Source organism: Schistocerca nitens, chromosome 4 (assembly GCF_023898315.1).
Source record: "Schistocerca nitens isolate TAMUIC-IGC-003100 chromosome 4, iqSchNite1.1, whole genome shotgun sequence".
NCBI classification, from domain to species: Eukaryota; Metazoa; Arthropoda; class Insecta; order Orthoptera; family Acrididae; genus Schistocerca; species Schistocerca nitens.
This window is the reverse complement of record NC_064617.1, coordinates 690,912,342-691,016,312: the sequence shown is the minus strand read 5'-3', so window position 1 is coordinate 691,016,312 and position 103,971 is coordinate 690,912,342. Positions and strand designations below refer to the sequence as shown.

Genomic DNA, 103,971 nt, shown 5'->3' with positions numbered 1-103,971 from the left:
TCAAGCTGGTGGAGGCCCTGTAATGGTATGAGGTGTGTGAAGTTGAGGTGATATGGTACCAATGATACGTCCATACAACTCTGTCATGTGAGACGTATGTAAGCATCCTGTCTGATCACCTACATCCATTCGTGTCTATTGTGCATTCCGACAGACTTGGCAATTCCAGCAGGACAACGCAACACCCCAGACATCCAGAATTACTACAGAGTGGCTCCAAGAACATTCTTCTGAGTTTAGACGCTTATGTTGGCCACCAGACTCACCAAACATGAAGATTATTGAGTAAGTCTGGGATGCCTTGCAACATGCTGTTCAGAAGAGATCTCCACCCCCCTTGTAATCTTACTGATTTACGGACAGCCCTGCAGGATTCATGGCGTCAATTCTTTCCAGCACTACTTCTGACATTAGCCAAGTCATTGCCACGTTGTGTTGGGACACTTCTGCGTGCTCATGGGGTCCTACATGATAGTAGGCAGATGCACCAGTTTCTTTGGCTCTTCAGAGTAATTGACGAAGGATAAGGAGCATCAACTAGCATTTTGTTAGTGGTCTCGCATTAGAATGTATGTCCTTTTAGACCAACAACCTGTATCTTTTAAATATCGAAGTTGTATGTTTCCTTGTCCAGCGACCGTAAGTTACAAAATAACATTTTAATTGTTTTAATTACGAGAGCCATTATTCTCTTGAGGCTTTGCAAAAATCACTACAAAGAATCACCATAAAAGTCAAGCAAAGTTACATTAATACTAAAACTAAAAGTCTATTTGAGAGATGGCAACTCAAACCTGTAATACGAATATTTATCTCATTCCACAAATAAGCCAACCTTTATTTCTCAGTATTCATAGCTGGTGCAGTCTCCTAAACTTCCTTTCCACAGAACTCGATACATCAGAAATTCTTTTCATATATGCCACTATCATTATTGTTATTATTGTCATTATAATTATTACTAATATCACTATTAGTGGCAGCAGCAGTAGCACTGGAAGCACTGCTACCATTGACTTTATTATTTCATAGTCCATATTATTTTCTCACACTGTCAATATAGACACTCAGATCTTTGGAACACTACTTGTCATATTAAAACTGTTATTTCTGAGATAACTGTGATATAAAAAATGTACTATATGTGTGAAACACTGGTTCGATGTAAGAGAGTACGATATTGCAGTGCCTGTGGTGTATGCATGTCCAAAGGAACAGGCAGTTGCGAAACATACAACCATCAGCTGTATAAGGGAATGAAAATGAAAATATATGATGGACCGGACTCGAACACAGATTTCACGCTTTTACGCGAGTGGTCGCCTTAACAGCTTTGGCCATCCATGCAGGACTCACCACCAGACCCAAACCGAGCGACATGGCGCAATCATTAGCACATTGGGCTCGCATTCGGAAGGACGACGGCTTAATCCCGCGTCCGGCCACCCTGATATAGGTTTTTTCCGTGGTTTCCCTAAATCGCTCCAGGCACATGCTGGGGTGGTTCCTTTGAAAGGGCACGGCCGACTTCCTTCCCTATCCTTCCCTAACTCAAAATGAGACCGATGACCTCGTGGTTTGTTCTCCTCCCGAAATCGACCCCCAACCCAACCAGATCCAATTTTTCGGGCCTATTTTCCTGCTTTTTTTTTGGTCAAATATACATATACAAAACTTTTCGGTTCTTTCGTTGCTTTGTTGATGAACATGGAAGAATACGAACTGAACGCAGTCGATTGTGTCATATTCAAACATGAGATTTTGTGTCATAGTATTTGTTCCCTTAATGATCAGTAACAAAGTATTCAGATTCCTGCAATGATCTCTGGATTCCTCTTTTTGCACTTTCATTTGTTCAATGTGTAGCCAACGCTAGAAATGTCAAGAAACGGGATAGTTATTGAAAAGTGAGCACGATTTCTACGACGATTGTGGCATTTGATCACATGTTCCTGCGTCCATTTAAATTTTACTAACAACTTTACAAATTTTTTTTTAATTTTTGACTTTGGACTGTAATTTTCTTCAAAGGAATATACCAAACAAAGGTCGCAGCCGGATGACACATTACACCATGAAACGTTGGCTGCCTGCGAAAAGTCATTTGTTTATAAGCAAGGGAAAGATCTTTGCAGTGTATAATTTGTGTACAGCGTTATGATTGTTTAATGATTGGAGTGTCAGTACGGCATAATTTTCGTTATCCTGTTCCGTATAAGAAGTTGTGAGTTGTAGGTTTTGCTTCACGAAAATGTGAATCACATATAAGGTAGGAATCATCTAAGTTTATGCCCCTGATTGACAGACAAGGTTTTGATTGTAGCGACAGTTAAAATTGCAAAATAGATGCGTCGCCTCTTTACTGTGCTGTGTAGTAAATAATTCGAGTGCAAGCAGTACAAGCGAAATTTAGGGCTCGATGAAAATTGTTCTTTTGAGTAGCTAAGAATCCATTAATTTACGTAGGCGTGTATAATTTATTATGCGCCTTCACATATTCTCCTGGGTATCGTAGTTTTAATGTGGTGTTTAGAATGTATGTATATGTAGGATATTATTTTTTGTGATCGATAATTTGAAAGCCGAAGTTTGCTGTGGCACTTACTTTTTTTTACAGTAAACAGCATAACACTGTGAATACAAGTTTCATGTATTCGCTTCCCCTACCACTCCCTGTTAAAGAACTGGATTTTCGTGTGACCTGTGTATTTTCGTCATTTTTATCGATCCTCAGCTTTTTTGTATGTTGGTGCGGTACGTAACGTTAAGAATGAAAGGATGGCACGTGTAGGGATGTAATGTGAAGTACATTGCAGTTGAACGCGTAAGAATACGGTTACTTCATAGAACATCTATACAATCTCCGATATTACAGCAACATAGAAGCAGCAGCAGTAAGCCAAGTGGCATCAGAGTTTGCTCAAAACTTTGATTACAGTTACACCTGTCTGCTTCTGTTTGCGTTTTTTATAGTTAATGTAAGATACTGTACACAAAATGCGACCGGTCTGTTACCATCACTCCCTGTTAGTGTGCCACATTCAAACACAATTTAAGCAGGCTTTGATGCTACTTACCTTTTTGCTATTTCTGAATTACTGTGCTATCAGACAATGCCGAGATAGTTTATGAAGTAACTACTTTTCCAGTAGTTACCGTTTTTCACATATATTCAGCAGCCTGTGTGATATTACTCATGACACACAATATTTATATAGATCAAAACTCATCTGAGTGACTCATCGTATTAATTGAATTGGGTCAACACTATCCATTGTAGTATAATAATGATTAAAAAGACCATATCAGCAGAAAACTTGAGTTAACTATTTACCAAATTCATAGCAGTTGATGTTACTGTATTCATTAGCTGCTCTGTATGATGAGATTAGTGCTATAAATCATTTCCATATAGGGCTACTGAAAAGTATGTGCATGGTAAAAACAAAAAGTTTTAAAAATGACTTATGTGACATTACTATAAGGTAAGGGGTATCCGAGCACGTGTTGATGCAATACCTGTCTTTCGGACAGTGCAAGTGGATTATGTAGTAAAGATATATAATGAAGGCATTTTTTAATTTAATTGTCTGTTAATATCATGAAATTGAAATCTGTGTTTGTTAATTTATCAGATAATATTTGTATTTTGTTCTCAGCTAGTTTCATCACTTTACAGTATAGTACTAGCTTCCCCCCCCTCCTTTTTCCCCTCCCAGACAGTTTGTTTCATCAAGCACATGTGCTGCTTGATACTCCTGCAATACTGTAATCATATCTGCTTGTTATTGCTTGAGTCTTTAGATATATAGCCAGCCTTTATAAATTAGGTTATACTGAGATTTTGATTTGATATGTTGCAGAAATGCAAGACTGTCCCTGTTCGAGAACATGCATGTGCTGTTTGTTGAAGCCTGGGAAGCAAAACAAGAATTGTGAGCAAAGAAAGTTTGAAAACAAGGGCAAGCCCATCATATACATGGCATCTGTTTTACATCCTGTGTAACACTTATGAGGATAAGTGACTTATTTGGAATTGAGTCCTAATGCAAAATAAAAGTTCGACCAGAACAGTTCATATTAACCTGTCGAGTGCAGTGGAGTACCCACACACTCAGCTCGACACACAACCGAAGGAATCGTATATATTTTTTAGAACGTCAAAGTGTCCTCCAACTCATGACGAAGTCTGCTATCTTCTTCAAACAGAAGCGGTTAAGAGAAACCAACACACACCCTTTAGGAAGAATAAGAATCTACTTGTGATACTTGGTATTGTGATGATATCAGGTTATAGCAGTCTCTCTCTTTGCTAGTGGAATGTTGCAGACTAGTTAGAAAGGATCTCTTCATGAATGTATGGTTCTGCCATTAGCAGAAATTTTGTAGCTGTAGCGTATGTTGCCATCACCTGGTGCAAGTGCAGGGCGGCTGCTGGCACGGCTTTGGGTGGGTGATCCTCGGCCGCCAGGCTGCTCTCCACCACCTGCGCCACAAACTGTCAGTCGTGGCACTGAGACAACACCTCCAAGGCATACCCATCGTCCATTTGTGTGTGGCCACTGCGGTAAGGCTTATGCACAGTCATCACACCTAGCACACCACGGACGTACACACACCGGAGAGCGGCCATTTGCATGTCAGTTCTGTGGAAAGACATACATGCAGTCATCACATCTGACCCACCATCGCCGCACTCATACTGGCCAACGTCAGTTTGTATGCAAGGTGAGAATGTTATATATGTTGGCACTGGTATTCTATTAATGAGTTTTCTTATTCAGTCCTCCTCCCTACGCATCCTCTATATTTACCCTGTCACTCTCCTGATACACTCTTACAGCATATTTTCCCATAACCCTATAATCTGTGGGTGTGTTTATGAGTTGCTTATCCATATTTTATTCTAAAATTGTTTCAAATTTGAATCGAGAACAACTGTCAACACACTGAGCAAGGTGGCGCAGTGGTTAGCACACTGGACTCGCATTTGGCAGGACGGCAGTTCAGTCCCGCATCCGGCCATCTTGATTTAGGTTTCCCGTGATTTCCCTAAATCGCTCTAGGCAAATGCTGGGTGGTTCCTCTGAAATGGCACAGCAGACTTCCTTCCCCGTCCTTCCCTAATCCGATGAGATCGGTGACCTTGCTGTCTGGTCTTTTCCCTCAAAAACAACCCAACTTCCAACCTAGTAACTTAGAAGCAGATATCCTCAGGGTAACGAAGCTGGTTAAAGTACTTCATAATGGCAAGTGTTCTGGGCTAGATAGCATACTGATTGGGTTGCTATCAGAGTATGCCAATACACTAGCCCCATACTTAGAAATTGTTTAAACTGCTCACTCACCAAAGATCCATTCCAAAAGGCAGAAAAGTTGCTTAGGTCACATCAATACTCAAGAAAGAAAATAGGAGTAATCCACTGAATTACAGACTTATTTCACTGGCATCAGTTGGCAGAAGGATTTTGGACCACAGAGAAGTTTTACAGGCCCTCTGCTGTTCCTAATGTATATAAATGAATGATTTAGAAGACAATTGGAGCAGCACTATTAGACTTTTTGCGTGTGATACTGTCATTTACCATCTGGTAAAGTTATCAGAATATCACAACCAATTGCAAAATGATTTAGACAAAATATCTGCATAGTGCGAAAAGTTGCAGTTGTCTCTAAGGATAAGATCTTCTACAAGAGCACAAAAGAAATCTGTTTTAAGTTTGGTTACACGATAAATGACATGAATTTAAGGGCTATCATGTCAACTAAATACAGGAATTACTACGAACAACTTAAATTTGAATGATCACTTAGGTAGTATTGTAGAGAAGGCAAATAAAAGATTGCTTTTCATTGACAGGCCACCTGGAATATGCAACAGTTCTGCTAGAGAGACTGCCCACACTACATTTGTTTGTCCTTGCTAGCATATTGCTTTGCAGTATGGGAACCTTACCAGATGGGGTTGACAGAGGACTTTGGAAAAAGTCCAGAGGAGGGCAGCTCATTTTGTATTATGGTGAAATAGAGTAGAAAGTGACAGGTAAATGATAAGCGAGTTTAGTTGGCAGTAATTAAAACAAAGGTCTTTTGAAGTGTGACGAGATCTTTTCATGAAATTTTGATCACCAACCTTATCCTCTAAATGTGAACTTTTCAGTTTGTTTTCAAATTTTGCTTTGCTGTCTGTCAGTCATTTTATATCACTGGATAAGTGATAAAAATGTTAGTTGCAGCATTGTGCACCTATTTTTTTGTGCTGAAGACAACCTTAATGTGAAGTTATGAGTGTAAGTTTTTCTGGTGTTGTCATTATGTAAATCATTGTTCCTTTTGAACTGCAGTAGATTATTTACAACAAACTTCATGAGGAATAAATACACTGTGAAGCAGTAGTCAGAGTGCCCAACTCCTCAAACACATGTCTACAAGATGTCCACGGGTCAGCACCACTTATTATTCTTACAGCATGTTTTTGAACTATGAAGACTTTCTTAAAAGATTAGTTACCCCAAAACATGATTCCATATGACATATTTGAATGAAGATATGTCAACTTATAGATTTGCCACTCCCTAAGATTTGCAGTGATCCAAACTGCAAATGTGGCTGAACTGAGTTTTTTTTTTAGGAGTTCCAAAATGTGCTTATTCCAGTTCGAAATTTCCACCCTATTCATTATTTCCTCGCCCTCTTACACATGTAATTGGTGTAGTATCCCTAGATGAGCAAAACTTGATATATTGTGTCTTTTTAAAATTCAGAGTGAGATCATTCGCAGAAAACCAGTCAAATGTCATTGTTCACCATTTCTTCTTTTTCTGTATCTGTACTTGGATTGATTACAATATTAATGTCTTCTTCAAAAAGAACTAATTCTGTGTGTTGCATATTAGACAGAAGATCATTTACAAATATGAGGAGCAATAGCTGGATCTAACATCCAGCCTTGGGGAACCCCATATGTGATTTCTACACAAGTCAGAATACCAACCACAGTCTGTACTGGTTGAATTATGAAGTACAAATTTCTACTTTCTTTTTGTTGAATAAGACATTATCCGCTGGTTGGCTATATCGTCAATTTTACAAAACTTCAATTTATACAGATGAATACTGTGATTTACATTATCAAATGTTATAGGTAGGTCACAGAAAATACTAACCAGGGGTCGACAGAAGTGTCCGATCCCACGCGTCGGCTTTGACCCGTGACGTAAGGGTGTTGTCGTGTGTGACGTCATGACGGCGCGGAGTTTGGTTTGAGTGTGGCTGTCTCCAGTTCTGTTTTTTCTTATTTTATTTACTTTTCTGATCTGTTCGTTCTATATCGTAAGATTTTTTTTTTATTTATTTAAAAACACTTATTACTTATTTTAATTATGTTTCCTCCAATTTCTGTTTTAGTTTATTATATTTATCTTTCTGATCTGTTCGTTCTATCCCGTGAGATATTTTTTTAAAAAGACAAAAAACACTAATCAGCTACTGAAGCATCTTTATCTTCTATGGGTTGCAGGGGTTACGACCCCTGTGGAGGTGGGTGAGTATTCATGCATGGCTGTCTTCACTTACACGTTGTAGCTACGCAAGGTGTCTAAATTTGTTTATATTTAGTTTGCCCCCCCCCCCCCACCCAAAACACCCCATTTCCCGCGCTTGTCCCCTTAGTGTCATTAGGCTTCTTGTGGAAAGTGTGTGTGTTTGTTTTTGTTTCCGCCATATTTGTGACGTCATGGGTCAAAGCAGACGGGCGGGATCGGACGCTTCCGTATTTCCCTAACCAATGCTATTTTATTATGTAATGCTTGTCAAATTTTGTGACTGAACTTGTAAGTGGCAGTCTCAGTAGAGCAACTTTCCTGAAATCCTGAATGTGATTCAATGATTATATTGTTTCTCAGGTGAGATAATATTCTAGAACACATTACCTTTTCAAAAAATTTGAAAAAATGATGCCAACTGTGAAACAGGTCAGTAGTGTATGACATCTCTCCTATCGTCTTTCTTGAATAGGGGTTTGTCAATGCAATATTTCAATTTCTCTGGAAAAATGCCTTGAGATAGTGATGCATTACACATTTCAGATAAGACTGAGCTTATTATGTGGGAACAAATCTTTAGTACTATATTGGAAAGACCACCAAAATCGGATGAGATTTTATGTTTTAGAGAATGTAATTTTTTTTTTTCCAGACGGAGAAGTTGGTGCATTCATATGATTGAATTTTATGAGAGTTCCTTTCTCAACATACTGCTGTGATTTTTCTCTTGAATTTTTTCTCCCTGATGTTTGTAATGTATTTAAGAAATGATTATTACATGTATTTGCTACCCATGACCCTCCATTCATTTCAGTAGTCATGTTATCCTGTTCTGTGCCTGGTTGTCTTGTCTCTTGTTTCACTGTTTCATATAGCATTAAGTCTGTTGCTGGAATTAGTGATATGACATTATGTGCATGTTTCTTGTTTTTAATAACTTTTCTTACTAGTTTTGAGTTGTTTTTTAGTGTACAACTAGTGCATAATGTCTACTTGTTCTTGCCAGAAGGTACATTTCTCTTTTCCTTTCACAAGATACTTTAATCTCCATAGTGATTCATGATGCTTTACATGGATGTTTAATGTCTCTTCTGACTAGCTTATGCAGAAAGCTATTTTCAAATAATGATGTGAATGTGCCTCAGGATAGATTAACTTTTATGTTGGCATTTGGTTCATTATAAATTTCGTCCTACGACATCTCTCGTAAACTATTCATGAAATCATTTGTCCTTGGGTCATTAAGTATTATGATTTCCACTGACAATTGGCCATACTATAAGGCATTGATATTTATCCTAGCTGTGCATCATGATTAGACAGAGCATTTGTTATTGAGGAAATAGTTATTTTCTTGTTTTGAGCATTATCAAAGAAAAGATCATCAACTAGGATCCTACTGTCTTTCTCCACTCGTTTTGTAACTTTAATTACTGAGATCAAATTGCAGGATCCAAAAAATATTTCCATGTCACTTTTCCTATCAGAATTCCTTAGAAAATTGAGAGGTGTTAACTGCTTGCTCTTGTGTGACAGCATACTAAGAAATCAAGATTCCTCATAAACAGTTTAGTTTCCCAGTGGGAGTCTATATACAATTTCAATTAAAAGTTAGATATTTTTTAGCATTAATTCACAAGCACACACTTCTATGTTTTGATCACTAGAAAATATACTTGTTTCAATGTTTTTGAACTTGCATTCTGACTTAGTATAAGTAACAACTCCTTTTCATATATCAGTCTTACCTGAGTAAGATGCTAGAATGTAATGTTTTGTATGTGACTGATCTAACCCTGTGGTTGTGTGGTGCTCAGATAGGCACCGGATGTCTATCTTTTCAGAGTACTCTAAATTTTTGAAACACACAGAAAGCTCTTGTACCTTGTTATGCAGTCATCTAATATTTAGATGAAATAAGCTAACTTACTTTTCTGTGCATTCTTAAGCATTTTTAGGGCTGTTTTGTTATTTTGACTTCTTTCAAATCACAGTGCCTGAATTCTGACTCTAACCTAGAAAAAGATACCTCTCTGACACCGGTAACCACACAGGTCTTGCTTAGGTGATGGTGCACGACCGCCCCGCTCCCACCCTCCCCGGTATGTTTTCTGCAAGAAGCTCAGCCAATGTATCGTTCCCTCTCATATTCAGGTTTAGGCCGTGTCAAGTGTATCCTCGTCTCCCAATTATAGCAACAGGTACTGCAATCTTATTTGATTTAATTTCAGTTAGCAACATCTTCAACTCAGTGTTAACACAGCTGATGGCGGTGTTCACTCGGGCTGTTCAAGGCACTGTGGGACCACCATCACCTCATATTTATGCGTATAGTTGCCATTCTTATTTCATTCTGGTCATCCCATTGCTGTAATTCCTGTCCTTAGTCAGACTTTCCCCACTCCACCTACTGCAATAACCTGATCCTATGTGCCAAAATATTTGCGCAAATTCCCTGTATCTTCTGTCTCCTGGCTAAGCGCAGCATATGGCTTCACAATACTTGTGATCCTGTTCCTGTCCTGTACCACCTGGCATACATCCTTCCCGTGGCTACTATGTAGCAGCAAGGCTCTTCTTTCTACTCTCAGTTGGTACCAAGTTACACTGAGTTTCTTTGCTAGAGGTCTGCTGCACTCAACAGTGGCCTACTTCTGGTAACACATTAAACTTATTCGATACTGCAAGCTCAGCTGTTTGTGAAAAAGTTGATGAACTCTTCCCCTTGTGCGAATTGCTTGTTATCTTTACCCGGTTCCCATAATCTTTTCCCCCTTCAATCTATAGATTCCAAATTTCGCATGTTCTTATTCAGCCTGAAGGGTACAGATATTGTCTTCTAGAGTGTGGGACAGTAGAGAAATAGTCTGAAAGTGTTTCGAAGAACCCCTTACCAGGCATTTAAGTGTGAATTGCAGGGTATTGATGTAGATGTTAAGGAAAAAAGAGAAAAGTATTGGTAATTGTGGTATTGCTTGTGCATAAATTTGCAACCAGCTCATCTTTTTCACTTTTTATGTGAAAAATCAATCCATTATTGTCTGCAGTGTTAAAAGTAGATTTTTACTATTTTGATGAGATTTATCTGGTTTCTTTCAGACTCCCAGGTCATGTCCAGTAAAGTAAACTATTATGCAAATCAGTTTATCATGTGGTAACTTATAACACAATACAGTTTATTTACTGTATACTTTGTTAAAAAGAAATAAGATGGACTATAGTAGCTTGCTCACTAATTGTTCCATTGACATTGGCTGATGTTTCCCACAGTTATTTTATTTTGTGTTTGTGATTCTTGATGCATTTTAGGCATTAATGCAAATAGGGTGTAAATTCAGGCAAATGTGATGTCTGTGTTCTGTAAGCGTTCAGGTAATGTCACATTTGAACAGGAAATATGATTTCTGTAATATCAGTTTTCTCCATATTTTTTGTTGTCAAGGAATAGTGTCCATACTTATTGTTTTATCTCTGCTGATACGTAGACTTTTTAAGTATTTAGAAAAGTACTGTATTAGACTACTTGGAACTGGTGTGCACAGCCCAGAAATAAGGTTTAACTGTGCTTAGTAGTTTGTTGCTGTCTTTTGTATCATCATCAGTGTTTTGTTTGTTGATTCTATTGAATTGGAACATATCTGTTAGTCTTTGGACTTCAAGTAATGGTGATAGAGATACAGTAATAAAATAACTTAATAAACAATTTACCAATACATAATTTACAGAAGAGGGAAAACTTTGTTTATATATTTATTTACATGTCAAGTTCTGTGGACCAAGTTGAGGAGCAAATCTCTCAGGTCATGGAATGTGTCAGTACGTGAAATTACAACATAAAAGTAATAAGATAAAAATAAAATGTTTATGAACCTGAAAAAGTAAATCCTTAAGCTTAAGTAAACGTAATTAACAATACAACAACAATCAGCTTAATTTTTTCAAGGAACTAAACAGAATAGGAGTGACCCACGAGGAAACTCTTCAGTTTTCATTTGAAAGCGCATGGATTACTGCTAAAATTTTTGAATTTGAGTGGTAGGTTATTGAAAATGGATGCAGCAGTATACTGCACACCTTTCTGCACAAGAGTTAAGGAAGTCCAATTCAAATGCAGGTTTGATTTCTGCCAAGTATTAACAGAGTGAAAGCTGCTTATTCTTGGGAATAAGCTAATATTGTTAAAAATAAAAGACAGTAAGGAATATATATATTGAGAGGCCAATGTCAAAATACACAGACTCGTGAACAGGGGTCAAGGGGTTCGTGGACTTACACCACTTATTGCCCAAACCGCCCATTTCTGAGCCAAAAACATCCTTTTAGAGTGGGAAGAGTTACCCCAGAATATAATACCATACGACATAAGCAAGGGGAAACTACAGCCGTAATTTTTCCCGAGGGCATCCAGCTTTACTGTATGGTTAAATGATGATGGCGTCCTCTTGGGTAAAATATTCCGGAGGTAAAATAGTCCCCCATTCGGATCTCCGGGCAGGGACTACTCTGGAGGACGTCGTTACCAGGAGAAAGAAAACTGGCAGTCTACGGATCGGAGCGTGGAATGTCAGATCCCTTAATCGGGCAGGTAGGTTAGAAAATTTAAAAAGGGAAATGGATAGGTTAAAGTTAGATATAGTGAGAATTAGTGAAGTTTGGTGGCAGGAGGAACAAGACTTCTGGTCAGGTGAATACAGGATTATAAATACAAAATCAAATAGGGGTAATGCAGGAGTAGGTTTAATAATGAATAAAAAAATAGGAGTGCGAGTAAGCTACTACAAACAGCATAGTGAACATATTATAGAGGCCAAGATAGACACGAAGCCCATGCCTACTTCAGTAGTACAAGTTTATATGCCAACTAGCTCCGCAGATGACGAAGAAATTGAAGAGATGTATGACTAGATAAAAGAAATTATTCAGGTAGTGAAGGGAGATGAAAATTTAATAGTCATTGGTGACTGGAATTCGAGAGTAGGAAAAGGAGAGAAGGAAACATAGTAGGTGAATATGGATTGGGGGTAAGGAAAGAAAGAGGAAGCCGTCTGGTAGAATTTTGCACAGAGCATAACTTAATCATAGCTAACACTTGGTTGAAGAATCATGAAAGAAGGTTGTATACATGGAAGAATCCTGGAGATACTAAAAGGTATCAGATAGATTATATAATGGTAAGACAGTGATTTAGGAACCAGGTTTTAAATTGTAGGACATTTCCAGGGGCAGATGTGGACTCTGACCACAATCTATTGGTTATGAACTGTAGATTAAAACTGAAGAAATTGCAAAAAGGTGGGAATTTAAGGAGATGGGACCTGGATAAACTGACTAAACCAGAGGTTGTACAGAGTTTTAGGGAGAGCATAAGGGAACAATTGACAGGAATGGAGGAAAGAAATACAGTAAAAGACGAATGGGTAGCTCTGAGGGATGAAGTAGTGAAGGCAGCAGAGGATCAAGTAGGTAAAAAGACGAGGGCTAGTAGAAATCCTTGGGTAACAGAAGAAATATTGAATTTAATTGATGAAAGGAGAAAACATAAAAATGCAGTAAATGAAGCAGGCAAAAAGGAATACAAACGTCTCAAAAATGAGATCGACAGGAAGTGCAAAATGGCTAAGCAGGCATGGCTAGAGAACAAATGTAAGGATGTAGAGGCTTATTTCACTAGGGGTAAGATAGATACTGCCTACAGGAAAATTAAGGAGACCTTTGGAGATAAGAGAGCCACTTGTATGAATATCAAGAGCTCAGATGGAAACCCAGTTCTAAGCAAAGAGGGGAAAGCAGAAAGGTGGAAGGAGTAGATGATGAAATGGGAGATACGATACTGCGTGAAGAGCTTGACAGAGCACTGAAAGACCTGAGTCGAAACAAGGCCCCGGGAGTAGACAACATTCCGTTAGAACTACTGACAGCCTTGGGAGAGCCAGTCCTGACAAAACTCTACCATCTGGTGAGCAAGATGTACGAGACAGGCGAAATGCCCTCAGACTTTAAGAAGAATATAATAATTCCAATCCCAAAGAAAGCAGGTGTTGACAGATGTGAAAATTACCGAACTATCAGTTTAATAAGTCACAGCTGCAAAATACTAACGCGAATTATTTACATACGAATGGAAAAACTGGTAGAAGCCGACCTTGGGGAAGATCAGTTTGGATTCCATAGAAATGTTGGAACACGTGAGGCAATACTGACCCTTTGACTTATCTTAGAAAATAGATTAAGGAAAGGCAAACATACATTTCTATCATTTGTAGACTTAGAGAAAGCTTTTGACAATGTTGATTGGAATACTCTTTCAAATTCTGAAGGCGGCAGGGGTAAAATACAGGGAGCAAAAGGCTATTCACAATTTGTACAGAAACCAGATGGCAGTTATAAAAGTAGAGGGACATGAAAGGGAAGCAGTGGTTGGGAAGGGAGTGAGACAGGGTTGTAGCCTCTCCTTGATGTTATTCAATCTGTATATTGAGCAAGCAGTGAAGGAAACAAAAGAAAAATTCGGAGTAGGTGTTAAAATCCAGGGAGAAGAAATAAAAACTTTGAGATTCGCCAATGACATTGTAATTCTGTCAGAGGCAGCAAAGGACTTGGAAGAGCAGTTGAACGGAATGGACAGTGTCTTGAAAGGGGGATATAAGACGAACATCAACAAAAGCAAAACGAGGATAATGGAATGTAGTCGAATAGGGTCGGGTGATGCTGAGGGAATTAGATTAGGAAATGAGGCACTTAAAGTAGTAAAGGAGTTTTGCTATTTGGGGAGCAAAATAACTGGCGATGGTCGAAGTAGAGAGGATATAAAATGTAGGCTGGCAATGGCAAGGAAAGTGTTTCTGAAGAAGAGAAATTTGTTAACATCGAGTATTGATTTAAGTGTCAGGAAGTCGTTTCTAAAAGTATTTGTATGGAGTGTAGCCATGTATGGAAGTGGAACGTGGACAATAAATAGTTTGGACAAGAAGAGAATAGAAGCTTTCGAAATGTGGTGCTACAGAAGAATGTTGAAGATTAGGTGGGTAGATCACGTAACTAATGAGGGGGTATTGAATAGGATTGGGGAGAAGAGAAGTTTGTGGCACTACTTGACTAGAAGAAGGGATCGGTTGGTAGGACATGTCCTGGGGCATCAAGGGATCACAAATTTAGCATTGGAGGGCAGTGTGGAGGGTAAAAATCGTAGAGGGGAGACCAAGAGATGAATACACTAAGCAGATTCAGAAGGATGTAGGTTGCAGTAGGTAGTGGGAGATGAAGAAGCTTGCACAGGATAGATTAGTATGGAGAGCTGCATCAAACCAGTCTCAGGACTGAAGACCACAACAACAACAACAACGACATAAGCGAATGAAAATAAGCATACAGTATTTCAGAATTACCGGTAATATTAGAGGGCATATAATTTATATAAATAAGGAACAGGAGTGGCCCCATCACTGATCCCTGGGGCACCGCGCATTTGACCGTACCCTACTCCGACCATTATCAACATTGTGAATAATGACCTTTTGCTGGTCTGTTGTTAAAGTAAGAGGTGAATCAATTGTGAGCTACTCCCCGTATTCCATAATGGTCCAACTTCTGGAGCAATATTTTGTGATCAACACGAATGCCTTAGTTAATTCAAAAAATATGCCTAGCGTTCGAAACCTTTTGTTTAATCAATCCAGTACCTCACAGAGAAAAGAGAATATAGCATTTTCAGTTGTTAAGACTTCTAAAGATGCAGCCTTTTCAATAACTTTAGCAAACTCTGATGGCATTGAAATAGGTCTAAAATTGTCTACATTATCCCTACTGAGTACTTTGTGTTCAGGAAATTGACCATTCCTAAAGGAAAAATTAAAAATATGGCTAAATACAGGGGTAACACGTGCAACACAGTACTTTAATATTCTGCTAGGGACTCCATCATAACCATGAGAGTCCTTAATCTTCAGTGATTAAATTGTTGACTCAATCTCCCCTTGTCTGTATCACACAGGAGTATTTCAGACATCAATCTCAGAAAGGCATTTTCCGAGAAAGTTATATGATTTATGTAGAAACTAAATTTTTATTTAATGCACCAACAATGCTCAGAAAAGGATTGTTAAATAAGTGTACATATACGTGATATATCACTAACAGAAATATTTTTACTACGAACTGACTTCATATCGTCGACCTTATGCTGCTGACCAGACACTTCCTTCACAATTGACCATATGGTTATAATTTTATCCTGTGAATCAGCTATTCTATTTGCATACCACATACTCTTTGCCTTCCTAATAACATTTTGAAGCACCTTACAATATTGTTTGTAATGGGCTGTTGTAGCTTGATTGTGGCTATTTCTAACATTTTGATATAATTCGCACCTTGTTCTACATGACATCCTTATCCCACTAATCATCTAACTGGGCTGCCTATTACTGCTAGTACCCTGTTTAGAACATTCTAATGTAAAGCAACTCTCAAAGAGCATGAGAAATGTGTTATGGAAAGCATTATATTTATCATCTTTGTTATCTGTGCTATAAACATCCTACCACTCTTGTTCCTTAACGAGGTTTAAAAAATTCACTGTTAAAGCCTTTTAGTGTTAAAATTTGTGCATCATGGTCTTTTACTAACAGAATGCCCGTGTAGTAATGAAGAATGAATAAAAATATTGTCTATGACTGTGCTACTGTTCCCATGCATCCTAGTTGAAAAAAACACAGTGTGCATCAGATCATATGAATTGAGGTCTACTAACATCTTTTTTCTTGCACCATCGTACACTAAATTTTTATATTGAAGTCACCACACACAACTTATTTCTCATACTTCCTACAAAGTGAATCAAGAACCCTCTCTAGCTTGAGCAGAAATGCTCTGAATTCAGAGTTAGGGGACATAGAAACAGCAACAATTAGAAGTTTAGTTTCACAACATTCAGATATCTGTTCAATGCAGTGTCGTAATACATCTATGGACCCAAATGTTTTTTACGTAGGTAGCCACTCCCCCACTCCGCAAAGAACTCCTTGGAAAAACAGCCAACTAATCTGTATCCTGGTAATGGAAGCCTCTGAACTGTCAAATTACTTAAGTGGTGCTCTGATATACCAATAATTTCAGAGTCAACATCTATAAGGGGTTCACTAACTTTATCTCTAATACATCTAATATTTTTACGAATTATGGTAATTCCTTTTCTACTTGGAAACATGACATCCTCTGAAGGTGAGCCCTTAGAGGGACTGCCTTTAAGCAGGTATACCTAATCAGCTGACTTCAGTCTAAAAAAAAGTGCACCTCTAACACCAACTACTACAGGAATTTTTCCACAAGTGATTCCACTACACTGTAACCTATAAACTTCGCCAGTCTCCCCTTCCCATACCTATTGAGGTGCAGGCCATGCCTAGTGAAAACTGATCTACTGATACACCCAACTGGCACCACGAAAATGTGACCCATGCCCTCCGTCATCAGCGCCTAAAAGCCGCATTAAGATGAGGTCGATCATGACACTGAAGCAGTTGCAGGAAATGCACATTAGCACCACCAGTTTGAATAGGTATCTTTACCAGGTCACCACCTACATCATATTCGCCGTCCGTATCGAGATTGTTTCCTGCTCCACCCACTGTCACTAACCGATCCTCCTTTGTAAAATTCCTACATAATTCCCCTCTGCTGTCAGTCATCTGAGCCAACTCTGCACTAGGCTTCACAATGCTGATGACCTGGTACTCAATCCCCAACACTTCCTGCAACTGCTGGCCCACACCTCTACCATGTGAATCTGGATACTGATAGTCACAAATTAACTTGGAGGCATATTTGCAGTAGAAAGGATTACCATGAATCTGGAGGCTGCATGGAACATTTTGCCAACAATGTCCACAAGTTTTTACTGTGGTATGATAACAATACTGTATTTTTAAACATGAATGTTTGATATGTTTGAGCTTAATATTTACAGTGTAGGAAAAGATAGATTGCTGCTTAGCGAAAGATGACACATTGACCTGCACACAGGCACAACTAGAAGACCTTTACGCATTAGCTTTCAGCCACAGCCTTTATCAAAAATAGAAAACACACACACACTCACACTCATTGATACAAACGAGCAAAGCACATTTCTCTCATCTATGACTACCATCTCCAGTAGCTCGGACTGGAATGAAACTGTCTTGTAGAGTGGAAGCAGCGATTTGGAGAGGAAGGGTGAGCAATAGAATTGTATGGGTGGAGTGAGAGAAGAATGTGCAGCATTGAGGAGCTGTGGGGTGAGGATGCAAAGGAGGGGGGGGGGGAAATAGAGTGAAAACAGAGAGAAGCTGGAAAAGATGGGCAGGGGCTTTGGCAGAGGATGGGAGACAAGAATAGTGAGGAGGTGATAGGAAGGAGAGGGTGGAAATTGTTGGATGGAGGGTGTGGGGACAGCATGTTACTGAAATTATTCCGGCTTCCACCTAAGGTAACATCAACGTACAGTAACATACTGCCCCCACGTGCTCCACCCAACAGTTTCCACCCCCTCTGTGCTGTCGTCACTTATTCTCATCTCCCACACTCTTTGTGTGCTGCCAATTCACCCCCGCATCTTTTCCTGCTCCTCTCCTTTCTCACTCCGTTTCCCCTCCCTCCATCTCTCCCCCACAGCCTCCCAACACTGCATCTTTTGGAAGTCTAGTACCTGCACAGTGCTCTTCTCTCCCACATGGCCCATACACTGCTATCCCCTCCCCACCACCACCACCACCACCACCTGATTACTGCTTCAGTTCTATGTGACAGTTGCGTTCCAGCCCGAGCTGCTGGAGATGGTGGTCACGTGTTGCGTAAGGTGTGCTTGCTTGCGTGCGTGCGTGCGTGCGTGCGTGCGTGTGTGTGTGTGTGCGTGTGTGTGTGTGTGTGTGTCCTTTTCTGATGAAGGCTGTGGCTGAAAGTTAATGTGTAAGTGTTTTTTATCTGTGTCTGTCTGCAACTCAATGTGTCACCTTTACGGCAAGTTGCAATTTATCTTTCCCATACACTGTTAATATTCCAGCCCGAGAGTTTCCATTGTTTGAGCTTAATATTTTTCATGTACTTTCCATTCTCATTTTTGAAGTGCTGAGTATGTTTCAGATGTTCAAATAAGTACATATGAAAACTGTAAGTGACAACATTGTGATAATATGCAGTATTTGTTGTTGTTGTTGGGCAGTCACTTTCGGATTCAGTTTTGGTTATTCTTAGTTGTACTTCATTTCCTTGGGCACGTCTGAGCTAATTCCATGCACACACAAATCTTCTGTGGGAGAAAATGACACATCAATGGAATAGGTGAATAGCGGTACACCCTCTCATAGTCATAGTTCAAAGGGACACTATAGTGAGGTTAAAAAAAACTTGGAATTTTGGCAGTTTTGTGGAGAATGATTGAGGGGGAACATTGCTGCCAGAATGCACCTACCACTTGCCTACTGCAATTGGTGCTTTGTTGTTACCCAGCTATCAGAGAAACAATGTTACATTACTTTTCACTTGGGCTGATTTGAAATAAGTCAGATTTGATAGTGCATGAAAGAAAGGAAGCCTAATTCTGCTATGCACTTCATTCATTTCGTCGAACTGGAAGTGTGGGATTTTTGGCTGGGACATCTTTACAAGTTCTCTTAACTCTGCTGTATTTGTGCTAGGTTCAGAGTCCTCTAATGCAACACTTTTCCATATCAAAAATAAAATATCTGCTTTCCTCCACTGCATTGTTGGAACTTGATACATAATGGAATGGTGTGACACATGTCCATTGCTGTTCTTGAATTCTGAGGAATATTTTGGAGCAGAAAAGTAGAGCCTCTTTCATGGAAATTTTGGCATTCATTACACCATGAGTCACTTTGGAAAAACACAGCAATAAGCAGTTTCGAACACAGCCAGAAGCCAAACCAACATGAAGCCCAAGTATTCTAGTACATTTGCCTGATGTTTTAGTTGTTCCTTTGGCCGTGTGATCTGTGCAGTCTTTTTTCAACATGCGTCATTCAGTAACCCACAACTCGGCAAGCCACATGATATTTTCAAATGAAATGCTCCTCACAGTAGATAACTGGCATTTCTGAGCTACTATGTCATTTCTGTTGATGATGAAACATTAAGGACAAAAGTTTTAACGCCAAAAACAAGCTTGCGAAGATAATTTCAAAGAGACATCTTGCTCCCAGTAAATTGTCTTTATTAAAAGTGGGTTATTACTTACCTTGATAATAACCACACACGTTGAGAGATTACATCTTGCTGGAATATGTTCTTCGTAGTTATCCATCCAGCAAAACTTCTTTCCTTGCCTGGTGTTTCAGGGGAAGTGTGACTTCATGTTGCTTCATCATTCACATCTTCTTTTGTTTCCTTTCCATTCTATTCTAATTCTCAGCACAATAGGTTTATGAATGTTAAGTGGAGTGGCATTTCTGTCCACCAAACATCTAAAACTAGCCTTCCAGTTCAAAATACACAGAGTGTACACAAATTCGCAGCTGTGTTCATGGATTGGAATTCACTTCCAACCCAGCTGCATTCAGATTGTGTGTTGGCGGAATGCGCTATAACTGCTGACAATGACCTGTCCAAAATTTGATTATAGTGTGTACAGTAAATTTTGACATTGCTGACGAGGTACTGGCATTTGTGCAAATTAGTGTCATTTTATTGCTAGTTGCTGACTTGGAGTGTTCACCATACAAGGTTTTTTATATCAGAGTTCCTCCCTAACATTTCTGATAGAGGTTTAGTATGCCAAATAAGAGCAAGTTTACTTCATTTTGTTGGATATAAATCACAACCTCTTATGACAAAAGCATTTTGTTTGTACATTTTTCTTACAGTATTACAAGGTTTCTTTGTACATTTCTGTGTATACAACTGCTATTAACACAATAGGATACATATTAAATTTATTTCTTTGCTTATTGAAGGATGCTAAATACAATTTGACTGGGTGTTGTATCTCCAAACTCTGTCCGCCCACTTGTCGCCATGCGACTTCATGTAGTAGTCGTAGAAAATAGGAAGAATTAACCGTCCTTGTGGTGAACAGTTATGATGCAGCAAAAAAAAAAAAAAAAAAACTACGTCTATACTCTGCAGGCAACTGTGAAATGTACAGAAAGGGATTTCCCAATGTACCAGTTCTTTCATCCATGTATGAAGCACAGGAAAAATGATCACTTAAAGGCATGACCTCATGCATTGTAACTAGTCTAACATTGTTTTCATGATCCGTAGAGAGCGATATATAGGGTCCTGTAGTAAATTTATAGACTCGTCATTTAAAACTGGTTCTTGAAACTTCATAAATAGGACTTTGTGAAATAGTTTGAAGTGCCTGCCATTTCAGTTTCTCAAGCATCTTCTTGGATCAATCAAACCTTTGACCATTTGCACTGCTCTTCCTTGTGTAAATTCAATATCCCTCATTTGACCTATTTGTTACATGTCTCTCACATTTCAACAATATTCTGTGATGGGTAGATAAGTGTTTTGTAAGCAGTCTCCATTGTAGGCCGATTATATTCTCCAAATATGTTACCAGTGAAGCAAAGTCTTCTACATACTTTATGTACTGCTGAGCCCCAAATTATCTTTTGATTTCATATCCCAACAAATTGTAACACCAAGTCTACATGTGAGCTGATGGATTCCAGTTGTGACTCATTCATATTGTAGTATTAGGATACTACCCATTTTTGTTTTCTTTTGTGATGTGCACAATTTCACATTTCTGGACACTTAGAGTATGTTGCCTGTCTGTGCACTACTCTGGAAGCCTGTCAAGATCAGACTGAATTGTTGTTCAGTTTTTTTTTTCATGCAGCACTTAATTATAAATAATTACATCGTCTGTGAAGAGTTTGAGGTTATTACAGTGTTGTCTTCAAGGACATTAATATACATTAACAGTGTGTGCCACAATACAATTGTGTAACGCGGTTTACTGCAGGGTAGGAGTGGGTGAATGGTTCTCAGCTGGAGGTTGGCGATGTAGCGGGTGAAGAAGGCAGCAGTCAGTTGATTGAACACTTTATTAATGAACACAAACAGATGCAGTTCAGGACATCTGAAACAGACTACAGATGATGGGTGGTGATCCTCGGTCCCCAGTACTTGGGTATGGGTGTGTCGACACAAGTGTTTCCTGTGGTGTAGCAGTGAGCCAATGTCTTTGTGCCTGGGTTGAACACTAAAGATAGTACTCGTTGATTCACATGCTGGTGGAGGCAGTGTCATGGATGAGGTGATGACTGACACAGGCTGAACAGCCCGGCTGTTAAGACTTGCTGAGGGGCTGGTCCTGGTGGTTTAAATTCCATTTCCATGTGCTGAAGATCATGTTTAACGAGGCCGTGTCAGAATATCTGTAATCAGTCGATGGACTGGTGTAGCGCACTCAGGGGGTTGATCAATCGTGCAAAGGTAGTCGGTGTGACATTCCTAACATGAAAGCTCTGACTACAGAAGCTGTGTCTGCTGATGCTGCTGAGCTGGCAGGGCATTGGCGAGCAACTGTGGCCTGACTTAGGTTGCTGGGCTGTGGTACTGGCTCTCAGTATTTGAGCTGTTACATTTCCTCCCTCCTTGGATTAATCTAGTCTTCTGGATTCTGGTTTTGTTGGTCTGACTAACCAGACACTTTCACATGTATTCATTGCTTGAATAAGACTTTGCCGTGTCCTCCTTTTCATTATATTTACAGTAGGTACGATATTTCCCCTCTTACAGTGCATAAGCAATGAGTTTCTACACCCTTTTTTCTTTCACAATTTGTTAATGTTCACTGTGGTTGATTCACTTCTTCACTGGTACTGGGATGACTGTTGTATTGTTGTGGATCCGCTGCCTGAAGGAAGGTAAGGACAGGATTTGGGCAATTCTACATCCGAGGTGGCAGTACACAATACTCACTATGTTCAGAATTACACAAACGGCAGTTGTGCTAATCCCTATGGTTTTGAATTGATCTCTTCATTTGTTCTTATGTTTCCTGATGTGGTTGAGTAGATGTTCCATTGTCACATGATCATATTGTGCTGCTATCATCTGGTGCAGTGTAGCTAGAAGAAGTGCGTCTAACATGTTGTTTAGGAAAGACGGGTTTTCCTTGGGCAGGATTTTGAAAGGTAGGTCCGGAAGATGAATTAATGAGTAGCTGGTGTTTAGAGTTTCGGTTCTGTTAATGGTGGCAGGTAACCAGAAAGTGAGATCTGAAATGTCGCATTGTGTACCATTCATTAGCAATCCCTGACCTTGTAGCTTCATGTGCTGGGCACTGCCAAAATGTCCTTGGTCACAGAAGGTGGCAATGACTACTATCATTTTCAGTACTTACAGTTCAGCCAGTGTGACCCTATCTTCTGAAAACATTCAGTTTTATTGGTAATGACCTCTTTGACCTTAGTTGTGGGCTTCTCAGAGCAAAACGTGGGGCAAACAGTGACTTACCTGGCTCAGCACTCCAGTGGCTCAACGGTGGAGAGTAGTACTTCCTCAAATCCCTCATCTTAAATGGCTGAAATAACCAAGAAAACATCAGTTGTAAAGAACCTTCAACCCTTAGGGCTACACACCAAAGCATGTCACACATATACTCACTCGCTACCAACCCACTTTCTGTCTGCTTAGCTGCTTCTATACCAGCTACATATAAAACAAAACAATTTATTTAAATTAGACAAACTAATGTTCTATTAACAGTTCTATAACCAATTTCCTATATGCAAATGTCCTCCACGAACCGTTCCTGTAGGAATAACGCAACATGAATATAGGCATAATTCAAACTGATCAATAATTACAAACATTCAACTCACCTCATGATCTTAAGATGTATGAACGTGGTGGAACAATCTCGGGTACACTCTGCGTCATTTTCTACCCTTTTCATATGCTTTCTTTACTAGAGTCCCTTCCCCCTTCAGAAGGAGTGCCAGCAATTGAAGCAGAGCTTCCAGCCCACCTTGAAATGGGCAGTTTCTACTCAATGGACAACTGTGGTTTGGGCAGGGAGTTGTATTTAACATTAACTGGGGATGTCGTTTAGACTACGTGATAGGGTCTTTAGTATTTCAGGATTAATTTCTCTGTGTTACCCATCAGAACATGAGGGTTATACAACATAATTCACTGTCCAGTGTGATACTTAGATAATTTTGCTTTTTTTTATTGTGAATGTTTTCCTGTCTTTCAAGATTCTTTGTGTCCTTTTTTCACTTGACACCTTATTCCTTTTAGCCTAGCCTTTCAGTAAAGTTCTGAATGTAGGATACAGCCTCCCCTGGAAATAGGTTGACATAATTCAAAATATGAGGACGTTTTTCTACCAAAAATGAGCTCATAGAGTGAAAGATATGTGTTTTTGAGGATTTTTGAATTATACGCACTAATGACATGCAATAACAGGGTGTCCCAATTATCGTGGCTACTATTCACATAATAACTTAGTATTTTGCTCAATGTCCCATGCCCTCTCTCATGTTTTATTGTTCACTTGAAGGGCAAGTTTGTAACTTCTTAATGTGCAGTAGTCGAGATAGCTGCTTAAAAAATTCAGACATAAAGTTTGTGCATTGGTCTGTTGTTATTGCTTCCGGTGTGCCGAATTTCAATAGCCAGTGGTTAATGAAAGTGTGAGCCACTGTGTCTGATTGTTGGTTTGTTATGGCAGTCATGGCCAAGTACATCCAAAAAATGATTATGTTTAGTAAAAGGTTTATCTTATTCATGCAGGCTTTGCAGTTGTATTTGCGAACACTCTATGAACAATCTTTGAATGCAATGGATGAAGCTCTTTATGAAGTCCTCAGTGTATTGTTTCCACTGTGACCATCAGTAATTTACCGCAATGCAGTAGTCCGTGGCTCCTCATCCTTTGTGCTCAGCTGTTTACAGGTCTGCTGTGCACTGCTGTGGATAGTCTTTAATGTGATGTTTATTCGGTAAGTCCAGACCCAGAATGATGACGTAGCCACGAAAAGCAGAACTTCTGCGCACATTCAGAAGTCTCTCCCTCCAGCTACCATTACCTGTGATCCTGTATCCAAAAACAACTTAAAAGACCTTTCCTTTATATAGCTAAATAGAGAAATGTCTGTTACTGATTTTGCACGAGCCGGCCGAAGTGGCCGTGCGGTTAAAGGCGCTGCAGTCTGGAACCGCAAGACCGCTACGGTCGCAGGTTCGAATCCTGCCTCGGGCATGGATGTTTGTGATGTCCTTAGGTTAGTTAGGTTTAACTAGTTCTAAGTTCTAGGGGACTAATGACCTCAGCAGTTGAGTCCCATAGTGCTCAGAGCCATTTGAACCATTTTGATTTTGCACGAGGATCTCCCATAGTCAAAACTTACTGGGAGCGTTGCACAGTGGTCACATTACCCCACAGACCGTTTAACGCAGAAGGCAAGTGTTGCACTGATTTGGCCATCTATGTGCGTTTCAACATTTTTGAAGAGAGTGCTGCTCCACCTTTGAAATTGTACTTTCATATGGAAACATTGAATGTGTCCTGGAGCACCATACCTGTAACAGTCTATCAATGCATTAAGGGATACCCATTTCTCCATGGGTCTTGGACAGAATTAAAGCTACTGCAGTTGTCATTGCTTCATCCAGGTCTCTTGGAAACTCCATGCTTACTTTCTGTAACATTTCAGATGGCAGGCCCTGCGGAAATGAATCGTGCACATTGTTCTGCTTCCAGCAAAGTGGCTTTATTGGCACAGTCATCACTCATTGATTCATAGGCATTGACAAAGATTTGCCTGATATGGTCCACAAAACTCTTACTGACTCTCCCTGCTGCTGCGATACATCATTAAATTATTCACAGTAATGCTGCAAGGTGTTCTTCTTACTACAAATGTCCACTAACCCTTCCTGAAAGTCTGCGAAACACTGAGCGTCCTGCAATTTCTCATTGCACATAATGTATGACTTGGCATTCCCTACTGATTTTAAATGAACTACACTTAACGACTGTTCATCACTCCAGTTCCCTAATTTCACATCCGTGTCCAAACTGTCTGTAAATACAAAACTACCTTCACCAGATCCCAGTATCACCAATGAGGCCATACCAGAATCAAGGATGGGTGAAGACACAACAGAAGATGGCCTTCCATTCTTTCTCCCTCTACACAAAACTTCATTGTCATCTCTAACCTTAACTACCTAGTCAGCTGTAGCCTTAGCTACATCATGTAGTAGATTTTGAATTGTTTCCTGGGTTGTTGCTTTCTCATGTACAGCCATTTCGCTCAGCACTGCCACCGCAAGTGTATAGTTTAATCAAAATAGACAGGAAAGGACAGAGACAATGAAACAGGCCCAAAATAAAACATTTTGTTCTGTCACTTACATGAAAACTTGCACAGAACACCACCACTGCTGCTGCTGCACATCTTTCACTTCAATGCCCCATTGGACAACCATTTACAGTTCCAGCTGGTATTCTGGCACAAAATATTGTAACAATTTTTATTGCAGCATAGGAGTGGGCGACTGTTTCTCTATTGGAGGTTGGTAGTGGAGAAGGCAAAGAGGGCAGCCAATATGTTTATACATCACTTTATCAATATACACTAACAAATATGGTTCGAACCATCTGATCTCCATCCCTCAGCTGTGCCAATGCAGCACTCCTCGTGGGGAGTAGCAGTGGCCCAGCTACCACAGCATGCTGGTGAATGGCGGCTGACGACCTTAGGATGGGGTGGTAGTATGGCAGCAAGACGACATCTCTTTGCCCAGGTTGGATAGTCGGGCATCAGTCATTGGTTTGTGGTCCTGTGAAGGCAGTGTCATAGATTCAGTGACGACTGACACAGGCTGTGTCATAGGGTGACTCAGCTGTGATGACTTGCTGGTGGTTTAAATCCCATTTCCATTTGCTGACTGTTGTTGAAGGACACATTAAGACATATTGAGCAGGATCAGTGGCCTGGAATGGTGTAATCAGTAGTTTAGTCGATCATGAGGCGGGAGTCCGCTTGTTGTCCCCCACGCAGAAGTGTCAGCCGTGGAACCCCCCTCTGCTGATCTAGCATTGGCTAGTAACTTCAGCGCGCGTGTGTGTGTGTGTGTGTGTGTGTGTGTGTGTGAGAGAGAGAGAGAGAGAGAGAGAGAGAGAGAGAGAGAGAGAGAGAGAGAGAGAGAATACAGAATTACAATGAATGTTGTTTTTCTGTGTTGACTCGCCATTCTAATTGTTTGTGTTTGCAGGTATGTGGGAAGTCGTACTGCTATTCATCTCACCTAGCAGTACACACAAGGACACACACAGGTGAAAGGCCCTTCACATGCCAACAGTGCGGGAAGACTTTCGCACAGTCATCGCACCTGTCACATCACCGCCGTACTCATACAGGAGAGAGGCCATTTGTGTGTAAGGAATGTGGGAAGTCATACATGTACTCATCACATCTTGTAGTACATCGACGGTCTCACACTGGTGAAAAACCATTTATTTGTCGAGACTGTGGTAAGGTCAGTACTCGAAAATAACTCTTGACCAATAATAAATATTTCAATTCCAAGTTATTATTTTCTTTTGTTTTGAATAATTTTAGTTTAGCAGTTATGTTGTAAGACATGGTCACTACTCAGAATTTTAGTTTCTGTGTCATCTGCTACCTATCAACACAGAGGAGATTTTTGATGTGTGACACTCATGAATGTAAGCAGATGCCTTATTGCTACAGGAAATGAGTGACAGTAGAGGCTCATTCTAGAATATTGCTAAAGTGTGTGGTACCCATACCAAATAGGACTAACAAGGGATATTGAATATATACAGAGAAGGCCAGCATGAATGGTCACAGGTTTGTTTGACCTGTGCGAGAGTGTTATATTGATGCTGAAGAAACTGAACTGGCAAGACTCTTGAAGATAGACATAAACTATTCCAAGAAACTCTATTAACAAAGTTTTAAGAATTGGCTTGAAATGATGACTCTAGGAATATATGTCAACGCACACACAGAGCCATTCAAACACTGATTCTTCTCGTACTCATACGTGAATGGACCAGGAACAAACACTAATAACTGACACAATGTGACGTACTGTCTGCTATGCAGTTCACCGTGGCTTGCGCAGTAGTTCTAGAAATTTCTTTCCTCATTCTTATCTTTTATGCCATGCGAAAATGACTTCTTATTTATACAGTTTGGAAGCTCCACGTATAAAGTGTTTGCCTCTAACAGTGAGATATTGCATCCTTCACAACTTCAGAAGTTGCCTTGTGCCTGCAAATGTTTAGATGCTTCAGTGGAATGTAGTACATCGTATTTATCAAGGTTCGTAACACCTCCTCCCTCCACCCAGGTTCTCTACAGAGTAATTTACATGAAAAGGAGACTTCAGCCAAAGGTACAATAGAGGATTGGAAAAGGCTAAGGAATGCTCAGCTGCACACACAAAAGCTTCTCATAAGCAAACATGTCTTTATTTTATGCAGTGTATTCCATCCTCCCAAAAATAAAGTAAATCAACACAATATTTATTTATGAATCTATTTGGTACATCCCTTCCCAAACAATGAATCTTGCTGAGGTGGGGGGCATGCACGCCTCAAAGATACAAGAAACTGTGGATGCAACCACCTTGGAGGGTTATCATTGAAGAAACTAGACCAATTACTGAAAAGAGGCAACAAACCTTTTCAGTACTTTTATGGACAACAGTCTGGGTAATAAACTGATCTGGCTATGTAACATTAACTAAAATGCCTTGCTAAGAGCAAGGGTAAACTACAGCTGTTCAATTTCCTGTGTACATGCAGCTCTGCTATGTGCCTTAATGATTTTTGTGCCCTCATAAGTAAAATATTCTAGAGGTAAAATAGTCCCTCATCTGGCTCTCTGGGCAGGCCTACTCAGGAGGATGTTACAAGGAAAAACAAAACTGGTGTTCTGCGTGCCAAACTGTGGAATGTTATAACCCTTATAGGTGGATAGATTAGAGAATTTATAAAGGAACATGGATAGGCTAAAGTTAGATATAATGGGAATAAATGAAGTGCGGGGACAGGAAGAAAAGTATTTTTTGTTCTGTGAGTACTAGGTTAACAACACAAAATCAGAAAAGGGTAATGAAAGAGCAGGTTTAGTAAAGAATAATAAAATAGGAATTGTGAAAAACTGGTATGAACAGCCTAGTGAACACATTACAGTAGCCAACTTCCGTACAAAACCAACACCCACTACAGTAGTACATGTTTATTCCTTCAGACCTTCCCTGTGGGTCCAGGGGTTAGAACAGGCCCGAGGTATTCCTGCCTGTCGTACAGGATGACAAAAAGAAGTCTCACATGTTTCGGCCTTTATGTGATGATCCCCTGTGGGGTTTGACCTCCATTTTTCAAAATTTTCCTGAAGAGCGAGCCAATTGGGAAAGGGCGCCTTACATGGTGCATCGTGTCCATCGTGCCTTGAGATTTTTAGCCCACTTTCTCGTCGTCGGACTGCGTTTTCCACCATGCACAATGCCGTTTCGCTTTTTGTGCCGATGATGACCGTGGACTTCTTTGCACCTGATATCCAGCATGGTAGCCAGTCCGTTGTGGTGAGGCCACCATGTACCCTGTTGGTTGTAGCCCCCTGACAACACAGGGATTGTTCTGCTGATGCCTGCGCCATTAACTCCCCACCCATGCCAGGGTGCCTGTCACCCTGGGGCATCGGGACTCCCAGCAATGGCCATCCTGCCAGGTGGCCTTTGGTGCAGCTCGGTGGTGCCCATGAGGAGGGCCCGTGGTCGGAGTGGGGGGGCATCAGGGCAGATGACGCGCGATGAAGCATACCACGTCATCACTTGCTGGTGATTAAACACCAGCAGTCTCTAAGTGTTCAGAGTCTCAGTACAATGCAAGAAAGTACTGATGGGGACTCATTTGTTTCGATGAAGCCACAGTTTTTTTGTAGAGCATTTAGAGGAAAAGTTTGGGGAAGTGGAGGGCTTGTCCGAAATGCTATCTGGGTCAGTATTGATAAAAACAGCATCCTCTGCCCAGTCACATACTTGTAACAAGTTGGGGAATGTTTCTGTTACCATCAGGCCACATAAGAGCTTAAATATGGTCCAGGGCATTATCTTCCACAGGGACCTTCTTGTGCAGTCTGATGATGAGCTGCACGCCAGTTTAGAGCGACGAGGTATTCATTTTGTGTGGCGCATCCATTGGGGTCCGAGGGATAATGAGGTTGCCACTGGTGCCTCTATCTTGGCCTTCAAGGGTGACACCTTACCTGAGAAGGTCAAGGTGATGGTCTACTGCTGTGATGTCAAGCCATATATCCCTCCCCCAATGCGGCACTTTAAGTGCTGGAAGTTTGGCCACATGTCTTCCCGCTGTACTTCCAGCGTCACATGTCACAGTTGTGGACGTCCATCACATCCCAATAATCCATGTGCCCCACCTCCTACCTGTGTCAACTGCGGAGAGCATCATTCACCTTGCTCGCCACACTGCAGGATTTTACAGAAAGATAGGAAAATCATGGAATACAAGAACCTGGACCGACTGACCTACACTGAGGCTAAGAGAAAATATGAGCGCCTACATCCTGTGGCTATGACCTCCTCATATGCAGCTGCTACGAGAACAGTTGTAGCCCCATCAGTTCCGTGAATTCCAATCAGCTCTGAGCCAGAAGGCTGCACCTGCCGCCTTGATGGTGGGGGGCACTTTCCCCCTGTTGCTGCCACACCACCAACCTCGGGAGCTGTGCCACCCCCCCCCCCCCCCACGCCACCATTGGGGACACCAGTCCCCATTTCTCAGCCGGAGAATCCTAAGTCTTCTTCAGCTCCTCTTGCAAAGAAGGGGTCCCTTGGGTCACTCCCTTCCAGGTTTCTGTTAATGGGAGAGATGACATCCACCAGTGGCTGAAGTGCCCAAAAGCAGCTGGTTGTAGGGCTTCACACTTATCAGTCCCGGAGACTGATTTAGTGAAGTCCTCCCAGCCAGAGAAACCCAAGGAGCAGTGAGAAAAGTCCAAAAAGAAGGTCCTGAAATTGCAGTGGCACCTGCACCACCGCTACCTATAAGCTCTGCGTCTGGGGATAAGGTGGAGATTCTGGCGTCTGCTGAGGACATAGATCTTGCCGGACCCTCAGACTCGATGGATATAGACTGCTCAGGCTATAAGGCAGTGGCAGCAGGTGACTCATGACGACGTCATCCTCCAGTGGAATTGTGGCAGTTTTTTCCACTGCCTGGCTGAGCTGCGGCAACTGTTCAGCTTTACACCTGCTTTCTGCATTGCTCTCCAGGAAACCTGGTTCCTGGGAATGCGGACCCCTGCCCTCTGTGGCTATAATGGATATTACAGGAACCGTAGCGACTATAATAAAGTGTCAGGTGGAGTTTGCGTTTATGTCGTGAACTCAGTCTGAAGTGACACTGTGCCCCTTCAAACCCCTCTTGAAGCTGTGGCTGTCAGAATGACAACGTAGGAAATAACTGTCTGCAATTTACATCTTCCTCCAGATGGTGCAGTATCCCTGAATGTATTAGCTGCACTGATTGATCAAATCCCTAAACCTTTCCTACTATTGAGAGATTTTAAGGCCCATAACCCCTTGTGGGGTGGCACCGTGCTTACTGGCCGAGGAAGAGATGTTGAAACTTTACTGTCTCAGTTCGACCTCTGCCTCTTAAATACTGGGGCCGCCACACATTTCTGTGTGGCTTGTGGTAGTTACTCGGCCATTGATTTATCCATTTGCAGCCCAGAACTTCTCCCATCTATCCACTGGAGAGCACATGAGGACATGTGTGGTAGTGACCACTTCCCCATCTTCCTGTCACTGCCCCGGTGTCAGGCCCATGGACGCCTGTCCAGATGGGCTTTAAACAAGGCAGACTGGGAAACATTATCCTCTGTGGTCACCATTGACAAGGTAACATCGATATGATGGTTGAGCACGGGACTACAACAATCGTTACTGCTGCAGAAAACGTGATCCCTCGCTCTTTAGGGTGCCCCCGGTGAAAGGCAGTCCCTTGGTGGTAGCTGGAAGTCGCTGAGGCTATTAAGGAGCTTCGGCGAGCCCTACAGCAGCATAAGCGGCACCCTTTCCTGGAGCACCTCATAACCTTGAAGTGGCTCTGTGCCAGTGTTCACCAGCTTATCAAAGGCCAGTAGCAGGAGTGTTGGTCGAGACACGTCTCGACCGTTGGATGCCATACATCAACAGCCCAAGTCTGGACGAAGATCAGACATGTTTTTGGGTACCAGACCCCAATTGGTATCCCTGCCATTAACATAAATGGCGTGTTATCTACTGACGCAAACACGATTACTGAGCACTATGCTCGAGCCTCTGCACCGGAGAACTACCCCCCCCCCCCCCAGCCTCTTGTTCACTACACGCCACAGTGAACCCTATAACACCCCATTTACATAGTGGGGGCTCCTCAGTGCCCTTGCACATTGCCCTGACACAGCTCCTGGGCCAGATCTGATCCACGGCCCCGGTGGTCTAGCGGTTCTAGGCGCTCAGTCCGGAACTGCGCGACTGCTACGGTCGCAGGTTCGAATCCTGCCTCGGGCATGGATGTTTGTGATGTTCTTAGGGTAGTTAGGTTTAAGTAGTTCTAAGTTCTAGGGGACTGATGACCACAGATGTTAAGTCCCATAGTGCTCAGAGCCATTTGAACCATTTTTGATCCACGGTCAGATGATTAAACATCTCTCATCTGACTACAAGTGACATACCCTCATCATCTTCAACCACATCTGGTGATGTCTTTTCGTCACAATGGTGGGAGAGCACCATCTTTCCGGTGCTCAAACCCAGTAAAAACCCGCTTAATGTGGATAACTAATGGCCCATCAGCCTCATCAATGTTCTTTGTAGGCTGCTGGAACGTATGGTGTGTCGGCAGTTGGGTTGGGTCCTGGAGTCACATGGTATGCTGGCTCCATGTCAGGGCAGCTTCCTCCAGGCTCGCTCTACCACTGATAATCTTGTGCCCTGACCGAGCGAGGTGGCGCTGTGGTTAGCACACTGGACTCGCGTTCGGGAGGACAATTGTTCAATCCCACGTCTGGCCATCCTGATTTAGGTTTTCTGTGATTTCCCTAAATCGCTTCAGGCAAATGCCAGGATGGTTCTTTTGACAGGGCACGGCTGACTTCCTTCTCCATCCTTCCCTAATCTGATGAGACAGATGACCTCGCTGTTTGGCTCTTCCCCCAAATCAGCTCAACTCAACTTTTGTGTCCCTTGAGTCTGCCACCCGAACATCCTTATCCAGATGCCAACACCTGGTTGCCGTCTTTTTTTTATTTAAGAAAAGCGTATGACACGACCTGGCGTCGTCATATCCTTGCCACATTATACAAATGGGGTCTCAAAGGACCGCTCCCGATTTTTATCCACATTTTCCTGTCACTTTGTACTTTCTGTGTGCAAGTTGGTGCCTCCCCTAGTTTCCCTCCATAGCCAGGAAAATGGGGTCCCACAGGGCTCCGTATTGAGTGTATCTCAATTTTTAGTGGCCATTAATGGTCTAGCAGCAGTTGCAGGGCCGTCCGTCACACCTTCTCTCTATGCAGACGACTTGTGCATTTCGCACTGCTCCACCAGTACTAGTGTTGTTGAGCATCGCCTACAGGGAGCCGTCCACAAGGTGCAGTTATGGGCTCTAGCCTACAATTTCCAGTTATCGACCGCAAAGTCGTGTGTTGTGCACATCTGCCAGCATCATACCGTTCATTTGGAACCAGAACTTTACCTTAATGACAATTCACTCACTGTAGTGGAGACATATTGACTCTTAGAACTGGTTTCCAACACCTGATTGACTTGGCTTCTTCACCTCAGTCAGCTTAAGGGGATACGGAATCGGATTTTGGGTTAAAAAATCGAATTTTTTTTATTGGCGTATTATATTCTGCCATGTTTCCTCTTTAAAATGACGTATCATACATAGCTCTACTACAATTATAACTATTTTATTTTTATATATTTGTGAGATCGGGTATTGCGCTTTAGTTATACACGTCTCTCGTGGCTGACCATGAACTTTTTGGCAGTACCTTTAAAGTGACATGAATTCAAATATCCCGGTTTCCAGCGACTATTTATACACTAGTTGCCCGAAAATGTTTCTCTCTGGTTTCCTCAAGTTACTCTTTGACTTTGTGGCGGGACTGTTTTGTAAACAGTGTGATATAAGAAAGTAGTTGTTGTTGAGTTATTTCGTATTTAGTGCTTCATTTTTCGCAGTGAAAATGCCTAGAGCTAAAGCAAAAGTATTTAAAAAGCGTGTGAACTGGCAAAAGAAAAGAAATAATGATTCATTAGCAAAGCAAAGCAGTTCATCATCATCACTGTTGGAAAATGTGAATCCACTTATTTCTGATTTGCCGAACGAACTTACACCAAATGAAAACAGTGCTTCTCATAAAAAACTAAGAGATTTGGAAGAGAAATATAATTTACTTGATAGAGGGAATGAAGTTTTTGAACTCATTGATACGAATATATTGTGTGAAGCTCTTGAAAACAGTTTGTGCTGCAAAAAATGTCATGGAAACGTTTCTCTGAAAGTAGAATCCCATGTTGGCCTGGCTGCCCAGTTTAATTTAATATGCAGTGTTTGTAAATACAGCTGTAAGTTTCCAAGTTCGGTTTCAGTAACTGTAAATAATGGATACAAGAAAACTGAACTTTGTAGTGTAAATATTAGGTTAGTTTATGGATTGCGAGCAATTGGTAAGGGCAAAGCAGCTGGTGATATGCTATGTGGTGTTCTAAATCTTCCAAGTGCACCTTCAAAGTTTGAAGCTTACAATTATGTACTAGGATCTGCAGTTGAAGATGTAGCACAGAAGTCAATGCAGGTTGCTGTGGAAGAAGCAGTGGAAGAAAATGACGGCAGTCGTGACCTCACAGTGGCGTTTGATGGCACGTGGCAGAAAAGGGGCCACACCTCCAACAATGGTGTTGTAACAGCAACTAGTGTTGATACTGGCAAGGTTATTGATGTTGCAATAATGTCTAAATACTGTAGGTGCACAGGCAGGCTGAAAAATGAACACAGTGATGACTGTATTGCTAATTATTATGGTAGTAGTGGGGGCATGGAGGTTGCTGGGGTGAAGAAAATTTTTCATCGCTCTTCACAGTGGTATAATGTTCGCTATGTCAAATATCTGGGAGATGGTGACTCTAAAGCATTCAAAGAAGTTTTGGAAAGCAAACCATATGGGAACAGTGTAAATATAAGCAAACTTGAATGTATAGGACATGTGCAGAAGAGAATGGGTGCCAGGCTGAGAAGGTTAAAATCAGTTATGAAAGGGAAAAAACTAGATGATGGGAAAACCTTGGATGGCAGAGGAAGATTGACTGATTCCATAATAGACCACATTCAGAACTGCTATGGCCTTGCAATCAGGCAAAATACAGGCAATCTTGAAGAAATGAGGAGAGCTATATGGGCTTTATATTTCCACACCGCATCCACGGATGAGCATCCACAACATGGTTTGTGCCCCAAAGGTGAAAACAGCTGGTGTAAATACAATAGGGGACTAACAACAGGAGAGAAATACATTCACCACCACAGTCTACCATCAGCCATCATGGCAGAAATAAAGCCCATTTTCAGAGATCTGGCTGACAGAAGTCTTCTGATGAAATGTCTTCACGGAAAAACGCAGAACCCCAACGAGTGCTTGAATAGTGTGATATGGCATCGTCTCCCAAAAACAGTGTTTGTCGGAATTAATACACTACATTTTGGTGTGTATGATGCTGTGGCAACCTTCAATCTTGGAAATATAACTAAATGCCAGGTCCTTCAAAAGTTGGGTATGTGTGTTGGTTCCCGTACGGTACGTGCTATGTTCTTTTTAGATCAGCACAGACTAAGGCATGCTGATAATATAATCAAGACATTAGTGAAAAAAGCAAGACAGGTGCAGAGGGGTGCCAAAAGAAGACTTGAAGATGATTATGAAGACTGTGAAGGGGGTATTAGCTACGGATCAGGAATGTTTTAATCTTCTTTCTCCGTTTCCCGTAAGTTTACTTTTTACTTCATCTAGGAACATTATCTCAGGTACTGGTCAACCTAGAAGTCTGAAATTTTTATGACGTAGTGACATAGGTCCCTATTACATACTGAAACAACGATTTTTTAATTACTTGATTTACAAAAGACTTAGGGGTGATAGTCTAGTAAAAAGCGATGGAAAAAATTTACTTAAAAATAAATGTACAATATCTCTGTAAGAAAATACTTTGACAATAAACTGTTGTTTCAGTATTGTTGTAACATATGAATGCACATACAGTAAAATTTTTACCTCTCTGTCTCCAGTAGTTTGTGAGAAAATGTTCCCTATAGTAGGCATATATTAACATTGCGGGGATAGGTGATTCCGTATCCCCTTAAGCAGAAGTGCTGACAGCACCTCAATACCCTCTGCTGCCTGAGCAACACCAACTGGGGTGCAGATCGCTCTATGCTGCTGCAGCTCTGCAGAGACCTTGTTCAGTCCCACCTTGACTATGGGAGTGTGGCTTATGATTTGGAGGCACCCTCAGTGTTGTTTACTTGACCCAATGCACTACTGTGACGTTCACCTAGCAACAGGAGCTTTTAGGACGAGTCCGGTGACCAGCGTCCTTGTGGAGGCCGGAGTCCTTCCATTGCAGGTTAAGCATGCGCAGTTGTTCTCCAGTTACGTTGCACATGTTTGTAGTTCTCCTGTGCATCCGAATTACCGTCTCCTTTTCCCACCCACGGTGGTTCATCTTCCTCATTGGTGGCCCAGGTCAGGGTTAACAATTGCAGTTTGTGTGCGATCCCTTCTCCCTGAACTAGAGTCCTTGCATTTACCACCTGTACTTGAGGTACCTCACAAACACTTCCATGGTGTACACCTAGACCGCAGCTTCGCCTGGACCTTTCACATTGCCCTAAGGACTCGGTTAACCCTGAGACTCTCCGCTGTCACTTCCTCTCGATTCTCGACATGTACTGGGGCCATGAAGTGGTTTACACAGATGGCTCGATGGCTGATGGTCATGTTGGCTTTGCCTATGTTCATGGAGGACATGTAGAACAGCACTCCTTACCAGATGGCTGCAGTATTTTCACTGCAGAGCTGGCGGCCATATCTCGTGCTCTTGAGCACATCTGCTCATGCCCAGGCGAGTCATTTTTCATGTCTGCTGACTCCTTGAGCAGTCTACAGGCTATCAACCAGTGCTACCCTCACCATCCTTTGGTAGCAACCATCCAGGAGTCCATCTATGCCCTCAAACAGTCCAGTCGTTCAATGGTGTTTGTCTGGACACCTGGCCACGTCGGAATCCCAGGCAACGACAGGCTGGCCAAACAGGCTACGCGGAAACTGCTTATGGAAATCGGCATCTCTGTAACTGACCTGCGTTCAGTATTACGCCGCAAGGTTTTGTGGCTTTGGGAGAAGAATGGCGTAACACCAGTACACACAACAAGATGGGTGCCATTAAGGAAACTACAAATGTGTGAAAGACCTCTGTGAGCGACTCTCGTAGTTATGTCGTCTCTGCATTGGCCATACGTGGCTGACGCATGGTTACCTCCTCTGTCATGTGGACCCACCTCAGTGTCGCTGTGGCTCACGAATGGCAGTCATCTATCTCTTGCTGGAGTGCCCACTTTTAGCTGCTCTGCAGTGGACTTTTAACCTTCCCAGCACCCTACCTTCGCTGTTGGGCGACAATGCCTCAACAGCAGCTTTAGTTTTAAGTTTTGTTCATGAGGGTGAGTTTTATCATTTGCTCTCAGTTTTAGCACATGTTCTGTGTCCGTGTGTGTGTCCTCCACCCTAGTGCTTTCAGGGTGGAGATTTTAATGTGTTGCAGAGTGGCTGGCTTCTCCTTTTTTATTCTCATTTCCAGCCAGCCATGGTAACCTGCTTTCTTGTTTTAACCTTTTCTACGTGTTTCGTGCATTGTCCCCTTTTGTCTGTTTAAGTATTTGTTGTGCATTAGTCATTGTGGTTTTTCCTTTCACTCTGTTTTGTGTTGTAAGTCTCATTGACTTATTCTCATCCTTGTGGCATTGTTTCCTTCGGAACAAGGGACCGATGACCTCGTAGTTTGGTCCCTTCCCCCCTCTTTTAAACCAACTTTCACAGATGACGAAGAGACTGAAAGAATATGTGACGAGATAAAGCAGTACAATTTTGCTCTAAGCATAATTTAATCATTGCTAACAGTATAGTTTAAGAATCCTTATAGGAGGTTGTACACATGAAATACACCTGGAGGAACCAGAGGATTTCAGATAAATTATATAGTGATAAGGCAAAGATTTCAAAAAGATTAAAGCTAAGGCAAATACAGAAGGGTAGAAAGTTAAAGGAGACAGGATCAGGACATTTTAAAAGAACCAGAAGTTGAGTTTCAAAGATACACGAAGCTGTGCAATGGATGCAACCAAAATTGGGGAAATGAGTACAATAAAAGATGGATGCATAGCTCTGAGTGATGGAATCCTATGGACAACAGTGAATCAAATAGACAAATAGAGAAGGTCTAGTAGAAGTCTGGACCAGTCGAGAGATATTGAATGTAACTGATGAAAGGAGAGAATATAAAAATGAAGTGAATGAAACAGCCAAGATGAAATATATAGGTTTCTAAGAAATGATGACATAAAGTGCAAAATTAGGAGACCGTTGGAGAAAAGAGAAGCCCTAATGAATATTAAGTGCTCAGCTGACAATATAGTACTGAGGAAAGAAGGAAATGTTGGAAGGAATGTGTGGAAGGGCTATACAAAGGAAACAGACTTGAAAAATGGTGTAGAAAGGAAGAAAAAGTAGATGATCAGATAGGTAATATGATACAGCAAGAAGGATTTGACACAGCAGTGAAAAAACCTGAGGGAGTAGATGTCAGGCCCTCAGAATTATTGAGATTTTTGGAACAACATAAAATATGAATAAATTGTCCCACCTTTTATGCAAAATATGAGACTGTTGAGTTACCTCAGACTTCTAAAACAATTAATTCAAATTCCAAAGAAGGCAGGTGCTGACAGGTGTGACTGTTATCAAGCTGTTAATTATGTCATACTTATGAGAGATACTGACAAAAGTTACTTACAGAAGAATGGCAAAACTATTGGAAGCCAAGCTCAGGAGAGACCAGTTTGAGTTCCGGGGAAATGTAAGAATATTCAACACAGTACAGACCTTATGTCTGGTCTTAGAAGTATATCGACAAAATTTAGAGAGAGCTTTTGACAATATTGACTGAAACATATTCTTCGAGATTCGGGAGGTAACAGATATCAAATACAGGGGATGAAAAGAGATTGATTGAGAAGGGAATAACATGTATCCTCGATGTTATTTGATCTGCCATATAGCAAGCACTAAGGGGCACCAAGGAGAAATTTGAAACTGGAATTATTTGGGAGAAAAGAAATAAAAACTTTTGGGTTTGCTGATGGTGTTGTATTTTTGTAAGATAAAGTCTGTATTATTAAACCACTCTACTGCCTGCTGCACTGTGACTTGTGAAATCTGTGGCTGTTGGGGGCCCAGACAGGAATTGCTCACATTATAATCAGTTTTCATTCCAAAAATGAGACAGTTCTCGTGGTGTGGAACATGTCAAAAAGTATAACATAAAAAACTTAGAACATTTGAATATAATACTCACTTCCCTGGTCAATGGTCAGAATATTGTCGAGATATGTGAATACATTACAGTAAAGTGGAACTGCTAATATTTAACAGGATTAATGTACTGTCAGAATGCAACATGATTATGCACTTTTAATAAATTTATCATATACAAAATACCTAATCTTGCCTGTTGTCACAAAGTGCCGCGAAACTGAAATCTAACACATTTTTACTGGTCTGACAGCTCCTATTAAGATATTTGTCTATAGATTAGAAAGAGTTTCCCTACCAAAATGTCTTTCAAACTCGGTTTCAGCTAAATCATAGTTTAAACAAAGTTTCTGATTGTTGCTTGCAATTTATTGAAAATTTGTGTTCCTGAGTATTGGACTCTTTTTTTTTTTTTTCTGGTTTTAGGCCTTTATGTAAATTGTCCTTATTCATAGTATTGACACTAGGTATTGAGCTGTTGTTTGGAAATATAGACATATTATTTGCAACTAATTTAATTAATTAATAAATATACTGAGAAGCAGTGATTAGAATACCCTGTTCTTGAACAGGTTTCTACATTATGTTCTTGAATTTACACCACAAATGAGTGTTATTACACACTTTTGCACTCTAAAAATGTTTGCTCAGTTTCTCCAGAGTATGACCCCATATGATGTAATAGACTGAAAGTAAGCAAAGTATGCAAGTTTTTTATATTTATATCTCCTACATACGACATTATTCACAGTACAAATACAGATTTGTTTAGGCACTTCAGCAATTCTGCGATATGCCCTTCCCAACTGAATTTATCATCAAATTGTAACCCCAGAAATTTAAAATCTGTACTTGACTTCCTATTTATTGCAATGTTTGTATCATCTGCAAACCAAACAAACTTAGCATCTGTCAGTGTAACATATGAGAGGTCATTAATGTATACAAGAAAAAGCAACAAATCCAGGATGGAACTTTGAGGAACCCCACATGTAATTAATTCCCAATCAGAAGAAGACTGATTGCTTAGTCCACAGGTATTTTGCAACAACCCCCTTTGTTTCCTGTTAGTTAGGTAAGACTGGAACCATTTTGCGACGGTGATTCACATCTCCAAACTCTGTGTCCTCCTATTTTACTTAATCTGTATAAAATTGGGAACAGCTAAGCAGCTCTTGATTCGTCTGTGGACAGGAAATTCCTTCAAGTAATAATAAGTGATAAATGTTCACTCATAGATAAACAAACTGACTGTTCATTTATTAGAGAAATAAGATTACCTTTGCATTCTTCAAAGCCCCAAAGTGATCATGATGGCTACGACTGATAATATTCAGACTTCGCATAAGTAAAAGATTCTTATACTGTCTAAAAAATTATTGCAGTCTGACTTATCCAAATACACTCCTGGAAATGGAAAAAAGAACACATTGACACCGGTGTGTCAGACCCACCATACTTGCTCCGGACACTGCGAGAGGGCTGTACAAGCAATGATCACACGCACGGCACAGCGGACACACCAGGAACCGCGGTGTTGGCCGTCGAATGGCGCTAGCTGCGCAGCATTTGTGCACCGCCGCCGTCAGTGTCAGCCAGTTTGCCGTCGCATACGGAGCTCCATCGCAGTCTTTAACACTGGTAGCATGCCGTGACAGCGTGGACGTGAACCGTATGTGCAGTTGACGGACTTTGAGCGAGGGTGTATAGTGGGCATGCGGGAGGCCGGGTGGACGTACCGCCGAATTGCTCAACACGTGGGGCGTGAGGTCTCCACAGTACATCGATGTTGTCGCCAGTGGTCGGCGGAAGGTGCACGTGCCCGTCGACCTGGGACCGGACCGCAGCAACGCACGGATGCACGCCAAGACCGTAGGATCCTACGCAGTGCCGTAGGGGACCGCACCGCCACTTCCCAGCAAATTAGGGACACTGTTGCTCCTGGGGTATCGGCGAGGACCATTCGCAACCGTCTCCATGGAGCTGGGCTACGGTCCCGCACACCGTTAGGCCGTCTTCCGCTCACGCCCCAACATTGTGCAGCCCGCCTCCAGTGGTGTCGCGACAGGCGTGAATGGAGGGACGAATGGAGACGTGTCGTCTTCAGCGATGAGAGTCGCTTCTGCCTTGGTGCCAATGATGGTCGTATGCGTGTTTGTCGCCGTGCAGGTGAGCGCCACAATCAGGACTGCATACGACCGAGGCACACAGGGCCAACACCCGGCATCATGGTGTGGGGAGCGATCTCCTACACTGGCCGTACACCACTGGTGATCGTCGAGGGGACACTGAATAGTGCACGGTACATCCAAACCGTCATCGAACCCATCGTTCTACCATTCCTAGACCGGCAAGGGAACTTGCTGTTCCAACAGGACAATGCACGTCCGCATGTATCCCGTGCCACCCAACGTGCTCTAGAAGGTGTAAGTCAACTACCCTGGCCAGCAAGATCTCCGGATCTGTCCCCCATTGAGCATGTTTGGGACTGGATGAAGCGTCGTCTCACGCGGTCTGCACGTCCAGCACGAACGCTGGTCCAACTGAGGCGCCAGGTGGAAATGGCATGGCAAGCCGTTCCACAGGACTACATCCAGCATCTCTACGATCGTCTCCATGGGAGAATAGCAGCCTGCATTGCTGCGAAAGGTGGATATACACTGTACTAGTGCCGACATTGTGCATGCTCTGTTGCCTGTGTCTATGTGCCTGTGGTTCTGTCAGTGTGATCATGTGATGTATCTGACCCCAGGAATGTGTCAATAAAGTTTCCCCTTCCTGGGGCAATGGATTCACGGTGTTCTTATTTCAATTTCCAGGAGTGTATATGAAGTCCAAAACCGAGTACTCCACATAAATGAAGTCCAAAACTGAGTAACACGTAAACTAAGTTCAGAGTATGTGCAAAATTAACCTGTCCAACATGACCTCAAAAATAATCAAAAACCTTATGAAAATTCTGTGTGGCTAATGTTCTTTGAATATTGACAAAACTGATAACTACAGACTGCCCTCCACACCTGCCGCACTGGCTGTTAAAGATACCAAAGCTAACTGTCATTAAAAACATATTTGATTACCTATTTAAATTTATCAATAGATGTTTCTTTTTGCCATGCATCTGCCAATATGCCCACAATTTTGATATGATTAATACCATTTTTGTAATGTTTGAAAGAATGGAATGCCTTTTGTCTTACTAAACTACAGGGTCCAGCAATAAAACATCCCGCATTTGATGTAGCAAGCGTGCGAGTTGTAGTGAGGATACGGATGTGGAGCGTGTTTTGTTTGAAAGCAGTGTACGTCCAATTTTCAGTGTGCACCATGGCGTGGCTTGGTGAGCATCGTGCATTTGCTGTGGAGGAATTTATCTGTAACGGTTGTTCTGTGATTAGTACTCAGCGAGCATTTCGGAGATGATTCGAACTTGGCAGACATCATTGTGTCCTGGATAGAAAACCTATTCAGCTGTGGGTGTCAAACCTTGGAAGACAGGTTCAGCACTGAAAAGAAAACCTGCTGGCTGTCCTCGGACTGCAACAACGCCAGAAAATATGGTGTGCGTGCGTGCGCACAACAGTCGCGAGTGCGTTGAGCACTTAAAACATGAAGCTGCCCTGGAATTATCTGATAGGAGTGTAAGAAGAATTCTTCATAGGTAACTATATATGCACCCGTTCAAAATGATGGTTACCCAGGAATTAAATGAAAAAGATTTTGAAACTCGCAGAGCTGCATGTGAGGAAATTCTTCAAAATATTCCACTTTGCGCTTTGTTTGTTTTTTCAGATGAGGTCCATTTTCACTTATCAGAAACTGTAAACAAACAGAATTTCTGCTACTGGGCTTCAAAAAACTCTTGTGAAATTCATCAGTGACCACTACACAGCCCTCATGTGACAGTTGGTGCACCATTGCTGAATGTTTTGTGTGGGGACCATATTTTTTCGAAGAAGGTGGCCACACGGTAACGGTTAATTCAAACTGTTATTTTCACAAGCTAGAGACCTTCCTCCAGCCTACGCTAAACCAGTTTATTGCAGATCATGAAGATCAAGAAGTGTGGTTCCAGCAAGATGGAACGACGTCCCACACCTCTCAGCATTCTATGGAAATGTTGAGCGAATTGGTTCCTGGTCATCTTGATTCTGTGCTACTAAAAATACAAGAAACATAAGAAATTCACTATTTTGCCTAGGAATAGTTAATGATTTGCAATTTGATTCTTAATTTGACTTACTGTTCAGGTTCATGCTGCACTTTGTAAAGTTACAAATTTTCATTCATAAGCCTTTATCTGTCTTTAATGCCCTGTAGCTTGTGAAGAAATCAGGCTATCACATACTGCCTTGTCATATTTTCTTTCTTTGAGGCCTTTCAGTGGATGTACCACATTATTACACAAACTATTACTTAGCATATTACTCCTCTCTTGTGTGAAAATAAGTGTTATTGATCCATGAGAGCTGTGCATAATATTTAATAATAGCTTCTTCCCTCTAGTCAGCAAGTTGAATTGCAGCATTACTGGTACTGGTTAGTGTGCAGAACTCTTGAGAACTGATGTAAAAGAATACTATAGCACAAGCAGCTACAGAAAACAAGCAAAGGTCAAATGAAACCAATTGTTAAAACACTTAAGAGTAAACATTTCCATGGCTGTAATGAAATTTCAAGTAGGATTGTGGCGGTCAGGACAGATACATAGTACTCAGTCATATGCGCAATATGTCTTTCTGGTATCGTCAGTATCCTCACAGATTGAGACACTCATTTGTGAAAAGACTCTAAAAATGGTGAAAGTGATTATTTAGAACATTAACAGCAATTTTTTTCTGCTATGAGAGTTTTGGAAATGTTCTGAGAAAACAGTGTATTATAAGAAAGTAATGACACAGGTCACAGTTTGGTTTCAGTAAAGAAGTATCCCGAGAATGCAATTTGTTCTTGTATTTGTGAGGCACTAGAAAGGCTAACAGATAAATTGCTAACAGTAAGTATTTTCTTTGATTTAACAAAAGCATTTGATTTTACGGGCCATAAGTTGGAACATTAGGAAGTATGTTGTCCTCCAGTGTCGCCAAATATGGTTAAAGTTTATATCTGATGGGGGTCATATAAAGTGGAAGGGAGCATACTACTTTGATTGGTGGAAAAATTCCGAAAAGCCACATGTGAAAATGCAGTTTTTTGTGGGGGTCATAACTTGGGCTCTATTGATCACAGAGATAAGGGTTAAGTGTTTTGGATAGCCCTTGGCCTAGTGACCAATTGTATGCCTATGGAAGAGTGGACATACTGTAGCTATCCTACAGTACAGGGTCAAAATTTAAACATTATGCACTTCTTCTATCCCAGGACAATTTAGCAGATTGGTTGGTTCTTTCGCATTATGTGTGGTCTAGTGTGGCCCTTTGGTGGCGTACAAAAGCACCATTTGTTTGTGAGCAGTTCCTGGAAGGGAAAAGAAGAGAGAGAAAAAAAAATACTATATGTTCTCAAGATAACATTCTTGAAGCTCATTGAAGCCATCTTCAGTATCACTATCCATTACTGAGATCCAGAGGTTCAAAACTATAATACTTAACGCAAATAGTATCCAATCTGAGACATAAATGTAGTTTTAACTGTCATAGTGAACACGTGGCAAGGGTTCTAGGGTCATTGCAAGGGATCTCAGGTCACCAAACTATGTTTTTAGTAAATAAAAATTTGACATGCTGCCTCTGCGTAATGAGCACTTCATGCTTATACAAATATGTCCAATGTGGTACTGCAGTGACGAAAAATGGACTAAAAGGGGTCTCAGCATTCCCAAAAAGAACTTAAAATGACAGCCAAAAACAATGTAAAATTAGGAAGACTGCAAATATTTCCGATAACATATTTACTCTTTTTAAGATACAAGTTGTAAGCAAGGCATTTTCAATGAATTGCGATCAGTGAGCAAAGTATCCAGAAAAAATGAAAATCAAATGATTTTGTGTTAACCTTATATTATGGTAATTATGTGTCGTTTATGTGTGTTGAAGTACGTAAATGTGTCGAAGTATATAAACTGTCAAAACTTTACTGTTCTATACAATTTGTTTCATGTAAGCAGCACATCCTGCTGTAGCATGGAAAAGAAGGGAACCAGTGGAAAAATGCTCTTGTTTGAGCACAAAAAAAGGCAAATATCTTCCTCTTTAGAAGATTAACAGGAAGATGAGGAAACAGCTGTCTCAATTCTCATTCCACCATCGTCACAAAAAATTTTGGAATGCAAACATATTCACACTTTTGTGTGCTGAAAGAGAGTAACGGAGACAGTCAGTGAAAAGAGAAGAGACGCTGCCAATGGGAGAAAAAGAGAGAGAGTGGGGGGGGGGGGATGAATACAGTAACAGTGTGGGAGCCTGAGAGGAGATATTGATGGTCAGTTGGACCAAAATTTTTAACACTTGGGTACAGAGGGAAAGGAAGTTGGACCTTCAGAAGTTTTGAGCTGCTGAGTTATGGTGCACATAGAGGCAATGGGAAAAACAGCACGAGGAGACAGTGTGAGAGAGGAGGCAGTGACAGTGCGATACAAGGTGTGTGAGAAGAGTAATGAGATTCACTTTGTATCTACCAAAGTTTTTATTTTTTCAAGCAACAATATTGTCGCCCTCAAAGTTGTTCCATTTGGCAGCTGTACACTGGTAGAGTCATTGTCCCCAGTCTTGGTAGCAACACTGGAAGGCTTCAACTTGTAGGGCCTTTAATATGACAGTCACAATTTTTTGAAAGTCCTCAGAAGTCCCAAAATGACGTCCTTTCAAGACATATTTTAATTTAGGAAAAGAAGAAAGGTCAAAAGGGCTCAGATCATGTGAATAGGGAGGCTGTGGAATAACAGGAACACCTCTTGAGGTGAGATTCCATGATGGAAGTGGCCTTGTGACTTGGGGCATTGTTATGATGCAATGTCCGGTCTCACTTGAGCCACCCTTTCCCTTAGCTTTTCAAGGATGTCTTTGTAAAACACCTGGTTGACAGTTTGTCCTGAAGGCACAAATTATATATGCGCAAACCCAGTACTATCAAAAAAGCAAATCAGCATTGTTTTCATCTTTGATTTGCGTATTCGAGCTTTTTTTGGTAAAGGAGATGTCGCAGTGTGCCGATCCTCAATTTCCAGCTTTGTCTCAGGATCCTATTAAAAATTGCAGGATTCATGACCTGTGGTCAAACAACTGAACCATTCATGGCCATTTGCCGTTCTCTCAAAATAATCACACACATTGTTCTTTGATTGTCCTTGTGCTCAGTTGTGAGGTTTTTCGACACCTTCGTGGCACAAATCTATCGCATGTGCAGAACGTGGGTGAAAATTTGACACAGTGAAAATGTTTAACAAGTCCTTGTTGTTAAATGTCGGTCTGCACTCACAAGAGCACACACACATTCAACTTTTTGTTGGTTTTCGAAGTTGAACTTGTGCCTGAGTGAGATTCATCTTCAATGTGTTCTCAGCTGTCCAAAAAAATGATTTGTGCCAGTGTAAAACTTGTGCTCTTGATAAGGAAAGTTCCCCATAGGCCTGTTTAAAGTTTTCAAAGGTCACATTCACAGATTTCCCAAGTTGATTCCCCATATTTAACATAAATCTTGATTGCATAATATTGTTCTAAATTCCACTGTTCCATTTTCAGAATGCACAACAGAATCACAACTTCAGTAATGGCGGTCTCAAAAGTCACGTAATGGTTGTGTGGAGTTGAAATTCAGGCTGAGCATCTGGAAGGGATGAACACACTGGCTGTTGTTAGTCTCACTTTTTACTCGCATACCTCATATGCTAGGGGAGAAAAGAGACAGTGGAACAGAAACGTATATAGACAGTGGCAGTGATCAGGAGATGCTGAGTATGAAGGTTTGACTACAAAGAGATTGGATAAAATGATTCTTTGTTAAAAGAGCATGAATGTGTTATACGCCAAAATTTTTGATGAGGGAGGCAAAAATAAGGATTGAGGCAGCTGTTTCCCCACTTTTCTGTCAGTCTTTTTAAAGAGGAACATACTCACCTTTTTTTGTGCTCTGGTAGCAGCATGTTTTACTGATTTATATTATATTTTCAAAATTTGATTATTTTCATTGATGTCTTGCCCTTTGCAGCACAATTTTGAAAGACGTAGAATGTGATATAAATGATGTATCCAATAGTGTTTTTCAACCTCCGTGTTGTGATACATTGGTATGTCGCAAATACGTGTCAAATGTGCCACGAGATTTTTAGTGTCTTCTGTACTTCTGCAGATAAAGTATCGAGAACATAAAAGATTTATCACCAAATTATTTCTTGGAGTAGCCCAATGTGCAATAAATCGTCCATCATTATACAAGATTATTCACATTTAAATATGTATGTTATAATAAATACATTTTTTTTGCATTTAGCTCCAGACTGAACTATCTCTCACTCCATCAAAAATCTTCACAAAAAAATTTCTCATTTATTGCAGTTGGCAGCGTCCTTCAATCTTTTGTTGGCCTGGCCACCATTGTCTTAGACTCTGTCAGTATTGTCAGCTGTGTCAGTAAAATATGTTCGTGGATACTCAAAGTGGGGTTTCTGGAAATTCTGGATTATTCCTCTTTCAGTTCGCTATATATGTATAAAAAGGTTGACATCATCACCTCAGTCATTTTTTCTTGGTAATCAATCATCACATGTCTTTAGTTTTACTGCTTAGTAAAATTTTGTACTAGTTTCAGTAGTTTAATGTGTGTGCAATTCACTAGTCCACTACTCTCATTGTGGACAGCTTTGTATGAGGGTAAGCTGAAAAGTAATGCACACCTGCTTGCAGAACGTAATCAAAATGACCTTCTAGGTGGCATGTGAAGATAACATTCCCCTGTATAAAAGTGCGCAATTTTAATATGTTGGGTTTATCCAGTGTGTTTTGAATAGCAGAAGTATGGGGACATGTTTTAGTGCTGTTCCGTGAGTTAAACAGCACGTTGTTATCAGATTTTTAATTATTGGTAAAGTTAGTCCTAGAGATATTCATCATGGTTTAAAGGTGACAATGCTGTTGATAGGTCTACTGTTAATCAGTGGCATGGTTGTGAGCTGCAAAAGTCACAATTATTGATGGAACATGCAGCAGACATCCAATCACTGCCAGGGACATTAAACTTTGATTCAGTGTGGCCAGCAAAATACTCAAGAGTATTGCAAACTGTATTAGAGTATCCAAGGAGTCGACTTCATTATTGAAGTGTAAGAATGCTGTATCGTCAAATGGGGTGATTTCGGATACTGGGGCAAATTCAGACGGTATGGTTTATTTGCTCCTTGCTACTGCATAGAAACAGAGTTACTTATTTTAACATCCGTGCGCCAGTTATTTTAAATGCAAGATTGCATTTACCATTTTCCACAACTTTTATTCTGCGTCAGCTGTTTCCCTAGGTGAATAATTGACGAACAGTGTGTGTTAAAAATCAATTCAATATCGTAAAATGGAAACTTTCTATTGTTGCGCTGAGCGGGAAGTTATTGTAACTGTAATTGTCGACGCGCTCAGTAGCTAACAGCATTGAGACAATTTCTGTACAAGTTTGAGAGTTTCTCGTGCAAGGTTATAAAATAACAACAGTTTTTGTAAAACTGTGTACTGTGTGGGGTGTTTTCGGACAATGCTAAGAACATATAAGAGCAGGAGAGGTGCTACAGTACGGTGTAATTATGACCCGGAACTTTTACATAAAGCTGTTTGTGATATTCAGAGTGGTAAATTTTCGTACAGAAAAGCATGTGATTTGTATGGTATACCTAAATCAACCCTACAAAATAAAGTGCAGCAAGCACATCCGAAAAAGATGGGACAGCCAGTGCTAAATAAAGAAGAAATGTTGAAGCAAGGTATCTTGAGGGCTGCACATTGGGGATTTCCCTTCACTAAATTGGATATTAGATAGTTAAAGGCTACCTTGATAAATATGACCGAAAAGAGAAAAAACTTCGAAATAATTTGCCAGGAGAAGAATTGGTGCATTTATTCCTCAAACGTCAGTCAGAAGATCTTTCCGTTCGCTTAAGCGAAAATATTAAACGAGCTCACGCAAAAGTGAACAAAGAGACTGTTTATTTAAATTCTTGCAAAATAAAAACTTATCTTTAGTATATAAAATTCATTATATCATTCCATATCACTTATTCGTAACAAAGGGCTGTCTTAAAATGCCACCAAAATCCAATATAAAGCATGTAGAATTTTAAAAAAAGGCAGTAACTGTCCGAATTCACCCTCTATATACTGCAGCTTTGGACAGAGATTTAAAAAATACGTGTCCGAAATAACCCCAATCCATGGGTGACTTCGGACACTTTATTTAACTGCCTCAGATAAATATACCTACACATACACTTTCTTGTTTTGGGATATTTTATTCGTTACACATATACCCTACCACTTCCATAACAATCAATTTAATGTAACAATATATACGAAAGTTACAATCAAAATAATGACAAAACCGTACGAAATCACCCCGTTTGACTGTACAATCTGTGCATGAAGGGGCACCAAGCCTTCTCACAGACAAGAACTAATAGCACTGATTGGAATACTGCAAGAAACTTTTACAGTGCTACCATGACGAAGGAAACTACTTCCTTTTGAATTTTGTGACAGTGGGCGAGACATTGGTCCATCATTACAACCCAGAAGAAAAGGCACCAATGGCAGAGGGCATGGCTCAAATTCCAGTGGTGCCAGTTGAGTCTATCAATAGATCAGGTTTCACTAGGCATGGCTTGCATCTCAATAGGTATTGGAAGGGGAGGCTGGCAAAGCTTACAGGTGACAGCATAGTGGGTAGTAGTGGAATCACTCGTGGAAAAATTCCTGTAGTAGTTGGTGTTAGAGCTGCACCTTTCTTAGATTGAAGTCAGCTGATAGGTATACCCTACTTAAAGGAAGTCCCTCTAACAAAGGAATCACCTTCAGAGGTGGTCAGGTATCCAAGTAGAGAAGGAATTGGCATATTTCATTGAAATATAAAAGGTAGTAGAGATAGTTAGTAAAGTGCTTGTAGACATTGACTTTGACATTATTGGTGTATCGTAGCACCAGTTAAATAATTTGACAATCCAGAGGCTTCCTTTACCAGGGCACAGATTAGCTGGCTGTTTTTCAAGGAGATCCTTGCAGAGTGGGGGAGTGTCCATGTACGTAAAAAACGGTATTCAATTTGAGTTCATAGGTGTATCACAGCTGTGCGCTGAACAGGCATCTGAATGTTGTGCAGGGGCAGTTGTTGTTGTCTATAGGTCCCCTAACTCTTGACTTCAGGGCATTTTTGCTCAAGCTAGAGAGGGTTCTCGCTTCACTTTATAGGAAGTACCAAAAATTAGTTACCGTATTTACTCGAATCTAAGCCGCACTTATTCTCCAGTTTTTGTAATCAAAAAAACCGCCTGCGGCTTAGAATCGAGTGCAGAAGTAAGCGGAAGTTCTGAAAAATGTTGGTAGGTGCCGCCACAAATAACTTCTGCCGTCGAATACATGTAGCGCTACACAGGCATGCTTTGTAGGCACAAAGATAAATACGAGCGCCAAAACCTCTGCGTCAGTAAATAAATTTTTTAAAAAAAGGATGGAAGACAAGCTTTTTTCTCCGCCCCGAGTTTCGACCACTGCATTTTCATACATTAGCCAACGAAGTAAATACAAATTCCGTATTGTTCATCTTCTAATGTAGCAGAATTTCAATGTACTACGAAAATCCGACTGGCAAGACTGTTTGGCATGTTTGTCAATATGGCCACGTTCTGAATTTTCTCCTACCTGTGAGAAGAGATGGTTGCTAATAAGAACCTGATGAAATGTGAATGACATGCAGTATTCTCTTCACCATAAGAATAATATGAATATAAACATTTTGCCATATATTCTTTCGTGTTTGCTGCTATCTCATTTAAATCCTGTCTGCCTAATAAACTGCGAAACTAGAGTGAGACAACGGCAAACGCGGAAGAATATACATATCATGTCATGTTTATATTCGTATTATTCTTATGCCTAATAGTGATACAGTCAGAATTGAAGCACGGCAATTGACTAGATTTTTAAATCTAAGATGACTAATTTCTGTGCAGAATATAATGTCCTAAAGAGGCGTCTGCAAAGATTTTCGAACGGAGAAAAATTTTCGCTAAACTCTCGTTCAGAACATCTTGTATAATACGCAGCCTACTATTTGGTTCTTGTTGATCATTATCAAAGAAAGAAGCAGTGTAGGTAACAACAAATAGCAGTCTCTTGCCACTGTTTCGATAATGAAACGATTCCTCTCTTTTTTAAATTGTAAGCGGCGCTAGCGCGCACAAAACAAGTCATGCTGCGAGCGGCGACAGGCCGTAAACACTCATTATCAGAATGCGACAAACAATGCATGGACACAGTACAGTAGTGCATTTTCAGCTTAGAGTGACGTAAACACCTATAACAAAGAGAACGGCACTTATCAAATCAAAGAAAAATAAGCAATCAATTCAAACCAGACTAAGCACGTGAAAAAGGAAGGGTACCCGTATAAATACGGACGGAGCACCTGACGCATAGCAATGGCTACCTGGTAAAGCTTAACTGCTAAGCTTACAACTCGAACCAAACTACTGTAGCTGTATCGTCATTTATTCGACGTAAATTGTGTCTCATATTACAATGGACCAACTTGTTTCGATTTGGAGGTGTGGCCTAAAACTTTTCTCTCCGCTTGAATTTCGAGTCTCGAACTTCAGGTGCGGCTTAGATTCGGGAAAATTTTTTCCCTTGATTTCGAGTCTCATTTTTCAGGTGCGGCTTAGATTCGAGTAAATACGGTATATGTGGTGACTTCAGTATTAATTTTGTAAATGATTGTGCAAGAAAAAGGATGTTAGTGGCTATCCTAAACTCGTATGATGTGATGCAGATTGTGTTTTTTCCAACCAGTGTGCAGGGGAACAGTAGCACAGCCATAGACAATATTTTTATTCATTCTTCATTACTAGATGGGTATTCGGTTAGTAAGAAGACCATGATGCACAAATTTTAACACGAAAAAGCTTTTGTACTCAAACAAATGTTGCATATAATTAAAAACTATGTAGGAAAGCTAATCCAACAGCAATAGCGAATTTCTTAAACCTCGTTAAGGAAAAGGAATGGCAGGATGTTTAGAGATAGATGACAAATATAATGCTTTCCTTGATACATTTCTCATAATCTTTGAAAGTTTTCCATTAGAACGTTCTAAAACAGGGTACTGGTACTAGCAGCAAAGGCAGCCTGGGTGACTGACTACTGGGATAGGGATATCGTGTAGAACAAAGTGGAAATTATATCAAATTTTTACAAGTATCCACAATCAAGCTACAGTACACCATTACAAACAGTATTTTAAGGTGCTTCAAAATGTTTTAGGAAAGCAAAGAATATGTGGTACGCAAATAGAGAAACTAATTCACAGAACTAAATTAAAACCACATGGTCAGCAGCACAAGATCAACAATATAAAGTCAGTTCATAGTAAAAATATTTCAGTTACTGATAAGTCAGATACATGTACACTATTTAACAATCATTTTCTGAGCATGGCTGGTGAATTAAGTAAAAACTTAAGTTTCTACAGGGGATCACCTAACTCTTTTAAAATGCCTTTCAGAGACTGGTGTCTGAAATATTCCTCTGTGATAGTGACAAGGGAGAGATTGGGTCAATAATTAAACCGCTTAGTTCTAAGGACTGTCATGGATATTAAAGTACTGTGCTGCACTAGTTAGCCCTGTACTTAGCCAAAATTTTAGTTTTTCGTTTAAGAATGGTCAGTTTCCTGAACAGTTAAAGTACTCAGTAGGGATAATGTAGACAATTTCAGACCAATTTCAATGTCATCAGAGTTTGCTAAAGTTATTGAAAAGGCTGTGTATGTAAGGATACTTGAGCATTTTATGTCACATAATTTGCTATCAAATGTACAGTTCTACTTTAGAAGTGGTTTAACAGCTGAAAATGCTATATTCTCTTTCCTCTGTTAGGTACTGGATGGATTAAACAAAAGGTATCGAACGCTAGGCGTATTTTTTGATTTCACTAAGGCATTTGATTGTGTTGATCACAAAATATTGCTCCAGAAGTTGGACAGTTATGGAATACAGGGAGTGGCTCAGAATTTTTTTCACTTCATACTTTAACAACAGACAGCTGTGATGGGGGGTCAGGGAGGGTTACTGTCAAATGGAGGGGGGGGGGGAGTGCCCCAGGTATTAGTGTTGGGGCCAATCCTGTTCCTTATATACAGGTAATTCTAAAATATTTCTGTTTGCTGATGACACTAGCTTGGTAGTAAGGGATGTTGTGTATTAGTGTTGGGGCCAATCCTGTTCCTTATATACAGGTAATTCTAAAATATTTCTGTTTGCTGATGACACTAGCTTGGTAGTAAGGGATGTTGTGTGCAACATTGGCTTGGTTTCAAATAGTACAGTTCATGACCTAAGTTCATGGCTTGTAGAAAATAAACTAACACTAAATCACAGTAAGACTCCGTTTTTACAGTTTTTAATACACAATTCAACAAAAGCTGACGTTTTAATTTTGCGGAATGGGCATATTGTTCATGAAACTGAACAGTTCAAATTTCTAGGTGTTCAGATAGATAGTAAACTGTCATAGAAAGCCCATGTTCAGGATCTTGTTCAAAGACTTAATGCTGCCATTTTTACTATTCGACAAGTACCTGAAGTAAGTGATTGTTCGACACAAAAATTAGTCTACTTTGTTTATTTTTGTTCCCTTACATCATATAGTATTATATTTTGGAGTAACTCTTCCCATTCCCAAAGGATATTTTTGGGTCAGTATTAATCAGCTCGGGCAATAAGTGGTGTAAGTTCACGAACCTCTTGTCGACCCCTGTTCACTAGTCCGGGTATTCTGACAGTGGCCTCTCATTATATATATTCTTTACTGTAGTATCTTGTTAACAATTTCAGCTTATTCCCAATGTTAGCAGCTTTCACTCAGTTAATACTAGGCAGAAATCCTATCTGCATTTGGATTGCACTTCCTTAACTCTTGTGCAGAAAGGTGTGCAGTATACTGCTGCTGCCACAAGAATTCAAAAATCTTAGCAGTCCACGCGCTTTGAAATCAAAACTGAAGAGTCTCGTCATGGGTCACTCCTTCTATTCTGTCGAGGAGTTCCTTGAAGAATTAAGCTAATTCTCATGTTACATTGTTTATTGCGCTTACTTAAATGTATGGTTTGACTTTTTTGGATTCATAAACGTTTTATTTTATCTGTTATTACTTTTATGTTGTAATTTCATGTACTGACACATTCAAGGACATTGGAGATTTGCCACTCAATTTGGTCCTACAGAACTAGACATGTAAATAAATAAATAGGCAGAGCATTGAATATCGACACCCATCTTCTTCTCAAACAAAGAAGTTCAAAACAGAACCACCCACCAAAAAAAAGGAAAAAAAAAGAAGAAAAGCTTCAGATTATGTTTTGGGATGCTCCCACCTGTTTACATGACTGATTGTCTGTTATAAGGAATAACAGAAAATTCTTTAGTGCATAGTGACTCTAAAACCCCCTAACGTCAAGTTTGTTGTATTAGACACAGCCTAGCACCAATAATCTGGCAATCTGACAGTGCTTGACCACATGTTACATGCAGCTGAAGAGGCTCTGCAAAATATGAAAGTTCAACTGGTTCCAAGCCCTCCTTACATCCTCAGTCTTGTGTTTTTTTATTCATTTTTTCCCCTCTACTCAAGAGAGACACCAAGGGTAATCATTACACCTCAAACAGTGAGATGAAGGCAACTGTCAAGTCCTGGATTCGAGAAAAGTCGGAATAATGTTTCAGTGATGAAATAAGAAAACTTGGCACACTTTGAGAAAAATGTGTTAGTCATAATAGCACATATGTTGAAAAAGAAATACATGACTCTGAAGCTTAAGGATTGTACTTTGATATACTTTTTGCCCAATCTTCTTAATTGTTTCGTTTGTGTTTTAAAAGCATGTGTGCTTTACTTTTGAACTTGCCCTTTTAATGGGGGAAAAGAAAGCCTTCAACTTTTTCAGCTTTTCTACGTTGGAGGAGAGTGGTGATGAATATACTAATATTTGAAAGAGAACAAAAATTGTGCTATCTTTGTCATCTGATAACCAGAAAAATGTAAACCCAGTATCGAGCAAGCTCCAGTATTACTGTCACTGTAAAGAATATATAAATTTCAGATTTACGTGGACAGATGAGGCGAGCAAGCCTACATCAAAATGATTGGTGTAATGTGGTGTTGCCAAATGGGTTTATGGTACATAACAAGCTGAAAAGGCATTGCCAACAACACCATGACAGCATCTATCAACAACCACGAGAGTATTTTCAACATATGTGTACTTCCATTCATCTTCTGTCATGATGGAAATGAGAGTTAAACTCTCAGGTGAAGTCCTTCTGGCATCATTCAAAATTTCTGAAATGAGTGCCAAGGAACAGAAACACCAACATGTCGGCTAGCTTATTTTACTCGCATGTAAAGAAATTTTTGCTACTGTGTTGGGACAGGAAGCAGTTGAATAGATTTCAAAAATACTTCTATCAAATGATATAGATAATCACTGCATTGTGGGCATGTTAGTTGATATTCAGAGTAACATTAGAGAAAACTTAACATGTAATTTGCACTACAGTTACATGAAAACAGTGACATTTCTAAAAACACTTAGTTATTACCTTTTGAGAGATTTTTTTTTTAAATCAGCAGTTATTGAGCAATACCTGTTTTGTTGAGAACTGGAAACAATCCCCACTGGAGCTGATAAACGCTGAAGTGCCAAAAAAACTGATATAGGCATGCATATTCAAATACAGAGATGGGTAAACAGGCAGAAGACAGCGCTGTAGTCAGCAATACCTATATAAGACAAGAAGTGTCTGGCGCAGTCTGCTGCTACAATGGCCGATTATCAAAATTTAAACGAGTTTGAATGTTATGTTATAGTCGGCGCACAAGCGATGGGACACAACATCCCGAGGTAGCGATGAAGTAGGGATTTTCCTGTACGACCGTTTAACAAGTGTACCATCAATATCAGCAATCCAGTAAAACATCAAATCTCCAACATTGCTACGGTCAGAAAATACCCTGCAACAACGGGACCGACGACGACTGAAGAGAATTGTTCAGTGTGACAGAAGTGCAATCGTTCTGCCTATTGCTGCAGATTTCAGTGCTGGGACATCAAAAAGTGTCAGCGTGTGAACCATTCAATGAAACATCATCGAAATGGGCTTTCGGCACTGAAGGCTCACTCGTGTCCCTTGATGATGACTGCACAACACAAAACTTTACCTCGCCTGAGCACCACCAACACTGACATTGGACTGTTGATGACTGGAAACATGTTGCCTGGTCGGACGAGTCTTGTTTCAAATAGTATTGAGCAGATGAACATGTACAGATATGGAGACAACCTCGTGAACCCATGGACCCTGGATGTCGGCAGGGGACTGTTCAGGTTGGTGGAGGCTCTGTAATGGTGTGGGACGTGTAGTTGGAGTAATATGGAACCCCTGATACTTCAAGATATTACTCTGACAGATGACACGTATGTAAGCATCCTATGTGATCACCTGCATCCACTCATGCCCATTGTATATTCCAACAGACTTGGACAATTCCAGCAGGACAATGTGACACCCCCTCATGTTTAGAATTCCTATAGAGTGGCTCCAGGAACACTCTGCAGAGTTAAACACTTCTGCTGGCCACCCGACTCCCCAGACGTGAACATTATTGAGCATATCTGGAATGCTTCGCAATGTGCTGTTCAGAGGGGATCTCCACCCGCTCGTGCTCATGCAGATTTATGGACAGCCCTGCAGGATTCATGGTGTCAATTCCCTACAGCACTACTTCAGACATTAGTAGAATCCAAGCAACATCATGTTGCGGCACTTCTGCGTGCTCTTGGGGGCCCTACACAATATTAGGCAGGTGTAAGTTTCTTTGGCTCTTCAGTGTATATGCTGCTGTTCAGAGTTTCTTTCAAGATAATGGACTCAAGGTTGATGGATTGCTTTGCTATATGTACTGATGGCATAGTTACAATGAGGGAAAATACAAAGGTGCTTCTAACTTCTGTGCAGAATAAAAACCCATCAGTAATAACTACTCATTGCTTTTTACATACTATCTCTGATGTTGAAGACTACAGACAGAAATGGTTTAGGTGATGCCATTCAAACGGTTGTTTCAGTTATCAATAATGTAGAAACTCGTCCTTGAAAATCTTGACTGTTTGAGAAACTTTGTAAAGAAATGGATGCGGATCATAGTGTTATTCCACAGCAAAATCCATTGGCTTTCCAAAGGGAAGATACTTACCAGAGTTTTAGAAGACAAACACTTGCATTTTGTGAAACTAATGATGATAAGTTTGGTTACTGTGAATCTCCTAAAACCTCATTTGCTGTTCTGAGATGGGGAACTCTTCCAGTATTTTCAACAAACTTAATGCTTTGAATTCAAGTATGCTGGGACAGCATGAAACGATCTTATGATCAAGTAATGAAATCAGCTCATGGTTTTTTTTAATGATCTGTGCCATAGGAGAGAGTAATCGAACAGCTTCTCCAGCTACAGCTATCACATCAAGTGAATTGAATACAGAAGGAAAAAATCAAATAAAGGAACACACTATAGGGCACATACGTAAGTCAAAATACTTACCCTTGATCTTGACTGTTGGCTTAGTTTGGTTGGTTGCCTCTGAGGAGGAAAACCTATCCAAAGCAGAATTAAACAGCTTCAAAAAAGAGAAATTAAAGAAAATACTTTGTGTTTTTTGGATCTCAATAAAAATGAATATCTGGGAGTTGTGAGTAAAGCTATTTAAATTTTGTCTTTTTACATTTCTGATGTTATTGTTTCTTTTATATGTTCCTGCTTAAGAGCCATAATTCTACGTTCTTATGTTTCTATGCAAGTGTCTTACATGATCAGCTTTGAGAGAGTTGTTGCACATAAAAAAATGTGTTCTTTGTACTTTGTGTGGTTTTTTTCATGTTCTTATTTAAGAGTAATAAGCTTGTTTTATTTCATGCCTTATGCTTGTTTCTGTTAAAGAGCCTTGCATAATAAATTTATGAAATTTATGTCATAGTCATTCCATAATTTTAAAAAATGTATTGAGTGTACTGTGTGTGTTTCCTTTTTTGCAACTAGGGGAAAAATCATCATGTAGGGATTGAGCAAAAGTTTGGAACGTATTTCCATGTGCCCGGAAGGAAAAGGGTTAGTCAGCAATGTTGGCAATTGGCATTCAGAGAAAAGATTAACTGTTACCTGCAACAAGACATGATACACACAATTTCTGACATGTAATTCTTCTAAAAATAATCTGATTTCCCAAGATGGGCAAACAGTCAGTGAAGTAGACCATTTAAAAATTTTATGACTGAGGATACATGGAAAGTTGTCTTGAATCACATTCAATATCTTGTGCAGAAACTGAATGCTGCTTTTTTCACTATAAGAAACACTCAGAAATGGGCAGTCAGACAACAGATATGTAGTATCAGTTTGTGATCTTGTAGGCTATTGATGAGATTTCAGATTGAAGCCAGATCATGCTGACTTCTTGCCACAGTATTTCTGCTGGCAACCATCCCGCCATCTTCAGGTGAGTGGCAGACACTTGCCTGAAGAGGGCTGGATGGTTGCCAGCCGAAATATTGTGGCAAGAAGTCAGCATGATCCAGCTGCAATCTCAAAACCTCATCAAACATTCAGTACACCAGGAAAATTTAAAGAATCACTTCTTGTAGGCTATTGTTCAGGTGCCTTGGAATCCTAACTCTGCCATCTCATGTATATATTTCATTATGGAATTAATCATCTTCAGTATTGACTCATAAGAAGAAAATGCAAAACATTTAGTGAACACTTGATGGAAAAAGATATGCACTTAGATAATGCTTTGCTATGGTAGTACAGAAAGGTGTGCAGCTGTACAGCAGATTTCATTTTCAATAGGCTTCCAGTACAATTAAAAAAGTGATCCACTCAAAGTATTCAAGTTGAGAAGTTTTATCTACAATGTGTAATTTATTTTTATACTGTCTCAATATTTTTCTTGTTTTGTAAATTCATTTGTGTACCTCATTTATAATTTTTCTGATCAGCATTCTGTAAACTATGCAAAGACTTGATCCATTACCAACTAGCTTCCACTTCCACTTGCATGGTATCAGGGTGTTTGACAAATAAAAATAACCAAATGTATTCAAATACTTGTGAGTGAGCTCCCACACATGCAATTGCACATAGCCCGAAGGCTGCCATTTTGCAAAACCCCACTTGCAACTTTCATGAAACAAAGTGACAGTGGAGCTGTGATTAGCATCCAACCATGTCACACAAGAAAGGAAATGCCATTTGTTTACTATGCAGTATTGTGTTGCAGCATACACTGAAACTAGAAACAATAATACAGTGTGTTCCACATAAAACTAGTACACCTCACACCCGAGATTCAAGTAACAGTGAACTAACTGAAAATGAATAGATGATAGTATCAATGTGAGTTTCTCTAGTTATGTTCCATCCAAGATTGTCTATTGTATGAGGATTGTCAGCATACACTTTGCTTTTTAGCGAGCTCCTTACATAAAAATACACAGTGTAAAGCAGCCAATGTTTGAGGCAGTGTTGCCATTTCATAGGCAATTCGACTAGAGATGATTAACTGGTACGTGAGGCATACTGGTGTTATGTGGGACACCCTGTTTTATTAGGCAACAATTGACAGTGTCTATTTTATTTGTTTTCCTCCTAAATACATCATAATAGTGGATGTATAACTATCTGGCAAAATAAACAGTAGTAAATTTATGTAAATAAACAAAATCGAGATAATACAAGCAAAATTGCATTTTGTAAGGTACATCATTTTGAGCGAAATTACAACTACCACTCCGGAAAGAAGACCCTTTAATAGTAAACATCGAGACAGGAAACCATTAACGATACTGACATTGGCTAGGGATCTTAATTTGTAACAGAATATCTGCACGTTGGATGATAGTGAAGCGCACGGAGACGGGAGGCTGGCAGGAGAACGGGAAAGACACAACCAAGGCAGGCAGGCCTGAAGAGCTGAAGACAACAGCGAACGTAAGCTCCTGGAAACCCTAGGTGGGTGGACCGCTGCTTAGCGGGAGCCACGTGGCTGAGGACAAGGAAAAGACACAGGGGCTCGTTCACAAAACGCGTGGCGGCATGTAGGTGGTTTTCCTAACGGCCGGAGCGGAAGCTTCTGGAACAGTCTGGAAACTTCTAGAAGCTTTGGTCAATTGCAAAACTGAGATTGGTCAGTGCTCAGAAACGAACACCTTCCAGCAACATGATTGGCCACGCACATTAAAGGGGGGAAGAAAAAAGAACAGGAGCTACAAAAAACCGTAGCGACTCTGAAACACTTGTTCTGGGGGCGTCGACGAGAGAGGTTGGTCCTGGCGAGGTGTGCGACCTCGTTACTGGGACAGAGTACTTGTAGCGAGAGCCTGAGGATCATTTGGTGTTCCACGGCAGCCGTGGAGGTGCCTACGAAGCTTTCGGTGAGGTAGAATTTATGTTATCTCACTGAGGCGAGAACCTTTGCAGCGATAAGCGTTAGATCACTGTAGTGGTCGTACATTCGCAACGGCGGTTAGGGAAGTAAAGTAAATTGCTGATCACGTTTCTTTTTCGTTCTATGCTGAGGCTTCACGTTGCTAGTCACGAGTGTAGTTCTAAATATAATTGCAATTGCCATAGCTGATGTCAGTATTCCATGCTTGAATTAACGACCGTGAATATATCGCAGGACAGTGCCAGACAGAGCGATTGCCAAATGTGAATAGGCAGAACTAAAATGTTGCTCGTACTGTGTAATCTTGTATAGAGTAAATTGCAGAAGAGTAAAGAATTTAACACTACTGAGTGTATCATTTCATAGCTAGTACTTTCCTTTTTCATTTTATTATCTCGTTATTTGTGTATTTCATGTTTGCAACCACCTGGTGGAGGCAGTGTTTGTAGGTCAGTACGTCTGAACATTCTAGCATATACTGAGGATATGGTTAGAAACCAACCAGATTTGCATATGACTAGTTGATGTCTCACTTAGAGCAAAGGATAAGCTTACCCTTCTGGAGTGTGTATAAGTGTCAGGGTGACAAATTAGTGTTGTAAAATCAGTTGTGCAAAATTTTTCACTTATATGTTCGGCTCACAGGCTTACCCATCAGCAGAAAAGAGCAAAACAGAAGCGGTAGCTTACAATTTCACCCACATGAGGAAGGTTGGACAGAAAAAGGCACCATGTGGACGCATCATGCAAGTTTATCGCAAAGCAGTAAATATCTGATATGTTATTGGAATTCATTATATAAGTTTTATTCCCAGGGATTTGACAGCATGTGCCAATGAAATTACAGCATGGAACTTGGGGTCAACTAAACTCTTGAGCTGTGTCCATGCAGTACTCTTCTAAAGACTTTCTCCCAATGGTATAAAAATATGTGGTTAGCTAAGCAGCTTAATATGTTAAGTAGTCAAGAAGTAATTACACTAATTTTTTTGTCTCGGTTGGCAGTGCACATTCACAGGTAGCTCAGCTGGCAGAACAGTTTTAAAGTCAGCCTTGTGTGGCTATTCTCCACCAAATTTTATCATGGCAAGTTTTGCTCCCAATTGTAAGACTTGCCCATTATTGCAGTCTCCTGTGTAATATGTACTGACGTGTGTTGCATTAAGAGGGAGGTTGTGTGTGTGTGTGTGTGTGTGTGTGTGTGTGTGTGTGTGTGTGTGTGTGTGAGATTGTCTCATATCTCACTGATACTTAAGTCTGCATATTAACTTCTTTCCATAGGCATTTGCAGAATCATCAAAGTTGGCACAACATTCACGTACTCACACAGGAGAACGTCCATATTCCTGCTCAGAATGTGGCAAGACCTACTCTCATTCTTCACATCTTGCTGCCCACCGCCGCACACATGGTGGCGTGGAGGACGAAAGGGCATTTGCTTGCCCCTGCTGCCCTCGAGCTTTTGCTGCAGCTACAAAATTGGCTGAGCATGCCAGATCACACCTTCAGCAGCAGCAGCAGCAGCAACAGCATGGCCACAGTACAACTACATTGTCATCTTGCAAGGTGTTTAATTATTTTGATTCAGTTTGCTGGCGATCACTATTTTTTTTGATTAAGCTATATGTCTTTGAAAGGTTTTATATCATAGTAAATTCCTGTGTAGAAAAAACTGTCTGTAGCCAACAGTGGCTGCTGTGTAAGAGCACATAAACACCCAAATATTTGACACTTTGGGATCTATTGGTTATTTTTCATTGACTGCTGTTAAACGTAATGCAGATGCAGTAACCTGGAATATACGGCTCTTAAATCTTCTAGACTCCGTGAAATAGGGGTGAGCTAAAATCGCATATCTGTTACAAATATCACAATAACAACTTTACAGACTCTAACTACGATTTCAGTCACAACTAGGAGTCGCAAGTAGCGTTTAACAGTAAACGCAGTGTGCCATCTTTGGCCAAATTTTGTACTTCTTTCTGTGAACCTTGTGTCATGCTACAGAGTCTAGCTGGGATTTCAGTGACAAGTAGTAAGAAGCGCTGTCAACATTAAACACCATGTGCCATCTGATGGCTTAAGTTCATACTACTGCGTTTCTTTACAACATGCTATTGAGTCTTAACTGTGATTTCTGTGACAAGTCACAAGTAGCAACTAAAAAGTGCAGTTAATATTAGATGCCATATGGCATCTGTTGACCTACATTCGTATTTCGTTCTAAGAACCTTGTGTCTCATGATATGGATGTATTTCGTACTTATGCTCCAAGAAATTAACCAAAACACTAATTTGCTCTGGGACAAATTTTATACTCGGTTCAGAATTGGTGCAACCAGTGAATGTGAAAGCCAAATAAAGGTTGTGCTAATAAGTAGACCTATAGTGTAGCCTGGAATTTTCTTGACATATTTAAACATATTTTTCATAATAAAAGCTAAAACTATAGTGTAATTTCAGAAAACAGGTAATGGATCAGGCTCTGATGAGTATATTGATGCATATTACACACATATATCGAACATGAACTACTAAAAATGCAATCTGGTGTCTATTATGTAAATTTATCAAATGTTTTAACAACTGTGTTCACAAGACGGATATTTTTTTCAGACAGTACAATATGTAGTTAAACATTTGTCTGTATTTTTCAAATATTGCATAAATACTTGATCTAGTGCCAACTTTTAACTGCAAGATCAGTATTTTCCACTGTTTTCACTTGCACATTATCAACCTTAAAACACAGTCTTCCAACCTAACACAGACCTTGGCTACGCTTCAGGTCAGTCTGTTATCACAACCACAATTTCAAGGTGGGAGAGATGGACAGATCAATATCACACACTAGCAAGTCGTTATCACAGCAGAAAATTCTGTGGTATAGGGTGACTTAAACAAGGTATACTTCACATTTAATTATTATCCCTTTCAGTGACCCACTATACCAATACAGATTTTGCACACTTATGTTGTCAATTATGGCTCTCTTAAGCTGTGAGTTCCTCAAGAGTCATCTTGAATCTTCACAATTATCTCTTCTAGATGTGGAGACAAACAGAAGCTAAACGGTGTCAAAGTTAGCTTAAGGAGGGCTATGCATTAAGCGTTAAGTTAATTCGAAAGTAAAATTCTATGTACCCACTTGACAGAAAATCCTAGGAAGTTCTGGTCTTATGTTAAATCAGTAAGTGGATCGAAACAGCATATCCAGACACTCTGGGATGATAATGGCATTGAAACAGAGGATGATACGCATAAAGCTGAAATATTAAACACCTTTTTCCAAAGCTGTTTCACAGAGGAAGACCACACTGCAGTTCCTTCTCTAAATCCTCGCACGAACGAAAAAATGGCTGACATCGAAATAAGTGTCCAAGGAATAGAAAAGCAACTGAAATCACTCAACAGAGGAAAGTCCACTGAACCTGACGGGATACCAATTCGATTCTACACAGAGTATGCGAAATAACTTGCCCCTCTTCTAACAGCCGTGTACAGCAAGTCTCTAGAGAATCGGAAGGTTCCAAATGATTGGAAAAGAGCACAGGTAGTTCCAGTTTTCAAGAAGGGTCGACAAGCAGATGTGCAAAACTCTAGGCCTGTATCTCTGACATCTATCTGTTGTAGAATTTTAGAACATATTTTTTGCTCGCGTATCATGTAATTTCAGAAACCCAGAATCTACTCTGTAGGAATCAACATGGATTCCGGAAACAGTGATCATGTGAGACCCAACTCACTTTATTTGTTCGTGAGACCCAGAAAATATTAGATACAGGCTCCCAGGTAGATGCCATTTTCCTTGACTTCCGGAAGGCGTTCGATACAGTTGTGCACTGTCACCTGATAAACAAAGTAAGAGCCTACGGAATATCAGACCAGCTGTGTGGCTGGATTGAAGAGTTTTTAGCAAACAGAACACAGCATGTTGTTCTCAATGGAGAGATGTCTACGGACATTAGATTATTCTCTGGTGTGCCACAGGGGAGTGTTATGGGACCATTGCTTTTCACAATATATGTAAATGACCTAGTAGATAGTGTCAGAAGTTGCATGCGGCTTTTCGCAAATGATGCTGTAGTATACAGAGAAGTTGCAGCATTAAAAAATTGCAGCGAAATGCAGGAAGATCTGCAGTGGATAGGCACTTGGTGCAGGGAGTGGCAACTGACCCTTAACATAGACAAATGTAATGTATTGCGTATACATAGAAAGAAGGATCCTTTATTGTAAGATTATATGACAGCAGAACAAACACTGGTAGCAGTTACTTCTGTAAAATATCTGGGAGTATGTGTATGGAACGATTTGAAGTGGAATGATCATATAAAATTAATTGTTGGTAAGGCGGGTGCCAGGTTGAGATTCATTGGGAGAGTCCTTAGAAAATGTAGTCCATCAACGAAGGAGGTGGCTTACAAAACACTCATTTGACCTGTACTTGAGTTTTGCTCATCAGTGTGGGATCCGTACCAGGTCGCGTTGACAGAAGAGATAGAGAAGATCCAAAGAAGAGCGGCGCATTTCGTCACAGGGTTATTTGGTAAGCGTGATAGCGTTACGGAAATGTTTAGCAAACTCAAGTGGCAGACTCTGCAAGAGAGGCACTGTGCATCGCGGTGTAGCTTGCTGTCCAGGTTTCGAGAGGGTGTGTTTCTGGATGAGGTAACGAATATATTGCTTTCCCCTGCTTATACCTCCCAAGGAGATCATGAATGTAAAATTAGAGAGATTCGAGCACATATGTAGGCTTTCCGGCAGTCGTTCTCCCCGCGAACCATACGCGACTGGAACAGGAAAGGGAGGTAATGACAGTGGCACGTAAAGTGCCCTCCGCCACACACCGTTGGGTGGCGTGTAGAGTATAAATGTAGATTCAGTAATTTGTGTTAAGATTCTCAACACCACACTATCAGTATTTTCACACTTGTTCCATTAATACAAAATTAAAGTCAAAGGAAGAACATAAGTGAAACATACGTGCTATTGACTTTTTTTAATATGAAATTTTGTCTGTGGGCAAGCGTATCATTCGTGTATCACGTAATAGCTGTGGAAGAATCGATGGAAATACCATTTCATGTAACTTTTTGTCAGTTGGGTTATTGAAACGTTAACCTTAGGTCCTGACAGGTAATCGCCTATACAGGCGAGAATATATTTCTTACTGTATTTACACGGCGAGCTCCCCGGTTCTCGATGTGCATCTTGCTGTTTCCGGCTAGAGTCTGGGATGTTATTCCGGACGCGTGCTACAGTAGTCTTTATAGCAGCACGCGTCTGCGCTTGTCGTGTTTGTAAACAGAGAGCGATAAGCAGTTACGTAATCACTGAGGTCAACGCTCACACAGTGTCAATGCCGTGTGGGTGATGCAATAGGTTATTAAAACAGTAATGTGTAGTTTTTTGTAAGGACGAGGAGAGGGAAGTTTATTTAGTACGTGGACCTAAAGTCGATAAAGTTGCGTACAAAACTTCCTGCCGTAATTTATAGGGAGCCATGTTTTCGCTCAACTCACGCGTTTACAAAAACTTATCGAGTGTTTATCATATGATAAAAATCGCCCTTTCTGCGTATTGTCATTCCCAGAAAAACGTCGTTTCGATATATTGAACCGTTTAGGAGATAAGACGATTTTTACGACCACTTGATTCCCGAAGCGCAGCAAAGGATTCGGACCCGCCGCGAGCGACCCATCCGCGGATGTAACAACCAATATCTCAAGAACGAAAAGAAGTACCATTCCGGTCTCAACTTTAAATACAATTTAGATATATTGGTTACATTTCATACGCAATAATGTATGGCCTTAAATGAGCTATACGGATAGTCTACACAGTGTGATTTTACCTCTGCAAATTCTTAAAAATTTCGTGCAGCCATGTTTTCACAGTTTCGTGCAGCACAGTAACTATGACGAATAACGAAAATAAATTCAGACCTTTATCGGGCAAAGATATCAAGCTATAAGATGCGGAAGAATCAAATTTTTTCGCCGAACAGTTTTCTTAAAATCGGATAATAAGTATTCCATAGCTCGCGTCGCGTCCGCTCCACTGCTTTGCCGGGAAGACGCGGGGCTTCCGCACACAATGTCGCGTGTGCTGCAGCGGCAAGATTCAAGCATGTTTGAATTCTAAAGTCTCTAGTTGTAGCAGAGAACAGGCAACACCACGGATTTCGCCCACGTACGACACTTCCGAACTACACCTGCAGTTGTGTTTTGTTGACTGAAGCTGTCGCGCTCTGTCGGTGGCTTGTGTCACTCACTCAGGGCACGGCCTTGGTAGAGAGCGGAGGAGAAAAGTTGCGAATTCGTTAACTGCAATCCTGAATTGTGACAAATCGCAGTTAAGAATCGCAGTACCGAAAAGTAGCATTCACAGAAATCACCTATATCTGAAAATCGCAGTTTAGCCTATCCGTACCGTGAAATTCGGCGTCAGGGGCGCGAGCACACCTTCTGTTGTGCACGTGTTAAGCAGCTTCTGCGCATGCGTGACTGGACAGACGTAATTGCTTTATGGGTCAAATACATGCGAATCAGAGGAACAGTGTGCACGGTTTGTTCTATGCGTTACAACTGAACTAGAAGTTTACGTCAATGCCACTAGATACGCCCATATATTTCCATTAGGTGGTAGCACACCTGTCAGATGTGCCAATTCACTCGGTGTATAGTAAATTAAATCTGACGTCAGTATAGGTTGTAGTTATACTGACAAAAAACTTATTACGTGAGTTTGTGAATGAGTTTTATACATATTAAGTTTTGGATTTTGTCTTATATTTATCGCTTTTTATTCCTAACAGAAGAGTGGATCAATTTAGTTGGATTCATTTAGCTGTAGTCAGGTGACCATGTTGATAGACATTAAGGCGTTACTACGTGAATTTAATCAGTTCCATAAACGAAAGTGTGTGTTTGAAGTTGATTTGGTGCTGTGTGGGTGACAGTATGGACACGAAACAGTGAATCGGATTTTGTGTGCAGGGTCAAGATGAACTCTGTTGAATCGATTTTAAGAGCTAACAGAAAACTAAATTACCAGGACAAGTTAGCTGCTAAGGAACTAGGGCCCCCCAGACCAGATCTCTTGATTGAGAATGTGACAAAATCAGTTAAGCGTGACTACAAGCGAACATTTAACAAAGAATTGTATGATAAGCATAAGTGGCTGTGTGGGTGCAACTTAAGACAGGCACTGTATTGCTTCCCATGTCTGATTTTCAGCCCGGAAGTCAATTCGTGGACTAATAAAGGTGTTAGAGATCTTGTACATTTGTCTGAAAAAATAAAAAAGCATGAAAACTCCCATGTACACAAAAATGCAAACATTGAACTCTCAGTGCTTGGTAAAGTGAACATCAGTACTCAGCTTGACAGTGTATACAGAGAGTCTGTCAGGAAACATAACGAGCAAGTGGACAGGAATAGACACATCCTCTCCAGGTTAATAGACTGCATAAAATTTTGCGGGGCATTTGAGTTAGCTTTACGTGGTCATGATGAAAGGGAAGATCCAGAAAACCCAGGAGTCTTTCGTGGGCTTGTAAATTTAGTAAGTGCTATTGATGGCTCAATGAAGGAGCACTTAGAAACAGCAACTGTGTTTAAAGGTACATCCAGAACAGTTCAAAATGAGCTTCTGGATTGTATGCTAAGTGTATGCAGAGAAATTATAACGCAAGAAATTTTAAATGCGCATTATTTGGCTGTAATGGCAGACGAAACAACAGATGTGTCCACCATGCAACAGTTGGTGATTGTGTATAGATACGAACTTAATGGCTCTGTTGTGGAGAGATTTTGGGGCTTCTTTAACCCTGACGCACAGGACGCTGAGACGCTATTTAAGGTGATAAATTCTGAATTGCAAAAGCATGCAGATGGAAAGAAGGAAAAAGTGATCGCACAATGCTATGATGGTGCTGCTGTTATGAGTGGAGGCATCAATGGTGTTCAGGCAAGGATTAAGCAGATGTATCCAAGGGCTTATTACATTCACTGCTATGCTCATCAACTTAATCTGGTTTTGCAAAAAGCTGCATCTATAAACAAATCTGCTAGAATATTTTTTTCTAATCTCTCAGGCTTTCCAGCTTTTTTCTCCCGGTCGTCACACAGAACATGTGTGCTAGATAGAGTTGTGCAAACTAGACTACCATGGATAGCAGCTACAAGATTGGTGTTTAACATTCAGACAGTCAACACAATTAGAGAGAACAAGGAAAGTATGATAGAGTGTTTAGGAGAAATTATCCTCTCTGATCGTGTAGATGACAAAACCAGACGAGAAAGTTATGGCCTCCTCTCCAATTTGAAAAATCCTGAGTTCTTGTTTTGGCTAGACTTTTTTCATAGGATCATGCCACATGCAGACATACTCTTCAGAAAACTACAACAACGGAATGTTGAAGCGATAACTGCTAGACAATACTTATTGGAGTTCGAAGATGTAATTACAGGAATAAGAAGTACTGCCGTAGAAGAAATTTCATTTGCCACTGAAGAAATTTCGTCATCGTGTGAAGAACAAATTCAGAAGAAAAGAAAATCAGAAAACAAAGTAGAAGATGCAAAGGAAGTTTGTGACGCCGTAATAAGTCATATGAATGAAAGATTTTCATTCACTGATCACCTTGTGGCATCAAAATTGTTAGATGTGAGCTCATTTTCTATGTTTTCGACAAATTTTCCTGAGAAAGAACTTGACATTACTGTTGAAATGTACCCATGGTTATCAAAGGTGCAGCTGAGAACAGAGCTAGAAGTACTCTATAGTAGAAAAGACTTCCAACGCGCAGGTGGTGCTGTTGCAATTTTACAGCTTCTATTAGACAACAAATTGGATCTAGACACTTTTCCACAGTTATGTGAACTAATGAGGATGATTATAACTACTCCTCTTACACAAGTTGAACCTGAACGTTGTTTCTCAACAATGAAAAGGATAAAAACCTTTCTTCGAAACACAGTGACAGAGAACAGGCTTTCGGCATTGGCAATGCTTGCAATTGAGAAAAAGTTTGTGAATCGTACTAAAGACTTCAATCATAGAGTGATTGAGACATTTGCCCGATTAGAAAACAGACACATGGATTTTCTTTATAAATAGGCAATGTCAGTCATGCTGCAGTATAGTTTTCTCTGTTTAATATATACCTACAGTACAGCGTAACGTGCATTGATATTAACTTTTCCGTGGACTACACGGAAGAATAGGACATTTCGTAAGAAGAGGTTATGCCTGTTTCCTGATTCAGAAACTGAGATTTGGTGAGTGATAAAACTTTAGCAATAGTAATATTTGGCTGACAAGATGGAGAGTAGTGAAAACTTAATGATTAATGGAAAATCTCATATAAAGATGTGAAACAAATACTAACAAAGAGATAGAGGGGCTGGCCAATGCTTACCTCCCTGTTCACCTTTCCCCTGTTGCTTCATAACCTGGGTTGTGAGTAACTGAATCCACTTTCCCTTCTTCCCCTTTTTTCCCCCCCTCTCTCCTCCCTTACCTCAGAATATGATTCCGTGTGACGTAAAGGAATGAAAGTAAGCAAATTATGCTGGTTTTTATTTATTTTTATATCACCTATGTCTGTTAACAGCATTGCAAATAAAGATTTGTTTATGCACTTCAGCAGTTCTGTGGTGTGCTCCTCCCAGTTGTATTTATCAAGCTGTGTTCCAAAAAATTTGCTGCTGTCAACCTTTTCTATCTGCTTGTAGTCATGACATGCATATAGTGTGTCATCTCAAAGTTTGGTGTCAAAGAATTAGCCAAGAGCCATTTATTAATGTTCCTAAAAATTTCATTAATCGGTCTTTCAAAAACTTTACTTTATTTGCTAGTTATTGGAATGTTTGCATCATCTGCAAACAAAACAAACTTGGTGTCTAGTAATGGTACTGATGAAAGATTGTTAATACACACAAGGAAAAGTAGGGTGCCCAGAATGGAACTTTGTCACACACTTTTAAATAGTCCCCATCTGAGTGAAAATTTATGGTTTAAGTTGCATGAATGTTTTCTGAAGGCCCCCTTCATTTATTCTCAGAGAAATATCATTTGAATCATTTGCAGCATTTCCTGTTGCAACATAATACTGTAATTTGCTTGAAAGATATTGTGATTTGCATATTAAAATGTCTTTGGCATATCGGAGCATGCTAGTAAGCTTGTAATTTGTCTAACGAATTAAGTACATTCTCACTGTACATGTGAACAGCATCTCAAGATTGGAAACCTTTCAAAATATGAACTTTGACAACATACTATTTGTATTAGATGGTCAAGAATTCACACATATATTACCTTTCCTAGAATTTTTGAAAAAACTGGCTAAAATGAAACTGCGCAGAAGATTGGCAGTATTTCTTCATCTTCTTTCTCATCTAAGAAGGTTAAGTTAAACTTACTTCAGTCAGTCAGGGAATGTCCCATTGATAAATGACTGGTAACACAAGTAAGTTGGTATATTATAAAATTCAGAACAACAATTGTAAACTTTGTTGTTATTTCATCATAACCACAAGACTTTTTTTAAAAAAAAAAAAAATTGTGGTGGAATTACTACTTCTCATGTTGTGATGATCATATTTGTATTACTGAAGTTATTTTGAATGGGTGGTAAGAGATAGTCCACAGTAGCATCTGCTGAACCTGACAACTCTATCTTTTTAGTAACAGTTTTGAAATGCCTGTTAGTTTTGCAACACTGCATTACATCTGTTACCAGTCTATCGCTTACTTCTAAAGGTATCTGCTTCTTCTTATTTATGTTTATGCAAGCCACCTCCTTCAGTTTATCCCATATTGAAATTACAGTGAAATTCAGATCTTGAGCTGCTTACAGGAATTGATAAATATCAAAGGGGACAGTTGTAAATGTGTGCCCTGACAGGGACTCGAACCCGGGATCTCCTGCTTACACGGCAGACGCTCTAGCCATCTGAGCCACTGAGGACACAGAGGATAGTGCAACTGCAGGGACTTATCTCTGGCACACTCCCTGTGAGACCCACATTTCCAGCATACTGTCCACATACCAAATTTGTAGTCCCCTGCCCACTATACTCATTACTCATGGCAGTCAATCTACCGATTCCTGTAAGAGTTTGGGCAATGTGAGAGCATCTGCACTGAAGAAGATCAGTGGCTGGTAAGCCTTACCTGTATGAAGATGGTATCTGTTCTTTCAGACATGTCCGAAAGAACAGATACCATCTTCATACATCCCATATTGTCTTTCTTACCTGACATGCCTTTTTTTTCTTAATGGATTTGCTACGCTGTCTGTATTACAATATTTGATATACCTTTTACCTTGAGTAATTCGTGGCTTGTTTGTAGACTTCGATCTAGTCTGAGTTTTGGGAAAAAACCGCTTTCAAATAAGGTAAGCTCTTGTATTAATACATGTTTTGTATTTTTCGGTCATATTATAAACTTGGTGTATGTTTCCAAAATAACGAGACGGAAAATAAACGGAAGTCTGAGCTCATAAAGAGACTTGCCAAAAGTTTTTCTTCCCGTGAATCAGACGTGAAAGGGGGGAAAGTACAGTAGTAAAATAGTCTTCATCAATCTCTCCCCTTTCTTCCCCAGAATGTAAAGTGGCTTGTGGATCGTAGATGTGTGTGTTTCCGGACAACAGGGTAACTCATCTACATGGTCTAATGTGCTAGGGTCCTGAATAAAAAGTTCTTAGTCAACTTTACATGTCAAATTAGGATAAAAGTCCAACATTTCAATGACAGTTTTCATCATTATAGCCAGTGCAAAGTCAGGCTGTAATGAAACTGGTGAAGCAACCAGTCAATCTCGTGCCCAGATAAAGCAATCTGATTGGCCAGCTTAGTAAAATATCTTGCCAAGAACCGGAGAAATTTCTGATCCTACATAAAATTACTAAATGAGTTGAAGCCTTATATTCTCTCACTTGCTGGCCTGTCTGGTGTGGCTAAAGAAGACAGGAAAAGGAAAGTTGAAGTTTAAAATTTTGCATTTAAAAAAATCGACACACGCAAGGATTGCTTAGACATACCATAGCTCGACCATCACACAGAATCCCGTATGGAGGGACATAAAATAGGCACCCCTGGCACTGAGAATCAACTGAAAGAGTTGAAAACCAGTAAGTCACCAGGTCCGCATGGAATCCAGTCCGAATTTACCGTTGGGCCCTTGCTTAGCTTGCATTTATCAGAAATCTCTCAGAGTGCAAAGTACAAAGCTAAATGTTGGTTTGCTGCAGAATTCTTGACCGTATTTTAAGTAAATTTAATAAATTTGCTTGAGGCAGGAAAGCTTCTGATCAGGAATCGGCATAGATTTAGAAAGAATCACTTTTGCAAAAGTCGGTTTGTTCTTTTCTTGCACACCATGCGAACCATGGATGAAGGCAACAAGCAGACAATTAAGGAAGGTCGAAGAATGTAAAATAGGTTATCAGATCTATGAGCGTCTAGAAGACTTGTTAAGTTATAGAAACCATTATGTTGTCCTGTACGGCAAGTGCCCTCAAACACAAGAAAATTTTCGGGAGTGCCCCAAGAAAGTGTGATAGGACCACTTTTGTTCCCTCTACAGATAAACGATACATGTAGCAGTCTGTTATCGTTTGCTGATGACCCTGTAGTATCTGGGAAAATGCCATCATTTAGTGACGGGGAGAATACAGGATGACTTGGATGGAATTTCTAATTGGTTTGATGAATGGCAGTTTGCTGTGAATGTAGAAAAATGTAAGTTACGGCAGGTGCGTAGCAATAACAGTCCTGTAAGGTTTGAATACAGGACTAGTGGTGTGCTGCTTGACACAGTCACGTCAATTAAATATCAAGGCATAATATTGCAAAGCGATACGAAATGGAAGGAGCACTTTAGATCAGTGGTAAGGAAGACCAATTTTGGATTTCAATTGGTTGGGAGAAATCTAGGAGAGTGTAGCTCATCTGTAAAGAAAACCATGTATGCAACACATGCACAACCCATTGTTGAGTCTTGCTAGTTTGAGATCCCCACCAGGTCGAGTTAAATGAAGACATAAAAATAATTCAAAGGCATGCTGCTTGATTTGCTACCAGTAGGATCGCTTGATGTGCGAGAGTTATGGAAATGCTCTTAAACTCAAATGGGAATCCCTGGAGTGAAGAGTCTTTTTCGTGAAACATTATTGAGAAGTACAAGGAACTGGCAACGCCATTTGAGTGTGAATGGCAAAGGGAATAAATATTAGTAGTACAAGATACCCTCTGCCATGCACAATTTAGTGGCTTTCGGAATATGTTTGTAGATGTAGATGTCATTGTGGAATCATGGAGGTGGCAAATGGTGATATAGTTTCCTCTGCACCCAGAGATAGCATTTGTGCTCATGGGCCAATGTAGCTTGCAGCATCACTGCTCAAATTGGATATTAAACTGTTCATTGTATTCCTCTGTGACCTGTCTTTGATAAATACCTGCTTCAACACATTGTTGAATATGTATCTGGTGTATCATGTCATGCCTCATAAAAACTTTATCTATCTTTCTATTTGTTGCACCATGGGGCGTTTGTAAGCCCTTCTGGCTTTTTTGAAAGGTACTGTCTTGGTTTTGTAATGTCACAGACTATATACCCAATCCTTCTGAACACTTGTCAGATGAGTACTTTCACAGCCAAGAAAGCTTGTCCAAAATTGACCTTGTTCTGTATATTGGGGTGTTGAACACATTTCTCTTCTGAGCTCAGTGGTGAACACTGTGCTCCCTGAGATATGCATCAGCTTTCAAGCTACAGAGTGGTTGAGCTGTCCATCTGGTTTCCATTCAACCACCACAGCTAAGAAAGGCAACATTGCATCCTTTTCTGTCTCCAATTTCAGATATAATGTTCGGTTTATACTATCCATGTAATCAGTGAACTCTTGCAGCATCTCACTGCATTGGGGCCAAAACGAAATGTGTAATCTGTGTAATTGCAGAAACAGGATGTATGGACGGAGGCCCTGTTCAGCACTCATTCTTTGAAATCCTCCATGAAAAAAGAAGCAGCAAAAAAAAGTAGGTGGTGACACTGGCAAATCCATGGCAGTTCCTTCTGTCCCCTATATAAATAAAAATGGGGAGGAGCTAATTAACAGGATTAGGGGGAAGGAGGAGGAGTTGGACAGAAAGAGAGGGAAGAGGAGTTGGAGAGAGACAGAGGGAGAAAGAGATTAAGAGGTATATGCAGCTCCAATTCATATTAGAAATGTATGCTTTCCCTTTTCTTACTCCTCCATTTAACCGGACTCAACCGCAGCAATGTGTGGCCAGTAACAGCTAGTTTCGTAACAATTACCAGAAAAGTACATTGTTCGCTAAGTGTGTGGAAGCAATTTGACAATAAAGTTTCTTCTAATTATATCTTCATAGACAGAGAGACTGTGTTGTATAGTAATCTGGCACTACGCTGTGCACCAGCAGCTTTTAACTTAATGATCATCCTTATTTCTTATTTTCTCCACCCTTTCCATAAGCATGGTACATTAAAATTCAAATCGGAAGATTTTTATACTGCAGTGTTTCAGATACAACTTGCAAATTATGAAATGTTGACTGTTCCAATTTATTATACAAGACTAATGGCAAATGTCCCCCCATGATTGCACTACATTTTTAGATAATAATGTTTTCTTCTTTCTCAGCAAATATGCAATTTGCATTGCCAGGTGCTTGGAGAACCTTTGTGCTCATCACATTTTTTTCTTAATTTAGATTTGCAGTTTTTTTGAATTCCAGCAACTGATAATAATATGTCTGAAAGTTGTTTTCTCACATTTCTTCCATACAGTTTGGAAATTTAGATCTATGTGCAATGCTGATTTTCAAATAAAGTGAACAACTTATAAAACAGCCCTGTAAATGAATATGACTATTACCTTTGTTCATTGTTCCTTGTCATGGATCAAGAAGAGGTAATAGAGTTTAATTGTAGTAGTTGTCTTGAGTCTGTAGACTTGTTTGTCACAGCTCTCCAAGTTAGTGTAGCCTGTACAAATCAGCTATTCCTCTGTGCCTTAGGCTGTGACCTGTCCTTTATTTTAGCCAAGTTCTTCCATAAAACTCTCTTCTTGATGCCCCACCTCTTCATAAGTTACTTGATCTGCCAATCAAAACTTCAGCATTGTTCTGTAGCACCGCATTTCAAACATCTCTATTCTCCTCTTGCCTGTGCTCTTTGTCTTTTGATATAATGCAGTACTCCATACAAATAATTTCAGAAAAGGCTTCCTAACAGAAAAATTTATATTTGTTGTTTGCGAATTTCTCTTTTTCAGAAATACTTTCCCTGCCTCTTAAAGTCTTCATTTTATATTCTATTGACTGGTGGCATCCATTGTCTGTTGATTTTGCTACCCAAATAGCAAAGTTCATCTGTGGCTTTAAGGTCATATTTTCTACTCTAATTCCCTCATCATTACCTGATTTAAATTGATTCACTCTATTATCAATTTTGTAATGTTGTTGTTGATCATCTTAAAACACTATCTATCCCATTTAAACAGTCATCCAAATCTTTTATTGTCTCTGCCAGAATTATGTGTCATGAAAACGCCCTGAAGTTTTTATTTCCTTGCCCTGAACTTTTATTTTCCAAATTTCCCACTGGATTCTTTTAATGTTTTCTCTCTCTATCAATTTGAATAACACGAGGGATATGGGTACAACCCTGTCTGATTTCTTAATCACTGCTTTCTACACTCCTGGAAATTGAAATAAGAACACCGTGAATTCATTGTCCCAGGAAGGGGAAACTTTACTGACACATTCCTGGGGTCAGATACATCACATGATCACACTGACAGAACCACAGGCACATAGACACAGGCAACAGAGCATGCACAATGTCGGCACTAGTACAGTGTATATCCACCTTTCGCAGCAATGCAGGCTGCTATTCTCCCATGGAGACGATCGTAGAGATGCTGGATGTAGTCCTGTGGAACGGCTTGCCATGCCATTTCCACCTGGCGCCTCAGTTGGACCAGCGTTCCTGCTGGATGCAGACCGCGTGAGACGACGCTTCATCCAGTCCCAAACATGCTCAATGGGGGACAGATCCGGAGATCTTGCTGGCCAGGGTAGTTGACTTACACCTTCTAGAGCACGTTGGGTGGCACGGGATACATGCGGACGTGCATTGTCCTGTTGGAACAGCAAGTTCCCTTGCCGGTCTAGGAATGGTAGAACGATGGGTTCGATGACGGTTTGGATGTACCGTGCACTATTCAGTGTCCCCTCGACGATCACCAGTGGTGTACGGCCAGTGTAGGAGATCGCTCCCCACACCATGATGCCGGGTGTTGGCCCTGTGTACCTCGGTCGTATGCAGTCCTGATTGTGGCGCTCACCTGCACGGCGCCAAACACGCATACGACCATCATTGGCACCAAGGCAGAAGCAACTCTCATCGCTGAAGACGACACGTCTCCATTCGTCCCTCCATTCACGCCTGTCGCGACACCACTGGAGGCGGGCTGCACGATGTTGGGGCGTGAGCGGAAGACGGCCTAACGGTGTGCGGGACCGTAGCCCAGCTTCATGGAGACGGTTGCGAATGGTCCTCGCCGATACCCCAGGAGCAACAGTGTCCCTAATTTGCTGGGAAGTGGCGGTGCGGTCCCCTACGGCACTGCGTAGGATCCTACGGTCTTGGCGTGCTTCCGTGCGTCGCTGCGGTCCGGTCCCAGGTCGACGGGCACATGCACCTTCCGCCGACCACTGGCGACAACATCGATGTACTGTGGAGACCTCACGCCCCACGTGTTGAGCAATTTGGCGGTACGTCCACCCGGCCTCCTGCATGCCCACTATACGCCCTCGCTCAAAGTCCGTCAACTGCACATACGGTTCACGTCCACGCTGTCGCGGCATGCTACCAGTGTTAAAGACTGCGATGGAGCTCCGTATGCCACGGCAAACTGGCTGACACTGACGGCGGCGGTGCACAAATGCTGCGCAGCTAGCGCCATTCGACGGCCAACACCGCGGTTCCTGGTGTGTCCGCTGTGCCGTGCGTGTGATCATTGCTTGTACAGCCCTCTCGCAGTGTCCGGAGCAAGTATGGTGGGTCTGACACACCGGTGTCAATGTGTTCTTTTTTCCATTTCCAGGAGTGTATTTCGTGCCCTTTAAGTCTCAGAACAGCAGTCTGGATTCTGTATAATTTGTAGATGGCCTTTTAATCCCAGGATTTCATCCCTGATAATGTCAGAATTCCAAAGAGTATATCCCAATCAACATTGTCAAAAACATTTATCTAACATACAAATGCTACAAATTTTTCTCACTATATTGTGCCTCCCACACCTCTGTTATGTATTTCAGTTTCCATAATATTGTCTTTAAGTTTTTTCCTTCATATAGTAATTTTATATATACATTCCTTCCACCTTTTAACCTTTCTTTATTTGCTTGCCATTTGAGCTCTTTTTCACACACCTGCTATATGCAGTGTCTTTCTTATATTCATGGGTGCTTCTACAGCTTTGCATTTTTCTTCTAGCCACTACTGCTTTGCCTCTACACAAATCTCATATTCAGACATCTGTATTTCTTTTGTTGGTTTCACTTGCCACATTTCTGTATCTTCTTCTTTCGTCACTTAAATTTAATGTAATTTGTGCAAGGATTCATACTCAGCCATGTCTTTTTGCTAGGTATTCTTCTACTGTTTGCACTGTTTCAAGTCTCACAACAGTCTATTCATCTTATTGTATTTCTGATGCCTATTTGAGCCAGTGGTTGCCTAATGCTCCCTTTGAAACTCGTTGTAACCTCTGGTTCTTTCAACCTATCCAGGTCCCATCTCCTTTAACTTTCTACCTTTCTGGAATTTCTTCCACTTTAATTTGCCTTTATTAACTAATAAATCATGCTCAAAGACCACGTCTGCTCCTTGAAAGGGTTTGCAGTTTAAAAACTTGTTTTCATATCTCTGTATTATCATTATATTGTGTCAGAATCCTCCAGCATCTCCTGGTATCTAATGTATACAGCCTTCATTCATCATTCTCAGACTAAGTGTACAAAATGGTTAAATAGTGCTCTGTGTAAAATTTTACTTTCATTATCTTCCCCCAGTCTTTGCTGTCTGTTTCTCTGTTCCTTGTTTCTACTATTGAATTCTGCTCTCCCATCACAATTAAATTTTTGTTTTCCTTAACAAAGTGTGTGTGTGTGTGTGTGTGTGTGTGTGTGTGAGTGAGTTTCCACAACTCCTCTTAAACCGATGGACCAATTTCAACCGAACTCAGTACGTGTAAAAAAACTGTCAGGCTGCAACCAAGAATCTGTCAAAGGTGTGGGGGTGAAAAAGGAACATAGCCCACGACAATGGAGTTCCCAGAATTTACTCATCCAGTATTTGGGAATGAAAGCTTCAACAAACTTTACACATAATTTCAAACCTTTACAAAATTGTTTCTTGCTGATAACGTGTGCAAAATTATGGAAGGAAAAATGTGTATCACCTCCTACTTTCCCATATTCATGCCATAAATGTACTGCATGAGACGTAACATTGTAATTTACTAGCTGCAGTGCCCAGAGTTGCCCAGGATGTTTATATCTACTACAGAAAGTGACTGGTCCTGTGCCTTGTTGATACTTAACAGTGACTGCAAGCCGCATGGGTAACTGCAATCGCTTTAAATCAAAGCACATGTTTGAATCACTGGGTTTCAATGGAATGCGACGAAATAATACTTCTTCACCTGTGGCATTCATAGTATGAGATTCTAGGTTTCCAGTTCTGACTTTTGCAAATATACACCAATTTTAAATTACAAATTAAAGTAATACGAGGGTTGACTGAAAAGTAATGCCTCCACCTTTGTAACTATTCAACAGTTGGTAGCATTGGTATGTGGCAGCTACTGGCTTATTCTGTAGCCTCTTCTCTACAGCTCCAGTTGGTGGGAAGCCTTAGCATTGAATGGTTGTGTTGTTACAATGTAAAGTATGGAACCCTGCGCAGACAGTCGGTCAATGCGATTTAAGCAATGTGCAGTCATTGAATTCTTGACAGCAGGAGGTGTCACCCCAAAGGAGATTCATCAGAGAATGAAAGCAGTTTATGGTGATTGTGTTGATATGAGTGCTGTGCGTCGTTGGGCAAGTAAGCTTAAAGATGTTGAGGCGGGAACATCTGACCTGCGTGACGAACAGAGTTGGATGTCCTGTGACAGCAACTGCAGTTTCACAAGCAAAATGATGACAGATTGAGTCAGGATGATTGTCGTATCACTCAGAGAGAAATTGCAAGCACAATCAGCATTTCACAAAAAGTTTGGGTCACATTATTGCTTCGCTTGGCTATCGGAAGACCTGTGCACGGTGGGTGCCCTGGATGCTGACTCCTGAAATGAAAGTGCACAGACTTGAAATTTCCCGCCTCAATATCTTCAAACTTACTGGCCCAACGACGCACAGTACTCACATCAACACAGTCACCATAAACTGCTTTCATTCTCTGATGAATCTCCTGTGGGGTGACACCTTCTGCTGTCAAGAATTCAATGACTGCGCATTGCTTAAATCGCATTGATCGACAGTCTGCACAGGGTTCCAAACGTTACATAGTAACAACACAATCGTTCAAGGCTAAGGCTTCCCGCCAACTGGAGCTGTAGAGAAGAGGCTACGGGACAAGCCAGTACCTGCCCCTTACCAATGCTGCCAACTGTTGAAGAGTTACGAGGGTGGAGGCATTACTTTGCAGTCAACCCTCGTATATCTGTAATGCATAATGTGCCTAAAATCAACTGTAAAATACAGACTTTTATCATTTCAATACTCTTCATTTTCCACAAGAAATGTTGTGACTCTTAAAATATGCTGTATGAAAAGATTTAGTTGTGCTATCTGTTGTTACATTTTGAAGTATGTATCTCACAGCGTTTCTGACAAATTAATAATAAAAGTAACTGTGAAAAACAGATTGAAACATCTTCTAGTGTGTACGTCATATGTAACAAAAGAAACTATTCAATAAATAAACAATCATGTTTCTGTCAGTCTAGAGTCTTCATTCGTCCCGCCATGTAGTGAAGTGTGATGGTATTATCTCGAGGACGGGTAATGCCACTGTAATTTATTCACGGAATAGGAATTAGTCATTTTACCACAATATATTTTGTCTGTTAGGTATTTAATTATTTTGTGTGTGTTACATTCTTTCACCGGGTCGTAGTGGAATGCTGCATTTGTTAGGTTGTACTATTTACTTCTCCTCGTCCGCACTTTTCATAGGGTGATATTTTCAGGACTGGCTCGAGTTCACAGTCTGTTATTACAAGATAGTGTTGCAATTCTTGATTGTTCAATCCGTTCATTTCGTTGTTCTTTGGTCGTTCTGCTTCTTAAGGTGCTCATCGTCATTTGTTGGTAACTTCAGCGTGCTTTGCGCCATTCGTCTGTTTCATTTTTTTCCCTGGTATTTCTGTTTCTGCTGTTATGCTTCAGACCTGGCAACATCGCCTCCTCTTTTACATTTGAGCATTATCTAAAATATAAATCAAATCAACTTTTTACTAACAAATACACTAAGTATGCTTTAGATGCTTTTCACATTTTATTTTCAGTTTATATTTAATCACTGTCAGTTTGACTACTCACGCTTCACTGTTTGTTTTTATTCACTCACTGCACGACTTTTTTGATTCCTTCATTCATCACTGATAAGAAACTAACTTTCAAACCCACGATGGGTTCTGTTTTATATACCCTTAACAATTGGTAGTCCCACCAGTGGCGAATTCCTGAACATACCAGAAAGGCTTCAGATGGTCCACAGTGTTCCAGAATGTTCCACAACATTAGTGTGTGTTCTGGAATGTTCCCAAATGTTCCAGACTATTCCAGAACATCCTGGATCATTGTTGAACATTCTGGAATGTTTTGGAAACTTCTAAAGGTTGAAACTTCACAGCCATTATATCTTCAAAAAGTACACCCTTCAGATAAAAACAGGAACATTCTTCATGGATGGGGAATTGAAGGCTACCACACCATATAACTCACAAAATCATACTGGCACTCGTTTCTGAGTTTTAGTGGCGCACACATTATGAACTTACTTTTATAATATGTATTGATTATCTCTGTACCACTAACTGTATTCGCAACACATTTTACAGACAGTATGTATATATATCACTGAATGTAAATGCAAAATTATAACATTTGACACTGTATATTTCAGTAGGTATGATGTCATACACAGTGAGATCAGTATAAAACTGCTGTATCATGAATGATATTTAACTTCATTACTTCTTTGCTACTCACCGTATCCGCAATAAGTTTTGTAGACAGTATCCAAATATGCCATTGAATGAAACTACAATATGATATCATTGTACGAAACACAGTTAATGAGATATGATGCCATAAACATTTAGCACAATGCCAGAAGTGACATGGTACGGTAGTTGGCGCACAGTTATAAATAAATCCCGGGCAAAGCCAGGTTTGTCCACTAGTGTACTCATAAAGCTTAAGTCTGAAATGCACAAAATTGTAAGTAAAGGGAGAAGACTAGTGATGGGTGTGTTGTTTACAGTTTGCTAACAGTAGAAGTATGTATTTGGAGAAATTAAGTTAGGCTGCTAGCATATGTTGTCTCCAGACTGTTGACCTGTTTAAAAAAGACAAATAAGCACTTCCTCAAGCATTAAGGAACATACATAAGGAATAAACAGTTGATCTCTTTCTCGAAACATATTAAAATTAAGTTCATATTCTCTGTCTTTAACACTATTATGCCAGTGATTTGAAAAGTTTGTGGGAAATAAGTCACTATGTTGCATTTGGTGGTCGTGCGGTTACAGGCACCATGTCACTGATTGCGCGGCCCCTCCCGCCAGAGGTTCGAGTCTCTCTCTCTCTCTCTCTCTCTCTCTCTCTCTCTCTCTCTCTCTCTCTCTCTCTCTCTGTGTGTGTGTGTGTGTGTGTGTGTGTGTGTGTGTGTGTGTGTGTGTTTTGTTCTTAGCATAAGGTAGTTTTAAGTAGTGTGTAAGTCTAGGGACCGATGACCTTAGTGGTTTGGCCCCATAGGAATTCACACACATTTGAACATTTTGCATTTGGTGATTTTGTCTGAGAAGAATCCTATATACACAAGTCTTACAATTTGTTTTGATTTCACGAACAAACCTACGTGATTAAAGTATAAGTAAATTTTATCTTTGTGTGGCAGTCTTTCTTCTTGTTCCCTGTTGCTGAAATTTTATTGATTACATGTCATTTCAGGTGTGTGGAAAAGCTGTTACAAGAACCGCTGATTCTCCTGCAAGTGATATCCCCCCTGTCTGCCAAGAATGTGAGGAGAAAGCATTTTCACATTGCCTTGCTTTGTCGTGGCATGCTCATATGCAGACACAGAATGGAGAACGCCTGAAGTTGACTGTAACAGCAACACAACCAGCACTGACACTGCCACGTCCAGCAACTGCAACACGCTGAGAATGTTATAATCAGACGAATATCTTATATGTCTAATCTATGATGTTTTTGGATATGATTACTACAAACTATCAGGCAATTTCAGAACCCCTCCAAGTGAATTTTTTAACAATCTGTTACTTACCATAATTAATTATTTCTTCTTAAGAATGGTGGGGGGATAAGGTTATTGACCACCTAATTTTTGTGCATCATTTGTAACAAAAAGTGTATTGTGGAAGTCAAGAATTGGCTTGAAAAAATACTTAAACATTGTGAGCTGGATGCAACATAATTTTACAATAAAATAATTGCAGATACTGTTGTAAATACGTGTAATAAATGTTTTCTCTGTGAAAGTACCGTTCTTGGTGTTTGTGTTGCAACATTATTTTACTTGTTTACACACTGGCTGGGAAATGTAATTTCACTGCCTGTAATTAAGAATAAAGGAAAAATACTTATTGAAAAAGAATACTTCAGAAAATTTGAAATAGCCATATAAACGGCACACAAAAATTTGATTGGATTGACAGGTATGGTAGGAAGTTGCATTCAAGCAAAACTAATTCTGAGAGCTTCAGTGTCTTGTGTTTTAATGGCTGGCACCAGGCTCACTTTTGCTTTAGACTGAAATCCTCTTAGATTGCAGTGAAGTGTTCACTGTTCTAAACCTTCATATGAGTTTAAATTGTTTTCTGAATTTGAACTTCAACCCAAATTTATGCCTTTCTCATTCATTACTCCACCACCTATTATCCTAGAACGTTTTGTGGAAATATTAATATATCAAAGTCTAATTTTGGAACAGTGTGTTAATCTGCTACAAAGGTTTAAAAAGAAAGCAACAGTTGTGTAACGTGCAATTTAGCCTTATTCTTAGTATTAATTTTTTTCTATCATTATTCCATTATATGTATGGAAAGCTTCAAAACCGAAGAAAATTCCTTGTACTTCATGTTTTAGGACATAGATAATTTATAACCAGCTGTATGATGACTAATGAGCTGAATAATTTCCTCATACTTGATTATTTAACTGCCCATATTTATTGTGTGTTTCTCATGTACAAAAGTAATTGTTTCTACCTCTGTAAGTAAGTCCATAAACTAAAAGTAAATACTTACATCGGCCCTATTCTGTCTTTCTTGTCATCTCTATTTTTTACCTACACATGCTATTTTCAGATCATAATGACAGGTACACAGTATTTTAAGTATGCATTCTTTCATGTCCACTCTTTCTTTCTGAATGAAACTAGTTTTCTTTCAGATGCAGATAACATATGAGAGTAGATTTGCCCATTGTACAACTCAGTAGCAGTGTCTTGAACACCCAAGGACTCATCACGCAACTGCAACACTGAGAAACATACCATCACATGTCCGCAGCTTGTGGTCTAGTGGCTAGCATTGCTGTCACGGGTCCCGGGTTCGATTCCAGGCTGAGTTGGGGATTTTCTCTGCCTGGGGTCTGGGTTTTTGTGTTGTTCTCATCCTTTTATCATCATCATTCGTGACAGTGGCTCGATTGGATTGTGTGAAAATTGGACTGTGAGAAAATTGGGACTTTTTATGGGTGCTGATGACCGCGCAGTTGAGTGCCACATAAACCAGTCATCATCATCGTCAACAACAACAACAACAGCAGCATCAACATTCCATCACTGCATTTTACTAGGCACAAAAGTCATGCTGCTTTTGCGGGCCTCGACAGTACTTATCTTTAGGAAATGAAATTCCCAGTGACACTGATAGATAAACATAAAATAGAATGCAGTGTTATTAACATTTGGAAAAGAAGGCATCTTTTTTAGAGAAGGATGAGGAATTCTTTGGGGCAGGTTGAGAAAAGGGGCAGATCACTGGGACCTTAAGTTAAAGAGGGACCCACCTCAGCTGTAAGTGATTTGCCTCCAGACCACCTTCCAACCTCCCCCAAACCACATCCTTTCACCTCTCTGAGAAGGAACATGTTCCAAATATTAATATATTGTGGTCTAATTAAGTGTTGTTATCAACTGTACTGGGAGATGTCTCTCGTGAAGGTAAGTATTGGCCAGTCTTTATTCCTATTTGTGATTTTTAACAGTTTTAGGAGTTGAATTTTCATTTTTACATAGTTAACTCATTGTGCTCTCATGTATGTGTGAATGATTTATCCAGCCAATTATAAATATGTACTGCAGGAAATCACAGAAACAATAAATCTTGGATGTAGGGTAGTAGTGTTTACTGTCTAACTTCAACATTGTTTTTTCCTACAAGCAGATTTGGTACATTACCCTGTTCTGTACTTTTGATGGAGAAGAGACTTCTGATGTTTTGAGATGTGATAGTTCTCGTTTTTGACACTTATGCAAATGGAATTTTGCTGCCTTATTCGTAAAAAAAGCTAATCATCTGTGACTGTAAGGTTTTCCTTTGCCAGGGCAATTCTGCGAAATCTTGATTGGCAGGTGGCAGTGTAGTGATTTAGGAACTTTGCAGATGTGTAATTTACCTCACCAGACAGACAGGCATACACAGTCATGCCAGAAAAAATATTTTGTCTCATTCACTGCAAAACTAACACAAGTTGTCCCTTCACTACCACCCCCCACCACCACCACCCCCGCTCATGTCATCTCAGAGGTGGCTCCTGTCCACAAATCTCCTAAAAATATTACACATGCTAGAGTAATATACAGCACAACAATTTCACAGGAGAATAAAAATTATAATAAAAACAAAAAAGAGCCTGCTAGAAGAACTGAACATAAATTTCTCAGTTTTTAAGCAATGGCATTTTGAGTAAAATACTTGATGGTGGCAGATTTAGTCATCAAAAGCTCAAGTGTTTTATTTGAAATGATGTGACTTGAAAATTGAGAAGATTTTATTCACAAATGTAACAATTGTTATTAATTCTCAGGTTGAGTGAATTCATAAGTAACATAGTGTGAGATTTTTAACTGAGAGAAAGTTAAAAGTGTCTCCTTATAGTTTGAAGCACCACTGTGAATATCATTTGATGTGCCTGCCTTCTTACACACATTCTGCTGAAGTGTTATGATTAATAAAATCTTATTTCTTATGCCATTTCTGCTCTAAGTGAACATTTATAATTGTAGTGACTACCTTTGTCATAATCAGTGGTGGTGAGTATCACCAGTTCTTGCCATAGTGTGTCCAAAATTTTCATGTGGAAATAATGATGGTACCTTCCATTGGACAAATAGGTATAGTTGATGTAAGTACAGGACCACCACTGGCACAGCCATTAACACACCTTAAGGCAGCTGAATGTAGATCATTACAGTCACTTAGCATAAAAAGTTTGCTTTAATCTGTAGATATGTTTGATTAGTAGATAACCTCATTGCAGTGGTATATTTGAAATTTTATAAACTGTTTTGGAACAGACTGAATATGGCCAAACATCGATCTAGGCAGACAGGTGGTACTGGAGACATCCTCATCAATTCAGATTTCTCTTATGCATTTCATTCTAGAGTTCCTGCAGAGTGTCAAGTATGCTTATCCACAACATTATTGGCATTGACTGTGAGACTTGAAGTTGGCTGGGTGGTTGGTTGCATGGAGATAACTACAAGGTTGTCAGTCCCTCACTTGCAAAATGGGTAATAGCATTGCTAAGCCAAGGTAAAAGTAATCTAAGCAAGTTATTGTGCTGTGTGGAAAATAATAAGATAAAGATGTCTGGAATATTGACAATGCTAGGGTGACAGCATTGCAGTGTGGGATCAGGATTCACAGGTCATTAAAATTTAGTGTATATGCCCATTGTGACTGTTATATATCAATATAACTTCGATATATGTATTTTGTTGTCTTATACAATGTGTGTGGTAAAGCTGACTCCACACTTCTTTAGAATGCAGCCTAATTTGATGGTTGTGATAGAGTGTAAAGGAAATTGTGTAGTTAACTCTGCCATAATTTCATTTGATCTGTGTGTTTTGTAGTTTTGTGTGACTTGATTCAGTTTGGATTGTAGTTTATAGTCACTGGAGATCACTTGACTCTCGTGTGGTGCAGGTAGACCTGAGAAGGCATTTTACTGAAGGTCATAAAGACCAGTTAACTGATTTTCATTATATATTCATTAAACAGTTTGATATGTGACCAGAAAATGGAAAAAATTCATTGTTATATACTTTTGTAATAAATTAAATATTAGGTTAGAACACAGTGAAGTGATCTGTTATATTTCAGTGTCTCCATGAGATCAATTAAGGAAAATGCATGTTACACAGTTGCAAAGACTGGATTCCCACTTCCTCCTTTGTAGGGCTTGAAGCTTCCACTTTATATGAAGATTTCACAATAGTGAGAGATTTGCATCTTCTGGAGAAGATTATGGTAGTGCCTATTAAAAGGCTGAATATATAACAAGAACTGATGGAGCTTATGTGCCAAGGAGATTTCATTGACAGATAACATTACAATAAAGGATAAGGTCAAGCAGTCATTAAGTTTTATCATAGTTTTTGTGCTACTCATTGCAAAGGAAAGATAATTTGTGGTTAATGAACCACTTAATGAAATTGATTTTGAATTACAGCTGAAGCTACAGTTTATATATTTGATCATTTTAAAGATAAGATATGACACCAATAGCATTGAATATGTGTATGTCATTGGCCAGCAGCTGTTCGGTTTAACTTGGTAGACTGTACAGTATTTGGAAATGTCTCACACAAATATAATTGTTTATTCAAGTTTCATTGTGCATAGCACACCCAAGTGTATGAGAGTTAAGTAGGGAGGAAATACTGAGATGAGATGTTTTTCTGGAACACTTGCCTAGAATGAATGTTAATGTACTGCTGGTGACAGCTTTTTCTGAATTAAACTCATTGTTGTTTGAGGAATTCAGCCATAAATAATAATCATCTTGTTGCATGAGAAAACTGCTACCTTAAAATATTATTAATTGAAATTGACTAAGCCAAGTAACACCCCAAAACATGCAAATTATTATTTAGCAATAAAATTTTATTGAAGTGCAAGATTAATTTGTCTTGCCACAGTATACAAATAAAATTTGTTTTGTTTTGTGAGCCTAACTGGTGGTATATAGTTTTCACTAAATTGTTTAATAATTAGCATATATAACAAAGAATGTGTGTATTTGTGACCACCAGGAATAAAATGTGTTTTGCAAGCCTCTTTTGTTTTTATTTTTCCTTGGGTGTGGCTGCTCAGTCTCCTCAGAACATCTCATCTATTACTGTTTGACAGAAATGGGGAAAAAGTGTGATGGTAGCCTTTCATATGGGTGGACAGCTGGTTGGTGGTCATTACCATGTAAAATTCTCTGAAAAGAGGCAGTGAAGCTGGTATGTATGTATTATCTGGCTTAGATTCATTGACATCTTCATGACCTGGAACGATGGTAAGAAGACCCAATGCTCTTTCCTCCAGAACCTGAAAACCTATTTTAGAACAGATTTTGCTTGATCAGTGCTTCACATGGACTTTCTCAGCTCAGCGAGCTACCTCCCTGAATGTTGATCTCTGCCCTCTGATAGCTCCATAAAAACCTCTGTTCTTGTCAAATGATTAATCACGAAGAGTACCCCTTACTAAACAGCTGTCACCCACCCAAAGTCAGAAATTCCTTCCCCTTTTAACTTGGACACTTTTGAATGCTGCCTCTACAGTGAACAACAGGAATACACTGACAGTGCAGTGTGCTATAGTAAATAGAGATGATAACTGGTAAACCTACTTCTATAGAACATCCATATATGCTATATTACTGCAATAACTAAATCCAATAGTTGAAAATATTACTCATTAACTAAAGTAAAGCTTGGTTTGAACACCACAGGGCTTTACTGGGCATGATCTCACAGGAGGTGGCAAGCTGTTTCCTTCTGACCTTTGAATTGACACGCAGTCCACAGTGTAACAGGCACTGTGAATCGTGAAATCAGCTTGATATTTTTCATGTTATGGCCAGCGATGAAAGAAGTGATCAGTGACAGAAGAAAACACTGGAACTGATTGAGTACTGAACCTGAGACCTTTTGATCCATCCTCTGGTACTTTTAAAACCAGATACACAAAAAATCTCGTGTATGAGTAACTTGAAGGTAGTATTTATCACTTCGGCAGTTACAAATCGTATAACTGTCAGAAAATGCTCACTACAGCTGATTCTCATATCCAGTGAGAGAGAGAGAGAGACACAGACAGACAAGTACATGCAAGTGCCCACACTTAGTCTGTCACACACACAAACTACTACCTCTACTGCCGCCGACCAACTATATTTACCCCTTTTCATTTGTGAAGTAATATTTTAATATTATTCAATAATACATACTAGTAAGATTAATAACCAGTTAATTATGTTAAACAGTAACAAGGACATTTTTTTTTTCCTTAAGAGTATTTCAGCCTTACTATATTTCACTGTGACATTCCCAACATTACTTTCTTTTCTTTCAAATGGTTCTTAGATAAGATAGAGGCCTGCGAGTATAAATAATAATAATAATCTGAGGCAGTATAATATTTGGGAAGATAATACTACATTCATACTCATTTTCTGTAGTTTTGCATGGCTGATGACTAGCCCAAAGTTCTTAACTGCAGATGGCTTGTCCCACAATGTTGCAGAATATATTTGTCAAGATTTTGTGTGTTGTCTGTCCATCTTGGTGTCCTTACAGGTGTTTCAACTGGTTTTCAGATGTTCTTAAAATTGGCTCTAAGTATCCATACAGTATTGAGTAAGTACAGGACTTTCCAAGGAATATCAATAGTGCAAATTATCAAATGTAGAAGAATAACTGACTTTTCTTAAAAGGTATATTTTCCAACTGCAATCTGTAGGGAAAAAGTGTTTGTTATTCACTTTCGACAACTAGAGAATATGGGCATTGAGTAAAGTTCTATTTTACTGTCTTTTGCCTGCTGCAAGTGACTGTTAAAGCTTCTTTGTACCTGAGAAGCAGTTCCTTAGTAAAGGAGTGGTTATCCTTATCAGTTGTCTAATATTAGGGCAAGCTTCAGAGACTACAACAAGCTGAAATGCGTTTTACTACAGAGATTGGTGTAATGCATGTCTCAAAGAACAAATGTGTTATGAAATGACTTAACTTTAACCCTCTGAGAGCTAATTGTTTGAGGTGGAACACATCGCAGTGACCATAGCAGTAGCGCAGTAAGAAATATGGATAATCAAAATTTTAATGTTAACTTGTATTAAGACTCCTACTAGGCCAATGACTGCTCCATTACCTGCTATTTTCTTCAGGAGCAGTGTCATCACTGGGGAGCTGAAAAGCTTGGTGACAGCTGGCCATGATAATATAAAGTATAATGCAATAATGCATTACACAGAAACAGTTGTCAACTTTTTATTAATAAATTTAGGTTGCAAGGTTCAATTTATAGAAAAGGAACTCTATGTAGATGGTGCGCAGTTGACACGTCACCAAACCAATGGCTTCCTAATATAGTTAAATAGCAGAAAGACAAACATATTCTGTATACAGTAGTAAAATAATATGTACTAATTGCTTCTAAATAAAAACATAAAAGAACTTAGATAATGTTATTATTACAGACAATAAAGAAATGCAGTCGTGAGATGAATGGTAATAAGGACACTTTCTGTGCCGGAGTTATTGTGAAAAATATGTAACATGGAATTACAGAGGTGATGCTAATCATTTGCAACAATACAAATTACAATATGATCTCTAATATAGTGAGATATATTACTTTGTTACAATGCTCCCTTGAACGACTACGGCAGTGCCTGTTACAGATCTTGGAAGAGTTGTTCAGTTGTGCTACGCAGGAGCTGTTCTTTAATTACAGTGTTGGTATGTTGAGGCAGTAATTACATAGCTACATGTAATGAGGTATGAAGTTGATATCAAACTATGGAAACTCCAGGTTGCCATTCCAGTCCAACATGGTGGTCATGTACATATGAGATATGCTTACTTGTATGAATGAATGTGTGTGTATTTCCTTTTCTGAAGAATGCTGTGTCTGAAATCTAAGTGTGTAACAGTCTCTTTTTTGTTGTGCCTGTCTGCAACTCAGCATGTTATCTTTATGGTTAGTAGGAAGTATGAATTTGCTTTATCAAATGTTTGTAAGTTGTCACATAATAGTTCCCCTTTTTATGTAAATACTTGTAGACAATTAATGCAGAAGATGCGATTCTCTTATCATGACATTCGGTTAGACAAGGAAATCATTAAGGACTGCTTAACATTTTGGTTATAGAAAATTAGGTGTCATGGCTTAGTACGAATTGCTGAAATTTTAATTGAGCACAAGACTGTGTAGGTGAGCATTTGAAGACAAGTTGCAGTATGTGATTTACAATTATTAACATAACACATTGTACTGTAGCAGTTTGAGTTGTTGCAATAAGTCTGTTAACCGCAAACATCTTATGTGCTTGTTATTACAATGAGTATTTAACATTTCAACCATTTCTATAAACAACGTAGTCACTGGGTTATGATACACAAAGTGGTCACAATAGAAAAGGAATATTATTGTTACTTTGGTTTGTCAAACAATAGAAATTACAGTTCGTTAGATGCTGTGTAGTAGGCGTGGTTGGATGTTGTGGTAAGCGATGATGCCGTGCAACGGATCTGAGATAAAATGCATGCGACATCGTCAGTTGTAGTAGGATCCATCATAGTGATCAGTCCATGGATAGAAATGTCATTGACTTGAACAGCAGGCAGGAAGTATCTGCTCAACTCTCCTTACATGTCAAGGTTGCCTCACTTCATTATTACCAGGTTACATGAAGCAGTGCTATATTTGAATTACTACTATGTAATGTATGACCTATACAGGTTACACTGAAAGATATTCTTATTAGGACACAAATAAAAATTTTACACAGTAAAGAACAAGGTGTAACTTTAATATACTAGATGGAAGCATGTTTAACACAGGAGAATCTGTTCGTGTTTCATTTACAAAGCGCACATTGCTCATTCCACAGTGAATTAAACTACTAAAGTTTGTGGTGAATGAGTTTTTTAAATCGAAATCACTTTCGTAATTAATGTCCACAATGTGCACAATGTGAGTCTCTCTCCAGGGCACGTTTTATTGTTGTAAACATATAATTCAGTTCTATAATGAAGGCAAACAAAGCATTTGCAGTGACAAATTAGGAGTGCCATCCCACATCTCAAGACAGTTGGAACACGCCAGTGTACCATTGACTCTCGCGTGTCGAAACTGTGAATTCCTTAGTGTGTGTGTCAGTGAAGTGAGCAAACAGGTGTCTCATTTCATACACTGTAAACTCCATCATCCAGCACTACACCAGGAGCAGATAGCATACAACTGAGTTCATCCCCAAGTAAGTGCAAAATACATCGTAGAATGTGCGCCCACCTTTCAGTTTTTGTGGTCCATGTCAACACACCCTAACATATTGTTAGTTTTATTATGCAGTAACTGTTATCCATGTGTGTTCATCATTGTCCCACATTCTCATCACATATTCTCTAACCTTTTCTTTAGAAATTGTTCACAGCATCACAGTCCATTAGTCTACAGTTTACAGTCAATGCTTTTACATCTCTCTCATGCATCTCAAGAACGCACAGTAAAAGTTAGTTTATAGTAACGGACTACGAACAGAAGTAGTTCCGATTTGATTAATTCTAAACTGCCAACACAGTGTCTCTTCTGACATATAAAGTAACTGATCTACTGGCTGGTTCTCAGGCCCTCAATAATGAATGTGGGGAAAAAAAGCATTGTTCCTCATTATACAACAAAACAATATCGCTGGTGCATCTTGATGTGTGGCATCGGAGACCATGCAACCTTTTGGATGGTCGAGGACATGAAGAGTTCCTGGGTCGACGTCTCGGAGGTATGCTGACAGTGGACAGTGCCATGGCTGTCACAATGGCACTGGAAGGAGCTTCTGACTGCTGAAGAGTGTTAATCTCTCGGTCCCTGGTTTAGGCGATTCACTCCATGTGAACACCTTCCAGCTTCTGCCTATCTATATTTATATTCCACTGAAGTACCACAGGGATTTGCCTGTCTGACTTCTAGTATGGCTGAATGGTATTTTGAGAAATAGCATTTGTGTATTTATCTAAATGATGTATGACCATTTGTCTGCAACTGTTATGCCATAAATTGTCTGGTTAGTTACTAGTCCAGTCAAATTGCAGATATACCTTGCAAAAGGTGGGGTAGAAGAGAGTATTTTTTCAGCTTGTTCATATGGTTGTAAAGATTAGAAAAACGAGTTTTGCCAACAAAATTTCGCTTGGGAAAACTTTCTGCAGTCAAAAAACTTGGAAAATTTCGGCCTTTTTTCAGTTTTTTCAAAATATCTCAGTTTAATTTGCTCCTATCGCTTTAACGTCTATTTTCTTTTTTAAAGAGCACAAAATTCTCTACAAATTTGATTCTTGCCATTTTTTTCTACTCCCAATATCTAAGGCGCTACAGCGCCTAAAAAAATACCAATTTTTCAAATTTTGAGCATAGTGCCAAGATACCTTATTTTTGAACACTATTTTTTCTGTTTCTGTTTGTGTAGTATAAATACATTATACATCATGCTATATGTTGGAATTTACCACCTCACTTTCAGGTATTCAATTTCTCTGTTTGAAACATGAGGATTGCTGGGCACCCAACTATTGTGATTCTTACATCACTACCTCAAGTTCACTATGGGGCGCCTCTGCCCTGGTATTTGTAAAACTATAAATATAAGAATACATCATTAAGAGACAGACACACACACACAAAATAATTTGCCTCAGGAAACTGAACTATTATTAGCTGCAATAGGCAACCTAATTAGGTAGGTAATTATTCTTGTGTATAAAAGCCAAGCAGTTGACATTAAAAATAAGTAGTTTTATTACAATTAAAATACATTGTCAGTTATTAAAAAATGTTGACAGTTCTGGGTGTGCAATACTTGTAATATCACACTTTAGCACACTTGAGACAGATATGAGCATCACTTCCAATGTTTTGATGGGCCAGGTTCCTCAGTGTCACCAGAAATACCTTGAGTTACAGATTCAGGGTCTGTACATAGAGTTGATCCCAGATTGACCTCTTCTTTAAACAGCGAGTCAGCGTCAGCAAGTTCGTTGATTTCGTCAGCAGTTTCCTCAACATCCTCCATAACATCATCTTCACTGTCTTCATATAAAAAGTTTGGCATGTTTTCACAGTTGACTCCAATACATTTCTTACAAAGTGAAGAACTTTTCAAACCCGCTTTTCTGCAGGAGCACGCTCCGCCACAGTTCAGCTTGCATGAGCATGAAACAATGTGAAGAAGTGCTTCAGGTGCTGGATCTTGGCTCATTATAACGGGTATTGGACCGTGGTCGCTGTGATTCCAGCCCCATTTCTCAGGAGGTTTCCAGTTTCCCATCCAACTTTGGACTAGTTGGTAAGTCCGCAACGAATGATGTGCAGCATCTTGTGTAGGTGGCAACCGTGCAAGATTCAGTTTGCTTTTTATGGCAGACTTGGCGAATAGCCGGTACTGCAAATGGTCTAGTGTGTGGGAACTGCTGACACCTCCACTATACAATGCGATAGTAACCTGTTCTCCTGCTGTTATTATTTCTACATGGGTAGCATGTGGTTTATTGAACGTGCAAAGGGCTGAGGTTAGGTGCTCATTTTTCGCAACAATATTGCAGCACTTAATTTTTCCTTGACTAAAAAAAGTGGATGTTGTATCACATCCGCTAAAGGTGTAAGTGAACAGAATATATTCACTGTCAAACTTGTAATCTGCAGTGGAAAACCACTTGTCTTCTGCATTTCTTCTTCCTGGCTTTAAGAAAAATAAGTTTTCAATGCCTTGCCCCAAACCGATCATGAGCACAAGCAGGTCAGCATCTTCTCCTACAATGACAACACTTCCAAAATCTTTGGTTCTTGAAATGGCAGATGTTACAATCATAACGTCAGCATCTTCTTGTGCGTGGAGCAATTCAATGCTACACTCCAGAAATTCCTTTTTAAGAAGTGTGATCAAACGCATCTTGTTTCATTCGTTGTACAAGAACTTGTCCTGAGGGACTTGGTTCACCATCTCTGATTCAACCACAACATCAACCGAAGAATGTTTTTTGGACCTACGAATCCTCTCAGCACTCTTTGTGCTACATTTGTCTCCCTCACATGGATACCCATCAAATACAATAGCAAATTGAGATCCAAAATCACGATGCAGGTAAGAAACATAGCTTTGGGCTATTGACTTGAAGCAAACATTTCGAGTCCAAGTCACTTTGCGGATAAGGTACCCTCCATCAATGACAAAAAAATTACTCGGTCCACCTGACTTCACATCTTCTTCCACTGGAACGAAGGCCAAAGAATAAATATGCTCTTGTCTGCTAAAGAACAATTCCTACATACTTTTTCTTATAACTGATCATTAACGTCAATCAACTGTAGAAAATGTACGGCACCTGCATGCAATCATATTACATATTGTAACACAAATAAACTTCACACAATCCGATGTGAATGTGTTCGTAGTTACTGAATATGATGCTGTTTGTCCTGGCCCTGCAGCAGAGTGAGATGGTAAATTCCAATGAATAACATGATGAGTAATATGTTTATACTACACAAATAGAAACTGAAATAACAGTGTTCAAAATTTAGGTAATTTGCCACTTTGCTCAAAATTTGAAAAAAATGGTATTTTTTGACATGCTGTAGCACCTTAGATACTGGGAGTAGAAAAAAATGGTAAGAATCAAATTTGTAGAGAATTTTGTGCTATTTAAAAAAGAAAATAGACGTCAAAGCGATAGGAGCAAATGAAACTGAGATATTTTGAAAAAACTGAAAAAAGTCCAATATTTTCGAAGTTTTTTTACTGCAGAAAGTTTTCCAAAGAGAAATTTTGTTGGCAAAACTTTGTTTTCTAACCTTTCCAACAATATGAACGAGTTAAAAAAATAAAATCTTCTACCCCACCTTTTGCAAGGTACAGGCTTTTTTTCTGACAGTTTCACTGGACTATATCTGACGTGTCAGGGTATTGTGTACCTAGCTGGTGAGTTACATGGTGGATCGATGTGGGAGCCTTCTCATAGAGTTTTCCTGACTTCCTCTCGATGTAAGTGGGATCAACAGTTCATATAAGACGTCCTTAATATGTGTGTTTGAAGTGCATCTGTCTGCGTCGGTGATGATACAGAAAATTCCATTTTGGAGCCTCTGAAGCTTTTGAAGGTGCCAATCTGTAGCCATTGACAAAACCTCAGATCCTTGGAAAATAAGGAGTATCACAGACCTGTGTATTCTTAGTTTCGTCTCTATGTTAAGCCCCCAACCCTTTAGGAGTGAGTATAGTTGGATAAAAGCAGTGCAACCTCTGCTCCCAGATCTATCTGTCTGCTTTGTGAAGATCAAGCATTTATCCATCACAAGGCCAAGATTAGCAACTGAATTGCTCCATTCTATTTCTTTGTTGGCTGCAGAAATCTGTCTTTTTTTTTTTTTGGGGGGGGGGGGGTCAACTTTCTCGTGAACACAACAGCTATAGATTTCTCAGGATTTATCCTGATTTTCCATATGTTGCAACGTTTTACAATTTTGTCAAGGTCCTCCTGTAGTTTTCATGCTATCAAGTTGAGGTTGCTGCTAATTTTGTAAACCGCCGTATCGTTGCCATACCATGCTATCTCCCCACCTGCCAACTTTGGCACAGCCTTGGTTTATAGAGTGTATAACGTGGGGCCCAGAACTGAGCGCTCTGCCACAGCATCCCTGGTTGTACTTAAGTGCTTGCCGCACTCTATGTAGTGCTGCCTACCCACCAGAAATGAATCAGTCATGTTGACCATACATCCTGGAATGTCGAACTGGAATAACTTGTAAATTAAGCCATTATGTCAGACTTTGTCAAATGCTTTCTCGTTGTCAAGAAAGACCAATCCTGTGTTTTGTTTCCAGTATCTCATCATGCACATGTGTTCGACCAGATGCAGGTGTTGGTGGATGGAACTGTGTTTGTAATGGAATCCAAACTGCTCGGGAATGAAAATGTTATTGCCTTGTAAGAATTTTGATTGGGCTATGGGATAAGGCACTCTAGTACTTTCCCAAGAAAGCACAGGAGTGAAATGGGTCAATAGCTTTGCAGAGAGATAAGGTTCTTATTGGGTTTAGGTAGGGTTATGACCTGACCAGTTCTCCAGGCAGTTGGGAAGTAGGTTAGGGAGAGGCACTGGTTGTATAGTGTGGTGAGGTAGGTGATTGTGGAAGGAGGCAGGTGATTCAGATATAGGAAGCAGACCTTGTTCAGATTGGAGGATTTATTGTTCCCTAAGTGTCTGATTTAGGCACACACAAATCAATCAGAAACCAGTGTAAATTGTGTATCTGCCCTCTCCTGCTTCCATTGAGCTACTCATATGACTTATTTATTCCTGCCTGTCACTCTTGTCATCTTCAATGACGTTAGTATGGAACTGTGAATTTAGTGATGTCACCACTATTTATGCCTTTTCCTCATCATCATCTACTTGTCCATTCGGACCTTAGAGTGGCCTGTCTACCCTGGGAGTAGCCTTCTGCATTTTCATTATCTTCCATACATGGTTTACATCTTATTAGGCATTCCTGAGTTTCTCTTCCCAGTAGAGACCTCTGTACTCTTATCAGTCTTTTGTTTTACCTGGGCTTCAGGCTGCCTAAGCAAGCAACAATTGGCACGATCACAGTAGCGGTACCAGTCCTTCCCCATGTGGCGCTTACTGACTGCCAGGTTTCAGATATCAGGGGACAGGTCCCTGGCACCAGGTTCAGTGGTCAGCCTGGTGCTTGTCTGACAGCTGTATTCACCTCTCTTCCACTTCACATTTGTTGTATTTCCTGGAGGTGGTATCCCACCAGGGTGGTTTACTGTTCCCAGTTAATTTGTTACGTTATTTTTGCCATCCTCCAGTCTGTGTCTTTGACATTGGCACATTCCAGGACAACCAGACTGTGGTTTGTGTTCAGCTCATAATGGACCAGTGGCGCAGCCATCCATGGCAGACCCTTGCACAGGAAGACATGTACGATTCCTGGTGTACAGTGAGGGTTACATGGGATGTGAGTAGGCTCATCAGGAGCAATTATCCCCACTTGGGGATAGCATCAATAAACCACTTCAATCTCCAACCACCACCATTTGTAGTGTTACAGCCCCCTCCACATATCTGGAGTTCAAGTTCCCTGCCGCACAAACTCTGAAGGTCATGTGGACCATAATTTCTTTGTGAAGGTTTGTATGCCAAGACTGCCTTAATAATTTGATTGCCAATTTTAGCTCGGTTGCAGCCAGATTTTGCATATCGATTGTTTGGTGGCAAATCCTCCACCTCACAAGTACAGTGACTCCTCCACCTGTGTGAACTTGCCAATTGATCCTGTGGACTGAGTAATTACACACCTTAAATTGATCAGTCAGTGATAGATGTGTCTCTTGTACGTAGGCGACATCTTTAGCGTGCCATTCTAGAAAGAGCTCTTAACTGTGTGTTTTTGGACAATACGCTGTGGCATTCCACGTTAATAGTTTAAACTCTCTTCTTCCGTTTCAGTCCATTAAAGAAGAGTGACATAGCTGCTTCTGCAATTATCAGCATTTTTGCAAATCAGTTTTCACAACACGGTCTGCTGCTATCATTCTTCTCACTTTTTGGACTATTGCTCCCAGACTGAGCCCTGCAAACAGTGTCCCGATGTATCTGAGTTCCCTTGGAAAACTTCAGTGATTGCTGTCCACCTGAGACGGCGCCTGTGCTGCGACTGTTGTAACATTTGCTACTACAGCGACCTCTTTTAGAACTTGTGTGCTGGTGATACCTGTGGTGTGGGTGTGGTAGGTATTGGTGGTGGCAGTGGGGGCAGGGTTGTCTCCTGTACAATCACAAGGAGCACCACTGCAGTAGAAGCATTGCGGGGGGGGGGGGGGGGGGTCAAGGCTTTTCTGCCTTCTGCTGTAGCTGGGAATTAGCCAGGTCACAGTTGGAATTTTGCCTGTTGGCGAGTTTGAATGCAAACTTGAAGCAGCTGTTGTTGTAGGGGCAGTTTTCCACACCCTATGGTTTTGTATCAATGTCTGACATACTTCACAGTTATGGTAGTCAGCTGGGTGAGAGCCTTTACAGCTGGCACAGACTGAGGTTGCCACTAGGGCTGTTGATAAAATATCAATATTTTCCCCCAATATATTGATATTAAAATTGCAATCTTGAGTGCCAATATTTTTATTTTATATTATATTTTTTTCACAATTTTTGGTACGTATTTGAAGCTGTACTTTTGAAATTGTAGTAGAACATAATTTTACTTTTACTGTGTGCGGGAGTCTTACTACTTGAGCTTTCATCACATCCAGTATTTCTCTTTGTCTGTGTGAAACAAGTGTATGTGGCACAAAAGAAGAAGTCCGATTGCACTGGGGGAGGAGGTGTGAATGTAATAACAAATTTTCCAATGTGAGGAACTAGCACACCCGTTCCATTAAAAAACAAAATTTTAATGCAGCTAATGTGCTATTTCTTCACAAAAAATATCAACAGTCCCAGTTGCTACACTCTTCTGCTTGCATAGCTTGGCAAGGTGGGGGTTGCACATTTAACACATCTCAGCTGTAGGTTGCTGTTCTTAATAGAGTGATTAAATTTCTGGCTCCTGTGACTGGCCAGGACCGTCAGGCTCATTGTACTGGTCTACCGTTATCCAGAAGCTCAGTAGGTGTCACAATTTAAAAACTCTTTGTGCCTCATCATTACTTTTTAACGCTTCCAAGAAGACGAGATCCCTATTGTGGCTCTAATTTTCCTCTCCTATCGAGGCAAGTTTCGAGAATTGGTGTACAGATGACACTATGAACCCTTCCTGTATTAACTCATTCTTCCGCCTCAGCACCAACAGGTAGATTCTCTAGTACTACTCTCAGAGGTTACTTGGGGTCTATCAAATATTTGTGGAACTCAGTCTCTTTCTTTTCGAGTTCACTCTTAACCTTTTGATAGTCCTCCACGGTGTCTGTCTGTATCTTTGTTGTCATAGGGCGGTAGACCGCCGTCAGTTGCCCCTTCATCCTCTCCTGCAACTTATTGAGAAAAACTGAGATTCCCTTTGTAATGTAGGCAATTGGCAGTACCCGCTCATTTCTCTTATGCCTAACCATCTGCACTTTGCTCTCGCCTTCCACGTCCTCATTTTCCAGGGTGGAGTATGAGTTCGCAGTCTGTACATTAACCATGATCTGCTCCTGCTGTTACAGTTCTCCGACACTATCTGACTCTCTCCTGTCTCATCGATAATGGGTGTTTCTTAATCACAACTAACTTCCTGCACCATCAGCAGCCTCACCCTGTTTGTGTTAGCTGCAGTTTATGTGGCACGACTTTGGCTGCAGGTTCACTGGCGAGTGCCACAGTGGTGTAATGATGAGGATTCCTTGTAACTTTCCATCGAACCCATACTAGTAGTCAGTCAGTTTGTGGTGCCGCCATGGGTCACTGATTAATGTCTGGTTCTCACCTCCACAGATGACAGGTATCCACACCAGAGCCAGTTACTACACCTCAGCAGACGTTGGTGTCTGTGTGGCGCAATGGGTCCTGGCCTGCAAATTCCCTATGGAGGAGCAGAGAGGATGCCCGACAGTGGCAAGACAAGAATTGAGCATGGCAAGTGAAGCACCAAGAACAGCTCCTCAGTTGCACAAATCTTGGCCACAGCCTCCACACTCGCTAGTAAACTGGCTACAGTCTCAATATGCACATCTGTTAGGTGCAAACATGGCTGTTTTGCACGACGAACATGACAGTTTTTCAGTCTACTATCCAACTCCCAGAGGAGAGTCCTTAAGGCAGCAGTATGAAAGCTCATGGGCTGCCCAGTGCATAGGATTCCCACTCCAGGATACATTGTGGACTCGTTCCAGTCACATGTTATGTAGAGGAAATTAGGTCCATGTTCACCGTGACCTCTTGTGGTGCAGGTGAGGTTGCCTTGTGGCTGCCGATGAGAGTTGTGTGTACAGGAAGAACGGCAATGCTGACTGCTTCTTGGTCCCGGTCCCACTTTACAAGTATTTTGAGCAGTTGGCCAGCATTATCTGGGAGTAGGCATTAGGAATGATTTAAAATGGAATGATCATATAAAGTTGATCGTCAGTAAAGCAGATGCCAGACTGAGATGCATTGGAAGAATCCTAAGGAAATGCAATCCGAAAACAAAGGAAGTAGGTTACAGTACACTTGTTCACCCACTGCTTGAATATTGCTCACCAGTGTGGGATCCGTACCAGATAGGGTTGATAGAAGAGATCCAACAGAGAGCAGCGCGCTTTGTTACAGGATCATTTAGTAATCGCGAAATCGTTACGGAGATGATAGATAAACTCCAGTGGAAGACTCTGCAGGAGAGACGCTCAGTAGCTCGCTACGGGCTTTTGTTGAAGTTTCGAGGACATACCTTCACCGAGGAGTCAAGCAGTATATTGCACCCTCCTATGTATATCTCACGAAGAGACCATGAGGATAAAATCAGAGAGATTAGAGCCCACACAGAGGCATACCGACAATCTTTCTTTCCACGAACAATACGAGACTGGAATAGAAGGGAGAACAGATAGAGGTACTCAAAGTGCCCTCCCCCACACACTGTCGGGTGACTTGCGGAGTATGAATGTTGATGTAGATGTAGATTACAGATGCTTGGCCTAGATTAGGGATGGCCGTGATTTCGGCTCGCAAGCCACGCCAGAGCCCGAGTGCCAAAGTGCTTGGCATCACTGCTCATTTCTCCCACCACCACACCACCCTTTCTGAGCGCTACAAGGGAGAAGAGTGGAAAACAGTGAATGTCCCTCATTTAAATGGCAATGCAGTCACACTGCATAGATTTGAGTTTATATTTCACAATTCTCAACAGCACAGAGCACAAACAAAACAAGTTTTCAGTTTTAATTAATTATTTTTAGCCAGCTGAAGAGTTGGCATACAGTTGCCATGTAATCGTGAACTTTTTAATTTCATAATCAAAAAAAGGCCTTACACATAAATATGTTGTTCGAAACAATGTGGCACTTTTGCAGCCTCATTATGGAGACTTTGAAAATCTACCTGAGAAAAGCAATGAAGCCTGGTTAGTTTTAATGTAAAAAGATTTGTCATTAAAACTGGAATTACCTAGCAATTACATTTGCACATGCACAGGGGAGCTTTTAACTGAAACAGCAAACGGTCTCGAAAACAGATGTAAGACTGACAGGGTCCTCAAAACCTTTATAAAACTATTCTTGAAATTCTTGCAAGGCCACAATGAACTCTTCACATCTCTCACTTTCGTTAACGTCATTGAGCCTAGGGAACTGGACTGTCTTTGTCACCATGTCACTTCTACAACGCAATTTTCTTTTGTTAATGCATCCCCATGGAATGAGAAAGAAGTTACAGTGCAGTGCAGTGCAGGTCCACTTAAAATGCAAAGTTTCCAATCCATTCTAGATGTTCTAATTTTCGTTCCTGCACTCCTTTTTATTACATATATTCAACAATAACGACTTTTAAATCAAAAAATCGTACTTTACAATAATGTATGAAGTTTCCATACTCCTTTTCATTTCCACTGAGAGCTGTTGCAACTGACAATGGAATAACGAGTGCGACTTCAGAAATTTTACTGTTAGTACCACCAGTTTATTCAAGTGCTCCATACCTGCTAATTTAGCACAAAGTGTTTTTTGATGTACAGAACAATGAATCCCACGTGGCTGCATGATGTAATGCCATTTCATAGTAAAAAAGCTATATCGTCACTTATGCGAACTGAGGATTCTCATCGTTCTCTTCTGTCATTCCCATTCATTTTAAAGGATTGCAACGTTATGTCGTTAGACTGCCTCTTATGCAAACAGCCACTGGACCTGTGAATGTCCTTCATAACATGAACAAACAGTAAAAGGTAAACTCCGCTGACACCATGATTCTGCCGAATTCAGATAACTGTGCCAAATGAAAAGTGCCATACTACAGGAAATGTCACACTGTTCCGGGTATTTCCGAGAAGGACCGAGCAAAGCCAAGTGACGGGCTGCATGCATGAACTTTGGCACATCGTGGCCAGCCCTGGTCTAGGTACGAGGTCCGTCCAAAATATTCCGGAACTTTGTCCACAAAATTTTTCTACACTTACTTTATACTTATTGTTCATGGTCTCCTTCGAAATACTCCCCTCCATAATTGATACATCGCTCCCAAACCCGTCTCCACTTCTGCCGGGTTCACACACGCAACGAAAGTATCGCCACAAGTCAAGTCATTCTGGAGTGGCGCTGTGAGCTACCGTTCACACAGGACGCCACAAATTCTTCGTAATTGCGCAGTTTGCAAAATGGCGTTACCTGTCTCAGCTGAAATGATTTGGGCCTGCGTTAATGTTGTAGCGCAAATTGTGGCACTAGAACTGAGCGGAGAGTTAACAACAAAGAAACGGATTAAACGGCTGTACATATTACTAAATAAGATGTTTTGGAAACATAATAAATGTAAAA

At 40.2% G+C, this 103,971-nt stretch overlaps 1 protein-coding gene across 2 annotated transcripts; it reads left to right on the top strand.

Annotated features, from left to right (window-relative positions):
- Positions 1–2,108: 2,108 nt before the first annotated feature.
- On the top strand, positions 2,109–83,741 carry LOC126251911 (zinc finger protein 239-like). Of its 2 annotated transcripts, XM_049952642.1 has the most exons (5): positions 2,109–2,269; positions 3,864–4,728; positions 26,790–27,053; positions 62,174–62,458; positions 83,191–83,741. In XM_049952642.1, the coding sequence occupies exons 2-5, from the start codon at positions 4,399–4,401 to the stop codon at positions 83,401–83,403; spliced, it is 1,092 nt and encodes a 363-aa protein (XP_049808599.1). In that variant the 5' UTR covers positions 2,109–2,269; positions 3,864–4,398; the 3' UTR covers positions 83,404–83,741. The 2 variants fall into 2 exon arrangements, 1 of the variants encoding a protein (XP_049808599.1); XR_007545804.1 differs by lacking the exons at positions 2,109–2,269; positions 3,864–4,728; positions 26,790–27,053; positions 62,174–62,458 and adding an exon at positions 67,643–70,179 and having other exon boundaries at positions 83,191–83,329.
- The last annotated feature ends 20,230 nt before the right edge of the window (positions 83,742–103,971 follow it).

What these genes read in the sequence shown, in the direction of transcription:
- LOC126251911 (XM_049952642.1), top strand. Translation starts at nt 4,399, where the DNA reads ATGTTGCCATCACCTGGTGCAAGTGCAGGGCGGCTGCTGGCACGGCTT. An exon ending in AACGTCAGTTTGTATGCAAG is followed by an intron (nt 4,729 to 26,789) that starts GTGAGAATGTTA and finishes TTGTGTTTGCAG; the next exon opens with GTATGTGGGAAGTCGTACTG. An exon ending in TTTGTCGAGACTGTGGTAAG is followed by an intron (nt 27,054 to 62,173) that starts GTCAGTACTCGA and finishes TTCTTTCCATAG; the next exon opens with GCATTTGCAGAATCATCAAA.